This window comes from Mytilus trossulus, chromosome 14 (genome assembly GCF_036588685.1).
Source record: "Mytilus trossulus isolate FHL-02 chromosome 14, PNRI_Mtr1.1.1.hap1, whole genome shotgun sequence".
In the NCBI taxonomy this organism is placed as follows: Eukaryota; Metazoa; Mollusca; class Bivalvia; order Mytilida; family Mytilidae; genus Mytilus; species Mytilus trossulus.
The window spans coordinates 49,090,966-49,235,144 of NC_086386.1; the positions used below are offsets into that span (position 1 = coordinate 49,090,966).

Consider the following 144,179-nt stretch of genomic DNA (forward strand, 5'->3'; position numbering starts at 1 on the left):
CGTTTTGGTAAACATACGTCTAACGTAGCAATTTGAAATTTAAAATATTCGGATTGTTTTAATTTTAAAGAATATTCACTGGAATTGGCAAATGGACATTTATGGTATGGCACTACAAAATTATTCAGCGCTTTTACGTCACTTTTCTCCAGAAAAATAACGTTTCCAACTCGAGAGATTGGAATAATGACTAGGAATGGTTGTGATGGGAAATGGATATTCATTGGCGGACATAGTAAGTTCTTTTCTAACTATAATAAAAAGTAAAAGAACAAAACAGTCCGAAGAAAAATTCTAATCGAAAAGACCCGTCTTCAATGGTAAAATCAAATGCTCTTGATAAAGGCAAAAGTAGTATACCACTGTTCAAAAGTCTAAAACATCAAACGATTTTTTTTTTATAAAAAACAACTGTCATATAAATGCAAATGAAATGTACTCTCCCAGCATTCAATTAAGAGACAAAATGTCCTTCTCAAGGTAATTCTTCTGTGCATACAAGTAACTACTAAACATAGTTTAGTTGAAGCATTTAGAAAAAAACGTTAACGACTTAAACGTTATATGTATTAACTATTTGATTATATGTATAAATATATTTGTTGATCGTGATTGTAGATGGTCAGTCAAATTAGCATAAGCATAAAATTGAGAATGGAAATGGGGAAAAAAAGTGTTTTCATTTTACTTGCGCGCGAAAAAATGAATAAACAATAGTTTTTTTTAAATTTATGACATGTACATGTAATAAACAACTGTCTATGTAGTTAACTAAGGCGTTAGTTTACCAATGTTCAAATCTGGTAGATTAATTAGGAAGCTAGAGATAAATCAAGATAACAAACAACATTCATGGAGGTGTCTCATTTAACATATTAGAAATAGAAGAAAATTGTGATTTGTAATAGCGTAACTGTACTTACAGTACAAATTTTGTAGCATATCGTTAAGCTACCCTTTGTAAACTTATACGAATTGAGCCCGAATGTGATCCTCTATATTAAGTTATACGAAAATATTGGTTTCATTATTTACATCAGCTATTTTAATTCGTGTTGAAATTGATTTTATTTTTTCCACAGATACATCATCACAATGTGATAACCGTCGACAACATTTACCATCAAATTTAACAAATACTATTCAGCAATTGAAACAGGACATTCGTATTCAAGACAAGACAGTGCTTTCTGCATATAAAAGGAGAAAACATTGTGCTGATGATTCTAGGGTATCCTCCATTAGCTTGGGATGTATTGGTAGTGTTGTAATTATCCTTATTGTGTTGTTTATAGTCATTCTAGATGTGTTACCAAAACGTGTCAGGACGGAATAAATAAAACAAAAACAAAACAGAAAAAAGATAAAGATACTATGTTTTACAAAAGCTTAATTGAAGGAGGATTTATTTTTAGTAAAAAAAGTAAGAGTAAAACGAAAATAAGTATTAAAAACGCAAGTTTTACTTAGGCCATTATAAATAATAGGTTTGTTTGCCCAAACGCTTCCTACCCAGAAAAAAGCTGCCTACTCAAATTCTTTTATTGTCCAGATTTGAAGAAGGTTTTTTTAATCAAATAGACATGAAGACTAATGAACACCTGATACTTCAATTCCTCTCTTTGAAAAAAAATGCCTACCTACCTACCCACTGTCTCATTCTTGGGTAGGGTTTGGGCAAACCAAAATATTTTTAAGTGTGGCCTTATTTATATTCAATTTCTTTAAAATGATTGTTTCGCTAAAGCGTTTGTTTACAATTTCAAAACTATTCTTAAAAGACCCTATACAATAGTATTTGTCCAAATAACTCATGTACTGTTTAACATCATTGTAGAAGGAGTTTTACTTTTCAAGAGGCTATTAAACCAAGCGAAAAATTGTAATGGTAATCATATCTTCCAAAAAAGGAGGTGAAAATTATAAAGGAATATTCAAACTCATAAATCGAAGACAAACTGACAGCGTCATGGCGGAAAACAAAAGACAAGTACAATCTACAATCCACACCATAACAAACAAACAAAAGACTGAGCAGCACAAAACCCATCAAACCGTGGGATCTCAGGTGAATATAGAACCAAGAGACCCTTCTACGCATGTGGCACTATTAGTGTTGCCCATGTAAGTACACTTTCGGTGATAAAACTAATATGGTAGTGTTACTTTCAATGAACATGGAACAGGATTGGGTTTACAACTGTTTTAGAAAGTTTGATTACGACATAGATGTGTAAATATTAATACAGATATGAACCAATTTAAATCGTAATCAGATGGTCAAAATTGTCAAATTTCATTGAAGTAAAATTCCAATTAAGTAACTGTCAGGAAAAAAATGGAAATAATCCATTATCATTTTTAAAATTGTCTTTTTATAAAGAAACTAGGGTTTATATTTTTTATAAATATTATTTTTGGTCATATAGATCTTTAATTGTTTCGGTTCTTATAATAAATACTTGGCTTTCAATTCTTTGCCTTAAGCGTTTCTGAGTGAGATTAATCTAGAAAAGCGCTTCGGACGCATGATGATATGTATGCCATAAAATGAATGGCCAACTACATAGTATTTCAACTTAGCGAGAGGAATTTGGAACTCTAGTACTTTTTTTTATCTATAAACGGATAGATTATTGAAGTATGCGATACTGTCGATTTCACTTAATTTTTTATGTTATAATTCTAGTGTAAATATATGCATTTACGTCGAAAAAAAACAAAAAACAATTGCATTATCAAGTAAACATGAGTTCTTTTCGTATGAAAACTGTTCACTTTTGAAAATTAAACAGAAACTAAAAACTCAAGGCAACGAATCAGATGTAATGATAAAAGTAGCTGAGACGTTTGATAAATTGGCTTTCCGGTCTCGATATATGTGTTCACGTTACAAATTTCATAACAAGAACCTAGTCCAAGAAGTTTGAACGACATACTGCACTACATCAGATGAGATCTACTCATTATACTAATATAAACTGGGTTGTAAAAGATTGATTGATTTATTGATTGGTACTGACAAAACAACAAATGATGGTAAGAATATGAAATTACAAAGATATGGTATAATGTCCGATGATTGGACCAGAGACTAAAAGAGGGACGAAAGATACCAAAGGGACAGTCAAACTCGTAAATCTAAAACAAACTGACAACGCCAAGGCTAAAAATGAAAAAGACAAACAGAAAAAAAATACACATGACACAACATAGAAAACTAAAGAATAAACAACAAGACTTAGTGGCGTAGCAAAAGAATTATTCGTAGTTCATTCGATAATAAGCACAACCCATATCATTAAGTAATATAAAGAAGGTCTTGACATTACAAAATATAGAAACAATCCAAAACAGAAAATCAAGGTTTATTTACACAACAGCAACAAAGACAGAAAAATAAGTTTGATAGCCAGCAGATAACGACGACCCCTGAAATACAGAGTCATGACGTTAGACAGAAACATAAGTAATAAATGTTTTGGATTTAACCAGTCACTTCATCCTTCCCTATCCTGAGATAATTGTGAAGGAGCACAACATAAGAATAAAGCATTTATATGGTCTCCTTAGTTTCAGCTTTATCCTAAAGATGACATTGTTATGTATTAGGGTTGTGTATATAAATGTCTAAGTAAACATACTACTGTGTTAGTATTGAATCACCTGGTAAACGATGGTGTCTATCAAATAGCTTTAAAATACAATCTGTACAAACTATTTTCGCTAGAGTAGAAAATTATACCTTTTACACAACATATATAAATATAACGCAGCTGTAAAATAAAGAACTGGTACGTTTTGCTACATTTATTCTTCATACTGCATACATGTAAAAATCATTTCCCGGCAGGATATTCTTGGTCAACAATCGGTGGTTTACGTGGCAGTTCAATAATATACTCCTGATTGCGCTAGTTCTTGTAATTAAGTCGGTTGTGCTCCAAACCTGAAGACAGCTCTGTTCAGTTAATCTCTCTTTCTTGTACGAAACATCATTCAAATTCCATTTTATCCTGGTTGAAAATATACTGCAAAAAAATTATTTTGTGAGTTATTAATGAACTTTATAATGTAAATAGTTATCAAAGGTACCAGGCTTATAATTTAATACGCCATACGCGCGTTTCGTCTACATAAGATTGATCAGTGACGCTCAGATCAAAATATTTAGAGAGTCAAACAAGTACAAAGTTGTATAGCATTTAGGACCCAAAATTTCCAAAAAGTTGTTTCAAATACGTATTATTTTTAACCCGGAAAAATAAATCATGACAGTCATTAATTCTTAGCGAGCATTACAGCCAATGGTTTCAATCAAAATTTTATAGTTTTTCTTGGACGGCAGTTAAAAAAACTATGTTAAATCCAATAAATTAAAAGCCTTGCTATTTACATGAATTCTTACGCTAAAGAATTATTTTTTTTTATTTGAAATGATTTTGGATTTTTACTACAGGCACATAGCATGTACATACCTCTATCATTTCACCATATGATCACATCGCTGTCTGTCTTTTAAGTAAGCGTGCAACCAGTAAGGCATTGCTGTGAAAACATGTTCATTCATTTTTTCAAATATGTTATGTTTGTTTATGAATAAAAGGATATTCTAGATAAATGGGAATGAGACAGAATTCCAACAACATTTTTTTTTCTCATTTTAATAGAAATATCTATATTGAAAAGTAAAATGGAATATAATATGAAAGCTTCAATTATATGCTTTTCTTGCAATTCGTCTAATTTGTTTCATTCACTTTGGTTTGTTTGTCCCTTTTTTTCTAAAACTACTTATTTTGTATTTATCATTCAATCTATAATCTAACCGACAGTGCATGCTCCAAAATCTATAATTGTGTACTTCATTTTGGGATCCGATTGAAGTTCTCCATTTTGCTTGCTTCTGGATCTTATTTGTCCATTAAATATAATTTATATATATTTTTATAAATATTGTCTAAACCCCAAACAAATACTATTAGACATACAGACAACACTTGACAGGTACATATAACAATATGTTAAATTATAAATCAACCCAAATCCGTCTATAAAATCTGTGAATAAATTTAAAATAAAGATAGATTAAAACGATCATGTTATCAACTCTCCATCCTTCAAAAAATAAATAGTGAAGATTTGCCATTCTATAACAACTGGTGATATTCCAAACTTAGGGCCGGTTAAAAAAATTGGTTATGGGTTAAAAAAAAGTTTTTTGTAAATCTCACTATTTTCTTGTCTTAATTTTTTATCAATGAACTAAACAAATAGTACAGGAAAAGTTCTTACTTCTGGCAAACAGTATAATAAATAAAAACATGAAATACTCATAAAAAATACATAAATAATTGTTTGGTTTATAGTGGTTTTCTAGTAAATGTCTTTACAGTGATGGGTAAATTCTATGTGCCATTTGGTGCCATGAGTTTTGACAATACACTTTTATTATTTAAAGTAAACGAACATACCGTGTGTTCGGTATGCTTTTCCAGGAACCAATTTAAGTTGTTGTTTTTGAGTATTCTCCGAGATGTGTTCCAAAGTCGTTTGATTTTCTTCATCTTGAAATGGTGATTGCACGAACGGGTGTTCATACTTAGCAGTTTTCGTAAGAAGACTGAAATGTAATATACAAGACAATTGTAAAAACATATGTGTACAGTTAAAACATTTCCTTTTAAAACTAAGGTCCCTGCTTGGTGTGTCATAAGCAAAGACGAAACAGAACATAATGAATTTTGATTAACTGAGTCATATATAAAGGAAGTGGAAAACCAAAGGACCAACCAGAACCCACAAGGCAGACGAAACTGTGAATTAGATATGAAGATGGATAAATATTATATCGATTAAATATGGGTCGATGCAAGGCTCTTGTTAACGATTGTATATGACAGCTTCACATTTTTTAATCCGTTTACTGATAAATTGCCTGCCGTGGTCGACGATTCTAATTTTTTCAGACATGTTTAATTTTTAATATCATATCCAGTACTTGAAATTTCTATTACACATATTTAGGTTAAGCGTGACAAGTGTTTCACAGACAGCCAGTCTGTCTTTTATATACCATGGTTTTGTTTCTGTTTGTTTCGTTTTTTCAATTGCCCTTATTAAGTTTCTTTACAATTTCCTCTGAGCTTTTTTTCAGTTTTCAAACTACTAACGGAAAAGTGAGATTTTTTTTGTTATGCATTTATACATCTCAAGTGCGATATGTGCATTCAATTATATTTGCTGACAAATATTAATAAATTTCAGTGTTTTACACATGTACAATAATTATAAATTACTAACTTGACATAATAAACGCCATGTTTTAGGGACTCAATTCTATCCCAGTTAGTTGGCAGACTATCTTTTATAAGAGGATGACTCCAGTGTGTAGTTTTCTTAATGTGATCAATGTAGTATTTTCTACCACGAAATGTCCAATTATAACTCCAACCCATCGGTAAAGATATTTCTTTAGTTTCGTGTGTTAAGTCGTCGTCTCTGTTGAATGCTGTAAATAATACAACATATTAATACAAATAACTTCATTTAAATGATAAAAATTTGTCTACTTTACAAATTGAATCTATTTAAAGTTATCAAACATTCAGAAATAACAGTTGTTTTATACCCAAATAAAACAGTTTTCGCAATTTACTTAAATTAACAACTATAAGTCACCTGACGGCCTTCAACAGTGAGTAAAACCCTGGCCAAATAGAGTACGAAGTTGAAGAGCATTGAGGATCAAAATATTCTAAAAATTTTGCCAAATACATGTGGGGTAATCTGTTCCAGAGGTAGAAAAGCTTCAGTTATTCAAAAATTCAAACTTTGTTAACAGTTAATTTATAATTATGCACATAACAATGATAACTCAAGTCAACACAGAAGTGCTGACTACTGGCTGGTGATACCCTCGGGGAAATAAATCCACACCATTAGTTGCATCGGCCCAGTGGTTGAAAATATAACCTCATCATATATACCAGGATTACGTTTTATATTTGCGCTAGACGTGTGTTTCGTCAACAAAACAATTATCAGTGACGTTCGAATAAAAAAATATTAAAAAGGCCAAATATAGTACGATATTGAAGAGCATTGAGTATAAAAAAAAAAGTAAATTACCACTGTGTGACACACCCGTCGGTGGCTCATGACTTTTTTTAATTCTTGTATAGCCTAGTTGGGTACAAGGTTTTAACACAAGAGATAAATCTTTATATTAAATGGATAAGAGGGCAATCATTTAACTTCAAGGGGATGGGTTTTATTCTTTTGTAGAGTCAGAATTTTGTTCTTAATTTTTTCGATGCTATCAAACAATTTATTTCTCAATTAAACACTTTATATTCAGCTGCTCTACGATTGCTGGTATAGCCAGTTTGACAATAGATTACGTAAACAATTGAAACATTCATAAAAAGGATGCTCACCCAGAATCAATATAAGACTTGTAAACATTTTCAGACGTACATATGTCACGAAAAGTTAATGAAAAAATCAATGTATAAGCTGTATAATACTTAATGCGCCAGACGAGTAAAGTATGGGACAAAATATGTAATTAATTATTATTCATATGTTTAGTTTACCTGTGGGGTCTTGATTTCCACGACCAAGAATGTTCTCTTCATTTGTGAAAGACTGCATATCTCTACATTTTTCAGAATTTCGTTCCTGTTCTAATCGTTGATGGTTACATATTGTTTGAGCATTGATTTTGCCTGCATCACACACCTGTTGTATTGCTTCCCATTGGTTTTGAATTTTACATTTCTCTGCTAATGTTTGTTCATTTTCCTGTTGTTCAGACACGTTATCCATCTCTGACAAAGGACTAACTGTTTCACTTTTTACTGAACTTTGTTCTACATCTGGTGATTTACTGTGTCCAGGTGTAAATTGTTCTAACTCGGACAAAACCTTAATTGCTCTGCTTTGTTCTTGCATGGCTTCTCTCATCCGTTTAAGTCCATCCTGCAGAAGAAATGCCACTTTTTGCAATTCCGATTCTGACTTTTTGAGATTCGTTCTGTTTGTTGAATTTTCAGGATCTACGCCAGCCATTAAAATGTCAACTGGTTTCTGGATTAAATGGTCAATGGTCGCCATTACCATTTTGAAAGCATCCGTCAGAGCGTTGATTGCAGTCCTTAACTTCCCATTTCGTAGTTTTAAGTTGAATGTATCTCCTGAACTAGAACTTCCAAATGTACTCGAATTATACGGATATTTATTTCTTGTCTTAAAGAAAAATAAATCCTCTGAACTATTACATAAACTTTCACTATCCATATCGTTACTGGGGAGTTCAATGCAACGGTAGACAACTGTTTTAGTACAAAATGTATTATAAACCTACACTTAAATTAAGAAAACGACAAATTAGTAGTTTCGTTGTCACAAATTTCACCTTGATCCTATTTATAGCCACTGGTATTATGTAGTATCTATATTTAAACGAACAACAATACAATCCTTTAAATTCTTTACATTCCAAATCGTACATATGAGATGTATGAATAGAGAAAGTATTTTATAATAAATTATCATACATTCATACATGTACACAATTAATTTAAAAGAAATCAAAAGCTTTGCTGAATACAATTAACTTAGTTAAAGACGTTAACAACATATAAATATGTTTATAAATTAATAAAATGTATAATGAAACAAAAAGCAAACTGACAATTAATGACGTATGTACCATGTGTACGCGGACCGCGGATGACTCTCACAAGGGGAATAATTTTATAGTCTTTTAATCATAGTAAGTCGTTTTTTTTTCTATATATTATATGGATGGGGTTTATATAATAGAGAATAATGATCAAACAAATTAACAATGATTAATAAATAGAGAAAAAGATTTAAAAAAGTAAAGACTAGGAAATAGTGCGGTGCAACGTATTAAACAAATAACTGCGAAAAAAAATAATTAGATATTATAGTTCTAACTATAGAAATGATTTCAAATCAATTCAATTCAATAAAAAACAATCTCAATCATACAACATGAACGATGTTCAGAAAAAGAAACTCGTGTTAACACATATATATGAGTGGCCGTTTATGTCAAAATGGCGATGGTTCCATCTAGATGCATTTTCCATCTTGATACTTCTCATAACCATCTATAGATGCTTTGCATAAGAATCTAGATAGTTCGTTCGTTGAAGTATCTAGGTGGCCGAAAAGACATAAAATCTTTAGTATTCTGTCGTATTTTTAACTAATGGAATTTGTGTTTTCTTACGCTACTGTTTAACAAATTTCGCGGGACTTTATAGGGGGAAACACGCAGTTTCTCCCCCAGTTAGCTTGATTCTTAGCACAGCTGATATGTCCAATCTAGGAAGATACCATCAAAAATTATTGTTGAGGAAAAATTTGCAAAGAATAAGAGAAAGGACAGAGGAAGAAAATAGGGACGACTTTGTAATAGGGTTATAAATATTGAATTTTATCTCGAGTGTTTTAAGCAGACTATTTTCGTATCCCTGTGACTTTGTCAACTAATACTCTGCGAAGCAATTCGTACCAGATTATTAATACATTTACCTTGCACTTTTTCCAAACCATACTTCTACAAACTCAAACCTAAATTTATAGATACTAGTTTTTTACACATAGTAATGATTTCCGATCATATAAAATAAAAAATCTCTAATCTAAGACTAAAAACGACTGCCCTGGGAACAGTATGTCTATATATAGTAAATATATATGTTCCTGGACTGACTCAAGATTCAAGAAGATCTAGAAGCAATCTCCGGCGCAGAGTTCATATCCGTTCCATACATGCTTTGCAATACTGCACTTAATATAACCTCTGCCACACATTGTCCGACTCCATGAGGAAATTTCCTCATGGCCGACAAGCATTCGGTATTCTCTGCAAAGTCCTTGCGTGATACACAATTTAGCGAGGATTGTCGAAAAAAATATTTGCGGAAGGTTAGGGGAAATGAGGTAAAGTGGCGATGGCGGAAATTATGAGAATCATCTCATCGCTTCATCTCCTTCAACTAGGATTGTCGCCAAATTGAAGTGTAGTGTTACAAAGTATTGAACGGAACGGATATGTGAGCTCTGCGCCGGAGATTGATCTAGAAGACGCCATACAATGGGAGAAAGACTCAAAGATTCAAAAAGACGGACGATAGATCTCGAAAGATCGAAAAAGGCCAAACAGACAAACAATAGCACACATGTCACAGTGTACTAGGCTTATATACAAATAACGTCGAAGACATTATGTAGCAAAAATAGAGGTATAAAATAATACACATGTAATTCAAAAGGCTAACCAAATATGTGAAGAACACATCGCTTTATATAAAAAAAAACACACACATGTAGGTGTAATACCACCAAATCATGGTACGTCATATCTAGCTGTATACGAAAATAGTCCGAAAAAAATAACTCCTTGAATTTGACAGTTGTTGGTAATTAATCCTACATTTTATTGCAGTAAAACATTTCTTGGTCATAAACATATATCTTGGGTATTTCAAAGCAACAGTATGTTTTTATTTTGGAAAATTGAGGTTATATGGTTACTAAAGCTTGTACAAAGATCAAATAAGGGGGAATTTGATTAGTTAACTTCCAGTGATGGTTTTCTTATATGCAATGAAATTTGATGTTATTTTTTTTCTATAGTACCGAAATGGAAAAAAATTACTTTTGCCAAGTATTTGTTTAATGGAAACAAAGATGTTACATCTGTATACTGAATATATGTAGGTGTGTTTTAATAACACCTTGATTTGTGTTGTCTTCTTGTTGGTACACAGTCGAGTATGAGAATAAAGATAATAACAGATACAATTATAAGACACCCTGTTACACCAATACAAGCAGACGATAATCTTTCGTCACGCGCACTTGTGGTCTTTCTTTTTGCAGAGGAGGGCGTTTTCTTGTTAATGGATATTGCACTTTTGAGCTCATCAACTGACGTCATTTCTTTTTAAATGTTGTTTGTTGAAGGGCTTACTTCGGAGTTTTTACAACCACAATCGTGACTTGACACTTCTGAAAAGATATTCTGTTATTAAAGTTCATGTCTTAAAATATTCTCAATGCTTACCAAAAAAGTGCATTAATTGTAGCTTTTAGAGTAGATATATAAAAAAAAACCTTCTTAGATACCATCTCCTATAAAAGATTTGTTATATTCTACAGTTGAAAACACTACAGTTTATCAATAAACGGTCCATACCTTTGTGTTAATGGATAAACACTGGACACTTTCAATTTACAAAACACTCATTTGCAAATCCGCTGCCGCCTCTGCCTAGAACTACAGTGTCGTGTATATAATCAGCATTTGCGGAATTACATGGGATTCATAATTTCATTGCTTTTCTGCTTTTATTATTATATTTATTTTGTAATTTGATTTAGAAAAACATGGGCTTTTCAATATCCCATGGGACAGGGCAATATCCCATGGGATTGACCATTATCACATGGGATTTTTTTTAAATCCCATAGGATTTTTTAGGGTCCCATTGAATACTTGTAGGGGTTAGCAAGTGATGACACTGGACAACCATCAACAATCAGTAAAATCCATTCCGCATAGCTAATTTTATTGAAAATCATATGTTATTGCTTCCTGTATGCAAACATTTTTTTTTTATAATCCATAACGAATTGTAAAGGATATATTGAAATCTATCACTTAGAATAAAAGAGAAAACATAGAAACAAGACCAGTATAAATTGAAAGTCAAAAGTCATATCAGTTATAATTCTCATCAATAAAGATATTGAAACCACAATAACGACAATGTTCTGAGCTGAATGGCCAAAAAGTGAACTACAAATTACGATCAATCAATGCTAGATGATGAGAAACTATTTTGTTTTCGGGTGGAGGAATATTCTGAAAAAAATCAGATTTATGTAAAAAGCTGAAAGTATGTTAAGCCTAATAAAAGTTTTCATTGATTTCAAATGGGAATTAATTGTGTTTCAAAAAAGTATTCTAGAATTCATTAATAAACATATATTGATACTTACATTATCTGCTTTATTGTTGAAACGTTTAGTTTTGAGCCGTTATATAGAACAGTATATTGCCATGGAAAATAATATTCAATTAAACAGATTTATCTTATATAACAATTTACTACCACAAAGAATTCTTAGTAACACATCCATTTCTGTATATCTATAATTTGAATCCAATTAGATTTTATTTTGTCAAATGGGATATTAAAAAACCATGGGATAATAATAGTCCGATAGGGTTCGTTTTGTCCAAAGAGACAAAAAATATCCCATGGGACTACAATTATCCCATGGGACCCCAAAATATCCTCTGGGATTTAAACATAATCCCTTTGGATAATGATCAATCCCATGGGACTTCGCCCTTTCCCTTGGAATATTTAAAATCACATGTTTTCCAAAAATCATATTGCAAAATACATTTACTAATAACAGCAGAAAAGCAATGACATTATTTAATCACATGTTTTTCAACTATGCTTTCTTTTTCAATACTTGAACACGACTGTGGTCACATATTCTTAGCTATTGGTGCATTTGAGGTATCCATCGGTTTTGAGTGGTGTTTGCATCGTTCATTTTCGATTTCTGTTTAATATTTTGTATACTTGTGATTGTCAAATTTAAAAACTTTTACAATTTAACTTTATACATACTAGAATTTAAGATGCCCGCGAAATAAAAATGGCTGCGTGAAAGCGTTTAAGATACAGATCGATAACGGTCTCCGAATTTGGATATGTCCAAAAAAATGGTGTTTTCTGTAAAAAAACAAATGTTTTCAAAAAAGCATTTAGGGAGTACAAAACACTACATTTATACGTCATATCACAATATTTTCGACTAATGGTTTCATTGGAGTTGCGGCTCGATGAAGTGGGTCTCTTCCCTTAGTAGTATAGATATACAGCGATCAGATGTGTTATATGTATAGACAAATCTTACCAGTGTTATTTAAAACAAGCCATTCTCCTGTAGATCCATATCCTGTCATAATTCCTATAGACTTGATAGAGAACGAATTTGGGTCATGCCAGGATAAAACTTCGTTTTTACACCTATCTACTCCTTTCCCAATGCTAATCGATCCATTTATCCAAGACATCCAAAACGCTTTATATTCATTGCAGTCCAAAACTCCAGAATGCATTAATTTATACGATTCTGCTTGTTGGTGGAATCTATGGATACGAAGTTTGGAATTTTGAACGGATCCAAAAGCAATCTCGTAATAGTTTTCTTTTGCAGACATTAGTTTTGAGCGACATAATGAAACAAAAGCATTGTTGCATGCCTTTATCAGAAAAGTAACTGAGTTATCTATCTTGATTCCGTACCTTGACAACGATGTGTGGTAGTCCAATATAGCATCCGGGTAATTGTAGGCATCTTTGCGTCCTGTGTCATTGGTGTGAATACGAACAACAGACTTTCCTGTACAAAATGTTAGTTTATTTCACTTAAATATTGATGCAGTATATTATAGGGAAATATTTATCTACCTTAGAAATTAGTACATTGATTTTGTTATCTGAGAATTTTACCATGAAAATGTAGTTTTAACTGCGTATTATTTTTTTGGCAAATAGTCGTTCCAGATCAAACTAAAACTCTTGCAGTATAGTTATACCTCCACATGACTCTCTGGATTTTCTTCAAATGATATCAAATTTACATATTACATTAACCAGTAACATTTGTACATTTTTACAAGATGCAATATGGTTTCAATGATGTTCGAAGCTTTAAATCCTAAACATAATACACTGAAAAGCTGATAAAACCAAACATTACAAGTTGGAGAAAGAGCTGTCTCATTGGTAATAATGCAACATCTTTTTATTTTAAAAAGTCCAACGTTATAAACACTGGAACACACCCGAGAAATCGCGGGCATTTAGATCGAGGTTAAGTATGTTCACTGATGCAGGGTGGTTTTTGTAAACGATTTTGTAACTGGAAAATTTCAGGAAAGGTATCAAACATTCGTAAAAATTGTAAAATGATCGGCTGAACCCAGTGTCTCGCCTGCTTTTGCTGTTAATCGCAGGCTCAACAAAAATCAGGAAAAAGCTAATACAAATATTCCTCTCTATACTATCTTTTGTTTGTCAGAAGCTTCACTATAAGTTTGGTAAAAATCAAGGATAGTTCATGAATCAAATAAATGTTTTAAATCTTTACAGTACATTTCAGTCAGTATGTAGCTAATGGTAATATCTTTGGTTAGCTTGCTTGTTAGCTGAACAGAGAAGTCATTGTTAGGTCAGGTAAACTTACCTCCTTTTAAAGGGGCACTAGCTACGAGATGCATAAAAACTTGAAGTATGATTTGTTTTTGCTCAATCAATAATAAAAGTGAAATAATGAAATAATAAGGGAGCTACCATTTGATTTTTATGGGGGGGCTAGGATGAAAATTTTTGTCCTGCATTTTTTTTTAACCTGTAATCTCTGTCCTGCCTTTTTATTTTTCACTCTGTTCGGTTCTGTCTTTTTTTTTTAAGGTTATCCTGACTTTTTTTTTTACCTAAAATGTCGTCCTGACTTTTTTTTTTCAAGTGTCTCATCCTGCCTTTTTTTTTTACTCAAAACTCCTGTCCTGCCTATTTTTTTCAAATTTCATCCTAGCCCCCCATAAAAATTAAATGGTAGCTCCCTAATTCGCTTTAAGCAGCCAAAATGGTTCAATTTTGTCAAATTAAGCTTAACAATATGGATGATGACTGATTCACTTGCAAGTGAATTAGTCGACCTCATTAAATCCGTATTCAAGTGAACTTCAATTTAACCCCTTAACTAGAGATGGACAACGCATGCTTTGTACATGTACTGTTTATTTAAAGGAAAGGAATGTCAACATTGAAAGTGAAACAAAGGTAAATCATTTGATGACTGGTTCGATCCATTAAAAATATTTCTTCCACTTGTACAATGTTGTAAAAAAACAACGAGAAACATATATATTTTAATCTATAAGATAAAATTAAACAGACCTATAGAAATTCAAATGCACGTGTTGGCTTAATCTATTTATATCTAATCATTAATATATTTATGTTTACATCGCTTATATGGTCATCTGAGGTCAACTCGATTTTTGGAAAAAAAAGTTTGTTTCCATTTTTAGGTGAAAAAAATAATTTGTTTTGGACTCTTGAGAAAAAAAAAATGTTTGTTTCACCCTCAGCTGCCACTATATGTAATGATAAAAGTGAAAGAAAAAAATTGTTTTCGGTTTGTTGCTAAAAAAATAGATTGTACTTCGGCGAAGGCGAAAAAAAAAGTTTGCACAGAAAAAAAATTCATAGCCCCCCCCCAGAAAATCAAATGGTTGCTGCCTTACTGAATTATCTTTATCAATTGATTTTAAAGCAAAACTTTTTTGGACCAATTTGATAACAGATAAGATCTACAAATAAGTCAACTTGACCAAAATATTAAAAATCTAAATACATGGTTAGATTTAGCATATTAGAGAAACACCATATTTTCAATTTTTTTTTCAAATCAAACAAAGTTTAATTTTTGACCCTTTGGACCTTAATGTAGACCTATTTGAAAACAGGACAATACTGTGCAATTGAATATTTCTTGTTATTGCGCAAAAACCGTGCAACTGAAAAAAAATTGATATTGCGCAATATTATGCAATATGATATTTCTTGCTTTTGCGCAATACTGTGCAATTGAAGATTTCTTGCTATTGCACAATACTTTGCAATTGAAGATTTCTTGCTATTGCACAATACTTAATAAATAATTTTGGACCCCGATTTGGACCAATTTGAAAACTGGACCCATAATCAAAAATCTAAATACATGTTTAGATTCAGAATATAAAAAAAAACCAAGACTTCAATTTTTGTTAAAATCAAGCTAAGTTTAATTTTGGACCCTTTTGACCTTAATGTAGACCACTATTAAAACGGGACCAAAACTCCCAAAAGCAATCCAAACCTTCCTTTTGTAATCATAAACCTTGTTTTAAAATTTCATAGATTTCTATTTACTTATACTATAGTTATTGTGCAAAAAAGGAGAAAAATGCCTATATGGGACTTGTTTTTTTTTTTTTTTTTTTTTCCCCCCTAATTCATAACCTTGTGTTAAAATTTCATAGATTTGTATTTACTTTACTAAAATAAGAGTGTGAAAACCAAATGTCTTTCGGACTACAACGACGCCAACGTGATACCAATATAAAAAAAAGTTTTGGGGTGAATTTGTTTTTGTTTCTTTGTTGTTTCTTTATTTAAAATTTATTATTGAATCTACTGCTGTCTAACTTTAGTACTTTTGAAATAAGAACTTTTATGAGATAATGTTGCCTTCTAATATATTATATAATAAGTTATACTAAGTCCTCAAATTACATGTATCTTATGTGTATAACATACTTGTTTTAATTGAAGGCAAATCTTAGGTTGTACTTGAATTCATAAAGCTTTGTTCAAATAGTTAACATCAACACCAATGTATCTTCCTTCAGCAGCTGTCTGTGTGTCTTACATTCTTACCCAATACTTAAGGAGGTAGACCTAGGTTAAGGGAAATAACTCTTAAAATCATCAGTACGTTTGTGTCATCCATTTTCATAAATATATTCTAAGCTTCTATGTTACATAGATTATTTTCAATCTGTTTCAGGTAAATGCTTAAAATATGTTGATGAAACTTGACTTTTACAAACACATAACTGATTTTAAGAGTTATCTACCTGAACCAAGGTCTAACTCCTTAAGAAGATGCTTAAAGTTTGCAACACTCAATCAGTCAATGTTTACCACACAAAATAATAAAAGTTAAATATAACAAAGATATATTTAATCATTTATTTTTATAAGTTTTATTGCAAGACACTTTAAATTCAGCTTGATACATATTTGACCTTATCACAACTTGATCAAGCCAAGTGAGATCAATATATCAACCTAATATGGTGGTTATGTAAAAAAAAAAAGAACTACATTAATTATTTAATTAGTTTATTTCTCTTGATGATATAGAAATGATAACAGCACCTTAAATAAAACTTCAACATCTTAATAATATGTTAAAACATTTTGGTAATTTAACTGCATCTTTTTGTTTCTCTTGTTCATATCATAGGAAGAACTCGTTTCAATAACTTAATATAACATATAAATATTTGTACGAGCTTTCACTACCTTTAATAGTATTATCTGATATATAACTGATTTAAATACACATTCCATCTCAAAAACATAATAAATATAGAAGTTGTAAGAAAAGTATCAAATAAATTAGCTGTAATATCAAGTAATTACTGAAATTTGAATTTGACTTTAGGTTTATGGACAGTAAAATAATTTAAATGACTTTATATTGACATTAGGCCATTGAAAATTAAAATTTGTGTAGTCTTTAAATGAAAAATTAACGCTGAACAAATTCATGCCTCCTTATTTTCAATGAAATATATTTTTTAAATCAATGGTATCAACCAAATTTTAATTCAAATTTAAGTTTAATATTTGTAATTTTCAATCAAAGAAAATGTAGAACCAACTATTTGTTTATATTCTAAAATCAGAACTATTTAAATTCAAATAGCTTATGTGGTACAGAAAACATATTGTGATTTCAAAACTATATATTTTCAACTGTTGTCAGATCTTTAAAAAAAAAATTGAAATTGTAAAAAAAAAATTACACAGATACTGAATGAAGTTTTCTTTTCCCATAAATTATTAAAATATCTCAAGATGTAGTCTCATTTAATAATGACAGAAACCAATATTACTTCAATGGCAGTGACCTTCATTAAATTCTATACATTGATACACATTCATTATCATAACAAACCTGAATAAGCTATGTATGCAATACATTTATATTCAAATTCTTTCATGAAATATCTTTTCATCCATCTGTCATGAAACAATTTAAGATAGCCTAGCTATAAATTAATAAATCGTTCTCAATAACATCAAGTTCTTTGAAATTACATTAATCTAAGAATACATTCTGTGTAAGATCAACATGTCATTTTATAACTTAAGTTAGAAGTAAGTACACACCAATGTCCACTTTCATAAGCTTTTACTCCATTCTCTTTTGTAGAATACATAACAATTTTCATAAAAATCCACAAATGTCATATAAATAATCACGTGTATTAAAGACATACCGTAGCATAAACATGAGTTTCAACAAAGTCTGATTCTACAATAATGTTGAAGACAGCAAAAATTAAACAACCAAACTTTACTGAGTCTGATTATATTTCCCGGGAATGCATGAAGCATAAATTAAAAGTTAAAGAGAAATCTAACAATATCATATACATGTATTTTAAATTTTAAATTAATATGGACAGAAGACAATTTTAACAGTATATACACACATTTAGCACTGTTGATGTTTATTCATTTGTTCATTACAGGGCTTGGTTTTAAGTTATGTTTTGTCCTATACTTAAAGTGGTCTCAGAGAGAAAATAATGTTACATGATTATCAACACTTATATTTCTTCCCCTGACCTTTTACCTCCTAACCTTTTAGGTTGCAAGATATGAAAATCTGAAAACTGTTTTGAATATCAGTTACTACTGATATTTGATCAAGTTTACTTAAAATGAAATTGTCAATCTTGTTACAATGATGCTGTTAAAATATTCTACATGGTACACATAAAGATGGAGGATTCTGAATATGGGATATTTAGGCCAGTGCTTAAAACAGCAAATGGAAATCTAAATCAACCATGCAATCTATAAAATGTCTGGAGTGAGAAAAATATGTAACAAAGAAATAATGAACAAACATGTTAAACTTGTATGTACCCACTATATATATAGAATCATATGCAAAACAGTGTGGCTGTGGCCATTGATTGACGTCCTAAATTATCCCATTGACTGATACAGATTATGTGAACGTTTGTCTGTAACGACCACTGCTCACTATGTACTTGTTAAAGACACTTAAACTGTGGGGTTACCAAAGGTTCTCAATACCTAAATAAAGTAATTCGAAAAATTAATCATGAATAGCACGATATAATGATTTATATCAATAATATAAATCAAAACATAAAGGTTATTCCTGATTAATTTTTCTGATTATTTCATTATTAAAGGCGTTTAAGAACCTTTGGTGACCCTACAGTTTAAATTCTATAATAAGTAAGTAGTGAGCAGTGTCCTTACAGACAAATGTTCACATAATCTGTCCCAGTCATTGAATGAATTAAGGACGTCAATCAATGGCCACAGCCACACTGTTTTGAATATGATTCTATCATTTATTAAAATCATCACTGGACGAGGAACAGCACTAAAATGACATTCGAAAACACACACACCCGCACGCACATAAACACAGTGTTCATAACATATTCATACATATACTATGTATTCCAATAAAAACATTTACATTTTGTAATATTCATTTTTAAACACACTTCTCACCATAAGATATTTGTTAATAGTCACACATATAAACATTGAATCAATCATATTTACACAAATCTTGCTACTTCAAAGAGATAATTAACCTCTAATTAAATGGAATCAATCTTACAGCAGAATGCATTGAGTGTGTAGGTAAAGGTAATAATATCTTTGGTTAGCTTACTTACTAGCTGAACCTTTAAGTCATTATTATGATTATTAAGTTAGGTAAACTAACCTTCTTTAAGAGTTGACTAGTCAGACATATCTATCTTATCTGTCTGTAGGACTAGACTATTCCCAAAGGAGGGTAGTATACCCAATCTTATAATGACTTCACTGTTCAGCTAACAAGCAAGCTAACCAAAAAGTCTACCTTTACCTACACACTCAATGCAATTTCCAATACAAAATAGTTCGATAAACAGAATTAAACAACTGATATTTTTTCAAACATTTAAATTAAGTGTTTATATATCAAGTATGTTACCTCTAAATTATTATAAATAAGTAATTTGCTTATTGTTCAATTTTTATTTATGTAACAAGTTCACAATAAATACATTAAACATGATGATATAAATGAAGAAATGAACTGTTTTATCTACAAATGAGCCAGTTTTATAGTAAACTAGTATTTTGTTAAATCAAATGAGGGTAGAAAAAAAAGTATATGTACTGTGCAAATTGTGAATAATATAGGAATACTTAATAGTAGTTTATAAATAATACTTCCAGTGCTTTTTCTAACCAATATCATCTAAATACATATAACAATAACAATAATTTAAATATTTGAGGCCATGTGTCAATTATTAGTCACATAGATACTGATAATTCTGAAAAAAAATTCTTATTTAAAAAACTAAAATTAATTTTCAAAAATTGCTTCCATTTCACCAGTCTTCTTCATTATTTGTAATACCCCTCAATGAAGTTTTTGAAATTCTATGTTATAAATCTAGAAAGAGACATAGATGACATAATAAGTATGATGAAAGAGGGTCAGATGGAAGTCGTTCAATCCTGTATTCTTTAAACGCTTTAGGCCATTATTCTGTATTCATTAAAAACTTTGCCTATTTTTATTTATCGTTTCTAATATTTTAGCACCCTTATTATCATTATTCTCCATTTTTGATATACTTTTTTGGGCCCACTTTCTGCATTGTTTGCTATTTATTCTCTGTTTGTATACAAAATCATTGAAAAGCAATATCAAGTTGCATCTCTTCTCACAGTCACAATTTCTAAATGAACTAAGACTATGAAGAAACTTTAAACTAAACAAGATGAATTTCATATTTGTAGGAAAGAGATTTTTTAATAAGTATGCCAGAACAAATTCACTGATCATCTTAAGTGCAATAACTCTGGACAGAGTAACATCTAGGAAAACAAATAAATACATTTATCATTAACAAGTAGAAAAACCTCCCAAATAATACACAGATGCAAATATAAATAGGTAGCAGTTTTTTTTATACATGGCAGTTTAATATATAACACAGTAATTGCAAGATCTTTTCAAACATATCTTCCTAGGAAACCATTTGGATATCCTTTTTTTGGAAGGTAGATATAACACTTTACAAGAAAAATATTGAATTTGTTTCAATGAGTGAATAGTACATTTTTAAAGTGTCTCTCTTGTATATAACAGGGCCTGTATGCATAAAACTAATCAAAGTTAAGATTTGTTCGGAATGAACAGATTTTTATCATATATCTAATGATAAATTAGTATTAGGATTAGATTTCTTAACTTAAGTGTTTTTATGGATACAGGCCAATGTGTTTATGTGTCGAGTAAAATATTAGCACCTAACTACATACATATCTTAATCTAAGAAAAAGATTTTTAAAAGGCAGTTCTGTGTCTTAATACATAATGTATACATATATAATAGATCTGGTACTTGAAACGGACCATTATCAAGGAAGCTAAGAATTTCAAATAAATGCATATTTTGGCAAGAATAGAATTCATATTGAGAATGGACAAAAAATATGCATCTGAAAGAGAAAAGAATTATAATAATACATGAAAAACTACAAAAATTGTCTCGACATATCTTAGTATGTTTGTTAATTGCATCCAAGAACACATTAACTGCATGTTTATATACAATACTTTAGCAATGAGCTGTTGAGTAGCACTATATAAATAAGTTACTTTCTAATATGAATGTTTCACAACTATCTTTCATCAACATGTAAATCATAAGTCAATGTCTTTCTGGTATATACAAACTTTCATACTTAACAATTAATTCATGTTTTTAACACTTTTTAAAATACATCAATGCTCAATTAAACTGAAATATTAAACCCTGCTTTTATATGTAAGCAATACGACTACAAAATTACTTAGGTATGGTCTATCTTTATGTGTCATTTATTTACCCTTATGACTATCTAATTTTCCATTCATTGTTAAACAAGCCTAAAAAGTCACAATTTAAAAACAAGTATAATCATCTGAGGTCAGTGTTCACTGAAAATAAACTTTATTTACAATTTTGGGTGCATTTTACATAATGCATATTATAAACCAGGAAACATTTTTATACCAATTATGTGCAATATTTCGTAAGTTGTTCAATTGTTTTCAAAATGTAAACTTTCCATTTCTATCATTCATTATGGATATCACAACATAGCCCTTGCTTCTCAAAAAACCGGATAAAATCAATTTAACAATCATTACCAATATGTTCACTAAGGATATTTAAATACCAGTAAAATAATTGATCAGATTCTTTTTTTTGATTTGTAAGAAAGTTTGCATATGTTAGGAAGATCAATATAATATTATAATAACCCAATAAATATCTGTTGTTAAATATATTTTTCTACTCCTCTTTATGGCTAAGTTTTATATGACACAAATCTTCCATTTGTTATTGTAACATTCTGCCCAACCACATGGGGATCATGTGACTACCATGTGACCAAATAATGGAAGCTCCAGGATTTTACAGTTCAAAGTTTCAGCTACCCATTCTGTGTTCTTTCATCCATTCTACAAATTCATCTAATAAAACTGGCCCTAAAAGTAAATAATGATTTGATTATGGACCAATTCTAAATATCTAATAAAAGAAACATCAGTTTTAAAATTTTCTGCTAAATTATATATTTTATAAAAGACAATTGAAACACAGATAATGCCTCTGCTTGCATTTAAGTATGAAAGATCATAACTTGGAAAGTCATTCCGCCTAGATTTCAAAGGGTTCATAACTTCCTGATTAAGGTGGTACCTAACACTTTCACTAAAATTAATTTGGCTGGTTTAATTTTCACAAAATTTTGATAAAGTATTTACTTGGACCCTTAAACAAAAATATAAAAATTTCAAAAATTTTGAACCAACCGTTTTATCAGAAAAATTACAATGGTTATATAGCAGTTTGTCAAACACCAATTTTGATCATTGAGAAGCTTAATATTGCCTTAACACCATAACATAATTAAAACGTTTAGCTGATTTTACAGAGTTATCTCCCTATAGTGTGAGGTACCACCTTAAGTCCACAATAAATTAACCTGTTAGTATACTTGTACTACTTACATGCTCCATCTTCATCATAATTGGATAAGTCAACATTAACAAGTCGACTGAACTCTAGTATATTGCACCATTGGTCTTTATTTATTACTTTATATTTAGATTGCTGAAAATAGAAAAATCATTTCTTTTTAAGTCAAATTTGGAATTCAATTGTTAATTCTTTAAATAGAAAAACTTCCATTTTTTTCTCAAGAATATCTCATAATTTCAAACCTGCAATTCTAAGACTTTATCTTTACCTCTCTGTATAGTCTTTCAGGAACACTATTCCTAACATCTCTCTCTATAATAATGTAATTTTAACATATTTGAACATGGTGAAGACATCAGCATGAATGTCAAAGTGGCAGAAGGGTGGTTTTCTCAAGATAGGTTTAAAGTGCAATTTATATATGTGTATAATGTGAAGATGGCTACAGTACAGAAAAATAATTACCTCTAAAAATTGATGGAACGATCCAAACAATGGCCAATGTTTACCTAATACTAATGCTAACATAGCTTTGGCTGTATCTATATCCATACTTCGTTGGTCTTTATCCTGGAATATACAAATAAACATTTCATGAAATCTTCTCAATATTTGTCAATTAGATGTTATAATAAATGTTATGATTGTAATGAAATAAAACAGTCTACTGACAATCGGTCTACAAAATTTGTAATTTATAGAATATTTTTGATAAATATTGCTCCTGGTATTATTTTTTTCTTTACAACTGTATAGATTCAAGCACACCAATGAAGCTTGTGTATATGTTTTTATGATTCCAATATTTTTTTCCATTTCAAACATCCCAGGTTAACTTCACTAAAAGGCAAGTGTATTTGCATTTATCATATATTTAGTACAAAATACAGCTATTTTGTATATCTAATAAAGGTTCGTTTTTCCAGTCTGTATCACCTACCCTGTATCACATACCCCGTATCGCATGGCTAAACCCGTATCGCATACCCCGTATCGCATGGTAAAACCTGTATCGCATACCTTTTTTTTTTTTTTTTTTTTACTGTCAGTTTTTTTGCTCAAGAAAAAATATCCTCAAAATAGGTAAACTTTTTGAATGACGTCATTGTTTGGTATGTAACGTCACGAACGTCAAGTTTTCATATTGTATGTGACGTCACGAACATCAAGTTTTCACAACATATTTTTTGGCACAATAAATGCAACTATAAAAAATACAAAATACTCAAATAAATACAATAATAAACAAAATATTTTTAAAACAACAGATTGTAAGGTAACCCAGGTGCTTCGTATAAATAATTGAACAGTTATTTTAACCCTCTTGCTGCCAAAGGGACATTTATGGCTTCTACACACAAATCTTGTTGATTGTGTAGAACGTCAAAGGTCCATTGTAACATCACAATATTCAGGGGCACTGACACCGTCAAAAGACGGCGTCAAAAGGGCGATTTTTGGCGAGAATGAAGCAAACTGAATAAAATGCTTTAAAAGTATACCTAAAACGGAAGTCAAGAAATGATACAGGATCATAAGCTTGTTAGTACTATAAGACCAACTTATTTATGGCTTTGAAACAAGACAAAAGCAAAACTGAAGGTTAACCCAGTGCTATGGATTAGAAAACAGTTCATATAATATAAATAAATACTCTTCTGTTGAAATATATGATAAAGCGTATAATACATGGCAAAATCCGTATCACATGCCGTATCCCTCGGGCCTAAAGCCCTTGGGCTGATATTGATGTCTCGGGATGATACAATATATGATACGGATTTTGCCATGTATTATTCTCTATATATATGAGTTACAGTACACACAAAATGAATGAAAACAGTTCAATCTCTTTGAGGTATTTTTTTACTGAAAGCTGGTGATTTGCTGTGATATTCAATCTCTCTGAATATTCTATTGATAAAATTTGTAAGGGTTCCGCGGAACCCAGTGTCTCGCCTACTTTTGATGTAAATTGCAGGCTCAACAAAAATGAGGAAAAAACTCAATAGAAATATTCCTTTTGATACAATCTTCTGATTGTAAGAAGCTTCTGTAAAAGTTTGGTTAAAATCCAGGATAGTTTATGAATCTAATAAATGTTTAAAAACAACTGCAGACTGTGTATGTATGTATGGTTAACTGGAAGAAAATGTAAGTCCATTTAAAAGTAAAATACGGAAAACATGGATTTATTTTTTTACAAAATTTACTTCTGGATACTATTTTATGATCATTATTAAGCTTCTGTCCAAGTTTGGTACAAACCCAGGATAGTTTAAGAAAGTTATTAAAATTTTAAAAACTTTAACCACAGAGTGAATTAAATGTTTCCCAGTAGAAAAACTATGTCCATTTAAAAGTAAAATATGGAAAAAATGGAATTTTATTTTTACAAAATTTTCTTCTGGATACTATATTATGATCACGAACAAGCTTCTGTCCAAGTTTGGTAAAAAAAACCCAGGATAGTTTAAGAAAGTTATTAAAATTTTAAAAACTTTAACCACAGAGTGAATTAAATGTTTCCCAGTAGAAAAACTATGTCCATTTAAAAGTAAAATATGGAAAAAATGGAATTTTATTTTTACAAAATTTTCTTCTGGATACTATATTATGATCACGAACAAGCTTCTGTCCAAGTTTGGTAAAAAAAAACCAGGATAGTTTAAGAAAGTTATTAAAATTTTAAAAACTTTAACCACAGAGTGAATGTAATGTTTCCCCGCAGAAAAACTAAGTCCATTCAAAAGTAAAATATGGAAAAAATGGATTTATTTTTTTACAAAATTTACGTCTGGATACTATCTTATAATCATAAACAAGCTTCTGTCCAAGTTTGGTAGAAATCATGTATATAGTTTAAGAAAGTTTTAAAATTTTAAAAACTTTAACCACAGAGTGAATGTAATGTTTCCCCGCAGAAAAACTAAGTCCATTCAAAAGTAAAATATGGAAAAAATGGATTTATTTTTTTACAAAATTTACGTCTGGATACTATCTTATGATCATAAACAAGCTTCTGTCCAAGTTTAGTAGAAATCATGTATAGTTTAAGAAAGTTATTAAAATTTCAAAAACTTTAACCACAGAGTGAATATTTGTGGACGCCGCCGACGACGACGGAATGTAGGATCGCTTAGTCTCGCTTTTTCGACTAAAGTCGAAGGCTCGACAAAAACAGTTTATGGTTGTAAATCAGTGTGTCGTCACTTCAAAACACCAGTAATCAACCTGTTTTAAAAATTATTCACTAAATATAAGCAAGAGTAATTTTAACTGAGTCATTTTGTGTGCAGTGAATATTAAGGTAATAACTATTAAAGTGACATACTCTTGCAAAATCAAATGCAAATCTGTAAATATTTTTAAAAGTAGCTGGATCATCCAATAATGTTCTGAGGTAGTCTAATCTTGACTGTAGTTTTCTCACAGAATCACACCTACAATCAAATAAATAATTGTTAAACTTTCTTACACACATAATAATACAATAATCATCAATTCTAATGCTATAACAGCTGAATACATCGAGTATGTAGGTAAAGGTAATATCTTTGGTTAGTTTGCTTGTTAGCTGAACCTTGATGCCATTATTAGGTCAGGTTAAGTACCCTCCTTTAAGAGTAGACTAGACAAACAGATAACCAATCTATCTGTCAGTAGGACTAGACAACTTCAAAAGGAGGGTATCATTTCTAACCTAATAATGACTACACGTCTCAGCTAACAAGCAAGCTAACCAAATATTATACCTTTACATAAACACTCAATGCATTCTGCTGTAAGCATGTAACACACATTTTGATTGGATGACTAGTGCTAAAACTCTATGGTTGAAAGTTGAATTCATGATCATTGACAATAATGTTGTGCAATTTCATTAGATGTTTACACATCATTTGTAAAGTTGCCAACACCAGGGATTTGACGGGGCAAATATCTGCTCTGTTACTGTTATCCCACAATTCAACAGCATGCCTTCAAATATAACAATATTCTAGTAATCAAAGCACTTGTGAGCAATGAAGGGTAAAGTTTGCATCCATTTTGCAATTTTGTGAATCTAAAGTAAAACTAAATATTGAATTGTATATAGTAAGATAACTTAAATTACAGTTCATGAATAAGAGATTGTAGTGGAACCTATTTTTGTTACATATTAATATACCATGTATTTCTGATATAAATTTAAATGAATAAAATCTTCTTAATAAGTATGGTAATTCACAAATACATCATATTGTAAATTAAATATCTAAGTATAACATATCATTAACAAATTGCTTAACATTCGTGTTGCTTATTTTTTAGTTTTCTATGTTGTGTCGTGTGTATTATTGTTTGTCTTTTTCATTTTTAGCGTGGCATTGTCAGTTTATTTTTGATTTATGAGTTTGACTGTCCCTCTGGTATCTTTCGTCCCTCTTTTATTGGAACTATGAAAGATAGTGGCAAATCTTGAAAGATTTAGATATCAAATCAGTATCATAGGGTGTTGATTGTTTTTTATGAAATTTTACCCAAAAATATAAGCAAAAGTCATTATGTATTCAGAGGAAAACTAAAATTTCTTAATATATTAAGATTTGGTCAAAAGTAAGAAAAGTTACAGCAGAGTTCATTGACTGTGTAGTCAAAGGTAATATCTTTGGTTAGCTTGCTAGTTAGCTGAATTGTGAAGTCATTATTAGGTCAGGTAAAGTACCCTCCTTTCAAAGTAGCCAAGTCCAACAGACAGATATATGGTTTATCTGCTGGACTAGTCTACTCTTAAAGAAGGGTAGTTTACCTGACCTAATAATGACAGCATGATTCAGCTAACAAGCAAGCTAACCAAAGATATTACCTTTAGCTTCACACTCAATGAAATCGGCTGTTTATTCGGCTAGTTTTTTTTAAAATCTTACTGTAAGTCTGTCATGCCTTTTAACCATTCTGCTTTAGTGAAGAAACCCATTGATTTGGCTTCTAACTTCCAGGCTAGAACCAACATAACAATCTGAAGATATAAAGCACATATAAAACATTCTTTAAAATTGATTATCTATTTCTCTTAATTTGCATCCAATCAATTCAATATATAGTATTTTTAAAGTTGAACACAATATGAATATGACAAAACAACACATGTGTTGCTTTGCTAAAAATATCACATAAAAGTATGAAACAAGATGCCCCCTTCATTCACACTATCTTTGTCTTTGTTCAGTGGACTATGAAACTAGGACTTTAGTTGTATATACCATATTAGTATGTAAATTCTGAACATGAATGGAATTGACATAAGGTCCTTACTCATTCTTTTACTAAGCAAATTGAAATCCTTGTTTTGTGTCATTTCATCAGCAATCATATAACATCTCTATCATGATCATTGTGTCAATATCACATCTCTATCATGATCATTGTGTCAATATCACATCTCTATCATGATCATTGTGTCAATATCACATCTCTATCATGATCATTGTGTCAATATCACATCTCTATCATGATCAATGTGTCAATATCACATCTCTATCATGATCATTGTGTCAATATCACATCTCTATCATGATCATTGTGTCAATATCACATCTCTATCATGATCATTGTGTCAATATCACATCTCTATCATGATCATTGTGTCAATATCACATCTCTATCATGATCATTGTGTCAATATCACATCTCTATCATGATCATTGTGTTAATATCACATCTCTATCATGATCATTGTGTCAATATCTTTTATTTATTACTATATACTAACATTTTCTGGTTCTACACCAATGTCTTCACAAAACTTTTCCATTCCTTCTGGACCTAACATGTCTTCATCATCAGCTATAAATTAAGGAATGATTATACAAATTGTTCAATAGTCATTTGTAAACTAAAACATATATAAGCATTATGTGATTATTTCATGGCAATACATAGTCCCCAACCAGTTAAAAATTCATTGTAATGGAACAAAATTCTAATTTGATCTACTATACCTTGTCATGGTGAAAACTATAACAAAAATCAAGTCAATATCTTCAGACATGACAAAAAAACTGTAAATTATTGATTGAATTTCTAAGTCCAAGGACCATAACTCTGCACAGAATCATCAGACTAGAACAAAATTCAAACTCGATCTAACTTGTCATGATAAAACTATATACCAATTTTCAAATCAATATATATTTCAAGCAATGTCTGTGTCATGTGGTTCTTGTGAAGAGTTGTCTCATTGGTAATCATACCACATCTTGTTTTTCTATACTTACTTGTATATTCATGGAACCATGCTATACATCTTTTATTACTGAACATGTTATCTGTGTCCTGGACTCTTTGTTCACGTCTGCTCCTGTTTAATGAACGAAATATTCATTAACATCTATAGTGTTTACAGTAAAGAAAGTATATCATATTCTAATTATAAATTATTTTGGGAGCATTCACAAAACTGTTTTTTTTTATACAAACACCACTAAACATACATTGAACAATAATTGTCCATTATTTTTTTTAATGCATGGTGCTACCAATTTATTTTACTGATCATTCGACAATTTCAACTGTCACTTAAAACATGAACTAGTCCTTATTCTGGTACTGGACAATCTGAAATAATGACCACTGGCCTGTTCATACTGTAGTTTTGCCAATAATGAAATTTTTCCTTTGAAATCTAAAAAAAATATTTTCTTACCAAGAAGAGGAAACTTTTGCTTTCTTAGATCTGGGGTCATCAAAAGTAGGTGAGGATCTTTTTCTTCTTATAGGCATATTAAAATAATTTACATTTACGCAGTGTGTGTGGCAAGTTGATCCTTCTTGTATGTGCTAAAAGTAGAAATTATAAAGTTCCAAGAATAATATGTAATAAACCTATTTCCATAAGACAATATCTAATTGTTCTGAAAACAACTGGTCAAAGGTCCTGTAGAGACTTTCTCCCACAGAACTATGTGCATCTTTAACATTGACTACTCTCTAGACACGTGATGAAACAACAAATTCAACATTCCCCACTGTACATAACCAGGGTTTCCGCTGGCGGTCGCCATTTTCGCAATTTGCGAAAAAATAATAATTGTGGCGATTAAAATTCATCATTGGCGAAAGAATTTGGCGAAAGAAATATATATAACGATTTAATTCAGCCATCTTCTTTATTTACTTTTTTCAGGTTTCTCTGACTTTTCTGATCAGACAATACTCAGAATTCACCTTGAACTCGTTAAGATTTTGACAGAAAATCAATAATCAACTGATTGCATTCATAGCTATTGACATCAAAGGACGAATTAATAAAGGTGTTGATTGTATGATGTGACAAAATGATATGATTAAATGGCTTCTGTCACATGTCACAAAAGGGATTTATTGACAACTTTACGACGCACTTGTTTGAAGCAAAATTTTTACGCTTCCTCTCCTTCTTTTAATGATAGTGCAGAAAAGAAAATTGTTGTTATGACGAAAAATGTCCAAAAGCAAGAAAGGTCTCTGATTTATAACTTTATCATTTAACTTTCATGTAGATCATTGATTTGAGTGGGTACTTCAAAGTCGTTTCAGTTACACACTTGTTTAAAAGCATATAGTTTTACTTATGTACGATGGTCTAGAAAAGAAAACTGTTGTTATGAGAAAATCTATTCAAAAGGTTGGCATGAGAGTAACCCTTCAATGTAATGACTACACCTTACTCGAGGGATCAATTCCAAGTGAAAAGATACATCGTTTTGTTGTAAAAAACAGGGGGGGGGCTAGAAAAAAGGAAAATTTTAAATGAAAAATATATTTGTGTTACTTGGCGAAAAAAATAATAAAGTGGCGAAAAATATATTGTTTTGGCGAAAGAGGTGGCGAAAAAAATATTTGACCCAGGGGAAACCCTGCATAACCTTAATCATAACTTTTTTCAATCAAATTCTTGACTGATATATAGGTTTCTAGATTAATTTATTTAACTACATGTAGATAATTTGTGTTTGCAACACTAGCATCAAATTGAATGGTCTTTTTGGTTTATTGTATAATAATATTTACCAAAGTATTCAACTGACTGAAAAGATGACCTTCTGATTCTTCCTCTTCTTTCACGCTTAAATCATGCATACATACCTACAAAACAGTAAACAATACAATATACATCTGACAGACAGTATTTTTACTTCTAGATTTATTTTGCGGTGAAGTAGTCATGGTTGTAGACTTTACATAAAGCTAAGATCTAGAGTAACACATAAAACTAATCCTCGAAAATTAAGAATTCGAAAATTAAAATTCGAAAATTAAGAATTAAAATGGGGAATTTGTCAAAGAGAAAACAACCTTCCAAAAAGACAGAAAACAGCAAAAGGCTATGAAGATTGAAATCTGGTTTGAAAACAGAAGGATGATGACTTTTGGTTCCAACTATTCTTTGCCCTAGCTTACAATGTTCTATACAATTGATACATGTAAGCTAGTTTCAGATTGGACCAACCTGCCCAAAAATGATATTTGAATTCAAAACATGTAGTATGATGTACCAGCTGCATGTGTTTGCATCAGGGATCTCCATTGATGAAATTTAATTATGACAGAACTTTCACCAATACAAATTCATCATCAATGGTCTGGTGTAAATGAAAGTATTTCATTTCTTCATTCCCATCTGCTTGCTCACCCATTCAAGAATGACCACAATTAGGCAATATCAACCCCAGATGTTTTTACATCTTATATATGTTTCTTTCTTTGTATATGTGCTAGCTGTTGTTTTTTTTTATATTCACTGACCAGCAATTGTAGGTTTAATTTGTGTCCTGTTTCAAACGCCTGCCAGTTTTGGATTTTCTCACAGCTTATATGAACTGTAAAAAATACTGATATATGTATTCACATGCACTCGTCTCAGATTTTTCTCTTTCCTATATACCTTTATCATGTTTATATAAAAAATTCTAAGAGTGCCTCTGTGTGTATTCATGATCACACATTAACCGTAAAAATGAAGAAAAAAATTATGAAGTAAACTCTAAGTCTAATTATACTTATTTTTTGTTTTATTCAATTTACATTAATCTGGGTTAAGCTGTCCCTTATTGGAACTTTTGGTTTCTGATGCTTTCCAACTACAAATCATGTCATAATTTAATAGATTTGACCTTTCACTTTTCCAACTGGTTTAGTTTTTGACGACAAAACCAAGTGTTTCTTCACAATGTTCTCGATAAGGTACACAAACACCCCTGTGTGTTCAAAGGACGCTTCCTAAAAACACTGGCTGAGTCTTGTTATCATCATAACATTCCTTCAGCTATTCAAAAGAAGCTGAAAACATGCTGCTATTCAGTATTTTTACCAGACATTCACTTCATTTTAATTCAATGTATGTTATTATAAATCCCGAGCAATTCGAAAAACTATGACATCATCATGATCATGACATACCCTATTTGGATAAACCCAGAGAAAATCAAAATGTTTTTAAAAACATGTGTACCTTTTGAGCAACGAAAAATTCCAACAGGGACCCATTTCTGCTACTTGATACAGGGATCTATTTTTAGAACAAAAGGACATTTCCAATTATAAATATTATAAAAATAGATTTACGCGACGACTGTAAACAGATTAGCGTAAATAACGCAAATGGTAGCCAATAAAAGGATTGAAAACTCATGGTTTTGGCATATAATTTGATTTTCCTACGAATTAATTGGGTTATTGAACCCTGCAATGGGCAATTGCATTTGGTTTTTTATTATTTGTATTGCGTGATCACGCAAATACGCAGCTTATCTGGAGCTGTTGATATGAAAAAACGTTACTGAATGATAGCATTTCTTTGTTTACATTGCAAACGTTAAAACTTAAATAATGTCACAACTTAAATCCCTTACAACAGAATCAAATTCGGAAACGTTACCTTTTTCCGGTTTTGAAATTAAGATATGTTTGAATTATGAGGAGGCCACTGCATACACCAAAAGTAAACTCTGAAAGACCAAATTATACAGGTACTCTTTCTTCCCAAGATCCACCAGGGAATGGAACACTCTACCAGAAAAAGCCACAACAGCAGCTACACTACAAGAGTTCAAGGCATGCCTTACCATCCTGCCAGAGGCCTTTGACAGGAGCTTTGAATATCTGGAGCTTCACACACCTAGAACTCCTTAGACCCCAGATGCACATACATGTAGTTTTATTTGTAAATAACTTTCCTGTAAATAGTTTTTATCAAGTGAGGAGGGAAGGCCTCATGATTTCATGAGCAAGAGTCATTTATATACACTCAAGAAGAGTCTGAATCTGTACTGAAAGAAGAAGAAGAAGAATTTAAAAAAAATCATACAGACTTCGTCCCCTTTCACAGGTAATGTCTGCCTCATATTAGGGTACACTTGCCAGTTTGACCAAATCTGCAATTCCAATCATCAATAACAATGTTACTGCATGTATAGCAATATCATTAAATAGTCTTTCAAAAATAAATAGGAAACGTTATAAGTCACGAAATTTACTAATTTCTTTGCTAAATAAATCATCGATTTTCTTTGCCCTGACGACGAAATTGTGTAAGAGATAGGAAGCAAAAACGTTTATTTTCAATGTTTCCAGCGTTTTGAAATTTAGAAAAAAACGAGAGCATATTTCAATCGTATATTTCTTACCACATCTATAACTGGGATGCAAAAATGGTTGAAAATAACGATGTTCTGAAGTAATCCGATGAGTATTGAACTTTTTCAGAACCTTTAGAAAGCGGAAATGACCTCTCTGAGCAGGCGCACCAACTTTAACCGGATGCTGAATAGTTTTTGTTAGCCTCTTTTCGATTGGAGGAAACGTAAGAGCGTCCAGATCAACCAATCAAAACCAACGTTTCAATAAAACATTTCTGCATTCCTGGAGGAAAGAGACAGAAAATATGTGCATGCTGGTAAAGTCATAGTTTTATGATAGAATATTTGACATAAAACAAGTTAGGTGAACACATGCCTCTAACAAGATGTTCCAAGATAAATATTTTAATCAAATATTAGGTTGTCATGTTGATATATTGCAACTTATTGACTGTTTGTTACCATTTCCTTGGCAATGCTAATGTCAGGGCTAAATCATCACAGTAAATGCTGGCTCTTATTTCTTTAAATATTAATGTCGACTTATAATAAAAGAAGGTGTCTAATTATTGTTATGACCGGAATGTTCTTTTCTTGGTTTCGGAGAACTCCTTTGCTCTGATAGAATTTGTAACTGTTTGTCGTAGGTCATATGTTTTCATACATGTATCATCCAAATTTCATGTCTTTCATGGGTTTCTATTGCAAACACATACATTGTGGCAGGTTTTCCGGTATCTATATTTTGAACAACAACACTACAACCTGACAACTTTATTAAGATATTCAAAGTCGCTTTAAAAGAAGTTAGAACAAATTTAATAAAAATCAGAAAAAAAATATAGTCCATATAGTATTTTTGCCTGTCAGACAAGGGTCTTCAAGACATGTGACTATCGTGTTTTTATTTTGTCGTTTTGAATAGCCGTTTCATAAAAAAAACTTTATATAAAAACCCTTTATAACAAACATGAAAAACCAGTGAGTTGAAATTAACAGGGTTCTTATATAAAATGGCTGTTTATCCTTAATACATAAAGAGGAAAATAGACTCAGCTTTTTGCATTTAATCACAAATTTTGAAAACTGCATTTTCAATTAAAAAAAAGTAGTGTCTTCATGTCTTTTGTAAAAATTCTGTGCCAATCTGAAAAAAAATCACCATGTTAAAATTTCATCACATGAAACATCAACCAAAAACTATTTACAAGTTAGTTTTAGTACTGAAAAGAATTGAATAACTTTTTTTAGGGTTCAATCAATTACCAGATCGTTTCTGGCAGAACCATGACTTTAGAAAATACTCATTTCCAGATTTTATAGTCCTTTCCTGTCCATGTTCCGATCCAATTTTTACTTCATATGAAAATATATGACACCATTTTTTCACACACGAAAATTGCAAAATAATCTGAAACAGTAAAGAATCGTAGTGAGCCTTGATAAAAAAATCTAAAAATCTTAGTAAAACAGTGTAGCTTTATATTGTTATTTATGTTTTAGAAAATGAAGTAAATTCAGAATGCCTGGAGATTCACGTAAAGAGTATGTGTTGGCCACAACAGCCAATTATTTTGGTGTTGCTGTGTCCGATGGATCAATTTCTGCATTGGCTGATTCAAGAGCCCTAAATAATTTTTTAGATGATGGTAATGCCACAGTTCTAGCTGGGAAAAATGAAGGAAAAAGGATTAATTTTTATAACAAGGTAATTATTGGTTTGTGAGTCTGTTATTTTAAAACACAAAAACACATTTTGAATACCTTCATACTTTTAAAGGTCTTATTGTTTAAGGATGATCACAATTTTTATATGATTATCAGCTAAAAAAGATCATTGTTTTCAAATTGCATATACAAGATTTATTTATTTTGTAAACTAAATGTCCATTGGCAAATATTTCTTGAATATTCTTGTCAGATTTATTAAGATATGCTGGACTATAAAGCAGTTTGTTTCCTAGGATTTCAGGATTTTTCCTTTTTGAGAATATCAAAAAGCTAGCAATATAGTATATTTTTATTGTAACATTCAACAAATTATTACCAGGTTGAACCTAACGAAAATAAAGAGCAGGTGATAGTTTTCTTCAAGATTCGTCCTGATGTCATTACACCAGATAACCTTCATAACAATATTATTGTGTCGTCAATGGTAGACTCTCCATTGAACACATTGTACCATGCTGTCCAAAAGGTATATGCTCCACTCATGTTGGAAGACGGGAAGTGGAGCAGAAATCTGGATCCAAAACTTCAAAGTTTGATTAGTGAACTGGAAGCCGGTCTTGGAGCTGCCATGAGGAAACAAGATCCTTCATTTAGAGGTAGAGGGAAAGAAGACGATTCAGATAACCTTGGAAGTAAGTAGCACATCTGAAAAGTTCACAAATATTATCAAGAACTAGAGATGCGAAGACCTTCCATTGTACCAGGAAAATATTTAGAAGGAGAAAAAAACTAGGAGAAATGTGCAACAGAACAAAAAATAAATAAAATGACTTTAGCTGGAAGCACATGGAAAAAAATTCTACAACTACACGAATATGATTTATGAATGTAGAATTGATTTATTTTTATAAAATTAAATCTTATTCTATTAATATTTGTCCTTGTCAGAAGATGATCTGAACTTCTTGGAGTTAATTTGAACCATTCCAAACTAATATTTATGGACAATTCAAGCTTCTGACAGGTTGTTGTTTTAAAAATTCAGACAAGTCAGGTGAATTGCCAGTCTGAATAAATTGCTATTTGTTTAATGCACCTTTGACTGGTAAAGAGTCAAACTATGACAGGTAATTTTTTCTAATTATGTAAAATAATCATTTCAGGTATTTTGAGCCCAGTAGATGAGTTTCAGTACTGGGGAGATTTGGCGAAGAGAGACGAGAGAGCTGCCACCTATGTTGACCTATTTAAGCCTGTATCGAAGGACTTTGGTGGATTGGATGCCATGTCACTACAGGATGTTATGGAGCTGGTAGATATTACCCAAGATGCACTGGATGATGTCTGGAAATGTATAGAATATGACCTATATCCTGAACCAAGAATGAAACATTTCATGGATGTTATTGGTAAACAAATTATTTGTATTCCTCCATTAGAGGATTGAGAGAACCAAGAATTTGGTTCAGTCTTATACTATGTCAATTACACTGTCTGGTCAAAAGTAAAATTAAAAAAAACCTACCTGATTAATAGATTTTAGTAAATACTGCCTTGAAGCAAAAGTTTAAATTGCTCTTACCTTTCTAAAAATGAAATACCAATTAAAATAACCAGTTGTTTTTTAAAGTTTAATAAAAAAAAAATGAATGAAAGAATATTGGAAAGAGAAAGAAGCCCGATTTGGTTATTTAATAGTATTGATTGAGTGTAAGGAATACAAAAGAACCTGGCTAGTGATGTAAGCATAAAGCCGTAATAATGCTAATTTTGAGAAAAATGACATTATTTAAATAAAATATTTTAGTTACAGAATTTCCTTCAAGTTTTGTTACATGATCAGTTCACACTATAACCAATGTTTTAACTAGGTGGCTCTCTGGGCCGATATATACAGAGGAAGTTGTCTGAGGAAGATTTATGGATGGGAAAATTTGGTCCAGTAAAGGAGTCGTTGAGGTCTGCTGTATCTATATGTGACAGGTGGCAAGGAGTTTGTGAAACACTGACCGGACAGTTCTGGAAACATTTCAAGGCTCATCCATGGAAAGGGGAGAGATATACACCTGATAACTTGAAAAAATTATCTGAGAGATTAGATGAGGTACCTTTTAGGGACTTTGTTTTTATGTTGAAATACATTTGACATCATTATTGACCATCTGCTTTTAAAATATCTTCAAAAAATATTCTTAAAATGTATAAAATATTTTCAAGATTATTTGCAGTGTCCAATATTTTATTGAAGCTGTGAAACTCCTTGACAATACCAAACCATGACATAAAGTTTTACTATTCAAATGTTTGATCTGAGTGATTTGTTTGGTTTCCCATACAAAAATATTAAAATTTATAAATTTTGTCAAATTACATTATTTTTCATAAATGTGTATTTCCATTGTACTTGAACATATAAAAGTACGTGCACTGGGAGCAAAATTGAGCATTAATTCCCATTCTCTTTTAGAATTTTACTTTTACAATGTGAAATTTTTATGCTGTACTATTGATAGTGAGAACTTAAAAAAAATAATTATTGTATTATATTGTTTAAAGATGTAATTGAGATATTTACATGCAACAGAAGATATTTTATATGTTCCAGATTTTAACCCTGAGAATTGTTCATGAACAACAAATAAGATTACTAAGTTCCCAAGAACAAAAGGAACTAAGAACTAATGAGGCATTCAACTCATTTCTTGGATTAAATCCCCTCCAATACAATCCATATACACAACCATTGTGGAATGCTGCCGTAGCACAATATGATAGAGTTATGGCACCTGTTGAGCAGAAAATTGCTGTAAAGTTGAAGCAACAACTGAAAGGACTTGAAGGTTATCCTCAGCAAGTAAGTTTTATACCAAGTTTTCTCTAATTCTTACCTGAATTAATTTTCCTGATGGTTGATAATATTTCATAGTTTGTTTGTTACCAAAATTCAATTATGATTTTAAATTTTCTTTGCTTTCCTTAAAATTTCCTTTTGTCATGTCCTTAAATATAGACCATGTCTGATGACTACACATATAAAGAACATATTTTTTGGCAGATGATTAAAAATTTGGCTACATTTCGTATAAAAAAGTAGTAAAACAAATTTTGCCACTGAATCTTGTGCAATATGACTTATTCACACTCAACAGTAACATTTTTAATACCTGGTTTATCATGTTTATGCTCAAAAAGATTCATGTTATACATTTTAATATTTGTCCTGAGTGGAGAAATATTGTATCACACTTGATGTAGTGGTAAAAACCTATATAGATAAGTTTATTATTAATATAATTTAGTAATTTTATCAAAACATTATTGCTATTCTAAATTTTTTCTTGATAACTCAAACAAATGAGTTATTTAGAGCTAATAGTTATAAAAACATTGATAACAGATTTAGTATTGATGAAATATTCAGTATGTATGGTTTTTTTTGTAGTTGTTGAGAGAGTTCCAGAGATATAAAGAATTAATCAAAAGACAGAATATCAACAGAGACATGGTATCTGAAAGGTAAACTTTGAACTGGCCATTTGAAACTATTCAATATTTACTGTTTTATTCAGGCAAGATTCAAGTATGTCCTAATGTGACTTCATTTAGAAATTATTTAAATTGATTTAATGGTCACAAATTGATGCTACTGGCAACATGTCAGTGGAGTCAGTAAATAGGTATATACGAATGATGCTTGCAAAATATTTAGAAATACAATACTGTATCTCATTTCTAGTTCAACTTAAATTATACATTCTAAATCATTTTTACCTTACTTCTGTGCTTGTATGCTCAGTTTCAGACCATTATATAATTAGTCATGAAACTGATGCACTGAAATTTGTTGTTTTATGCATTTAAATTTAAGATAATGCATGCATAAATTGCCATTATTCCACAATTGATTTTACAATCACAAGGAGCTGGAGACTTGACATTGCAATATTTCTTGTATTCTGTAAGACCATAAAGATTGTGATTGCTGCATCCCTAAAGTACATGTCTTATATGTGAGGCTACTGATCAACTAGAAATCCTTTTCCTCTTTTTGCAGGGAAACTTTACTTGGTCAGTTGACTGTACAAATCAGAGAAGCTGAAGATGACTTTCAGAAGAGAACAGGACAGAGAGCCGGGGGAAAAGGAATACCTAAGGGAAAAAATTTACCTGAAATTGTCAATTCTATTGTATATGTTAGACAAACAGAAGCCAGGGTATGTTCAAATTTTTTTCAAATAATTATTTTGAAATGAAAAAGTGTGTCAAAATGGACACTCGATTCTGTTAGTTGGAAATATTTTTAGGGAACTCACAATTTGTAACATTTAAAAAATGTATATTCTGTAGACCATTTGTTGTTGTTTTTTTATTCTTTCACAATAAAAAAAGAAATCTAATTCAATAGCATTCAAATTAACAATGACATCTCTAATTTTTCTTTACAATGAAAGACACATTACAAAAAAAGGAAAAAGGTATTTGATAGATTGTATATTTTGAATCATAAATGCGGTCCGCATCAAGAATTAAAGTTTTACAAATTTTTATACAACAAATTGTAATTAATTGAAATTAAGGGAATTAGCAAAATACTAAGGTTATTTTCTTTGACCATTAAGTATGTACATTTTGTTACCATCACATTATATGGACACATTTCTGAATGAAAAAAATTACCTGTTAAATATAGTTTGACTTCAATGAGTTTTATCATTACTTTATAGCTTGAAGAAACCATGAAAACAGCTGAGACATTGCTTGGAGATTTGGCAGGATATAAAAAGTTCTACAAAGATGGACATGATTTATTGGAAGAACTTAGAACATGGAGGAATGAATCATTTGATGACTGGTCCAGGGACATTTTAGATCAAATAAATGATACAAGGAATCCACTTAGGTAATATTCAGACTAAGATTATGTATATATTCTTTTGACCTTAGCCTTAAGATGGTATTTTTTTTTGTCCAGATCAGTTCCAGTATTAACCTGCTTCAGACTTTCACATCAAATTATAACTTGCATATCTGTTTTAAGTTTAGAATGTACACGGAAATTGAACACAATTCAGACTATTTACCCTATTCTTGATTGCAGATACATCTAACACTGGGTTAAACATGCTTTGTGAGATCTCTTCCCTCCCCCTATATCTCTAGACAATGTTAAATAAGCAAACACACAGCAATAATACAGTAATATATATCAGACAAATAGTGAATGAATCCACAGTAATTGTAACATTATTATAGTCATATCAGAAATGTATTGAATTATTTAATAGTTTGGAAACCAGTGGAAGGCTGATGGAATTAAATCATAAAACAGGAAAGTTACATGTGAACTATGGTGACAGACTGGTAACCTTGATGAGAGAGGTCAGACAGCTTGGGTCAATGGGGTTTGCTGTACCAGCAAAAATACAACATGTTTCTAATACAGCTCAAAAGTTCTACAGACATGGAGTCGTTTTGAAACAGGTTATTACATGTTACAAAAATCATTAATATCATTCAATGACCAAAATTCTGATTGTAAATTATAGAAAAAATTAACCTGAAGCGGGACGAACAAACGGACGAACGAACGGACGAACGGAGGCACATACCAGAAAACATAATGCCCCTCTACTATCGTAGGTGGGGCATAAAAAACTGTATAAATCTGGATAATATAATGATGGTTTTAAATCATTATTTAGATAGTTTAGATTTTTAGATAATTCAAAAGACAGTTTTACAGTTTAGATAATAGTTGTTTCAATTTCTTAACATTTCTATATTTTATTCCTTTTCAATTTTTGGTTGGATAAGTAAGCCTTGTTAAGTTTGTGCTATTAAAAAAGATTTATTTTTGTGTTGGTTATAATTAAAGCTAATAATTTAAAAATATGCCGTGTGTAAAATGTAGCAAAATTTAACTCTCATCATCAAATGAAAGCGATGTTGACATCTGTATTTCTTTTTTTACTTTTTCAGGTTGCTCATTTCTACAACTCGATTGACCAACAGATGATACCCAGTCAACAAGCTATGATGTTAGATTCTGCTCTATCTTTTGAGAAACTTGTCAAGAATCCGAGATCTGGTAATGTATATTTTCCTTACTTTAGATTGTTTAAATTTTATATTTGTTAGAAATTTGTATTTCATTTAGTTAAACTTATATCATTTAAAGTCCTGCATATATGTTTAAAGCATTTTTGATTATATACTATCAATATTTCTCATTCAACATACACGATCAAAAGTATTCAAAAACTCTACATAAAATTCATAGGCACAAATAGCAGGAAATGATAAAAAAAAAACATACATCATAAACATGATTTGTTATGTATTTATTTTGTCCTGATAACGACTGTTAGGTGTGCTGCTCATCAAAATTTGGTAGCCTGAACAATTAACGCAATTAATCATTTAAAAAACTAAGAATAGTGGTGTTAAACAAAAAATGTCTTCTGACCTTCACATATTTTTATTTCTGGAACAATCCTGACTTTTACACACTTCGATACATTTTTACAATGAGTACATATATTTATAATTATAGGAAGTAAAACTAAGGGAGAGAATGTAGAGATTACCTGGGACAACCCAGAGGAATTAGATAACTATATCCACAAATTACAGAAAGCTGCCGAAAGACTTACAACAGAGAATAGAAGACTAAGAAAGTCTCATTTTACTATCACTGATAAGGTAAGTCTAATATAATGTCATAGCAGGGTGTATTTGTCTTTTTATGTGTCTAGTATTTTAATAGATGAATTTTAGATAATAAAATTTTTTGTAGACAACACTCTTTCTTCTGCAAGTTCTGAATGCCAAACTTGCTATGAACTTTTTATTTCACTATTATATACTAGGTTTTAGAAAATAGTGCTTTTCCAGAGAAAACTAATCACAACACAGAACTAACTTTACTTGTTACTTGATGAAACTCAATTAACTTAATGTTCTGAAAAATTTCTCACATACTAAATTTCCTCTTCTTATGTGTGGGAAAGAAAGAATAAGGATTAAGGATTGCATCATTATCATGCTCAATTTGATTAAAAGAATTGAAAATGTGAGCCTGTAATTTTAATTCTACATGATAAGCATGCAAAAAGATTGTGAAAGTTCTAAAAATCATCAAATTTAAGTACATTGTTTATATTGGTAAAGATAATGAAACCTCTTACAGCTAATTTCCTAAAGCTTGTAGAGTAAAACTTTGGTTAGCTTGCCTGCTTAGTTTGTATATTGTTTAATTGTAATTGGGATAATGTTCAATTAATTGTAATATGATATATACAGGTTAAACTATGCCTATATAAATTGTTTAAAGATGTCAATCTTATTAACAAAGCTCGTTTAAACAATTATACAAACAAAGCAAGCAAGCCAACCACAGTTTTGCTTTACATGCATTAGGAAATTAGCTGTAAAGAGTTAATAAAACCTGATTATATTATTTACTGCTTTATATAACAGGTGACACAGATGATGAACATTGACTTGTTACGACAACAACAGAAATGGAAGGATAGTTTAATGGATATCAGACACATGATGGCTGGATTGGTACAGCAAGTGAGTTAGATTTTAGAAATGAAAGTACTGAAATTTATGATTTGCCAGGTCAATCTGATATTTTGACAGTCATATATGCACTTTAACTGGTGAAGAAGAGTAGAGCAACGTTTACAGACAAATTCCCAAATTGATGGTTGAATTTCTTATACAGAAATGTTATTCCTATGTATTTGCATTGCAAAACAAATTTCTTTTGATAGAAAAAAAAGATATAAGGCTTTTAAGTCATTATCTCTTAAACAATAAACTTGATAAATATATATCTAATGATAAATAAATGAGTATTTCAAGTACTTGGCTTTGAACATTCCTGATGAGGGTATTTCCTGAAATAGTGCTTTGGACACATGAAATATATAAAGTATTGTTTTCATTTTTGATAATTTAGTCATTTTGAATCTCAGGGATTTTCTGCTGACATGATGAAACCATGGAAAGCCCACTGGGATAGACAGCTGTATAAGGCATTGGAACATCAATATCAGATGGGACTGGAAGCTCTTAATGAGAACTTACCAGAAATCAAAGTAGAGCTCACATACAGGTAGGTCACTTATCATTGGAACATCAGTATCAGATGGGATTAGAAGCTCTTAATGAGAACTTACCAGAAATCAAAGTAGAGCTCACGTACAGGTAGGTCACTAATCATTGGAACATCAATATCAGATGGGACTGGAAGCTCTTAATGAGACCTTACCAGAAATCAAAGTAGAGCTCACATACAGGTAGGTCACTTATCATTGGAACATCAATATCAGATGGGACTGGAAGCTCTTAATGAGAACTTACCAGAAATCAAAATAGAGCTCACATACAGGTATCTCATTCACAATAGTTGTATATTCGTAAGGTGCCAAAAAAAGTAAAATAAACAAAATACCAAACATTAGTGAAAATTTAAAAAGAAGTCACTTATCAAATGGCAAAATCAAAAGCTCAAACACATCAAATGAATGGAAAACTACTGACAATTTCCTAAATTGGTACAGGTATTTCCTTATGTAGAAAAATTTAAACCTTGTATTATAGCTAGCCAAAGCTCTCACTTTTATAACAGTCACATAAAATTCCATTATATTGACAAAAATATCATGTTAAAAGTTAAACTTAGAATTAATAAGTCCAACAATAAGTCAGTCAGCATTGTTCAATATGAATGAAGAATTTGTAACTCACCATCAGTGATGCATATATAAATATTGCTTTTCCTATTTTAATATCCCCATTATTTTTTTAACGGCTATAATTTCACACAGTATCTGATTACAAACTGTAACACTTCTTTTGGGAATAAAATGCATTTAAGTGAATTTGATTTTGTTTTATAAAAGTTTAATATCTTTATAGACAACAACAGTTACAGTTTAGACCTCCATTTGAAGAGATCAAGGCTAAATATTTCCGTGAGATGAAGAGATTTATCAGCATACCCAACCATTTCAAAGGCGTGAGTGAAGATGCTACCAATCTCATCTTCCCCGCCATTATAGACAGGAATGCTGAAGGATTTATCACTTGTTACAAGAAAGCTGATGTCTTATTTAAAAGGCTGGATGAGGCTCAGACTCAATTCAAGGTAAAATTGTACTTAATTAAATTCACATGTACAAGTGGGGGAGGGGTGGTCTAGTATGGGTATCAAATCCATGGCAGTATAATCAGTTTGTTGATTTATTGAGGGACTTTTTTTTCAAAAGTTCTCCTTAATTTGAAGTTTATATAGTCATCTTATATCTTATAATTATACATGCACAATTTAACACGTTTACTTTTTAATTTTTTTTCAGGAATGGGTGGTTTTAGGAGCTGTTGACTTGGACGACTTTGTAGAGAAACATCTGACCCAGTTGTCTGACTGGGAGAAAAACTTCAAAGGTCTGAAACTGAGAGGAAGAGATGCAGAGAAATTGCCAAAGTAAGAACAAGGGTCTGGAAAAGGGAGGGGGTCTTCATTTTGGTTTTCTTTTTTGTTTTAGGTAATTATTCTCTATTCTTTATAAGCTTTGTGGATTATTCTTTTTAGTATATATTCTAATACACCAATCATTTTCTTTTCTTTATATTTTTTACCCTTTTTTCTCTATTTATCTGTTTTCTTACCTCTTTAATGTACTCTGTTAACCCTATCCTGGCCTTCATTCATAAAAGAATTTGATGAATATTTTTAAATATCAGGGAAATGTATATTGTAATTTTCTGCTTTTTTTCCAGAGAAATACTTTTCCTTTTTTATTCAAACAACATTAATTGATAGGGTACATCCACATATATTTGAAGTAGTATTATACATTTATACATTTATGTATTAAATTGAACACTTTAACCTAAGAGTTTGGATAGTTTTTATTCAGTCAAGTCCATTTCATAACAATCTTTGATGATATATTGGTACTATTTTATGCAGAAGTTTAAGTAGACATCCATAGTGTAATGTCAGCTACAGTTTGTATCCATATTCAAATGATAATGTAAAAAACCACTCTTCAATGTTACATCATGATGGCACATTTTATGCTTTGCTTGCCAAAGTTGTATATAGAAGTCTTAAGGCCAAAAAAAATATATGTCTGTTTCCTGTTTCCCGACCGACCCTAACTCAAACCCCCGACCCTAGATCTTTTTATTCAATTCCGGAAAAAAGTCGTTTCCGTTCCGACTCAAACCCCCCAACCCTAGATCTTTTTTTCAATTCTGGAAAAAAAATCGTTTTCTGTCAGATCCATATCCGTATCTTACTATGCCCAAACAATCAAAATGGCTGCCCCCAGCACAAATGTGCTACAACTAAGGTTTAAAAAATGTCAGCACTGCGAGAATTGTTCAATTAAAGCTTCTTTAAAGAGATTAAATCATTTTGGGGCACAGGACTCTAACCAAACATGACATTTAGAAGAATGCAAATCTGACAGAGAGTTCAAAAAAAAAAAAAAAAAAAAAAAAAAAAAAATTCCCAACCTACCAACCCTGATTTATTTGCGTTGGAAGCAGGAAAAAACATGTATTTTTTTTCGCCCTAATGATAACATTGAGAATGGAAATGCAGAAATGTCAACACAGCAAAGTAATCCCTCACCCGAAGGTGGGCTTCAGCTGGCATTACATAAAAAAGTGTACAAGTTCAGTGCACGTGATAATCAACATTAGCTTCAAAACATATAAATGAAGTAGAATTTAAAAACTTACAAGACTAATAAAGGCCAGAGACTCCTGACTTGGGACAGGTGCAACAATGTGGTAGGGGTTAAGTTAAACATAGTTCTTTTGTATCTTCACAGCACATCATCTTGGTTTTTTTCTTCATTTCAGTCAAGTTAAGATAGATTGTATAACAGTGAACACCACACCAGTCAAAGGAGTGATTGATGATCATATACAGAGACTGTTTGATGCTCTTCTCAATTCCCTGAGAAAGTCTATAAGTACAGAGGTCAACACCATAGATAGCTTCCTGAAGGAGGCCATGGAAACACTGTCCAAAAGACCACAAAGTGTGGAGGAGATCGGGGAAGCCAATTCTAAACATGCTGAGTTTTTGAAAACCAAAAAAGATGTAAGATCAATTTTTCAAATTTTGTTACTGCTTGCAGGTTCCTAGTTTTTGCTACAGGGTTTGAGAAAAGTAATTTCAATCTAATACATGTAAATAATAGAACTGAAATTCTTATGCAATTTGGATGTATTATTATTTATCATTGGCTAAAAGTTGCCATTTATTCCACAGTTGACCAGGCGTAACTAAGGAGGGACCGCCATTTTGAATTGATGAATCAACAAATGTTCCATTACTACTATATAATCGAAAATAAAACAACACCAACCTTGAATTTGCCGTTTTAATGTAATTTTATCCGAATTTGAAGCGTACAAGTAACGTCATAACCTCCAGTTTGTAAGTTTTCATTTGTATGACGTCACGTTTAGCCATGATGTCTGTGCCAAAATCATCCATGAAGATTTTTTTTATTTGACAAATTTAGAATTTTTTTCAAGTTTTATCGTACTTTTTCTTTTTGTAATGCATTAGAATTGGAATAACAGTACTATAGTTGAAGAGTTGCCACTGTCAATTTTGATTTGACGGTCGCAAATCTCCGTTTTACTGTCTCCGCTACGCGTTGCCAGTAAAACTGCATTTGCGACCGTCAAATCTACAATTGCAACAGTGGCAACTCTTCAACTACAGTACTGTTATTCCTTAAATGCAAAACAGGTTAGTGTGAATTATTGAGGTGCTTTCTTTATGCTAATAATGTGAAAAGGTAGGTATTGCATTCTGTCTCTCAGATATCTTATGCATTCTGTATGCAGCTTTTCCTGACATTGAAAAATGATTGATCATGCTTCAATAATTGCATTAATAAATGCTTGCAATAAATTCTGAATCTACAGTAACTGAACAAATTATAAGTAGGTACCATTATCTTTTATCAAATTAGATATCAACTTTAAGATGTTTTTCAAGGTGGTACCTAACACTACAGGGAGATAACTCTGTAAAATCAGCTAAACGTTTTAATAACATTGTATTGTTAAGGGAATATTAAGCTTCTCAAGGATCAAAATTAGTGTTTGGCAAACTGCTATATAACCAGTGTAATTTTTCTGATAAAACAGTTGGTTCAAGTTTTTTATTTTTTTTATATTTTTGTCAATGGGTCAAAGTAAATACTTTGTAAAAAATTTAAGAAAATTAAAAGAGCCTAATTAATTTTAGTTAAAGTGTTGGGTACCACCATATAAATACATTTTTCCTGCTGTTGAAAAATATTGATGTGGAAAACTTTTTTTATGTATTTGTATATCTTGATAGGTTAGTCCCCTGTTTGAGAAGGCTGAAGCTAAGAACAAGTTGTTGAGGTCTGTAGCTGGTGGAGGAGTGGACTCATTGAGTCAATTACAAGCATTCTGGGACAAATTTGAATTGATGATGGAAAGTCACCAACTGATGGTCAAAGAACAGGTTAGTTAACTTATCTTTAACTCATGAACAAGATAAAATTTCAAAAACAGCCCCTTGCATAATTGAATTCAATAATTTAAGGACACAGAAATTCAAAGACAAGAAATATGCCAAATAAAACCCTGGACTTAAAATGATGCAATAGTTCCTTGTTTCCTATCTTCATTTATAATGTTTGAATTATGTTTTGACACTGTTCACAATTTAATTTTTCTATTTCTTTATGCATAAAGTATTCTATGAATTCTGTATAATTTGTAAATTTCTTTTTTTGATTATCTAGAAACAGTAATGTTTGTCTTACAACTGCTGCACAATGAATGCTCACATTTGCTGACACCTAAATATTCATGAATACTACCTTGACTGCAAGGGAAGGTTTTGTTGATCATAGTTTGTTTTTCTGTGCTATAGTTAGTCCTTTTTCTACACAGGTTGAAGTAATGAAAAGCAATGTTGACTCCAGGGTGAAGGTCTTTAAACAAGACATTGAGAAATTTGCTGCTAGATGGCATCAACTAAAACCTGGGGATGACGCCTTAGATGGAGACAGAAAGAAATGTGAAGCTGCTGTTAAAGTGATCAAAGAGAAGAAACAGGAGTGGGAGGAGCTAGAGAAAACCAAGGCTACACTATTGTAAGATTTCTGCATAAATGTAGTGAATTATTATATTGTTGGTCCAAAATGTAATTAAATATTTTTTTTGTTGGAGATTGTCATTACCTTCATTTTAGTTGTCTTTATAAAACAGGGCCTCAGTGTCTCAGTGGTCTAAGTACTGTAGTCAGACTTGTTAATCACGAGCCAGTCTACACCTATGTTGTCAGTTGGAATCCTGCACTGTGCAGGTGCACTGGACACAAATCTTATTTGACTAGGATTGTCAGTTTTCCTACAGAAAGTCAGTAGTTTTCTTGGGGCACTCCGGCTTCCTCCAAAGGACCGACATCAATAAAAACTCTGAAATAGCACAATAGTGAAAAACCCATCAATCTTTATTAACCTAACTGCATTTGCATCAATGTTTAACTCGGTGCAATTTAGTGTAAAAAAACTTTGTGAATTAAAATTTTATGATTAGATATTTGAACAATTATTCATAAATTTTGTGTTTGATTTAACTGGTCATGTGATGCACTTTGTCAAAATTTCCAAAGCGTGTTAAAACATAATAATTGTTGATTCGTTTTTATTCATGGGATATAATTTTTTCAAAATTTTATGGTAATAGATGCAACTTGAAAACAATGTTCATCAATTCTAGAGGCCTGCTTTCTGAATTTTGCAAAACATAAGGTTAATTATCCTGGAGTACGCAATTTTTATTTGAAAATAAATGAATCCACAGTAATATGGTAGAAATGTTTTTAAATTTTCAATTGAATTTACCAAGAAGATGTTTGATAATTTTACAGGACTGATTGTTCTCACTTTGGTATGGAGATACCAGACTTTGAGATTGCCAATGATTTGAAGCAGGATATGTCAGCATTTGAGTCCATGTGGGGTCTGTATGACGAATTCAACAATGGTCTGCAGGAGCTAGCAAAGGAGGATTGGATCTCATTCAGGTAAGCAATTTTCTCTGCCAAAAGGGATCAGTTAGGGTTCTGTTTTGCAATGAAAGACCAAATTGACATGTTAAAGAAAATAAAATCAGTCAGATTAATACATTATGCAGGTGTGGGGAAACTTAGTTATTCAAATGAACATCAAAGACATTTCTCAAAGGGTAATATTTGGTAAACTGATAGGGCACAAATAAAAAAAAATAATTGTAAATATAATCTTTGGAGTGTTTAAAAGTGCTTCTTGATATAATAGGCTATACAAATAAACATTAAACATTAAACTATGGAACAAACATTTTAAATTTCATGATTACAAATTTTTTTGAAAATTACATTGTTGAACTTGTTATACATATATGATTTCTGAACTAACTGGTATATTTGAGTAAATCCCAACTCCAAAATTTGTAAATTTAAACAAAAAGTATTTTAATATTTTCTTTTTAAAGAGCAAAGACATACATGTTTGAGGAGTTCTTGGGTGGATGGTATGAAAAACTGAAATCAGAGGAAACCACCACAATGACTGTCAAGATACAGAAAGATATTGATAAATACAAGAATGTTCTACCCGTCCTCAAGTGGGTCAGAGGTGAACCATTGTCACAGGACCATTGGTTAGAACTGTTTAGACTGCTACACATGCCAAGAGGGACAACCCTGGAGAAACTGACATTTGGACATGTTCTGAATTCCAGCGATGAAATCATTAAGAATGCTGATGTGCTAAAGGTATTTTAGAACATATTACTCACCATTTGTTTAAGTTAAGCCAGCCAAGATTCAGCTTATGTCTAATTTTACTTTTGGGCTCTAGGTTGCTGCGTCATATAATTAGTTTATCTACAATTATTTTAACTCTGATGTTGTGAGTTTGAGTCCTGCAAATAGCAGGTGCAATCCTCTCAGATCTCGATTGACCAGGATTGCCTTTGATCATGTCATATAAAAAAGATGTGGTATGATTGCCATTGAGACAACTATCCACAAAAGACCAAAATGACACAAACATTAACAACTATAGGTCACCATACGGCCTTCAACTATGAGAAAAGCCCATACCACATAGTCAGCTATAAAAGGCCCCGATATGACAATGTAAAACAATTCAAACAAGAAAACCAATGGCCTTATTTATGTAAAAAAATGAACGAAAAAAACAAATATGTAGCACATAAACAAACGACAACCACTGAATTACAGGCTCCTGACTTAGGACAGGCACATGTCAGTTGTTCTCTTTGTGTACTCTGGCTAACTCCACCAAAACAAAATGATCACCATAATATAGCCATGAGAGCTGAAGGTGATGTTAAACACCAACTATCAATCAATCATTCAATATCTTTAATATAAAAGGTATCAATTGATTTGATAAAGCATTTCTGAAGAATGAAATTTGGTCATGACCATTAAGACATTACAAACAAAACTGAATATCTGTTTACATTTTCAAATATAATATTTGACTGAGCTTAAAAGTCATGATGTCTGTTGAATCTGAACCAATGAATTTTCATCATTTCTTAATTTATTTAGGAATTGAACCAAAGAGCTCAAGGGGAGGTAACTATCAGAGAAGCCATTAGAGAGTTAGATCTGTGGGGAGCTGGAGCAGTATTCTCTATGACAGAGTATGAGGACAGCAACAAGAACCAAATAATGTTGATCAAAGATTGGAAAGATCTTGTCAGTCAGGTAAGACTTTTTGAAAGAATATTCATTGTTGAAATTTAGTATTGGAATCTAATGGAACAAGGAAATCATTTTATAAAATAATAGGAACACATAACTATTTCTTGCAGTCCAATATATTTTACTAAAATCTAGACAGTCTCATTTGGTTGTATATTTGGCAGCAATTGTCCTAATTCATTTTAATTTAAGCAGAAATAAAACTAAAAAATTACAAAAGTCAAAGTAGAAAAATCCCTATGAAAAATCAATATTCTCGTGAATCTAAAATCATTAAGTCTTTGTTTTATGTCTTGCTATTTTATATGGGGCAGCCGAATTGTAGCTTATAACATCAGAGCCCTGTTAACATCAAAATGAAGTTTTCCTAAAACATCACATAATTCACACTATTTTCTACAAATTGGCATGTAAGATATCCATGAACAAAAAATTGTAATAAGACAATGAAAATAGAATTTGTTTCATTTTATACACTTCAATCTCTTTCACACAGGTCTTATTCTACAAGGGAAAAAATACATTATGTGAAAGTTTTATGATCTACTGCACCAGATTTATTATCAAATCACCATTTGACAGCAATATTTTTGTATCATTGTCAAAACTTATTCAATACAACATAAATAAAAGACATCGTTTCATTTCAGGTTGGAGATAACCAAGCATTGCTACAATCTCTGAAGGATTCACCCTATTACAAGAGTTTTGAAGACAAAGCATCTGTGTGGGAACAGCGTTTGGCTGATTTGGATGAATACCTACACAACTTGAATCAGATCCAGAGAAAATGGGTCTATTTGGAACCCATCTTTGGTAGAGGTGCTCTTCCTAAAGAGCAAGGCAGATTCAAAAGAGTTGATGATGATTTCAGGTAATTTAAGAGGTCACCTTTTAGAATTTAATTTATCAAAATTTGAATACATTGTTCTCTAAATTGAAGAATGGAAATATAAGGAGATATGGTATGATTGCCAATGAAACAGTTATCAATCCGAATTCAAACAAAGAAGATAAAAACAAAATAACAGGCAAAAAAAAGTGTAACTATTAGATACACCACAAGCACTTTGGGCATTCTTCTGCATCCACACAACATGAGTATTTTTTCATAGAATAATGAATTTCAAAAGAAAAGCACAAATAGCATTAACATAATTATGAAAACTATTCAGATAACCGAATTATCTTTGATATGATTTATCCATAATCTCTTAGCTGCTGCAATTTACTTTACATGTCACAACACTAACTGGATTGAACACTTTACAAAATGTTGATGATTATTTTGTAGGAACATTATGATGGATGTGAGAAGAGATAACAGAGTGTTGTCCATTGTTAACAAAGCAGGACTGAGGAATTTACTGACAACAATGGTAGACCAGTTACAGAGATGTCAGAAATCTCTCAATGAGTTCTTAGAGGTACAAAGTTATAATTTTCTGTCAATGTAATTATAATATCACAATTCTTTCCCTTTTTTTAAATTTTGATAAATGAACAAAAATTAAAATCGCTAAATGAAGTGTAGCAATACATACACAAGTACAGACAGATTAAGGTTGGGCTATTATTGGGGGAAATGTATTTGGTTAGACAACATTACCCATACTTTTATATTTTTCTTTTGTAACAACAATGTATTACTTCCATCCCTATTACCCACAGAGAAAAACAAATCTTGTTTGGTGTCCAACTTTCCAACATATATATTTGACTGCTAAAGCCATGACCATTTTCTTTCTAAATGAACATAAGTGAATACAATTGATTAAAGATTGATACAGTTGTATGATAATGAATTTGTGCTATCAGAAATTATTGCATACTGAGTTTGAAACTTTGGTTTGGGTATATAAGCCAGACATTCTTTGAAATTTAAAATTTTGTATCTTATTATATGAATATCACATTAATTTATTTTCTATTATAGGAGAAGAGAAGTTTGTTCCCCCGATTTTACTTCATCGGAGATGATGATTTGTTGGAGATTCTGGGTCAGTCTACAAATCCAAATGTTATCCAGACACATCTGAAGAAACTGTTTGCTGGTATACATAGTGTACAGTTTGATGAGAATTGTCAACACATCATTGCCATGAAGTCACTAGATGGAGAAATAGTACCGCTACAGAGAAAGGTCAAGATATTACCAGAAGTAGAGGTATGTTGTTTATAGATAATCAATCATAGATTTTTGTAAAGTTTTATATGAATTTAGAAGGGGATTAAAACCATAAAAGTTTATGAGGCATTGGTTCAACAGTTTTTTATTCAGTTTTATGATAGTTCTCAACATGTCTGCAATCATATTTACAGAAGTGGTATTTACCAAGAAAGTTTGTCTATTTCAAAATTCATTTTAAACAAGCATCTATGAAAAATAGAAAATGGTTAAAGGACTTTAAAAATAGATAAGAGTATTAATATATATGTACTTTTTTCTCAATGAAATTGTTATATATCACACTCTATTTAAAGTAATAACAATTTCTTTAGACTATAATGAGATTGAATTTAATATGTTGATATTGCAAATTATAATTCTGTAAATTCTGTAATTATTGGGTTAATTTATTACTGATTTTGACGAGACAGACTCAATTGTGAAAAAAAATCATGTGATTACATGAAAATCTACGGACAAATATAAGTGTCAGAAAATAATGAGATTTCTGGATGCAATACATACCTGTAGCCAGGGGGGTTCCGGGGGTTCGGACGAACCCCCCCCCCTTTGAAATCAAATAAGCACTGTTAAAATCAACGTTTTGTTCAAATTGTGACTGTTAAAGTCGAGTTCATGAGTCCAACGAACCACCTCTTGGAAATTACTGGCTACGGGCCTGCAATACTAACCCAATATTAAATTAATAAAAACCTCACAATAACTACTAAATTTACACCAAATTTAAGTGTGCAACAGTATTCTATTCTTGAATTAATTTTCTTTACAGGTTTGGTTGAGCAAGCTGTCAGAGGAGATGGTTGACACACTACAAGAGTTACTGAGAACTTGTCTCAAAGATGCTCAGAGAGGTGACCTTGACCCTAACAAATATCCTTCACAGGTAAAAGAATAATGGTATTCTTGTGATAATAGATAATTGAGCAAACTTTTCACATACATTGCTCTTAGGAATTATATAACAGTTTAAGATATCTCCGAACTAAATGTTTTAAGAACTGGAATTAAGAAACCATTTTTATTTTAATGTGCAGTGTGTAAGATATATTTTTTTTGTTATAATGCTATACATGAAAAGAAATGTGTAGTTAGGTAAATGCATATGCAAAAAAAATAAGAAGTTTTTGTATCAGCCTGAATAAGAGAAAGATAAAAACAAGAGACAACACATTTAAACTGATGTCTTAGGATAGTTTAAATCAGATTCATGTTATTGATAATAGAAATGTTCAATGCTTTTAACGTGTATGTATGTAAGAGCTATTCTGATTCTTATATAAGTTCTGATATATTTCTTGTAGATTCTGTGTTTAGCAGAACAGATCAGGTTTACAGAGAGTTGTGAGAAAGCTGTAGCTAGTGGTGGCCTATCATCGTACAACAAAGAGCTAGACAGTCAGCTAGAATCATACACTAGTGTTGATATGTCAGAAAGTTCAGGAGAAACAGCTGGACATGTGCTAGAACTCAAACTGAAGGCCCTGATTCTGGATACAATTCATGCTATTGATGTGGTTCATCAACTACTGCAGGCAGGAACACGGTCTCCAGGAGACTGGATGTGGCAGAAACAACTAAGGTTAATACTTTTATATACAATTTAGTATTGTATTTGTGCACATCATCCAAATCTATGTATTGCATAGACATTCAATTTACATTTAAAAATTGAAGTGTATTGGTGTAGCTGGGTTGCTGGCTTATTTTTTTTAACCTTCTTCTATATATACTTGATAGTCTCATGCAACAGTAATAAATGAATTCTGTTGGCAGAAAACTGGATGAATTCCAACATAATTTGTCAACTTCAATATTTTATCTTTTTTTCAATTCTTGCTACAAGATTTATGATATGTTTTCTTAATTTTAACTTAAATGGTTGGAATATGTTTATTTTGGATTTTTTTTTTAACTTTTATTAAGAAAAGAAGCTATTAAAAATTCATGGTTTTCATTAATCAAATCTTTGATTTTAGGTACTGCATGAACAAGAAAGGCTTGTGTGTCATGAAAATGGTAGATTCAGAGTTTGATTACACTTATGAGTACCAAGGAAATGCCCAGAAACTTGTACACACTCCACTGACAGACAAGTGTTATCTTACTCTTACTCAAGGTGAGTAGACAGAAACTTGTACACTCTACTGACAGAAAAGTGTTATCTTACTCTTACTCAAGGTGAGTAGACAGAAACTTGTACACACTCCACTGACAGACAAGTGTTATCTTACTCTTACTCAAGGTGAGTAGACAGAAACTTGTACACACTCCACTGACAGACAAGTGTTATCTTACTCTTACTCAAGGTGAGTAGACAGAAACTTGTACACACTCCACTGACAGACAAGTGTTATCTTACTCTTTCACAAGGTGAGTAGACAGAAACTTGTACACTCCACTGACAGAAAAGTGTTATCTTACTCTTACTCAAGGTGAGTAGACAGAAACTTGTACACACTCCACTGACAGACAAGTGTTATCTTACTCTTACTCAAGGTGAGTACTCCACTGACAGACAAGTGTTATCTTACTCTTACTCAAGGTGAGTAGACAGAAACTTGTACACACTCCACTGACAGACAAGTGTTATCTTACTCTTACTCAAGGTGAGTACTCCACTGACAGACAAGTGTTATCTTACTCTTACTGAAGGTGAGTAGACAGAAACTTGTACACTCCACTGACAGAAAAGTGTTATCTTACTCTTACTCAAGGTGAGTAGTCAGAAACTTGTACACACTCCACTGACAGACAAGTGTTATCTTACTCTTACACAAGGTGAGTAGACAGAAACTTTTACACACTCCACTGACAGACAAGTGTTATCTTACTCTTACTCAAGGTGGGTAGACAGAAACTTGTACACACTCCACTGACAGACAAGTGTTATCTTACTCTTACTCAAGGTGGGTAGACAGAAACTTGTACACACTCCACTGACAGACAAGTGTTATCTTACTCTTACTCAAGGTGGGTAGACAGAAACTTGTATACACTCCACTGACAGACAAGTGTTATCTGACTCTTACACGAGGTGAGTAGACAGAAACTTGTACACACTCCACTGACATACAAGTGTTATCTTGCTCTTACACAAGGTGGGTAGACAGAAACTTGTCCACACTCCACTGAAAGACAAGTGTCATCTGACTCTTACTCAAGGTGAGTAGACAGAAACTTGTACACACTCCACTGACATACAAGTGTTATCTTGCTCTTACACAAGGTGGGTAGACAGAAACTTGTCCACACTCCACTGAAAGACAAGTGTCATCTGACTCTTACTCAAGACGAGTAGACAGAAACTTGTACACACTCCACTGACAGACAAGTGTTATCTTACTCTTACACAAGGTGAGTAGACTAAAAACTGGTACACACTCCACTGACAGACAAGTGTTATCTTACTCTTACACAAGGTGAGTAGACAGAAACTTGTACACACTCCACTGACATACAAGTGTTATCTTACTCTAACACAAGGTGAGTAGACATTTCTGGTACACACTCCACTGACAGACAAGTGTTATCTTACTCTTACTCAAGATGAGTAGATAGAAACTTGCACACACTCCATTGACAGACAAGTGTTATCTTACTCTTAATCAAGGTGGGTAGACAGAAACTTGTACACACTCCACTGACAGACAAGTGTTATCTTACTCTTACTCAAGGTGAGTAGGCAAAAACCTGTACACACTCCACTGACAGACAAGTGTTATCTTACTCTTACTCAAGGTGAGTAGACAAAAACTTGTACACACTCCACTGACAGACAAGTGTTATCTGACTCTTACTCAAGGTGGGTAGACAGAAACTTGTACACACTCCACTGACAGACAAGTGTTGTCTTAATCTTACACAAGGCGAGTAGACAGAAACATTTACACACTCCACTGACAGACAAGTGTTATCTGACTCTAACACAAGATGGGTAGACAGAAACTTGTACACACTCCACTGACAGACAAGTGTTATCTTGCTCTTAAACAATGTGAGTAGACAGAAACTTGTACACACTCCACTGACAGACAAGTGTCATCTGACTCTTACAGACGATGAGTAGACAGAAACTTGTACACACTCCACTGACAGACAAGTGTTATCTTGCTCTTACACAATGTGAGTAGACAGAAACTTGTACACACTCCACTGACAGACAAGTGTCATCTGACTCTTACAGACGATGAGTAGACAGAAACTTGTACACACTCCACTGACAGACAAGTGTTATCTTGCTTTTACACAATGTGAGTAGACAGAAACTTGTACACACTCCACTGACAGACAAGTGTCATCTCAAGATGAGTAGACAGAAACTTGTACACACTCCACTGACAGACAAGTGTCATCTCAAGATGAGTAGACAGAAACTTGTACACACTCCACTGACAGACAAGTGTTATCTTACTCTTACTCAAGGTGAGTAGACAAAAACTTGTACACACTCCACTGACAGACAAGTGTTATCTGACTCTTACTCAAGGTGGGTAGACAGAAACTTGTACACACTCCACTGACAGACAAGTGTTATCTTACTCTTACTCAAGGTGAGTAGACAAAAACTTGTACACACTCCACTGACAGACAAGTGTCATCTGACTCTTACAGACGATGAGTAGACAGAAACTTGTACACACTCCACTGACAGACAAGTGTTATCTTGCTCTTACACAATGTGAGTAGACAGAAACTTGTACACACTCCACTGACAGACAAGTGTCATCTCAAGATGAGTAGACAGAAACTTGTACACACTCCACTGACAGACAAGTGTCATCTGACTTTTACACAAGGTGGGTAGACAAAAACTTGTACACACTCCACTGACAGACAAGTGTTATCTTACTCTTACTCAAGGTGAGTAGACAAAAACTTGTACACACTCCACTGACAGACAAGTGTTATCTTACTCTTACACAAGGTGAGAAGACAAAAACTTGTACACACTCCACTGACAGACAAGTGTTATCTGACTCTTACTCAAGGTGGGTAGACAGAAACTTGCACACTCAACTGACAGACAAGTGTTATCTTACTCTTACTCGAGGTGAGTAGACAAAAACTTGTACACACTCCACTGACAGACAAGTGTTATCTGACTCTTACTCAAGGTGGGTAGACAGAAACTTGCACACTCCACTGACAGACAAGTGTTATCTTACTCTTTCTCAAGATGAGTAGATAGAAACTTGTACACACTCCACTGACAGACAAGTGTTATCTTACTCTTTCTCAACAAAAATGTGCATATTCCAGTAACAGGTAGGTTTTATCTGTTTATAATCCCTTAAGAGAAGACAGAAACTTCTAAATACTTTATTTATATAAGGTTGACAGAAACACTTCAGTACCAAAGTGAATTTTTAAGGGGTTCTTATTCTCATTGATAATCAGAAAGAACTAAGACGACGTGGAATTCAATCTATAATATTAGTTCATGGTGATAAGATTTGAAATGTTACTTGTATTGACTGATAAGTTTTAATGAAGCATGCATTATTATTTGTAGGTATGCATATGGGACTTGGAGGAAACCCTTATGGACCAGCTGGAACAGGGAAAACTGAGTCTGTCAAAGCAATTGGTGGTCTGTTTGGTAGACAGGTCCTTGTCTTCAATTGTGATGAGGTAAAATATTCTTTAAAAAAATCATTTGTACAGATTACCACATTGGGCTATGGATAATGCATTGTAAAGGATCTTTTCTGAATATTGTCAAAAAGGATTTTTGTAAATATAATATTTTTGAGGCAGTTGTTTGATGAATGATTACTTCACAAAATAACAGAAGTTTTAAACAAGCTTTCCTTTTTCTTCCATGGAAATTAGGTTTAAGGAATTCTGTAAATAAATCTGAATCTTTAGAACAGTCAGGTTTATAGTGATGACCAGGCATGCCTTTTATTAATGGTTATGTCACTTTTGACAACACATAAACACTAAACACATCAAGAAATTTTATTTTAACTGATAATTGTATGTCCTCTTGTTAAAGAAAGAAAGACATATTTCTATTTTATTTATATGATTTATGATTTAATTACAGGGTATTGATGTGAAATCTATGGGACGTATTTTCATCGGATTGGTCAAGTGTGGAGCTTGGGGATGTTTTGATGAGTTTAACAGATTAGAGGAGGCTGTATTGTCAGCTGTCTCTATGCAGATCCAAGTTATACAGGATGCCATCAAAAATAGAGCACCAACAGCTGAATTACTTGGCAGACATGTTAGTATTTTTGCGCCTGTCCCAAGTCAGGAGCCTCTGGCCTTTGTTAGTCTTGTATTATTTTAATTTTGGTTTCTTGTGTACAATTTGGAAATAAGTATGGCGTTCATTATCACTGAACTAGTATATATTTGTTTAGGGGCCAGCTGAAGGACGCCTCCGGGTGCGGGAATTTCTCGCTACATTGAAGACCTGTTGGTGACCTTCTGCTGTTGGTTTTTTTATTTGGTCGGGTTGTTGTCTCTTTGACACATTCCCCATTTCCATTCTCAATTTTATAACCATATGATGAATCATATATTAACCTTTAATGTGTGATAAGATTAAAATTTGCATAAGGGACCATGTATTATTGTTTTTATGGTTAACTCAGCAGTAACAATAGTTACATGGTTATAAAAACATAGGATACCTTTTGGAGCATGTTTCTATGCATTAGAATTCAATAAAGCTTTCATTATGTGATGTAGAATTTTTATTGATAAAAGATAATGAACATTGTTTGAATTAAATGACAGCTTTTTTGCCCGACCCGCTTCAGACTGAAATTGAATATGGCTTGGAAAGATGTTTCTTTGAATCTACATGATATTCTTGAAGTTATATTGTTGAAGATTTATTTTCCATTCTTTTTGGTTTTTGTATATAAAACTTTTAACTCTTTCTTTCTTATGATGACAGGTGAACATAGACCACAATTCAGGAATTTTCATCACCATGAACCCTGCAGGTAAAGGTTATGGAGGTCGACAGAAGTTACCTGATAACTTGAAACAATTGTTCAGACCTGTTGCCATGTCCAAACCAGACAATGAACAAATTGCTGAAGTCATCCTCTTCTCTGAAGGATTCAAACATGCAAAGGAGCTAGGAAGAAAATTGGTGGCCATCTTTAATCTGTCCAAGTAAGTGTAGACTGAAAATGTAGTATTTGATTTATGATAGAAGTAGAACTTCACACAAAAGAAAGGAATTTGAATTAGAATAAAAAAAAGCACCTGAAATAAAGTTGAGAACAGAAATGGGGAATGTGTCAAAGAGACAACAATCATCCAAGGAGCAGAAGACAGTCTATTAACTGAAATGGCACTTTTTATTTATCTCTTGCCATGCTTGAAATTTGAATTGGTTATGTCGAATAGTTGTTGGACTATTTGTCTTTAATCACCAATCAAATTATAACTAAAGTGCATTCAAGTCCATCCATTCAATTAGTTCTTGAATTTCCAATATGTAACATAAGGCGGAAAAAAAAGCTTTTCTTTGTTTATCTGTTGACCACAACACTGGAAGCTCACATAAGAAATTAAAAGTGTCTAAATTTTTCTGTAACAGATTATCTAATTCCAGCTTGGTTAAATGTAAATGTATCTTATGTTTACAGGGAGTTGCTGACACCACAACAACATTATGACTGGGGATTAAGAGCTTTGAAAACAGTTTTGAGAGGTTGTGGTAGCCTTTTACAGAAAAGCAAGCAAGGAAAAGGTATACAAAATTCACATGAAAAATGACACAAAAGTCATGTTATCAATATCAAATAGGCAACTTACAACGTTAGAGTTCACTATAAGAATCTGTAGTCAAGATGAAAAATGTGTCATAAGAGTAACTTGTAACAAATTTATAAGAGTAAAAGTCTTCCAAAACACATTTCTTCTCAATGTCATCACTGATTAAATTCGTACTTGCCAACTACTTAAAACCTCTGTGGTGAATTTTATCAATAGAAGACATACTGTCTGAATTTATTGCATGTTTAAGAGGGTACTGGTAGGTTCTACATTTGAAGTGATAGCTTCTGTTGTTGTAGGTTCTACAGTTGAAGTGATAGATTCTGTTGGTGTATGTTCTACAGTTGGAGTGATAGCTTCTGTTGTTGTAGGTTCTACAGTTGGAGTGATAGCTTCTGTTGTTGTAGGTTCTACAGTTGAAGTGATAGCTTCTGTTGTTGTAGGTTCTACAGTTGAAGTGATAGCTTCCGTTGTTGTAGGTTCTACAGTTGTAGTGATAGCTTCTGTTGTTGTAGGTTCTACAGTTGGAGTGATAGCTTCTGTTGTTGTAGGTTCTACAGTTGAAGTGATAGCTTCCGTTGTTGTAGGTTCTACAGTTGAAGTGATAGCTTCCGTTGTTGTAGGTTCTACAGTTGGAGTGATAGCTTCTGTTGTTGTAGGTTCTACAGTTGGAGTGATAGCTTCTGTTGTTGTAGGTTCTACAGTTGAAGTGATAGCTTCTGTTGTTGTAGGTTCTACAGTTGAAGTGATAGCTTCTGTTGTTGTAGGTTCTACAGTTGAAGTGATAGCTTCAGTTGTTGTAGGTTCTGCAGTGTGAATAAGGGATAAAAGACACAAATCCAACATATGTAAAGGAAAGGACACTTTGTTGCTGCTCTCCATCTTGAGAGTTGATGAAATTGTCATAAGAATGAAAATGAAGCTTGTGTCAGAATTTGTTGATTTTAGTTGTGATTCAGGAAGATATTGATATTCAACTTTAATAGTTAAAAGTAATCACTCCATACCTGTCAACCTCTGAAAATGAAAAGTCAGGTCATGACCTGCATTGAGAAAAAAAATCTCAGGTCATAACGCGTACGACATTTTGCGGGCTCAATTGAAGAACAAAAATATGTTTACATATAATTTATATAGTCAATATGTATATGAAACAGTTAGAACATGTATACAAGTTTATTTCAGACTATTGTTATATTCCATAGTAGCAGACTTGGCATTCTTTAAAAGAACTGCACTTGGTTTCAGTTCATAGCCAATGCAAATGTGTATTCATTTTACAAGAAATAAGAGCACACAGTGTATCCTTATTAAGATCAGCCCTAAACTCTGTAGCTATTTTCTTTACTAAAGAAAATGCACTCTCACTGTCTGCATTGCTGTTTGGCAAAACAAAAAATCTTGGCTTGTTAAGAAAAATGTAATGCAACTTGGACATTTCTCCCCAAAATGTACCAATGTCAGTTTCAGGGGAAGTGCAAAAAGGAAGTTCATCCAATGGGGTCAACTGATAGTCACTGAACTCATCTTGTAGCTTGTTGAAAATATCGTTACGTAGCTCAGGTAAACAGTCCTACATTTTGACTTTTGGTTACATTGAAAAAGACCGATAAAACCGAATGTCGTATTACTTCTAAATGCCGGAAACAATTCCGGTCAGAAATCCGGGTGAAACGGGTAATGTTAGAAATTCCCGGGACCCGCCGGGTAAAGAAAAACTCCCGGGTGAGAGGTGAAAATAACGGGTGTCACCCGCAAAAAACGGGTGAGTTGACAGGTATGTCACTCACAGAAATTGTAGAGTTATATATTTATATTTTAAGAAAAAATTGATGCAAAGCTGGAAGCCAAGTTAGTTGTACAAGCATTGAGAATCAACACTTTATCAAAACTGACATTCTCAGATTGTGCTAGATTTAATGCATTGGTCAAGGATGTCTTCCCTGGCATTGAATTTAAAGACATTGAATTTGACAAACTGGCAGAAGCCATCAGAGAAGTTTGCAAAGAACAGAATCTAAAAGCAAATGAAATACAGGTTTGTGAGATTTATTTTATTGAGTGTACTACTTAATGTGAACATATTTTCAGATACACTATCATGCTGTGTTATCAATCAAAAACCATTAGTGGATAAAAAAAAAACCCAGTAAACACTCTGGCCTATATATTTTAAAAAACAGACTCAAAGATGAAAACTCTATAAAAACAGACATAAAAATTGAGCAACGCAAACTCAACCAACAACATGGGATGAGCTTTGATCTGTGGAAGAGTTGCAACATTTCCTGCTACATACTACATTATTTAAAAAATATGTCGATGAAATATATTCTGTGATTGCACATCATAAAGTTGCAGATTGACGAATGATTCTTAATGTCTAATCATAAGACTTTACCAAATTCATAAACCATTTGCATGTGTATCCAATGTAATCCTAACAATATAGGCACACCTCTGTATATCATGGATTAAAAAATAATAAAGTAATTCCATCACCTCTATTGCCGATAAATTTCACCACCGTATATTTTACCCTTAATTAAGCACGAGGTATTGACCATGCTGACACAACCAGTCTTCCTCCTTTTATAGCAGTCCATTCAATTTTCAGCTTTGGTTTTTATTAACCTTCATTTGTATCTTCTTAATGGTTTTGTGTGATTTGAACAACGGTAAACTATTATTGCCTCTGATTTAAACTCTGAACTTCCTACCAAGTTTTCTAAACATGTTTAATTCTGCAGGTGAAGAAGGCATTGGAGCTTTATGAACAGTTGAGACAGAGAACTGGTGTGGTGGTAGTAGGACCAAGTGGTTCTGGGAAGTCTACATTATGGAGGATCTTACGTCAAGGATTACACAAGATTGGGAAGGAAGTTAAGAAGTACACAATGAATCCTAAAGCTATGCATAGGACACAGGTATGACTTAGACTACAAACAAGACATAACCAGAACTCAACTCTTCTAAATAAACAAAAATAAAGATGGAAACACTGGTATAAATCTTCAAATTTTGAAACAGGAACTCAAAAATATATACAATTTTAGAGTTAAAGCAAAAATAGTTACAGTTTTAGAGTTAAAGCAAAAATACTTACAATTTTAGAGTTACAGCAAAAATACTTACAATTTTAGAGTAACAGCAAAAAGGTATATAGAAGTGGAAATATGTGCATAATCAAATGTTAAATTTGTATATTTATTTCGTTTTAGTTGCTGGGTTCTATAGATATGGATACCAGAGAATGGACAGATGGAGTACTGACTTACAGTGCTAGACAAGTTGTCAAAGAACCTCAAGGTACAGGAATATAGTCTGGTTTATATGAATTTTGAACGTTGGTTGATAAATGTCTCATTGGCAATCATACCACATCTCCTTATTTTATATTTGGCTTTCTTGTAGGAGATTGAAAACATCTTTTTCACAGGATTTTAGTTTATTTATCATGTAAAAGGTTAATGTTTTCTTAATTTTTTATGAGATTGGACAACTTTATATACTTAACCTATGTAATTATTTCATGTTAAAGGAAATTTTAATGGTGTTTTTGCTCTAATTCCAATGAGATATTTGTTTAAGGGCATACGATACAGTTTTGATCCCGTACTTTAAATTTTCATAAAAAATTCCATATAGACTATTTTTTACCTGATTAAATCAAATATGTAATAAAAAGTATACCTTGATGTGCTTCTTTTTGGGTACAATGAGGTCGAAATCAGATTTGTGGCTGTATTTTCCCTTTTGAAAGGAAGACATAACTTTTTATGCCCCACCTACGATAGTAGAGGGGCATTATGTTTTCTGGTCTGAGCGCCTGTTTGTCCGTTCGTCTGTTCGTCCGTTCGTCAGTCTGTCCTGCTTCAGGTTAAAGATTTTGGTCAAGGTAGTTTTTGATGAAGTTGAAGTCCAATCGACTTCAAACTTAGTACACATGTTCCCTTTGATATGATCTTTCTTATTTTAATTCCAAATTAGAGTTTTTACCCCAATTTCACGGTCCACTGAACATGGAAAATGATAGTGCCAGTGGGGCATTCGTGTACTGAGGACACATTCTTGTTTGTTTTAAAAGATAAACACAAATTGTATACAAAAAATTTGTACATGTTTTATTCAGAAATAACTCACATATGTTCATGAATGTAGAAAAAAAACATCATTTTTTGCTTAAATTTATCAAATTAAAAAAAAATCAACTATTTACGTTTTCATGAAAATTGGCACACATAATCTTCTTGCGTAATCAAACCAAATGGCATTTTAAAAAAGAGGGGTCCATGAACTCATTTTCAAGTTAAATAAGTTTGAATGATAAAAATCAGTCGAAAACTGAATCTTTTTTACAGATAAGTCATAGTTTGACATCGCGAAAATAACAATTTAAGTTAGCAACGTCTTTACCTCCCCTGTAACTGTATCGTATGCCCTTAAAGGTTTATTGTCATTAAAGGTTTATTTTTGATATCAGATGGACATCAAAACTAACTTTTTTTTGTATAAATAGTCATTTAATTTCTTTGTTTCAGAAATCCAATCATGGATCATTTGTGATGGAGATATTGACCCAGAATGGATTGAATCTTTGAACTCTGTACTGGATGACAACAGACTGTTGACAATGCCATCTGGTGAAAGAATTCAGTTTGGACCCAATGTTAACTTCCTGTTTGAGACACATGACCTGAGCTGTGCTTCTCCTGCTACTATCTCTAGAATGGGAATGATCTTCCTCAGGTAAACATATCTAACATTTCGGGTATAAATAGTAATGGAGAATTTCATATTTTGAAGGATATGTTCATTTCTTATAATGTATTCTTGAAGGATTGAGTCAATGACTTACAAAAAATGGTATTTTTTTGATGATTTAGATCTCAAGTCCAAAACTCTTTAAGCCTAAAAGAAGAGGTTGAACATACATAAGACAGATTAAAAAAATCACACAAAAAGAAAAACAGCAGTCTGCATAACACTTTATGAAAAACCAAAGGCTGAGCAACATGAACCCCACCAAAAACCCTGTGGTGTTCTTAGGAGCTCAAGAAAGGTAGGTAGGTTCTACTGTACATATGACACTTATCTGGGGGTGGTTTTTTTTTTGAAACTCTACAATTGAAGATTAAGGTACAGATTATTTCAAGTTAATTTAAACACAATATAAAAGAAATTTGTATTTGTATTTATTTCAGTGATGAAGATACAGATGTGAAAGCTTTGGTCAGTTCTTGGTTAAGTTCTCAGCCAGACTCTGACCAACAGATTCTATCAGGATGGATAGAGGATTATTTCTACAAGGCTGTGGAATGGGTTCTGAAAAGGGTATTTTGTAGTTTATTATGCCATAATGGTGAAAGAAGAGATTTTTTTTCGTAATAAAGTTATGTTATCTGAGCAATGTTTATGTTGTTTATTTTTTAATAAAACAATTGAATAGCTTTATATATAAAATTAAATTAAAAGCATCATGAAAATAAGTTGGCATGTGTCAAGAAGTATGTTATAACATAAACGTTTATGGCTAAAGTAAACACCTAGGTGAGAGTGTTTTTGTTGAAAGTTTATCACTTGAGTGTAAAATGATGTTTTTCCTCATTTTCTTCATTATATTACAGAGTGACTTTGTAGTAGATACAAGTTTAGTTGGCTGTGTGTTAAATGGACTATCACATCTACACAATGTTAGAAATAAAGCTCACTTTGCTGTATGTCTGATACATGGATTGGGAGGAAACCTCAATGAAGGAAGTAGGGAGGAGTTTGCAAAAGAGGTAAGATACATTTTTCGCTTTTGTATTTGTAGTAAAAGGCTTATTTAAACACTGATGTTGTTTAAACATCCATTCTACATTCATATTACCATGAAAATTCACCATTTTATAATTAGAAGCTAATGACAGTAATCATGGTAATGCTCCATGACTAATACAACTGAACACCAAAACTAAAAACTATATTAATTCTTTGTTTAAAATAACATTGTTTAGAACTTTATTTTAAAGTTCCAATAATTTGAAAATATTTCCCAGAATGCTTAAAAGGATCTGAAAACAGAATAGTAAATATGATCAGACAATATTTGCAGTGACCATTTGTGATGAATGCATTTGCAAACAAGATAAAAATTTCTGAGCACTAATTGATACTTTAAAATGAAAATAAAAAAAATAAAAAAATGTCAATGGATTTTCAATGCTTGTTCCTGTGATATAGAATACAGTTGGCCAATATATTTGATCTAATAAGATATTTTTCTGTAGTATATTTATTTTGCACATTTTTAATGAATAACACAATATTTAGCTCAGACTGTGTTTGAATAACTAATATATTTTGTAGGTATTTTCTTTGACACAAGAACAACCACCAGAAAGCAGACGTCCACTGGACACTTACTATGATGAAAACATGGGACGTCTGATGACCTATGCTATGGAGGTAAAATGATGTAAACAATTAAGTACCTGCCTTTTCTTCTGTCAAGTAACAATCGTTTGACAACAAGCTATTGGAATTCTACTCTCATGATCAGATTCAATAAAACTGAATTTTTTGCTTTGATGTTTCTTCTTTTCATCATTTGTTTGATAATACTAACAGTTGGCGTTAAAGTAGAAAATATGTCCTTAAATTTTGATAGGGTGGTGGTTAGGTATGAACTTCTTTGATTAATTTCTGTGTTCCTTTATTATTTACTAAGATTTTTTGTTGTTGGTGAGAATAAAAAGATTTTAGTTTTTCAGTTCATACTTCTTCATTAATGCATCTAAGATCATAAAAGGGGATACTGTAAACCGACTTATTATTGTTGATACTTTGTTATGCTTTTTACTCCATGGTGGATATTTAATTTCACCATTGGCTTATTAACTTGATGTAGTTTAATACGGAAAGATCCAAGTTTGACATATTTTGGATGATTTATATTAGTGTTATTTTTCTTCTCATGAAAGTTTCAAAAATAAACTGCTAGGGAAAATAAGTTGGTTTACTGTAGAAGAAGTATTTACCTTATCTAACTAATCAATACTTATACCTTTTTAATTTTTATTAGTGTGTGTGCATTTCTTTTATTTATTGTGCATTAATTACAGGTACAAGTGTTCCAAAATGGGGTATGAAGCTGTACTACTTTGTATATAGTTATATTTACTGGCTTATTTAGCTTTGAAGTTACGCTTTGCAGTTACTTTGTATTCATAGATATTTAGTCATGGGATTATAGATTACAAATTTGACACCTGAAGTAATTTCCTATATGTTTTGTGTGCATCACACGCCCATTTGATTATATTTTTCTAGAAAGGAACTATTCTTGAAGTAATGTCATATAATTTTTGTGAACCTGTTTGATTAAATTTTTTTAGAAACGAAATAAGAAATGAAAATAAATTAAAGCAGATGTGGGGTATATCTCAATGAAACAGTTATCAAGCAACACTAAAAAATTACAAAAGACATCTAAAGCTGACATATGGTGTCTAACAATAGACAAGTATCCAAATAATATTTGACTTTTATTTGTTATGAATGAAGAAAAGTAGATATAAATAGAATGTATCAATTTTTTGCCATAAGTACAAAATTCTCAAATAGATCAAAAATATTGATATAAAACTACAGACACAGTGATGAGGACAAGGTTTTTGACTTTGGACAGCTACTATTTACAATAGCTAAAGAATACTTGTAGTCAGGTCATAGCTAGATGATAGTATGATACCATGTGTCAGTACATTGGCAAATATATCTTATAGTTATAGTCTGGGAGAAGGAAATAAAGCACAAAGTTTGGTCACAATATTGGGTTTTGTATAGTGTAATGATAATCTTACACTGGCAGATTGTAACTCAAATTATAGTATCCGAAAATCATATAATAACACACTTGCTAGTAGAAACTGAAAGGGTTTTAATTTGTAATTATGATATTTAAACATTTTGTAGACGGTGTGAAGTAAAACAGTATGAATAATTTCATATTGTATTTTGCAAAGTGCAATGACAAAAGCAGAAGATAGGTTGATCTTATTATATTGATAAGACATTATATACCTTTAATACCTACCCAGTTTAGGTTTATATAGTATATTTGTAATGCAACAAGGCTAGAATTAGATAGGTTATATATAAACTGCTATATGACTATTCATAATGCTAAAGTTAGTATTATAGTAATATCTATTTTTACTTATCTTCAGATCAGGGTAAGCTTAAAATAGATCTCTGCAACTCCATTGTAATTTCATCATTGCATGTTAATGGCTTTAGTAAAGAAGTACTTACAGAATGGGAATGTTTTCAGCAAATGACCCTTAACAATATTTATAATCACTTTAATTCATTCATGATTCATTTTTTAAAAGTCAATTTTAGAAAAGGTCATCATTTTACAAATTTGCAATTACGTTTGGAGTTTTCACAGAACATACTTACTGTAAATTCAGAAATTATTGCGTGTATTTATTATTGCGATTTTGTCATTTAAGACTTAAATGCGATTTAAAAATTTAAAGATTTTGAGAAAAAATTCTGTTAAATTCATATAAATTATTCCAAAAATGTGTTTAAATTATTGCGTTCACAACTCTGTCGCATTTTTTGCAATAATAAAAACCTCGCAATAATTTCTGAATTTACAGTATTCATCTGTACATTGATCGGCATGAACCAATAATGAATCAGTCATCTAAAATTTTTTAAAGCATCATTTTACAAATTGCCAATACATATTGAGTCTTTAAAAGACCAAACTTGATTTTCATTTCAAGTCATTTTTTAGTTGCATGTTTTTTACTTGTTCTTATATTAAGCATGATGAAAGAGAAATGCATGTATAGTTACATTTAACTAGAGAAGATAAACAACACAATAGCAATTAAGTTCAGGTTTTTACTGTAGTGTATTACAATTAATTAACTGGAAAATATTGCTGGTCATTTCTTTGGTATATATTCAAGCTATAATTTACCACAGGAAAAAAAAAAAAATTTCACAATTGTATTGTACCTGTTAATCTTAAACCAAGGATTTTGATCATAAAATTATCATCATAATAGCAATATTGAATTGAGAGTTTAGTTGAAATCAGGAGACATTGCAAGTTAACAATCATTGCATGAACATGAACTGTGTTACAGTAATGATAATTTTCTTAATGCATGGGAACAATTAAACATATTAATTTATAAAGGGTTATAAAATACTATTACCTTGATTTTCAAATTAAGAAAGGAATCCACCTTGATTGTCATACAGATAGTTTTATATTTTTATACAATACAATGTAAACTACTACAACAAAAAGATGAATAAAAGTTTTACTCTGGATAAAAAAGTTTAATTTACAGTGACTTGTCTGTTAGTGTTGCTGTCCGCCAATTGCAACTCATTCAAAATTTTGACCAAATTGCAATTTGTTTTATTAAACCAAATTGTTCAACTGGTCAGAAATTTGAACAAATTGTTCAGTCAAAACGTGAAAGTGCAAGGTGATAAAATAAAACATACTTACAATCCTATAAGACTTTAACTCCACTGTATTGATGTAGTTACTAAAGCTGTCTATCAATCTGTATAGTTATATTATAGCCATTACCATACTAAAGGTGAACTGTTTTATTTTGAATTGCTATAAAAATGTCCAAAGCATGCTTTTATATAGTTTTTCTTTCTAAAAGGATTTTATATTTATAAGAATCATATATCATTTAAAATAATACATTGTATATTCAGTAAATTATGTGTGAAATAACTATGCTATTGATAAGTTTCCTTGGGGAGATAACCTAAAATACTATTCTTTTGAATAAAGACTTTTTGAAACAAAAAAACAATTATCTCCCCCATGGAAACTTCCTACAAGCATATTGCAATTTCACACATATTTTACTGAATCTTAAATGTTTTTATTCACATAATGTGTGATTCTTATGAATATAGAATACTTTTCGAAAGAAAAACTTCATGATAGCTTAGTTTGGACATTTTTATAGCAATTAAAAAAAAAATGTTCACCTTTAGTATGGTAATGGCTATAGTATAACTATACAGATTGATAGACAGCTTTAGTAACTACATCAATACAGTGGAGTTAAAGTCTTATAGGATTGTAAGTATGTATTATTTTATCACCTTGCACTTTCACGTTATGACTAAACAATTTGTTCAAATTTCTGACCAGTTGAACAATTTGGTTTAAAAAAACAAATTGCAATTTGGTCAAAATTTTGAATGTGTTGCAATTGGTGGTGAACAACACTAACAGTCAAGTCACTGTAACAGGGAAACAGTTGTATAGGTTTGTCATTCTAAAAATGTTAGTCAGTTTATAAGTAATGGTACAGACTCGTCTTCATAGAACTTTATAGCTAATTTAAGATTTGGTTTTGTTTGTAGAGTGCCACTGATTTATCAGCAGACAATTTTACAGCTAGTTCTTCAGCCTCACTGCCTGTCATCAGAACAGCAGATGTACAAAAGAATCTGGACTATTTTGCACCATGGCTACAGGCAGACAACAAACAGCCATTTATACTGGTAGGACCAGAGGGATGTGGAAAGGAGTAAGTTACTACTAATGTTAATATATTGTAGGCATAGTCTTTAACACAAAATATTCTTATAGGTAATGAGAAATGACAAGAGTATTAGGCCTAGGAGTTTAACTTGCTCTAGAAAAAATTAAAATTATATGTACCATATTTGGTTCAATTATTCATTTGACCTTCTACACACAAACAAGTTGCTCTATTAATTTTTAGTGCTGAAAGTATATAATCTTTCAATACAGGACTTTGTATATAATGATTACAATATTGTAAAAATAACTACATATTTATACGTCCTGCCGAAATCTAGTATTAACGCAGCATTAGAAAATTGCATTGCCATTGTTCACATGACAACTAGAATTATTGTTCATTCCTGTCTCTTATTATCATTCTTTGTACTTAAATATCATTTCAGAATGTTGCTGAAGCATTGTTTTGAACAGCTAAGATCTACACAGATTGCAATAGTCCATTGTTCAGCTCAGACCAATCCTACCCATGTTCTGCAGAAGTTAGGCCAAACTTGTATGGTCCTAAACACTAACACTGGTAGGGTTTACAGACCAAAAGACTGTGAAAGACTAGTCCTTTACTTGAAAGATATCAACCTGCCCAAGCCAGACAAATGGGGCACTTGTCAGCTAATTGCTTTCTTACAACAGGTAATTGAACATTTCAGTTAAATATATGCAGACAATGTCTGCCAGACATGTACATGAGTATACTAGTAGAAAGAGAGAGAGAGAGAGAAATTATACTTTTGAAAGTAAAAGATGGTTTACTGCTAGGCTTCAAGAAACATGTGGTTTTATATATCACTTTTTATTATTAGACTGTTTTCACCCATGATTCAAGAGTCTTAGAAGAAAAATGGTGTTGGTTTCTAATTGCATATGATGATTAAGGAAAAAAAGCAGGTCAGAAAGAGTTCCACAAGCACTTTTCGTTTGGCATATGGTAATTTCCAAGTATATTGTAAAATTGTTATTCCATACAATTGAAGTCTGCTTACCAAAGATTATGCAACTTATATTATTTATGTTTATTTTAGGTTGTGACTTACAATGGCTTCTATGACTCTAACTTAGAATGGGTTGGTTTAGAAGGAGTACAGATTGTAGCCAGTATGAATGCTGGTACAGGATTAGGACGACATAAACTGACCTCACGTTTTACTTCTGTTGTCAGGATATGCTGTATTGGGTAATTTAATTATTAAACTCTTTTGCCTCTATATAGTTTTTTTGTGCTGATGCTGTGTAAAGCCATCACCAATCTATCAATCAATCAGTTATAAAACTTGATGAGGATGACACCAACTGACATCTTACTTCAATTTTGTATTAATGATTTGTTCAGTTGATTGAGAGAAAACAAGTTTTTGAAATATTTTAAATGGAAACTATTTTTTTTAAATTGAGGTATATGATTTCTTTCTTTATCAAATCAATGTATAGTAAAAAATGTTAGGTACTAAGCTGACATGATATATCTCTCTATTAGATATTGTTGTTAAAAAGCTGTTTAAAGCAAACTTGAAATTTTAAACTCATCAACTATTCAAGACTTGGAAATAAGACAATACTTTGTTTTTAATAGATATCCAAGTAAAGACCAGCTACAAACAATTTACACATCCTATTTGACACCAATATTACATAAACAGTTGAAAAAGCATCCTGTATGGGGGAGTGGATCTAAGATTCATGCATTAGCTGGTTCCATGGTGCAGTTGTATGATCAGGTAAGTATCCTGTTAAAATTGATAAAGATCCATATTTTAGAGAGTTCCATTGGTCCACTGTATGATCATATCAAAATTATGATTGGCAAAGTAGTTCAATCATTCCTGCTGAAGCCAACTCCACATTTCATATAACTATGTTTGCTGATGTGTTTATGAAAAAGAGGCAAGAAATACTTAGGATACATAAAAACTTATGATTCAAAGGAAAACTGACAACTTACTATTATTTTTGTTGTGACTGACACTGTGGTACATGTACTAACATGTTTTATATAAGCATGGGCATTTTTTTTATCAGGACTTTCTGTTAGAATTCACGTTCTAGTTTTTATTAGGCAAGTTATATTGCAGGGATTTTTTTTTATGAAAGTCCCATACAGTCTGGTCTTGTCCTACAATCTTTTTAAACATTCCTATTATTTGCTGTGTTTACAGTATATAATTAAAATGATCTATCTTACAGCTGAAGTCAAGGTTTACTGTGGATGACTACAGTCATTATCTATTCACACCTAGAGATCTGACAAACTGGTGTCTTAGTCTGCTGAGATATGATCTGAATGCAGGAGCAAAGGAGGGATCCAGTGACCACTTGCTAGAGATATGGGCCTATGAAGCTAGAAGACTGTTTAGAGATAAAATTGTAGGCAGTGATGGTCTGAATAAATTTGATAGTATACTGATGTCTGTAATCAGATCTGATTGGTCGACAAATATCTTTGATAATCTAGAAAGTAAGTGCTTTGAATAAATAGATACTGTAAACTTACTAACTTTCATAGGTAAAACAATGCTATAGAGAAAAAGTTAGATAAGTTAAGTTTCAGGTATTAAAAATTGTTTTCATGGAATCTTGTGTGCAGTTTAGAGGATTAATTATACATCAATCACACGTCTATCCGAGCGGAGGTCCATTTATTACACATTTTAAACATTTATAGTAATGTACCTCAGTATGATAAGCTACTTAAGGATGTCTGCTGGTCATGTTTTTGAATTCTTGTCATATTTCGATTTTCTCAGGTTTTATCCATCCAAATGTATTAAAAAAAAATTTACACGACACCCCACTCTTGTCTTCATAAATCTGTTCAATAGATCATTTCAGATTTAGTGATCCGGCGGCATGAAATCCTTGTTATTTTTTCTTGGTTTAAAGGGTAAAAAACAATTCCAATGTTAACAAAAAGTAAAGTCTGAAGAAAACCCTTTTCCCGCCATTTTCTAAATGTCTCGTATTTTGAAAACTAATGATTTTATTACTTTATTTTGTTTAAATATCAAAGTTGTTTTCATTTTAAGCAACCGCATGAAATCCTTGTTATTTTAAATTAGAGCAGCAGACATCCTTAAAGGTATTTTTATTTTAACAAGATTGAGATATTCTATAGCTGTCTATTCTTTGTAATTTTAGATGATTTCTTTGTAACATGGGGAGCTAGAACAGAATCAGGAGCACCATCAGTAGCAGCTGGAGCACCACTTCCACCCATGGGAAAGTCATTGGGAAAATTAACTGGAGATGATCTAGTTTCTGTTGTTGAAAGAGGACTCAAACTGTACAGTAAGTATGTTAATGGATTTATGGATATATTTATATATAATACTGGAACATACAAGATTTATTGACACAACCATACCCTTTGAAGTGCCTGCTGCTGGAAAGGTTTTTATGATGTTTTCGAAGTTTATTACAAAAAATGCATAAAAATTCAAAATTCAAATGGAAGATTAGTTATGATTGCCAATGAAATAACTCTCAACCAGAGACCAAATGCCATAGAAGATAAACAAATATAGTTTTATTGATTTTTATAAAAATATAATTCTTAAAATTTGTGATATTCAACAGGCAGAGAAAACAGAGATTTAGACATCTTAATCTTCAAAGAAGTACTGGATCATATGGCTCGTGTAGACAGGGTCTTGACAAAACCCGGAGGATCTCTCCTTATGGCAGGACAAAGTGGAGCAGGACGTAGAACTGCTGTTCTGTTGGTAGCCCACATGCACATGATGCAGTTGTACTCTCCTAAAGTATTTAGAGGGTATAGCATGAAACACTTCAAAAATGATCTGAAACATGTAAGTACATGTATATTTAATTTTCAAACATAGGAATTTAGCTGAATGATTCTGACCTAATACTGTAATATTTATCTATTTACAGTTTTATCTTTCTGACATTCTTTTTTTAAACGAGAAAAATATCACAAAATGCTCTGTTATTACTGTATATTCCATTTCAACCTAAAGTAATAAGCAGTGAGGTCTTGAACATAACACAATCCAAATTTAAATAAGTGTACATTTGATCAAAGCGTCTCTGTAAACGGTAATAGATTATTTGCCATGGGATAGAGTATCTCCCTCTTATTTACCAATCAAAATCTGGCATTTTAACAGTATAATAAAATGCAATGTTTATTTGTATTTATTTTAACAGGTGATGCAGCTAGCAGGAATTGAAGGAGAACAGGTAGTACTGTTACTAGAGGACCATCAGTTTATTGAACCTCAATTCTTAGAGATGATTAACAGTCTGTTGTCCAGTGGTGAGGTCCCCGGTCTATATACCCCAGAAGAACTGGACCCTATATTGGCCCCATTGAGAGATATGGCTTCAGAGGCTGGATTTAGGGGAACTATGATCAATTTCTTTGCTTCCAGTAAGTGATAAAGTTGATATATTCTTTACCTGAAGTTTTATGATCTCATTACTGTCTATTCATTACTTTTCTTGTGGTACCAATTTTAGTAGATTTTATAGGTATAGGTGAATCATAAACTTTATAAAAGAAACACAACATTTCTATAGGTCTGAATGCCGACTAATACAAAACCATGAAATAAAGTGATCTGGACAATACAATCTTTCTTCAATCTGTGAAAATAGTTGACCTCCCTGTTATTTCAACATTTTAAAATTTGAAATAATGAAAATTTACCTTTCCTGTTATGAACCATTTTTTTCCATAGTGAGTCTTGTGGTTGAAAAGACTTTGGGTAAAAAGAAGTTTAACTTGATTTGACAGAAGCTTAAGATTACTTTGATTTGTATATTGATATTCAGCAGAAATAAAATTAAATGATTTGAAAATAAGTGTTTTCTTTCATTCAGGAATAAAGTGTAATCTTCACATAGCTTTGATTATGGACTGTACCAATACTAAGTTTACAGTAAACTGTGAGAGTAACCCTGCTTTGTATAAGGAGTGTGCTGTACAGTGGATGGAGGGATGGAGCAGGGATAGTATGATTAAGGTACAAGTTTATTAATGATTTTTTTTGGGGTGGGGGGATCAAAGATGACAATGAATACTAGACATGAATGAAATGATATTTGGATTAATTACAATTGCAGGATGATGTAAAAACATATAGAGTAAATCCAAGCAGTATAGTAAGCTATATAAAGCCCCTAATAAAAGAATGTAAACCAATAAAAATACAAAACCAATGGCCATATAAATGATGATATAAACAAATGAAAAGCAAATAATTTAAATCTCTTATTAGAGGAACTACTGATTTACTGGCATATGACTTGGGACAGACACACAAACATTGATACAAAGTTGAATATTTGTTTGAACACTCAAAGCTGACCTAAACTAGGACAATGGTAATACAGAAAAAAACATAAGAACAAACTTTAAAAATACATACCAAAGACTATATTCATTACAATACAATTTGTCATGGCTGACTTGGTTATAGTTTTTCTTGTATAAAATATTCACATACATTTTAACAGGTACCTTACATGCTATTGACAAAGCCACCAAAGATAGAAGGAGCCTCCATTGGAGAAAAGAAGACACGACAAAGAAAGTTATCTGGAGGAGAGGAACTCCTCAAATGTTTCCTACATGTACATGAACATTGTGCACAGTTAGGTCTAGGTGCCACACCAAGGAGATATGTAGCTTTCCTCAATACATATCAACAGGTTTATAATAACAAGAAATCAGGAATTGAAAGAAGACAACATCATTTACAGGTATGAATCAGTTAAGTTAAGTCAGAAATTATTGTAAGGTTTTTAATAATGTGAATTTGTAAGTATCCCAACAAAAACAACTGAAAATTCTAATATCATAAACATGTACATGTCTGCTGATTTTCCAAAAATTGCAAATAAACAATCTCACTTTTTTGTACATTCTTCAAAAATTGAAATAATTTTAAGATTTACTGAACTATTTCTGAATGAACAGTAATGAAGGCTTTTAGGCTTAGTGATTTAAATAGAAAACATCAAAAAGCTCAAAACTTCCAATTTTATAGCTTTTTTTTCTTTCACAATCCTGAAACAGATCACAGTAGTTTTAATATATGAAAGACCAGATTGAAAGTAGTGTTAACTCAGTTTTCATGCTTTATGATAAGAGAATGTATTTAAAGTCACACATAGATGTCAACTTGGAATTCTTCTTCAGATAATAAAATTCTCCTGTGAAAATGTACATACAACTTCCTACCTCTATGCAAATCTCGTAATGGTTTACACCATTTATGTTAAAAAAAAAAACACCTTGACCTAAGCATTTCATTGATATCAATGAAATTCATAAAAAAAACTTGATTTAAAAGAAATATTCTAACAGAAGAGAAACAAAACAATTATAAAAAGAAATAGAATTGGTGTGTCACTAATTTTTGTACTAAAAAATTGGTGACCAAATCAGATTTTGAATTAAAGTTATTTATATGAATGGAACTACAGGGTATTTTTCACATTATTCACATTATGTAAATCAATCCTTTAGGCTGGTGTTAGTAAACTAAATGAAGCCAAACAACTTGTGGATGAACTGAAGAGAAAAGCAGCAGAACAGAGTCAACAACTGGCTGTCAAACAGTCAGAGGCTGATAATGCACTGAAGGAAATCACTGTCAGCATGCAGGTAGGATATTATATAGATAAAAAAGGAGGTGTGGTATGATTCTTCCAAAGAAAAACTATGTCACGAAAGACCAAATGATATAAGCAACTATTGGTCACCACATGGCATTCAACAATGAACAAAACCCATACTGAGTAGGCTTTAACAGTCTTTTTAAATGACAAAGTGTAAAACAATCCAAACAGGAAAAAGAATGACCTGACTTAGGACAAGCACAGACATAAAATAGCAGTATTGATAAGAATGAAAGTCAGGAAAGATGTGGAATGAGTGTCAATGAATCAACTCACCATCCAAGTCATAATTTGTAAAAGTAAACCATTATATGTCAAAGTACAGTCTTCAACGCAGAGCATTTGCTCACACCATACAGCAAGCTATAAAAGGCCCCATTAATGAATAGTGTAAAACCCTGGCATGGTCTTATATATGGATCAGTATCCTAGAACAGATTGACTGTCTAATTTCACCAAGACAATGTATGCTATTGTACAGAAAATAAATTACATATGAGCGAAAGCTATACATACCATTAGTGATGATCCTATATTTCATATTAAAAATGATTTTCTTAATTTTACATAAAAGAATGCTGGAGATCAAAAGAATGAAATGACAGTATTGAAACAACAAGCAGCAGAGGAAGACAAAGTTCTTCAGAAGAGGAAGAAAGTCATTGATGTTGAGTTAAAGGAGGTAGAACCTCTGGTCCAGGAGGCTAAAGCAGCTGTAGGCAACATCAGACCGGATGCTCTCACAGAAATTAGGTCCCTCAGAGCCCCACCAGATGTCATTAGAGACATATTGGAAGGTGTACTCAGATTGATGGGAATATTTGATACATCATGGGTCAGCATGAAAAGGTGGGTGTAAATTGGAATATTTGACACATCATGGGTCAGCATGAAAAGGTGGGTGTAAATTGGAATAGTTGACACATCATGGGTCAGCATGAAAAGGTGGGTGTAAATTGGAATATATTACCAGCCATCATATATATCATTTAAGTTTTGAATCAAGTGAGAAAAAAGACTTTACAGCTAATTTCCTAATGCTTGAGGGGTAAAACTTTGGAACGCTTGTTTGCTCTGTTTATATCATTAATTTGTTAATAACAATGATATCTTCAAACAATAGACCACTTTCGAGTTCATCCGTCACCGGAAAAAACTCGTCAATTATACGCGCCTTTATCATCGTCATTTGTGCGTTTAGGGGCGTCGTCACTTCCTTCCAATGTTGAGCGAGTGGTTGGAAAACTATAATTCTATATTGTACGAATTATTCGGCAAATTGAATTCTCAAAATTGACAATCAACACTGCTGTCATTAGGGAAATGTCAGTAAGTACCTACAGAGCAACCATTATTTCTAGTTTATCCTGCACAAAGACGATCACTAAGACGCTTGATGAACGTAAATAGTGCAGGGATACAGGCGAGCCCCTCTATCTGGTAAATGACGTCATAAAGGCGTGTATAATTGACGAGTTTTTGCTGGTGACGGATGAACTCGAAAGTGGTCTATTGATATATGACATTTTTCTGGTCCCCCAGTGTGTTGCATAACACATGTTTCACTGTATTATTTTAAACCAGCCTAATTTGGTTTACTTACCTGCTGCTGAAAATATTCTTGAGACCTACTCTCGACCCTGGTCTTAGTTGACTACGATTGAAAGTTTTCCTGATGAAGGTCCATGGGTATGTGTTCTCTCAGGGCACTCCAGCTTCCAACACCATTTGAAGGGAATGTTGCTGCAACGGATGTAATTACAAACTGTCAAACAATCTCAAAGCTTAATATTAATATTTGTTTCAAATTTGTAGTTTCTTAGGAAAGAGAGGAGTAAAGGATGAAATTCAGACATTTGATGCTAGAAACATTAGTCCAGAAACAAGAAAAAGTGTGGAAGAAGTTTTAAGAAAAAGTAGCGCCTCGTTTGAAGCAAAGGTGAGTAAATATGTAGAAGTTTCAACTGAATATTCTATCAGCAGAACCCAGGAATAAATTTATTACTGCTTATAGGGCCCAAATTTTTCTCTTTTTTGAACATCAATGACAAAAGAAAATCAATCTTATGTCTGACAATTAATGTTTATTTTTTCGTGATATTGTAGAATGCCAAGAGAGCATCAGTAGCAGCCGAGCCGTTAGCAATCTGGGTGAAGGCTAATGTCAAATTCTCCTATGTTCTTGAAAAGATTGGACCACTGGAAGCTGAACAAAATGAATTGAAAAGGTACGCTGAATAGGACTGCCATGATGTTTGTTATAAAATAACTCTTGAATAAACAAGAATATGATTTTGCTGAAAACTCAAATTTAATAATACTACCTAGTACTTAAGCTAACTAAACTAAAGATATTAATTGTTATTCAAACAACATATATTTACCCAGGAATTATTTTTTGAACTTATTAAATATGAAAATGTAATGTTACAATGAGCATAAAGCATGACACAACGAAATTATTTCTTAAACAGAAAACCATGAATAAGTGTAAAAAGGAGACAAAACAAACATTTCAAGTCATATTTTACAATCATTCTAATATTTATGAATTATTCAATATACATTTGCTTGTCATTGATGTCCATTATATATATATATAGCTCAGTACTCAATAAAAGAAAGGTATAATCAAATCACCTTCCTTGAAAATTGATATATCTATTAAAGGAATTTGGCAAAGGCACAGGGTAGAATGGACAAATTGAAGACAGCTTTAGATGAAGTAGATGCTAAAGTTGCCTCCCTTAGAAATAGATTTGAGACATTTACCAAAGAAGCTGCTGAGTTGAAAATAAAATTAGACAGAGAAAATGAAACCATCATTGCTGCTGAGACACTGGTGACCAAGTTAGACGGAGAATACCAGAGATGGAATCAGCAGGTATGTGGTCAAAGACTTTTTAAGAAAAGAATGAAAAGTAAAACAACAAAAATACCAAAATCTGAGGAAAATTCAAAACGGAAAGACTGCAATCAAATGGCAAAATCAAAAGATCAAACCCATCAAACAAATGAAGATCAACTGTCATATTCCTGTCTTGGAACAGGCATTTTCTTATGTAGAAAATGGTGGATTAAACCTGGTTTTATAGCAAGTACAAAAGTAACAAAACTTATGAACAGTACGAATATATTGTACATAGGGTTTTGTTCACAGGTTGGGACTTTTGAAAGAGCAGTTAAATTTTCGATGCATTTATTGTTTGTATTTTCACTGCCTTGTTCAATGCATTCAAATGGACTGTTAAATGTTTGCATACTGTGGATTCATTTATTTTTTGTTGGTACCAATTTTGATGGATTAAGCAAACTTTACATGTTTGTGGATATTTAATTTTGTTGTTTTGCCAAGTCTGTACACAAGACTAAAGAAAATTTGTTATTCATGAACGTTTCATTTTGTAGTTTACCTCAATCACCTGTACCCATGAAATTCACCAAATAACCAATAATGATAAATCCACATTAGTAAAATTATGGCACTAACGGAAATTTCCCAAACTACAGAATGTTTAGGCACAGCCTTTTATTAAACAAGCATCTATTGAACCATTCACTATTATTCTTCTGAATATTATAGTACTGTCAATATTATAGATTGACTTTGCATGTTTGAACAGAGTATTTTTTTTATCATAGGTTGGTGAGATGGCAGCAGAAATACAAGAACTTCCCAAGAAAGCTCTTCTAGGTGCTGGTTTCATCACGTACCTAGCTCAGGCTCCAGAGGATGTCAGGAGGAATTGTCTAAAGAGCTGGATGGAGGCTCTAACTGTAGAGGGCTTTGACATGAGGAGGTTCCTTAGTACAGAGAGTGAACAGCTGATTTGGAAGTCTGAGGGATTACCTTCAGATGACCTGTCCATGGAAAATGCTTTGGTCATACTTCAGGTATAGAATGGATTTGAAATTAACAAATATTTGTTAAAAGTTTCTTAAATTATACTTTTTTAATTTGATATTTGTTATTATTGTTGTTTGATGTTTAAATTTTGACAGATATAAAAATAATCTTGGTATGTCCAAAAGATGATACATTGAATATGCATGTTTAAAAATAGAATACTAAAAATGCATGAAATACATAAATTTGCATGCATGTTTGTCATATTGCTTAAAATAATACTTTAATTGAAAAGATTGAATACTAGAGATGCAAATATCACTTAGACATTGCAGTGTCTTTGAAACAAGAAATTTTATATATTTATAAAAAAAATGTAACATTTAAATTTTGTTCCTTAGTTACAGGTAAATATTGCATGTAGTTTCAAAGATGTTGACTATAACAATTATAGATATTTATAATGCTTTGTAACAACTTACTTATAAACGGAATTTAATGTTTATTTTATTTTTATTTTTTCCTATTTCATATCTGGTTGGAATGGAAATACTGTTAGTTCAAAGGCACCATGCAAATATTGTTTGATGCAATTGACCTTTATTGATTAAAACTGAAAACTTATCATTTTGCATGATGTATTTTGACTGACTATAATAGATATTATAATGCTTTGATGTATAATTGTAATCAATAATTTCTAGATCAACTCTATAGAAGCTGGGGTAAGAATCGGTTCAAAAAGATGAGATATTTTCCCTGACACAAAATGCACCCTATTTTGTTTATCCATTTTCAGCTCCTAACAATGATTTTGTGCACATCTTTGTTTGATTGGTCACATATTTGTTTTTCTTTTTATCAAATTTTTGTTTTATAGGTGCATTAGTTTTATTTTTCCTTACTTTTTTTGCCATCATGTTTTACCTTACCTGTCTGTATATAAGATAACATGACATTTGAGAAAGCGTCATTAGCTTGAATCTTACACCCGCACAATTTTGATTTATATAAGGATAATGTAGATCAAAGTTTAATGGGAGCATTAAACTTTTTTCAAAGAAATGAATAGTACCCACGTTTCAATCACATTGCTTGCTGCTTCAGCAATGATTTCACTGTTGAGAGTGTTCAGTTTTAGCTTTAATACAAGGTCAGCAGTTTAGCTTTTTGTCCAAAACTAGGAATGGCTGTGTTGCAAATTTGGCAAACAATTTACTTGTGAGACATGAGGGTTGCTTTATGCTTGAATCTAAATTTTGATAAATTTAATTTTAAAAGTTATTTTCTGGGGTTCATTGTGGTGTTTTGTGTTAACAGCGGATTCCATTGAGTGTGTAACCACAGGTAATATCTTTGGTTAGCTTGCTTGTTAGCTAAACGGTGAAGTCATTTATAGGTTAGGTAAACTACCCTACCTTTAAAATAGACTAGTCCAACAGAAAACCAATCGATCTGTCTGTTGGACTTTGCTACTTCGAAAGGAAGGTAGTATACCTGACCTAATAGTGACTTCATGGTTCAGCTAATAAGCAAGCAAACCAAAGATATTACCTTTCGCTTCACACTCAATGGAATCTGCTGTAACAATAAATTGAATCTGCTCATACTTATGTACATACTAAAAAAGTTCACCTATAAATTACAGATTTAAATATAACTTTGAAATTCAATACACATGCATTAATGCTTGATTTCACTTGCTGTAATTTTACAGGGAGGCATGGTAAGTTCACACAAATAGCATTTTCTGAATCTGATAGATCACATGACTCCAGATCAGCTTAATGATTGGTCTGTTTCAGTGATATATAAACCTCCCATTCAGCTTCTGTAATACAGTTGATAGATACTATTTCGCTAACATAATTATTAACTCTACTGTAAATATAGAAATTATTGCGAGGTTTTTATTATTGCGAATAATGGGACTGAGTTGTAAACGCAATAATTAAAACTTGCATTTTGTAATATTTTAACTGAATTAAGCATGACTTTTCTCAAAATTGTAAAAATTAAAATCGCATTCAAAAGTAAAATGACAAAATCGCAATAATAAGTGCACGCAATAAGTTCTGAATTTACAGTATCTATTATGCTAGTTATGTTTATACTCTGGCTGAAAGTATATTTTTATTTAATGTAAAGTAGCTAGAAGTTACTAAATTACTAGAAAAATAATTTTAATCCTTTCAATTGTACATGTATTATATAATTGTAACACGAATTAAATTAGTGCTTTGATAGTAGATTTCAACATATAGTTAGGTATTAATCAGCGTTTAGTATTTTGATTTAATGTAGCTAGGACAAGATGGGCAGGATAATATTATTATTTAGTATGTATCTTGTTGCTCCATAAATTATCCTACTGTTTCAATTTCTAACACAAATGTATATTATCAATACTTTCCAATTTTTAACCGACAGTAGATATATATTACTAGTATTCTGTAAAGTTATGCTAAACATATCATACAAATAAAGGAGTTATGATAAAAGGCATTATTTATCCCCTGAAATTATAGAAATAGTTCAAAATTGGAGTTTCAAAAGCATGAAAGTTAATGATTAGAGTAATCAGAGATAATCTGAAAACTGGAAGTTATGATATCAATATGACAAATTTTAATTAATTTACACACTTTTTTTGGCAAAATTAGAAATGAGCTATAGCCTTATCAAAAAGGTATTTTACCTTCAATAAGATCTTTGTATAGGACACCTTCTAATTCAAAGGCTAATAAAGTGTCTTAATCATAACTTTTTATTTGCTGTGTACTTTTTCAATTGCTCATGACTATGTGTGCAATTCTTTCCAATGGATTTAAAGCAATCAAGGAAAAAGTGAATTGGATACTTTTTGTGAGGAAAAAGGTGTTAAAAGGTATAACACAGAGACAATTTCAATCAAAATTTAAAATACACTTTAGCTGCTATTTAGGATTTTTGTATGAAGTTAGCATTAGTTTGCTACCAAAACCTTTTGTTTTGAATTTATGACAAGAAAAAGTAAAATGATAATGTTAGTTTTAATTTACTGATTTTTGACAAGTATTAAAGTTTCTAGAGTAAGAGGAGTGTTTCATTACAGTTTTTTCTTGGATTATTTTCTTTTGTATTAAAGATTTAGGAAAAAACATGAATGTTAAAATCGTAGAAACAACGATTATTTTTAAAGGTTTTATTGTGTTGTCCTATTCTTTCAGTATATTTTTATTTTATTTTAACAGAGTGCATTAAGACCATTCCTTATAGATCCATCTTCAAGAGCCACAGAATGGCTGAAAACTCATTTAAAAGAAAACAGACTAGAAGTTATTAATCAACAGGTAAATATTGAAGTTGAACATCCTACAAGTAAAATTCAAAACTAAAAACCTCAGTCTAAGTAGGACAGTGATCCCTATTGACGAACTACTTGGACCACTCCTATCATACGGACCCGAAAAAATATTCCCTGTTATATTTCAAGATATACAGAGCCTTTGATAGCCATTAATGACATTGACCATATTCACTCTTTGCTGCATAATTGGCAAAATCTGATTTAAGTATTTACAAGAATTTTTATTTAAAAACAACCTGTTTTGACTTAACTTACAACTTTGCTAGTTTATGATGGCAATAAAGTGTCAACATTAAGACACTGTTTATCAAATATAAAAAAAATATGATTCAACAGAAATATAAGCAATTTGTTCAAAAAGAGAAACTACAAGCTTGCTGTGTAAATATGGTGGATTTTGCATGCTTATCGGATGATATGTAAAAGAGATTATTTTATTGACTTGTATTATCTTGGAAAACTGCAAGGCATTGAAATTTTCTTTCAGGATGTATTTGTCTTGATTTAAATTATAGAGGTGTGTTTTATTTTACAGGATGCTAACTTTTCCACCTCATTAGAACTTGCCGTGAGGTTTGGTAAAACACTCATCATACAGGAAGTTGATGGAGTCGAGCCTGTGTTGTATCCTTTGTTGAGAGGAGACTTACATGCACAAGGTAAACAAAATATTCAAACATCAGATATTTCAACAGGCATATAATTTCACATGAAATCAGTTTTAATAAAGTAAATTATATCTTGCCATAAGATCCATTTGCACAAGCTGGTTGTCAATGAAATTAACAACGTTGTCATAGGGAAAATAGGGATGAACAGATTATCATTGGTCATCTCAATTTGATTGTTTTTCTCACTTTTGCTGTTCTGGATCAAGCAGGAAAATCAATCTCAAGTTGATATCAAGCTATATCCCATTCTCACTTGTTATGAAACCTATAAGTATTCATCTTACGTTAAAGCTGAATGGTATTGAAAAAAATATATTTTATAATTTGAAATTAATGTTATGGTAAATCTCTTTAATAAAGCAAAATAATAACATAGTTTGTTATATGTGATCATAATTTGCTGCTCTTGGTGCTTGATGATGACATCTTGATTTTTTTTTTTTATTTACTTTAGAATCTGACTTGTTTAGTTTTATTTTCAATTTTTTGTAAAGATTATGTATGAACTTCCTATGTTTCAGGTCCCAGGTTTGTTGTACAGATAGGAGAGAAGACCATAGATTACAATGAGGAGTTCAGACTGTTCCTAACCACCAGAAATCCTCAGCCTGAGATCCCTCCAGATGCTGCCTCAGTCATCACTGAGGTTAACTTTACAACAACCAGGGCTGGTCTTACTGGACAGGTATATAAATTGAAATATTATCACACAGAAAACCTTTTTAAACTAAACTCCTGCACCAACACATGTAATGACTATTTCACCTTTTATTTTGCCTAAATCAGCTGAAAAAAAAAATCCAACGAGTTGCCTACAAAATTGTCTACTTTAGACAGGTTTCACTGATAAATTGGTTTCTGCAATTTTTACATTCTATATTGTTCGTACAAAAGTAGGAATTGGAAATCTAGTCTCAGATATTTAATCTGAAATTAATACATAAATAATGTGTGCCAACAGATCTTTTTACATACAGTATGATAATAAACTTATAGATACATAAGCTTAAAAACACAGAATTTTCTCTCTTGTCATGTTTCACACTTAACTCATTGTAGCTATTGGCCAATACTATTCAGCATGAGAAGCCAGAGTTAGAAGTAAGGAAGACCGACCTACTTAGGACAGAGGAAGATCTCAAAATACAACTGGCCAAGATGGAGGAATCTTTATTAGAGGTTAGTGTTAAATGGAACTTATAAAGGAAAATCATAGCTAGAAAAAGTTAGTGGATAAGTAATGATCTTTTTTGTATGAGACTACCTATTGTTCATGCATAGCCAAAAGTAAAATAACAAAAGTACCAAACTCCAAGAGAAATACAAAACAGATAGTGCCTTACCAATAGACCACTTTCAAGTTCATCCGTCACCGGAAAAATTTGTCAATTATACGCGCCTTTATCACCGTCATTTGTGCGTTTAGGGGCGTCGTCACTTCCCTTCCAATGTTGAGCGAGTGGTTGGAAAACTATAATTCTATATTGTACGAATTATTCGGCAAATTGAATTCTCAAAATTGACAATCAACACTGCTGTCATTAGGGAATTGTCAGTAAGTACCTACAGAGCAACCATTATTTCTAGCTTATCCTGCACAAAGATGATCACTAAGACGCTTGATGAACGTAAATAGTGCAAGAAAACAGACAAGCCCTATATCTAGTAAATGACGTCATAAAGGCGTGCATAATTGACGAGTTTTTGCCGGTGACGGATGAACTCGAAAGTGGTCTATTGCCCAAATAAAAAGCTCAACACATCAAACAACTGTCATATTCTTGAATTGTCTTTAGAAATAATGGAAAATTTTAAATTACAGTTTTAAATGTCTATCCAATATTTTATTTTCACAAAAGAATGAAGTTTCACATGATTGAAAGAACTTTGAAGTAGAATATTTATGTATTGTTGGCATAGAATTTTTAATTAAAGTTTTAAAACTTTATTTTATTTCAGGAATTAGCAAGTGCAAAAGGAAACATTTTAGAAAATAAAGAACTATTGGATTCCTTGAATAAGACCAAAGCCAGTAGTATAACTATTGCTGAATCTCTATCTGAATCTGTCAGGCTGCAAGCATCTCTTGATCAGGTAATGCCAATTAAACTAATAAAACTAATAAAACCTTGGTTTATTAGAATTCTACAGCAACTGTTTTTTTTATACAATTTAGACCATAAGTATGTTCTTGCTTAAAGTAGAAAGAGTCAAAGGAAAAAAATTCTATACCACAAAACCAAATTTTCTTTGAAAATACTGAATAGAAATTTTATAGCCCATTTATGGGCATTATGTTTTCTGGTCTGTTTGTCCGTTCGTTGGTCTGTCTGTTAGTCCGTCCGTCTGTCCAACTTCAAGTTAAAGTTTTCGGTCGATGTAGTTTTTGATGAAGTTGAAGTCAAATCAACTTGAAACTTTGTACACATGTTCCCCATGATATGATCTTTCTAATTTTAATGCCAAATTAGAGTTTTTAACCCATTTTCACAGTCAACTGAGCATAGAAAATGATAGTGCGGATGGGGCATCCGTGCACTAGGGACACATTCTTGTTTAATAATAAAAATAAACAATTTCAATAATATTGTTAAATGGATGCTATGAATGCAATATTATAGTACTTAGTAATAATTGGAGCTTTCAAAAGAAAACAGGGAAAAAACATATTATTTATTAGAACTAGTTCAAGGACAAAGGTCATAGGAAAGCACAACAGCATTTGAATAAATGTCTTTCCTTATTTTCATTGTTCTGTTTAGCATTTGTATATAACTTGAAAAAAATATGTTAATATAAATAAAATTATTTCAGGAACGTAACACTTACCTTCCCTTGGCAGAGAGTGGAAGTAAACTATATTTTGTCATCAGTGATTTGGCTAAGATCAACAACATGTACAGATTTAGTCTTGCTGCATTCCTCAGACTTTTCAACAGAGCTCTTACAGCTAAACAGGTGAAGAAATAGTTTTGTCATTTTCAAAAAGAAGAAAATTTATGACATCTGCTTTAAAAAAAAAGATAAGGTTTAAAACAGTGTAAATATGAACTAAGATTTGATGAAGTTTAATTTATTGTCAAACTTGATAATTTGTTAGCAGTAGAAAACAATTAGTCAAAACTACTCCTTTTCAAAGATATAATTTAATTCTCAGATACTGTAGCAACAGAATGATTTCTAATTTAGAAGCTTGACATTATTAAGTTGTAACATGTGAGCCATATTTGTATCTGTTTGACACATACTTCATGTTTTTCTATACCCTGAATCTCAAAGGGGGATATGTGACATTACAACACTTCCCGCATTTTGTTGTTATTATCTTTTATAATATTTTTTTTTCTGTAGGACGGAGCTGGCACAGATCACAGGATTAAAGCCTTGTCACAGAGACTTAAGATGTTGGTGTATGAATATGTATGTAGATCATTGTTTAAAGCTGACAGACTTATGTTTGCCATGCACATGGTTCATGGAACAAGACCAGAGCTGTTTCAGGAAAATGTAAGCAAAAATAAATGTTAATACCAAATGTATGTTTTGTTGTAAGATTCATGACTAAGTGCTTAAGTTGACATGTATATGTTTAGATACTTATTAAGATCCATATAAATGTGGTTCTTTTTATGCCCACCTACGATAGTAGAGGAGCATTATGTTTTCTGGTCTGTGCCTCTGTTCGTCTGTCCGTGTGTCCGTTCGCTTCAGGTTAAAAGTTTTGGTCAAGGTAGTTATTAAAGAAGTTTAAGTACAATCAACTTGAAACTTAGTACACATGTTCCCCATAATATGATCTTTCTAATTTCAATGCCAAATTATAGTTTTGACCCCAATTTTATGGTCCACTGAACATAGAAAATGATAGTGTGAAGTTCAGGTTAAAGTTTTTGGTCAAGGTAGTTTTTGATGAAGTTAAAGTCCAATCAACTTGAAACTTAGTACACATGTTTCCTATGATATGATCTTTCTAATTTTAATTCAAAATTAAAGTTTTGACCCCAATTTCACGGTCTACGGAACATAGAAATTGATAGTGCGAGTGGGGCATCTGTGTACTATGGACACATTCTTGTTGGTTATTATTTAAACATTATAATTGATCAATTGTAAAGAAGCATAGTTGGCCTCTACTGTTGTTGTTTTTTAAATCTTCTACTTCAAAAGAAGTGATGTATTTTATATGAAGGCAGAAATTGTAATTAGGGTTTCTATTTGTTTATTTAGTAGATGAATATTAATTATATACTGAGTGCCAATGAAAACGCAACACCTTTGTTTTTCAAAAAAATCTTATAATTTTTATTTTATTCATATTAGAACTTTGTATAGTTGGTTTAAAATGACTTTTAATCTAATTGACGGCAACTTTACGGTTGAGTGATTTTCGGAACAAATGCAAAGTAAGGTTTATTTTGAACGGACATAAACCGAGTTCACCGCTTTTCAACCTACGCACGACTTTCACGATTTGTTCATTTAAAGCTTGGCTAATGTCATGAATTTTCCCGCCCTTATTGTAAGGAAACTGCAATAAACATGTGAGTAAATGCCAGGACTTTCTGACAACCAGCGACAAGCAGTTTTGGGCATGATCCAATGAAGCCTTTCACTGCATACAATTACAAGAAGACTGAAGTTGTAGCCTCTACAATAACCCAAAGCATCGATAAATTCAACCAAAATGGATCATTTATTGATAAGCGACATCCTGGGGGTACAAAAAGCAAGAATCGCTCAGCCAGACCGATACATTTGGTCTAAAACATATTCAATATTGACTGTGATGGGTGTACAAAGATCACGAGAGTTCAATGGTGGTCACCGTTCATCCTTTGGAGCAATTTCAGTAAAGCACCATTTGCGCAGAAATTGTTAAAGAGCACCAAAGTCTTTCCTAAGTGAGATCTAAACGGCCGTTAGGCGTAAATATCGAATTCTGTAGACCAAAAATCATTCATTGTGTACCAAAAAACGTCAGTGGTGGTTACATAGACATTTGGCACCCATCTTGGCCAAAAGTCATGTGTTTCGCCCGATTTTGGTCCAAACGTGAAAATTTTGCATCAGATTGAACATGGTTTAGACGATGAAAACAACCACCAATATCGTAAAGTCTTCTTGAGTTTGATATGCGGGACAAGTGGAACAACATTCCTCGAGATCACATTAAACGTCCAGGATGATTAGTTCCACGGCGCTGTCGAGATTGCGCTGCACAAAGGGGTTGTAACATGGTTGTTAGGACTGTGAGTTGATGATTCGACATTGGATGTTTCGTTTACCTATAGCGCCTTAAAGATGACAATGAGACATTTTTGTTAAATATCGATCTATTGTTAGAATTGTTAATTTTCAAGAACAATTTATTTAGAAAAATTATCATTTCTAATATAAATTTTATTTTTGAAAAACCAAGTGTTGCGTTTTCATTGGCACTCAGTATATATGAAAATATTGCTCTCACATATATAGCAGGGTAATGAAACGATAAGTGTATTCTTCATTTTAAGTTTTGGAAAAATTTTCCTCAGGTCAAATATTTTTTTGTTCACTATTTTCAAAAATTTTAAACTATTTCCTATGATAACCATGTCATTCTATTTCATCACAGGAGTGGGAACACTTTACTGGAATGTTAGTGGCTGATGTTAAGTCTGATGGACAGAAAGGTGCACCATCCTGGGTTGACCAGGAGAGAGGTCAAGCAGTGGCTAACTTCAGGGTAATTACCATAAAAACCAGATGATAGGACATCACTGTTTAAAGACTGCTTAATTTCATAACAGTGGTTATAGCGCTTCATTCATTAATGTTTTTAAATTTGTGGCAAAGACAGACTAGAGATGAAAAATTTATTTATCTGGTACTGACTGACAGTGGAAAAATAAAATGCATATGGCAATAAAAAACAAATCAGCATGTGGTGAAATACTGATACAAACCTACAAGTTTATATAAATGTATTGTAAATACTGTAAATTCAGAAATTATTGCATGCATTTATTATTGCGATTTTGTCATTTTAGACTTTACAGCAATTTTAATTTTTACGATTTTGAGAAAAATCCTTATTGATTCATATAAAATATTTCAAGATGCGAGTTTGCATTATTGCATTTACAACTCTATCACATTTTTTGCAATGATATTAACCTGGCAATAATTTCTGAATTTACAGTAATCAATATTTTAAATGATATTAAAAGATTATATTTAAATTCATAATTAAATATCCATATTTTACAATGAACACTATTTGTTGTCTTGCTAAGAAATATATTAATGATTTTTCTTTTCAGTCAAACTTCTCCCAGTTGTATTCCATATTCAATTTGGACGATTCCTCCATGTGGTCTAACTTCTCTCGCAGCAGTGAATGTGAAAATGAATTCCCATCGGCAATAGAAAAGAAGACATCTTTGTTCCAGCAATTACTGGTTGTTCAAGCCTTCAGACCAGACAGACTTCAAACAGCCATGGGTCACTTTGCCTGCAAGGCCTTAGGTAAAAGAAACTTTCTTTTGTATGAACTTTATTTAGACAATATTTCCTTTTTTATAGATATGAAATAAGACAAACAAAAAATCTTATAAAATATATAAATTTGTATTTTTGTCATGTAATTGTTTTAAAAAGCACTTTTGTGTGTATTAGATAAAAACCCTTTTTAGCTCACCTGGCCTAAAAGGCCATGTGAGCTTTTCTTATCACTTGGCGTCCGTCGTCGTCGTCGACGTCGTCTGTCGTCGTTAACAATTTTTCAAACATCTTCTCCTCTGAAACTACTGAATGGATTTGGATGAAACTTAATATGATTGTTCCTTAGAGTATCCTGCACAAAGTGTGTGCTTCGATTTTTGATCCGTCAAAAAACATGGCCGCCGTTACTTAAAATAGAACATAGGGGTCAAATGCAGTTTTTGGCTTATATCTCAAAAACCAAAGCATTTAGAGCAAATCTGACAAGGGGTAAAAATGTTCATTAGGTCAAGATCTATAAGCCCTGAAATTTTCAGATGAATCAAACAAACCATTGTTGGGTTGCTGCCACTTAATTGGTAATTTCAAGGAAATTTTGCAGTTTTTGGTCATTATCTTGAATATTATTATAGATAAAGATAAACTGTAAACAGCAAAATTGATCAGCAAAGTAAGATCTACAAATAAGTTAATATGACCAAAATTGTCAATTGACCTCTTAAGAAGTTATTGCCCTTCAAAGACTTTTTTCACAATTTGATCATCATGTTGACTTACTTTAAAAAATCTTCTCCTTTGAAACTGCTGTATCAATTTCAGCCAAACTTAGGCTAAATGAGTTTCAGAGTATCTAGTATAAATTTTATATTTCATTTCCTTGTATGTCAAGAAACATAGCTCCTATGGCTAAAATAGAACATAGGAGAAAATGATATTTTATTGCTTTTGAAGAAAATAGGACGATTCAAAGAACATTTGAATAAATTGAAAAGCCAAAATAATCATTGATGAGAGATTAAACCAAAAAAATTCAGGTGAGCGATTCAGGCTCTTGAGAGCCTCTTATTTCCTCTCTAGAATAAGTCTTTTTAATTAATTATAATCGTTATTATCTTAGGTATGCAGGAACTATCGCCACCATCTGTGAATCTTAAGAAGTTGTTTGAAAGTGAAACAATTCCGAGTGAGCCTATACTGATAGTGATCTCCCCTGGTGCTGATCCTTCACAAGAATTACAGGACTTAGCAACCTCGACCATAGGCAGTGATAAATACCATCAGGTAGGATGTTTATCCTGGTGCTGATTTCAGATTATTCTTAATATTAATAATTGTCACTCCAGACCATTAATATCTACTGTGGATTTATTATTTAAGGAATGAATGTATTATGTTTCCTCTCTATGAAGAAATAACGTAAAAAATTTGGTGCACACTGAATAACGCGCGTAGCAGGTTATTTAACAGTGTGCAACATATTTTTTATGTTATTTCGAATAGACAGAAAAAATATTACAGTCATTTCTTATAATTTAATTCTAAATTCCATTTTAAACCGTAGATAACCATGAAAAAACGTTGATGACGTCATGGTCACATGACTAAATTATTTCTATGGGCTCGTAACAAAATAACGTCAGCCCATCAGAAGACGTGTTACATCCAAAATTAAATTATTGTTTGTTGGATACCAATATTCATGGGTTTCATTAGTACAGGTGAACCAAGAATTCAAATGTTTGACAAATTACATATATATATATATGATCTAAAGCTATGCAGAGAAAGGCCAGATAAAACCACGAAATCCAATACTGTAAATTCTAAAATTATTGTGATTTTTGTCGAGCCTTCGACTTTAGTCGAAAAAGCGAGACTAAGCGATCCTACTTTCCGTCGTCGGCGGTGGCGGCGTCCACAAATATTCACTCTGTGGTTAAAGTTTTTGAAATTTTAATAACTTTCCTAAACTATACTGGATTTCTACCAAACTTGGACAGAAGCTTGTTTATGATCATAAGATAGTATCCAGAAGTAAATTTTGTAAAAATTAAAATCCATTTTTTCCGTATTTTACTTATAAATGGACTTAGTTTTTTCTGCTGGGAAACATTTCATTCACTCTGTGGTTAAAGTTTTTAGAATTTTTATAACTTTCTTAAACTATCCTTGGTTTGTACCAAACTTGGACAGAAGCTTGTTTATGATCATAAGATAGTATCCAAAGTAAATTTTGTAGAAATAAAATTCCATTTTTTCCGTATTTTACTTATAAATGGACTTAGTTTTTTTCTGCGGGGAAACATTACATTCACTCTGTGGTTAAAGTTTTTAGAATTTTAATAACTTTCTTAAACTATCCTTGGTTTGTACAAAACTTGGACAGAAGCTTGTTTATGATCATAAGATAGCATCCAGAAGTAAATTTTGTATAAAAAAAAATCCATTTTTTCTTTATTTACTTTTAAATGGACTTAGTTTTTCTGTGGGGAAACATTACATTCACTCTGTGGTTAAAGTTTTTAGAATTTTAATAACTTTCTTAAACTATCCTTGGTTTGTACCAAACTTGGACAGAAGCTTATTTATGATCATAAGATAGTATCCAGAAGTAAATTTTGTAAAAAGATAACTCCATTTTTTCTGTATTTTACTTTTAAAGGACTTAGATTTTCTTCCAGTTAATACTTCATACAGTCTGCAGTTAAAGATTTCAAAACATTTATTAGATTCATTAACTATCCTAGATTTTTACCAAACTTGGACAGAAGCTTCTTACAATCAAAAGATAGTATCAAGAGGAATATTTTTATTGATTTTTTTTCTAATTTTTGTTGAGCCTGTGATTTACAGCAAAAGTAGGCGAGACACTGGGTTCCGCGGAACCCTTACAATTTTTTTTTATAGTGGACAAAAATGCAGGATTAATTATTGCGATGTCAGAAAAATCTGCATACAGATACATGTATCAGACATAAGAATGCAAGTTCTTACTATTGCATTACTCACTCAGTCGTATAATTCACATAATAAAAACCTTGCATCAATTTCTGAATTTACTGTTTCCTAGAAAATTCTTGTTTTCCACGATCCACGAAAAAATTGATACCCACAAAAATAAATGAATTCACAGTATGCAGAACCCAACAAAAATCTTATTATTGTAATACCTATATTTATTGATTGTGAAATTAAAGCAGGATACAATGCATGTTTTGACTTATACATGGTCCTTCTTATCCTAGGTTAATTGACTAAGACATCAAGTTTTACTGGCGGGGTTTGTAGTTCTCTCCAACAATAATAAATAAGTACCATGATGTGGCTAAGTGGACTGAAAGTGGCATTAAACACCATTAATAAATGATTTTACAAAGAAATTATTTTAGGAAACACATGAAGTAAAGTGTCTTTATCATTGTAAATGTAATCCTGGTTGCCATATCTTAACTTTCATTACTTCTATTGAATGGATTTAGTAGAAAGACACTTAATAAATAAAATAATATAATTTCATTTCAGGTTGCTATGGGTCAAGGTCAAGCAGATATTGCTATGCAGTTATTAAGAGAATGTTCACAAAATGGAGAATGGCTTTGTTTGAAAAATCTCCATTTAGTTACAGCCTGGCTTCCACAACTAGAAAAGGTAAGATTTACTTTGAAGAAAAAAAAATAAACATCAATTTAGATTTGTTTCAAAGGAAATCTTTTTCACACATTTTTTTCTGTGTAAATATTAAAATGAGAAGACCAGATTATTTATTACATTTTCCTATTCTTGACTGTTTTTAACCGGATTTTTGTGACAAAAATGTCGGTTATTGATTTGGGGATGCTCGGCAGGCGGGCAGTCGGGCGGGTGGACGGGCAGCCAGCAATCAAATGTTGTCAGTGCATTAACTCATGAACCATTCAACCAAAGCTTTTAAAATTTTAATATGTTGTTGCTTACAACTAAATGAAGGTCAAGTTCAATAATGGCGATTTTGAAGTTTACCGTTCAGGAGTTATGGTTCTTGAAAGATTGAAAAATTGCGTTTCCAGCCGTGTCCGTGCTTTAACTCATGAACAGTTCTACCAAAGCTTCCTAAATTTTAAAATGTTGTTACTGGTGACAAAATGGAGGTCAAGTTCAATAATGACGATTTTGACTCTTACCGTTCAGGAGTTGTGGTTCTTGAAAGATTGAAAAATGGTGTTTCCAGTCGTGTCCGTGCATTTTCTCATGAACCATTCAACCAAAGCTTTTCAAATTCTAATATGTAGTTACTGATGACAAAATAGAGGTCAAGTTCAATAATGATGATTTTGACTTTTACTGTTCAATAGTTATGGTTCTTGAAAGATCGTAAAATGGTGTTTCCAGTCCTGTCCGTGCATTTACGCATGAACTGTTCTACCAAAGCTTCCCAAATTTTAATTTGTTGTTACTGATGACTAAATGGAGGTCAAGTTCAATAATGACGATTTTGACTTTTGCCGTTCAGGAGTTATGGTTCTTGAAAGATTGAAAAATGGTGTTTCCAGTCGTGTCCGTGCATTTTCTCATGAACCATTCAATCAAAGCTTTTCAAATTTTAATATGTTGTTACTGATGACAAAATAGAGGTCAAGTTCAATAATGACGATTTTGACTTTTACCGTTCAGGAGTTATGGTTCTTGAAAGATCATAAAATGGTGTTTCCATTCACGTTGTTGCATTTACTCACGAACCATTCAATCTAAGCTTTTCAAATTTTAATATGTTGATACTGATGACAAAATAGAGGTCTAATTTGATATTGACAATTTTCACTTTCACCGTTCATCAGTAATGGTTCTTGTGATATTGCCAGGACACAAATAAATGCTAATAAATCCGGTTTGCTGTCGTTGTGACAGCCTCTTCTTTGTTAATCAAACTAAATATGTATATACTTACTCAAACAAGATGAGATGGAAAGCCAACTTGATAAGCACGCACAAACAATATTTTAACAAATTTACAATTAGGTTAGTGCAGGGGAATCCCATATGTTAGTTGAAAAATATTTGGTATGCTGATTATTGGACTAACCCTTCAGAGATAATCTTTAGACTTTGTAAGATTGGCATCAGTTGATCAGGGCTTCCAAATAATATTTATGCCAGCCGGACATTTTATATCTGATCCCGATTTTAATCCCTAAGACTAAGTCCCAAAAGGCAATTTAAATGAATTATAGTAATCAGATGGCCATCCCAATGACTGACATTGAATTAAAAAAACGTTTATTAAACTTTACTTTGATATGAATTTGATGTTCTGACGTTAACTGTTAAATTGACAGTGCATAATTTAAAGTGTGCACATCAGCGTGCTCATATCTGCCTTAGTCTCTTTATTTGGGCAAAATGATGTTGTCAAAAACTTTACTTTCGTTTTTAAACCGGATGTTGACATGAAAATGGTAAAACATGGACCATATAAGGGTATGTAAAATCCGTGTACATTTACAAAGCACGACTGAGTGAAGAAGCTCTTTCCACATTTTTTCTTCAACAAAATACTTCAAATGAACTTTAGATACAGGTTTCAATGATAATTTTAGCATTTATGAAGAAATGTAGGATGCATAATTAAACTTCCCACCTGTGCACATGCGCACTTGTGTTCTAGTTCATACTACGTAGTTCTGACGATTTTTAATTTAAAACCTTTTTTAATTTTTCATCAAATCATGTTTATAAATGTATTTCTTATAATTTTAATCTTTTGGACTAAATCAATAAGATACAAACTGCTGAAATGTTAAAAAATAATTGTTAATAGACCGATCAATTTATACGATGTCCGGTACTGAAAATAGTTTACCTGTCACCTGAACAGGTAGATTTCAGGGTTCACTGATTTCAGCTGTCCAACAAACTAATTAGTCTTGATTAAAAGTAGAAAGTATTGAAGTAGGGGTTGTTTTGATAGTAATTAGTCATCATGTCACTTTTATGACCGGAAATGTGTGGCTGTGAAAGGCAAAATATTGGGTCAAAAAGATCGTGAATTATGTAAAAATGACCGAAAAAGCCTTGATATCTAAAAAGCAAAAGACCGTTTCATGCTTTTCCCAGCCGGACTTTTACCGGACATTATACAATTGTCCGGAATATATGACCGTTTTGGAAGCCTTGTAGTTGATATATAAAAGTTTTTCAATTTAGATTTCATAATTTGCGTTATAATATTATATTTACACAAGGCTAGAAATATCTTTGTGTTCATTATAAAATATTAAACATTTTTGTAGGAATATATATCATATGTTATATATCAAACTTATTTATTAAGGAAATTAACACATTGAAACAACATGAGGACTTTAGACTGTGGATGACAGCTGAAGTACACCCTAAGTTTCCTACTATTCTCCTACAGAGCAGCTTAAAAGTTACTTATGAGGTATGTATGTTAGAGATATTATTGATGTAATTAAAGGGTTTTACACATTTAATGAATGCATATTTGTCCATATTCTGATCTAAGAGGCTAATCTTTTCTTACCAAGATAAATGTTTATGAAAAAGAGGGAGCATGCTTAAAATGAAGAAAACACACTAGAAAACTCTTGAAATAAAATATTTGATCACTTCTTTTCATAATATATTTTAGCATACTACGGTATGAAGGCGGTACAGTGACCTATAGTTGTTAATGTCTGTGTCATTTTGGTCTCATGTGGACAGTTGTCTCATTGGCAATCATACCACATCTTCTTTATTATACACATGAATGAATTCCTGGGGTTCCAAGAAAGTAGAATTCTATGTGACTGTCATATAAGAGAGAGAGAATTGGATAGCTATAAAGCCATCTGACAATTTCTACAAAAGGAAGTACTAAGTCAGGAATATGACAGATGTTTTCAATTGGTTTGATGAGGTTGAGCTTTTGAATTTGCCATTTGATAAGAGACTTTCTGTTGTGAATTTTATTTGGAGTTGGAGTTAGTTATTTTTGTTTTATTTTGCTTTTTAGATAAAGGAAAACAGGGAAAACAGTTATTTTTGTTTTACTTTGCTTTTTAGATAAAGGAAAACAGTTATTTTTGTTTTACTTTGCCTTTTAGATAAAGGAAAACAGGGAAAACAGTTATTTTTGTTTTATTTTGCTTTTTAGATAAAGGAAAACAGGGAAAACAGTTATTTTTGTTTTACTTTGTTTTTTAGATATAGGAAAACACACATTGCAAAGCTTGAAAAAGTATTTCTTTTTTTACATGATTGATTATTAATTTAATTTCACAATTCTTTACATATATAGGCCCCACCAGGACTGAAGAGAAATCTGATGAGGACGTATGAATCGTGGAGTCCAGAGTATATCAGTAAGACAGGAAATGTTGTCAGATCTCAGGCATTGTTTGCATTAGCTTGGTTCCACGCTGTTGTACAAGAAAGAAGAATGTACATTCCACAGGTATAGTGTATAGTATAAATGGTGTATAGTTCAAAAGGGTTTAACATTAGGTTCAATCTTCATATCTTGATCTGTCTCTCATATTTTCAAAAAGGGTCCACTAAAACATGTTTATTAATATACCTGAATTCTAACATCATTTGAAAAAAAAACTTTGGTTTTTATTATTTTCAAGTAAACACTGAAAGAATAGAATTTTAATATGTTAAGATATAGATTTAGGATATTTTGGAGTTATGCAGCTCAAATATCTCTGTATCTATTTCAGGGCTGGACCAAGTTTTATGAGTTTTCATTATCTGATTTAAGAGCTGGTGCAGATATAATTGATAGACTATGTAAATCTGGTGAGTAATAATTGTTAACATATGTGCAGAGGGTATTTGGGAATTTTGAAGAAAGCTTTGAATTTATATAAGAATAAGAACAATTTAAATATGAGAAGTAAGATTTTTTTAAATCTTTGAACTGAAAAAGTCTCCCTTATAATATTTTGATGGTAAAAATTCATTTAGATGCTAATTGAAACTGGTTGGTTTCTGGTATAGATAGAATAGCAAAAACGAAATATAACTTAAACATTTTAGTGTACATTAGCTGTTTTGAAGCGGAAAATATAAAAAAAAATCCCTCTTGTGGACAGTTGTCTCATTGGCAATCATACCACATCTTTTTTAAAAAGACATGATTATACTCTTTCATTATATTTATTTTCCGCTGTTTTAGTTTTTACATGATTTCTAATGTATTGATTATTTTGATATTTCTAGGTTCTGAGGTACAATGGCAGTTTGTCCATGGTTTGTATGAGTTTGCCATCTATGGAGGAAGGGTAGATAATCCATTTGATTTACGAGTGATGGTGTCTTACCTTAAACAATTCTTTGATGGCAGTGTGTTATCCAGCCAATCCAGAAACAAACGTCTTGGAGCACTCAAACTTCCATCATCTACTAACTATAGGGTATGTTTTTATTTGCATAATATTTTAATTGTTAATGAAAATAAAAGCGTACCATGCAGGGGTATTTTCAACATGTTGACACACTTGCTAGCATGAATCTTATCCTGGCATATTATGATTTAAGAAGCAGTATGGCATATTAAAAATAAATAGTTTTTGATAAAAATCTTAGAACAATTTCATTGAAAGGAGGTAATAGTATTGTTAATGTAATGTTTTAATGACAGTTGCTCAAATTACCAGATAAGTTCACATTCTGTTGATGCTTTGACAATAAAAGAATAATATGTGTATTTTATTTTGTATATTTTCAGGATTATATTGATGCTATAGAAGAACTACCAGAGTTTGATAAGCCATCTTACTTTGGTTTACCAGAGAATATAGAAAGATCTGCCCAGCGTATTGTCAGTTCACAAGTTATATCACAACTGAAAGTTCTACAGAGAGCAGATGTTAAAGCCAGCAAGTTTGATAAGGAAGTCTGGGCTAATGAACTAGGACCTGTACTGAATCTGTGGAAGAAACTTAATTCTGTAAGAATATTACAACGGGTCATGATTTTAAACCTCCTAACTGGGAGACTTGTTGTAGAACCTATTTTGACCATTTTATCTTACTCTTTATATGAGTAATTCTTACAAGCCATATTCAAAGAATCTTATCATTAATGAAACAATCCCACAAAACTAAATGTCATAAAGCATGCTGCTCTTGAATATTTTTACAATTAATTGTCCAAAAAAAATAAGAAAGAGGTTTAAATGTAAGATTTTTTCCCCATAATGAAAGTTTCCACATTAGAATTGAAAATATACAAGTTCACACATGTGAAAAAAAACAACAATATTCACTGAACATGGAAATGTGAACGTAAAAAATGGACATGGTGTCCTATGTACAAAAATTCTTGTCTGTCAAAGAGTATTGTTATTGTTGATTTGTCTTATTTATTTTTAAAAGAGAATATATGATGCCAGAAAGTTTTACACTGCATTTTGATCTTTGCAAGAATTGATTAAATAAAATGAGAGATTTAGATGAAATTACACTACACATTATATTTCAAATTATATAAATTTTGTACTTTAAGGGAGCCAACATAATCCAAGCCAGAGTTTCGCCACCATCAGACAAGACAGGACAGGAACTGCCTGTTGTATCATTCATAAAATTAGAATATTATAATGCTATAAAACTGGTACAGAGTATTCACCAGTCCTTAGCATCACTCAGTAAGATCATCAGGGGAACCATGTTATTGACTTCAGAGGCACAGAAGCTAGCTGCTGCTCTACTTCATCAAGAGGTAGGTACTTTTAAATATGGATTACATCTATTATGATTATTCAGTTTTTCCACTTGCAGGCTGCTTTTTAAAAGCCCAGTCTTTTATCTTGATTATGCATTAGATTACTGTAGTTAGAATATTTTTTTTCAATAGTTAGATATAAAGCGAATACTTTCAATAGTAAGATATAAAGCGAATACTTTCAATAGTTAGATATAAACGAATACTTTCAATAGTTAGATATAAACGAATACTCTCATTATTGCATCTCTAATTTTGTTTTTTTATCTATACAGTATTTGATCCAAATCCTCTACCTACAAGCTCAACAGAAAGAAAAACAACAAACAAACAAACAAACAAACAAACAAACAAACAAACAAACAAAAAATAGAATACTATGCCATAATACAAGACATTGCTTATTAATAAATTTAAAGTATATTTGAACCATATTGAGGAAGAACATTTGGGATATCTTTCTTGCTCATGTCTTTGATACTGAGTTCTTTTATTTCAGACTCCTCTAGCATGGTTGAGTAATTGGGATGGACCAGAAGACCCTATACAGTACCTACGTGGACTAGTATCCAGGGCTATAGCCATACAGACCTGGGTAGACAAGGCTACACATAATACCATACTAAGAGATACCTTGGATCTATCAGAATTGTTCCATCCTGATACATTTATAAATGCACTGAGACAACAAACTGCAAGGTAGGTCCAATCTCATTCAGAGATAGTTTATGTACAGTCAGTAATATCTTAGATGCATTTATGTTCCAGTCAAAAAAGTTAAATATACTTCAATCAGCATTATAAAAAAAAAAAAGTGTTGTTTTCTTGAATGAACAGGTGCCTTAGTTAGCAAACAGATGTCCAGAATTAGTCATGCTTGTTCTTGTGTTAGTAATGTTTTCTTTTAAGTATTCAAACTTTGTTTCTTTCTTATATACCATTGTTGATGGCTAATATCTTTATGACGTTCATTGAATTTAAGGATACTTGCTGTTGAGTAATTTGTTCTATTTGTTTTCATAGAGAGTTAGGTGTATCTATGGACAGCCTGAAGTTTGGTGCCAGCTGGAAGGGGTCTATTCAGGGAGCTAAAATCCAGGTTAGAATTGGAGGACTTCTGATGGAAGGCTGTAGCTTTGATGGTTCCAGACTGTCAGAGAATCAGAGAGATTCCCCCAGTGTATCAGGAATACCACCTTGTGTTATTGGGTGGATACCTAAGGTAATTATCACTCTTCCTGATAATTTGAACTATTCTTGATTAAAATGACTTGAAATCTAATCTTTGCTTAAAGAAGTCAAAATGATCACTGATTACAGTATAAACTTTGAAATTTTGAAAGAAAAAAATTGGTAAAATGATTAAATAAAGCACCACCATAGCAATAAATGGAAATAATTCTTTAAATATAGCAAAAGTGAAGTAGGACTACAAATAGATCAAAGAGCTGGATGAACCAAAATCTAATTCTATTATTGAAACTAGAAAAATTAAAATATCCCTCTGTAAATTTTGTGGGTCAGGGCTTGTATGTATAATGCTACTTAAGTTAGGATTTGTTCTGAACGGACAAATTTTTCTACATATCCAACAATAAATTAGTACTACAATTGGATTTCTTAACTTAAATAGTTTTATGCATACTGGCCCTGAAGCTTGCTTTTCTTGATTTGCTTTTGTAGGTATAATTAATCACAAACAATTAATAGCCAAGAAAGCATATGAAAATATAAAGAAGTATGGATGTTTTTATAGATCTTTCTTAATTTTGAGGTGGTTTTTTTTCAGGATTCCCCAGATGCATACAGTTTGGATGACACCATCTCTATACCTATCTACACCAGTAACGAGCGTGATCGTATCGTGGCGAAAATGGAAGTACCATGTGGTGGAAATAAAAATGTCTGGCTGCAGTGTGGTGCTGCTCTCTTCCTTAAAACTCAGTAACTCAACTGTTTTTATTTTGAGACATACAATATACAATTATGTTGCATATCCTGTTTAGTTAGAGTGATATTGTGCTGTTATGTATTCATTTATTTATTATTTGTTTGCTGTTAGAATTGTAATTCACCAATCACTTTTACTTTTATTTTTCCTAGATTGCTTAATTTAAAAAATGAGTCAAAAATATATTAAATTGGTTTATATCAACTATGGAAATCATTTCAATAACGAAAGATAAGATTTTGTATGTTGTAATGTTATTAAATATATATAAAATAAAACGAAATTGGACTAAGGTATTTATAAAATAAGTAAAAATTTATTTATGAATTGTTGTTGCGATATGTACTAAAATAACTAATATAAAGATTTTTTAAGAATGTTAATACATCTTGGCAATTATAAAATAGTATATATAAAATGATATATGAATAAGATGAAACTATATTTTATGATAATTTATGAAGATCATTGTTATATGACAAAACTCCGTCCATTGAATAGTCTGTGATTTAATGTTATGAAATGTATTAATTATTTATTTATTTTATTAAAGTTAATAAGTATTGTTAGATCTGATAGATTAAATTCTGCACTTAATTGCTTTTGTTTTTTGTTATTCTCCAAAAACCTGGACCCTATAGCAAAGATAATATCCTAAAGTAATTCACAGATGTATCATGATACAACAATCCCCTTATTTTAAATTATTGCACAAGAAGGAGACTTAATCAGTTCTACCTACAGGACATAGCCTTTCTTTCTTCCTTTAAGTCTTGGCTTTAAGCAATTATTTATCAATATATCTTATTGTAAAATGCACAAAGGGGTGTTTCAAGTGGTCATGGTGCAGCTGATTATTGATAATGATGAAATCTTTCAAAAATGGCCAAACTTCTGACCAAGTAAAATGCACATTCAAGGAAAACGTTTAAATCTTTGCTGGCACAGAGTACACATGCTGGTTAAAATTGACTTAGAACACTATATGCATGTGAAAATTATGCTTGTTGTAAATAATAGTTGAAAAAAGAGTTAATTAAAAATATAGAATGATTTGCATCTAAGTAATACAGACAAGCACCAGAAAATATTCAGAAAAAGTTGAAGGAATTGTGTACCCAGAGAGAGAAGAGTACAAAGGTAGTATGAAAGTGTTATTCAATAATAACCACAAGGTTCTGTTATAACATGAGCAACATCATATGTGGAGCAGGATATGTTTACCCTTCTGAAGCACCTGAAATGACCGAGTTTTTGGTTGGGTTCGTGTTGTTGTTGTACCCCTATTTTTGACATTTTGTTCATGCATCAATGTCAATATAATGGAATTTGATGAGACTGTCATATAAGTCAGAGGTTTAGTGCTATAAAACCATTTTCAATCCACCTTTTTCTACATTTGAAAATGTCTGTACCAAGTCAGGAATATCACAGTTGTTGTCCATTCGTTTGATTTGGGTTTTTTTCATTTGATTTGCCTATTTAATTAGGGACTTTCTGTTTTGAATTTTCCTTCAGAGTTCAGTATTTTTGTAATTTTACTTTTTACAAGGGTATATAATTTGGTATCTTTGGCTTCTTATCTGGGATTGAAACCAATGCAGAGGGTGGGGAATTAATATCTCGTTTGCTATGATATATGCAGAAATTCACAGTCATTATCCTGTAAGATTGCAGACCCTGCTATCCTGGTATCTATGATGAGTTCAAGACACATATGTTGTCTTATATTCTGCATCTGCCTAGTAGCTGTAACATTTTCCTGCTTTTCATTCTTGAAGACTTAAATTGCAAAAATACACACACACAAAAATAATAATGGACAAATCATTATTGTTGTATCACCAGCTGACAGTGTAGCTGTACCAATATATATAATAACAGTTCTGTCATCAAAAATTTTGAATGGGAATGGTGTATGTGTCATGGAGACAACAACACGACCAAAAAGCAAAAAACATCAAAAGACCATCACTGGGTCTATACGTATGTGCATTATGCCATAATTACACTTTTTATGGTCCTTGGAAAAAAACGTGGAACCTAGAGTCATTCTTTTGTTTGTCAATCTGTCTAGTTCCGCTGTGTATCCACGGCTTTTTGTTTTCGGATGATATCTTGAGTATTCCTTGCATGATAGTAATGAAATTAACACAGATGATAAAGAAGAAGAAGATGTTTATTTCCTTTAAATGGGCATACAGGGACCATAATACAATACACAGCTATTTTTGCATAGGTACTATTTCTGTAGTAAAAATTTGTAGTACTGCAAATCTACTTTTAAAATTCAGTACTATTTTGTTACTCTAAAATTATTGTAATATTTAGGTACCTGTATTTTACAGTACTTTATTTGTACTTGAAATTTGGGTACTACCGTTACATTTTCAGCATTTTGAAAGTTTTTCTATTTCAAATCTCTTAAAGTTATGATTTTCAAACATGGAATATTGTATTATTTCTGTACCAAAATATTTAGTACAAATCAAATACTGTAAATAACAAGTACCTAAATATTACAATAGTTTTAAAGTAAAGAAATAGTACTAAATATTAAAAGCAAATTTCCAGTACTGCATAAATAAGTCAATAACAAGAGGCCAATTTTGGGTCAAAAGTTTAAAGCTCATTGTTATAACCACTGAAATCAAACCCATTATTTTTTAACATTTTCCTCACCTTTCCTTCTAAAAATTCTATGTTTATTCCAATGAAATCCATTTATTGAAACAGTTGAAATATGGGTCAAGCATATTTAGTGTAGCAATCACGCTATTTTGGTTTAGAATAAATTTTAAAATCTTCTGTACCCATGAAATAACCTTCGGTTTTTATTGAAAAAAATATCATTGTTCTCTGAAGATATGTTCAAAAAAAAAGTAAAATCACAAAAGTACTGATTTCATAGAACAAGCCAATCGGAAAGTTCATAATCACATGGCAAAATCAAATGAAATTTACGGTATAAAAAGCAATTTACCATTAGAACTATACCTGTAGTTGATATTATAGATTAACGATGAAAGTCATTGATGCAACATTTAAAAGTGCGAATAACATTCCTTCTTTCCTAGCGGATACATTTGATATGACAGAATTTCTTTTCTCCGAGTGAGTTATTTTCATCATTCCATTATCGATATCAGTATTGGGAAACTGAATATACCATCAATTCACATCGCTTACACCCTTTTTGAATGTGTGCACAACCCATTTCTATTTAATATCAATAAAATTCACATGCTTTTCTTTTTCTTTCTATCCGATAGTTGTAATGACTGATAAGTTCATTGTGAATTATTTTTTATAACATTTTTCTGTTTTTGAAATTTCAAATGTGATATCACAGCTCTGGTTATGTAACATCTTTTTTTTAACTCGTGAAATATCTTTGCCATATTACATTCACAAACATGCGAAGACAATGAACATTTGCATGTTCCTACTCAGTGCTGGATAAACCCCGTCAATTTAGAACGTGTAAAAGCATTGAAAATGAAAGAAGAACAAAGTTATTTTAAAGATAACCATTAAAGTCTCTGTTATAATATCAAGTATCTACCACCAACTTAAAATCAGAAGTTTACAGACTTCTTTAAGCATATATATGTATCAGAAGTCCCTGGGTTTTGAAATGAACCAACCCCCTTCCCTCCACTTGAAATACCACACCACTGCTACATGTAAATGAAACACTGGTATAAGGCGATTACATTTAATTTTTAAGTTCGAATGTCCATTTGATATCTTCTACTTCTCTCTTATAGCTAATTATAAGCGGCATGTCAAAGACGAAATTTTACAAATGAATTATCAATTAATACCTCCTTAAACTTGATTTCCTTTCAAGACTTCAGAATAGATTTATTCCAAATTCCTGTTCAAATGAAAAGAGCACAAGAAACATAGTGACGCAAAACGAAAGAACACTTATGAAAGAAAGAAACCATTTATGGAGACACAAATAAGTAAGCTGTATTAGAAATTTCTTTGTTTGTTCATGTAAGTTTTTTATCATGACTATATTCAATTTGACACTCGAAAGCAACTGAAGTACTGGACGCTATGCACATTCACTTTTTGCCACATTCTATTATATTAAATTTTCATTTACGTCAATTATTTTAAATTGCATTCAAACGATTTAGTCCCAACTCAAACAATGAGATATAAAAAAATATAAATGATTTGATTATGCGGAATTAAAATGGATTTGGTATCTGTATTTTATTCTTAGAATATATATAGTTTCAGTAATTCTTAAACATATGTTCATGACATATAATTGATGACGATTTAATATTTTTTTATTAGTTTATGTCTTTACAATCTTTATTAGATCATCATCAGTATTTATATACACAATTTATTTGAAATTACAGGTGTCAACCGCAAATGAACCCTGGCGAACACGAAAAGAAGGAACAATCACTACTGTATCTAAGATTGGCTATGGTTGTACAGAAACAGATAGCATAGACATAGTTTGTAAAAATACATTTTAAAAGTCGGACACAAAGTTTGAAAATATTTAAACAAAGGAATTGCCATTTGTCCATTCTTAAAATAAAAATCATTGTTGTGCTGATACGATTTGAAAATATCAGTCTTTTTAAATAAACTATATACTCTAAGAGTACTATGTGAAGATGACGCTATATCAATTTTATAACACGAATGCATGGATGTTTACATTCAGCTGCAATTATTATATGTATAATCAGCTGCAATTATTATATGTATAATCAGCTGCAATTATTATATGTATAATCAGCTGCAATTATTATATGTATAATCAGCTGCAATTGTTATATGTATAATAGGGTCTTCGGACCAAGACCATACGAACTTATATATGCATATGATTCTTTCCATTTGTCAAGATTATGAACTAACTTAAAGTCGGATTTTAAACTAGATATATCACAAGGTTGCATTTTACAGGTAATACCAAATCGTTTATTTTGACAAGCATCTTTTAAAAAAAAAGCAACAGACACTTATTTTAAAATCTAATTTTTAAAAGCTTGATCCTGTAGTAACCAAATCAAAAACGCTCTACACAATCATATTGTTGTTTGTGAAAATCATATTGTTGATGAAAATCATATTGTTGTTTGTGAAAATCATATTGTTGTTTGTGAAAATCATATTGTTGATGAAAATCATATTGTTGTTTGTGAAAATCATATTGTTGTTTGTGAAAATCATATTGTTGATGAAAATCATATTGTTGTTTGTGAAAATCATATTGTTGTTTGTGAACATCATATTGTTGATGAAAATCATATTGTTGTTTGTGAAAATCATATTGTTGTTTGTGAAAATCATATTGTTGATGAAAATCATATTGTTGATGAAAATCATATTGTTGTTTGTGAAAATCAAATTGTTGTTTGTGAAAATCATATTGTTGATGAAAATCATATTGTTGTTTGTGAAAATCATATTGTTGTTTGTGAAAATCATATTGTTGTTTGTGAAAATCATATTGTTGTTGTTGTTTGTGAAAATCATATTGTTGATGAAAATCATATTGTTGTTTGTGAAAATCATATTGTTGTTTGTGAAAATCATATTGTTGTTTGTGAAAATCATATTGTTGGTGAAAATCATATTGTTGATGAAAATCATATTGTTGTTTGTGAAAATCATATTGTTGTTTGTGAAAATCATATTGTTGTTTGTGAAAATCATATTGTTGTTTGTGAAAATCATATTGATGTTTGTGAAAATCATATTGATGTTCGTGAAAATGAAAATCATATTGATGTTCGTGAAAATGAAAATCATATTGATGTTTGTGAAAATCATATTGATGTTTGTGGCGAAGTAAACATGGTAAACGGACGCTGCTATAAATACTACTTTTGTCGCGTATGAATCACACGACCAAATCACAAAGTCGTTTTCTGTGTGTTCTAATGCTGGATTCATGAACTTGCAAGGTTCATGTTCTACTTTACAAAAAAAAGAATATAATTGCTATCAAAGAAAGACAATAGCCAGTAATACCTGTCCCTGAAAAAAATAACCCACATCAGTGATTGTGTGCTATTTGTTTTAACTCAATACTATATTGAATTTTGTCAATGTAATAGATTGCGCTGTTTAGTATGATGAAGTTCGGGGATTTGATCTTAGCCTATTTTATTTTTACAACCCAATAACCATGTCACTACAATAGTTATCAAAGGTACCAGGATTATATAATTTTGTACGCCAGACGCGTGTTTCTTCTACATAAGACTCATCAGTGACGCTCATATCAAAATATTTATAAAGCCTAACAAGTACAAAGTTAAAGAGCATTGAGGATCCAAAATTCCAAAAAGTTGTGCCAAATACGGCTAACGTAATCTATGCCTGGGATAAGAAAATCCTTAGTTTTTCGAAAATTCAAAGTTTTGTAAACAGGAAATTTATAAAAAATAGCGACATTATTGATATTCATGTCAACACCGAAGTGTTGACTACTGGGCTGGTGATACCCTCGGGGACGAAACGTCCACCAGCAGTGGCATCGACCCAGTGGTGTAAATAGTTATCAAAGGTACCAGGATTATATAATTTTGTACGCCAGACGCGTGTTTCGATGCCACTGCTGGTGGACGTTTCGTCCCCGAGGGTATCACCAGCCCAGTAGTCAGCACTTCGGTGTTGACATGAATATCAATTATATGGTCATTTTATAAATTTTCTGTTTACAAAACTTTGAATTTTTCGAAAAACTAAGGATTTTCTTACCCCAGGAGTAGATTACCTTAGCCGTATTTGGCACAACTTTTTGGAATTTTGGGTCCTCAATGCTCTTCAACTTTGTATTTGTTTGGCTTTTTAACTATTTTGATTTGAGCGTCACTGATGAGTCTTATGTAGACGAAACGCGCGTCTGGCGTATAAAATTATAATCCTGGTACTTTTGATAACTATCGTCTACATAAGACTCATCAGTGACGCTCATATCAAAATATTCATAAAGCCAAACAAGTACAAAGTTGAAGAGCATTGAGGATCCAAAATTCCAAAATGTTGTGCCAAATACGGCTTAGGTAATCTATGCCTGGGATAAGAAAATCCTTAGTTTTGCTAACAGGACAACTAGTAAACGTCTGAAATGGTCTATATCTGTACTCGACTATACTGATTTTTCCTCGACCAGTCTGACTTTTTATTGATATTACTCGACTCTAATCTTAACCATTCACGACTGTACTGATCAGTAATTCGTTGACCTAGATTTTGCCGTTGAAAATAGTATGAACTACTACTCGACCATTCTGAAACAGCCTTAACCCGTCCTGTACCTGTTCTCGGCCAATACTTGACCAAATCTCGACGTATGTTTTCAGTCTGAACCATACTCGACCAAAGGTCTGAATAACTTAAATCACAAGTCTATCTGAATTCACTAGATAAGTAATACATTTTGAGAAAAATAGGGTTTTAATCTTACATATAAATCATACCAGTATTGTTATATTAAGTTGGATCTTATTGCCATGTCTTTAATTTTGACAAAACTTAATAAATCAACCTAAATTTTTTGCAACTTTTGAAATACAATTCCTTTTTTTTAAAAGGAAAACATTAGTACTAATAGAAAATCTATTATCTAAAATTCTGATTGTAAAAATAACAACAACGTCATAGTTAATTACAATAATAAAAATGTTCACTGCATTAACTTAAGTCGACCGACACCATAATTCTATACCAGACTTATTGTCCAGTAACCATAACATATATCTGATACATGTAAATAAAGACTGAATACCATTTGAGTTTTTTGAATAATGGTGAAAATGTGATATTTCTGATGTGCATATAGTAGTTAAAACAGTTTTAAAAAATTGATGAAATACAACAGATAGATACAGAAATAGATTTAAAATGGCTAAGACGTGGTCAAGTATGGTTTGGCTGGGTCGACAATGATTCAGACACATAAAAAATTGTTATTTTTCGGCCGGTTAAATTTAGGTGTTAGACCACCAATTACTCCCTCCAATTTAGAACGTATGTAAAAATAGCCCTACTCTGACACAAAATAGTGCTTTTGATGTCCTTGTTTACTTAAACTAACCAACACATTTGCAGCAAGGAAACTTTTGGTGAAAGAGCAATATATCTTAACCATTTTGAGTTAAAATTTACTTGTCTATGAGTTTGCATTAAAAATGAGAATCAATGCGCTCCATAGTATACTAATTTAAGATTTCCAGAAAACCAGGGGTTATTTTTGGAGTACCTCTGTTCGAATGTCAGTTATTTTGTTAGAAGGCTTTAAAGGTATGGTGAAAATTGGCATTTAGAAAGCTGATACATGGTACAATTCAGGAAATACCTGGTTTCTATGAAGTTAAACTTAAGATACCATATTTAGAAAGCTGTGGAAATTGAAAAATTTGGTTGAACAGATAGGGATTTTTAATTTGTGGTCTGACACCTAAAGGTCAAGTACAAGTTCAGACGGTTAAGTCTTTTATTTTATAAAATTATGATGAGAATTGAATTCATTGTTATCGATCGTTGGATGTTGTCTGTAATATTTGAGTCGTTTTTTTTTTTATAAATCAGAAATTAATTCGTTTGCCTAGCCTCATTATTGTTTTTATATATTGTCATGTCGGGACGTTTATAGCTGACTTTCATTATGGGTTTTATGTATAAGCGAATGCAGTACGGTGTCCGATATTTAATCACATTCACACTATTATAACAGGGGTTTTCGTCGTTCCTGTTATTTTAAGAATTCGGGGGAAAAGTCAATGGCTAAAGTCAACGAAACTAAATAAAGCTTTACGATGGTTTATATACAACTTCTTCAATAGTGCAAAGTATACAATATGAGTTCAACGGTTAATATTCCGAAAAGAAACAACAAATGGTAATTCCAATAAATGTTTTAAACTAATTCTAATGAATATCACTGTAAATGCACGACCAAATGTTTAATTTTTAAACACGTGTTTTGAATAAAGTACAGTACTCCTTGTTCAGAAAAATAAGGATCTGTTTCACCTTATGTATATATAATTATGTTTTAACAAAATTGTTATCTTGAAACAAGTGTGATAGGTAAATTTAGAACACAATATTTCTGCATTAAACAAAAAATAGTATAACAAATATTTCCATCATTGTAAAATATATTTGGAACTTGATTGCACCTTCGAAGTACAAACAAATTGTCCAGTTTTGAAATTAAAAGATAAATAGTTTGATGAATCACCATATTTCGTTGGAACTTGCTTCATAAACATCCAATTTTCTTTAAACGGAATCCTTGCCTGTCGTATCTACGTTCGTTGGAACTGTATCTGATGATATACCAGTGACTAATTTGTATTCAGGTGGTTTCGTTTCTGATGTGACATCTATATAAGGATATTGACACTTAACTCCTATTTCCTTAGTGCGTGTATCTGTCAATGAGGAAACTGATTCATCTGAACAACCTATAACATATGGATTGTCAAGTAAATTACTGACTTGAATCATAGGATAACTTGGATTCATACTACCAGACTCTCTCGTTAGTTCGATTGACCCCGATGAAACAGAATCATCAATGTTATCAATAGATAAATATTCGTGAATATCTACCGAATGAACAATTGGTTGATATGGATTAAGATAGCTAGATCTTCTTCCTTGCATCTCTGAACTTGATGAAGTTGATGCGGGATTACTTGTTTGTCGATTATTTGAGTCTAAGGACTCTGTAGATTCTGATTCATTGTCTTTTGAGTTATTTGTTTTTGCATCATCATCCGCATTATGATAAGGCGTGAGATAATCGTTACTATCAGGCTGAACATAACTTCCGTTAGTGTCTGGAACTGACATATTGTCATTTCTCAGGGCACCAAGGTTATATACCATATTTGATTCATCAATCACTTCATATATTCCCTCAATTTCTTCAGGGGGTATTCCCTGTTGTGGGTTCTCTGTTCTTCGTCTATTGCTAGTCCGATACCTCTTGAAATTCCAGTAAATCTGTTTATACCGATGCTGGGACAAACTGCACATTAATACAAAGAATACCAATGTACCGGCACAAATAGAATAAACAATAATTTCTCTTTTATTCAAATCTGTAAATTCAATAACAAACAACAGTTACCGACAACAGGAGAAAAATTCAACTTATATGCTTAAAACACACACGATAACACTAAGTAAGCATCAAAATCAGGAATGCATAAACTAATCACAAATAAAACATGTATGGGATTAAACACGAATAAAATTATAATGTCTGCTCTGACCAGAATAAGACTTGCCAAATATACTAACATTTTTTTTTATTTAATATTTTACCACGCATATACGCTTTTTATGCTTATCCCCTTACACCGCGTATACGCTTTTTATGCGTATCCCCTTCCCCCGCAACTACGCTTTCCTACGCTTTTCATGTATCTTGTCTTCAAAACGTTAATGTAAAAATTTAACGTACAAATAAATGTTGTGACATTTAAAAATCAATAAATGAGACAAGTGCCAGTGCTTATCGTAGGAAATGGGCTGTAATAATACACTTAATCGATGAATATTCATGAGATTCTCACATGTACATAAATGTAATAACAGACGCATTATAAACAAATATGGCGGCCTCCGGCAGGCCGAGTGTATGGGATGTTTAGGGAAAAATGTGTCTGGACCAGCCCTTCAAAATATACCAGACGACGAAAGTATTGAAGGTGAGGATAACGGGAATGTATCTGGTATAGATGAACCGTTAATTGGCTAGCGAGGAGCAAGAGGATATTGATGATGATATCGTGCAGGATCAGAAGGATGGTACTGACATTAATGAGATAATATGGAGTGAGGCCAATCAAGATATTAATGTTCAACAGTTTAACGAACGTACCGGACCTCAAGTATTATTGAATGCTGATGTTAGTGAACAGGCACAGACATGATTAGTAAACATGCCCAAGAGACCAACATAAATGCAACACGGAAACAGCAGCTAGCCCGACGAAATGACACAAACTGGACATTAATGTAATTTGTTGCCATATTGTGAGGTCCATACTTGAATACATTTTTGTTATTCATAGCCTCCAAATTTTTTTTTATAGATTCTTGCACAACACAGTTTGACCCCCAAAACTGTGTCTCAGATTTTTCCTATTGTATTTCATTCTCTCATAAATCTTCAATGAAGTTTGCATCATCAATTCATAAGAGAACAGTTAATTCAATTGGGTATAAAATTTGTTCTATTGATGTTTTTGGAAATCTGAAACACGGTTTTGGAGGTCAAGTTGTGTTGTACAAGAATCTTTAAAATACTCAAGATAATCAAGTAACGATTTTATAAAACAATCGGACGCTTTAAACAATACTGTGAAATACAGAAATTGAAAGTTAATTTACAAAACAAGCAAATGTTATTTTTATTTACCTTTAGAAAAGGATCGTAAGATGCAGTCATATATATAGTTACAAACTTAGTACAGTTAAACAAGTGACAACTCTACGATATGTAAACAGTGCTTAATCTTTCATTGATTAACCGATGATGATACCCTCAAGGACTACAGTTGTATCAGTGGATCAACAAAATTTTATATTCGTGGTATTTCAATTTCAATTTATTAGGGACGAATCTTGTTCAAGGGAAATGGTTCAAGCAAATGTATTGTACGCTTGATAACAATGTTTACTTTACTCATTTGGTTAATGTCATAATTGTTAGCATATCATCCACGCCAGCGAGCGTCGCTAGCGTACTTAACAGACCATCATTTCTGACTTGGTATACCATAGAACTGATTATTTGTGAGCATAATTATGATTCTATTTTTTTGCACGTAAAAAAACCAATATGTGGCAGAAAGTTTTTCTTTTGATTGTTTGAATTTTAATGCCTGAATCGTTTTGTAAAAGTGTTTTGGATTCAATCTCTCTTGGAAGAGGAGGCACTGATGAGGAATATTATACATGACGAAGGATCAATGCTAAGCTAAGTTAGCTTTCCTTTGGTAAAGATTACCTGTATGAATCTGTCTATTTGCTTTAATTCACATAACTCCTAAAGTATATAATTGAGAGTTATCAGTATAAGCTTTTATATTTTGGGTTTTGACATAGCTGATAGAGATCAATCCAGAAAAGTGATTCGGACAAGTACACGTTTCAAGTATTAAATTTATTTTGTATCTCTAAAGACTATTCCTACCACATATCAGTAAATCAAATTAATCACGGATTAAGTTAGTGTTTTGTGCCATTTTTCAAATGGAAAAAACTTAATGCTATGTAAGGGTTAATGTTGACAAGTTACCTATACTTCGGTATTAAAGGCCTGTTTGCTAATTTAGAGCACCCAAATATTTGTTTAAATTTTCGTTTACCCAGATCATTCAATTTAGGCTCTATAGTAGCACTTGTTAATATTCTCGAACTAATCATAGCAGTTGTTGGATATCCCCTGAAGGTATTAATTTCTATGGTAGGAGACCAGCTCACATTGTTTTCTCTCGTAGTTGTAAGTGGTATTGTAGATTCTGTAATGACATCATTTTTTTGTGAAAACAAACAACAAAAACAATAATCATATAAACCTTTGATTACAATTGTATCCATGCAAATACATAATACTAAACAACAGCTACTAAATTTGCATGTTTATGTCTAAACAATTATTTCAAACTTATAAGAAATTATCTGACTGTATTCAATGCAAGTTCTGTTTACGCTTTCCCATTTTCAGCTACCCATTCATCGTTCTGCCTTTGTACATCTCAATCGAAAACTTGAGCATGTGAACAATTTATCATTAGTGTTATATTTTATAAAGGTGTTTATTTATTGCAGACTTATCACGTAATGCATCATGAAATTGCAAGAGTGCAACAGTACATATACAAAAATACAAAATTGAACCATAAATGAAAAGAAAGGAAACAACAAAGTGTTTGCAAATTGTACATCCAACAACAGTTACATGATCAAGTCAACAGCAGTTTACTGATATTCAAATCTCTTATATATATATATATTGTGGCACAACATCCTGTCCACAAGTTAACAATTTTTTTTCTGTGACGTATTAAATTTATATTAGGATCCATTTTGTTACATCTTGTGATCAATTTTATTTGGCAATCGTCAATGGCAGTCAGCAGGGTTAAAGAACATCAGTTGTTCGACCTGTTAGTCAAATGCGTTTTGTTTAAATATACTTTTTCACTCTTTTGGTCTTTTGGAAAATGTTGTTTGTGCTGTTTTTAGACCCTTCTACAACGAAATTTGTTTGACATGCACACGTATAAAAACTGCGGTTTTTATCCAACGCAGTCATAGGTTTGAACGTAGTTTTCAATTTAGACTCGAATATATATATATAGGTTGTAGGGTTGTCACTGACTCAGACGTACTTATGAATATAATTATTTTCTGTGACTGTATCTTACATTAATTTGTAGGATCCTTTACTATAGATAATTTAGCTGATCTGTAACAATAACATCTTCATGCCTTATATATCATGTACTGTAGTACGCCGCTAGATTAAAACTGACGTGGAAAGGTAACATATGGCCACCGAGAGCTCTTTTTTCGAGAGCCCAGGTGGTCGTGTGGTCTAGCGGGACGGCTGCAGTGCAGGCGATTTGGTGTCACGATATTACAGTAGCATGGGTTCGAATCCCGGCGAGGGAAGAACCAAAAATTTGCGAAAGCAAATTTACAGATCTAACATTGTTGGGTTGATGTTTAGACGAGTTATATATAATATATATAATAAATAAATGTTTGTCGAAATGCCAACCTACTTAAACATTTTAAAACCCTTTAAATACTTAGCGAACAATTAAAACCTAACAAAAAAATGCGGCTAAACGTTATAATGTTAATTCTTTGAGAAATTGATTTTCATAATGGTATAACAAAGAATTTTATATTCGTGTCAGAAGAACAGTGTTTGCGACTCAGCTTATGATTGAGAACGTTGGTGGTCAGTGAACTAACGGATGTCTTCTTAATCGAATTTACCAAGACTTCCTATTAAAGTGCTCTGTCGCTTAAATTCCATATTTAATAATAAATAAATACGACATTCAGGAATATTTCGTATCAGAACACATATCCGATATTATCCAGATCTGAACAGTGAACGATACGCGTGAGTATTTGGCTGTACACTCTCCAATCTTGTTCTATACTATATAAAAAGTACCATCTGGACAGAACCTACCTTCAATGTTATCAACAGCAGACGCAATAATAATGATTATAAGAAATAATTTCAAATGACCATGACAACTAAACAAATTCGGATACATCTTTGAAAATATTTTTGTTTTAATTCTAGCAAATGCGATGCTATTTTCATCACTAACAATTGTGCCAATCCAATAAAGCTTTACATGACATTGTCATGCATAAAGTTGAAGTCGACTGAACAGCAGGCATTTAAATCATTTGCATTGATCCAGTTGTTTGTGCGACCCTTACTTACAACAGGACACAATTGAATGGACCAACACAAAGACTGCTTGATATGTCACATGTAAAGAAGAAGAATACGTCAAGTGTTAGTGACAAGATTCCTCTTCTTACCAAAGAACATCTACCGGGTTAAAAATTTGCACAAAACAGTTAACAGATATATATAGATTAACATTTGTATCCAAATAACACAGTTATAATATAAAAAATGTTATAGTCTGTGCTTCAAAAATAAAATCTTATTTAAAATTGTCTTTATGGTCAGTTGAGCTTACATTTAATATGCAATGCATATAGTACTGTGTGATTAGAAGTTGCTAAGGTAGGAGATAGAACAAAATATCATCACCTTTTTTCTGGACTGTCGTATTGATACATCCTTTTATGTGATTACATCTACAAATATAAAAATGTATTTAATAAAATAAATATAAACGAGTTTACAAAAGATGTCAGATTCGAGGTAAAACATGTAAAAGTATAAAAACGAGGCGGAGAAAACCGTGTCTGCTGTTTCTTTTATTTCCAGTTCTACAAGATATATGGAAAAACATCTTCAATATATCTTAATGTATAGTTAAATGACCTGGCTTATTTGATCTTGTTGTTTTCGACAAGTTTCTAAGGAAACTCCGAGTCATATGAAAATAAGAAGAGGTCGGCAAGGAAGGGCGCACTGTTCTTTCCCATAGGAATTTCGACAATTTGTTGAAAAAAATATTCAAGAAATATGTTGTCATTAGAAACTCCGGCATACTGCTCACTTGTTCCTCTGTGTAGCAGTATTTACCTGTTGTTCATTTTTTTAAAAGTACTAAATATATCATATGCTACTATTTTAATGTTGCAAAACATTGTGGATAATTTCTATTATCATTAGAAGATTTTTCAATTTTTACATATTGATATACATGGTTGAAAATCAAAACTTTTGAAAGAAATAATTTTAGAAAAAGATCGTGATTTGAAATCGGCGATGTACGGTTGTTTGTACAGAATTTTGTGATGCTTAGGTATCAATTACAAACAAGGTAAGTCCTCTGATTTGTTGGTCAATGCTATGTTCATTGAGGTCACGAAGGACTTGAGATTTGCGAAAATCTCATCCTTGTCTAATGATATGTTTTTGTATGTGGGTTTACCTGAGTGCTCATTTATTTCTATTCCTTTATCAAGACACTCGTAGTAGTACGATTTACATACAAAGACAATATTTTTGAAGCTTTGTCTGTATGATGACAAATGAAATTAAACGCATTAATTACAAAATTAGACAAAAACTAAAAAACAAATGGTTTTGAGCACTTATACAAGTAGAATATTGAATTAATGTTTCTGTATTATCAGGCAGTTTCATGAAAATTTTCCGTCTAACAAAAATCATCATGGATGAAATTGGTGTTTACCAAACTCATATTCAGCTTCATTTTTATCCGTTTCATGCTACCTGTTTTTTAAAATAAGAATTGGTGCATATATTAACACCATGTAATGTCAAATTGTGCATATACCCTAAAGACACTTACCAAAGAGAAAATCCTGGATTATCGAAGGTCTGTTCTATATTCCTTTGGAATTTCAACCAAAGATGAAGAACTGGATCTTCCATCACTATATTGGATACCTAAACTTTATAAGTGTCCTTACAAACAACGATTTATTGCTGAGCCTACCAAGTTCTCAACGAAACCGCTTTCTAAATTATTAACATCTATTTTATGAGCAATCAAAGCTGGGTTTCAAAGTTTGTGAAGCTGCATTTTCTTGAGGTGGCGCGAATCAGATATGGATTCTACAAAAATTCCCCAGATCTTTTAGAGTACATAAATTCTAAGAGTCTTTCATCTTGCAATAGTATTAAAACATTTGACTTTTCTTCATATTACACAAGTTTTCCCCAGTCCAAAATATATGACAAATTGAAAGACTTGGTATTGCTTGGTTTCATAAAAAACGGAATGGCCAACGTAAATACAAGTATCTTGTCTTAGCGAGGGATAAATCCTACCTTGTAAAGAATCCCTCTAATTCAAACATAAAATTCTCTAAAACTGACATGATCAAGATTCTTGACTTCTTGATTGACAACATAGTTATTACGTTAAAAGGACGATTTTTTCAACATTCCAATGAGAACCAATTGTGCCCTTTTTCTTGTCGACTTATTATTATGAGGCTGACTTCATACAGGAAAGTTATTAATATCCTTTAACTTTACTGTCCGCTATATAGGTGATGTTTTCTTTCATATATCCGCTAGAACTAGAGATGAAGGATACAACAGATACAGAAAATCTACCTCATATCTTGACTAACGTCTAGTAATTGACAATGAGGGTCAGTTGATTACAAAACTTTACGACAAAATAGTTGATTTCAGTTTCCCAATTGTGAACTTTTCATTTCTATGTAATAACATTCCAGCATCGCCTAAACACTGAGTATATATCTCCCAATTGATACGATATTCCCGGGCTTGTACTTCCTATCATGATTTCATTGATAGAGGGCTCACAAGGAAGCTATTAAACCAACAGTTCCATATGGTGAAGTTGAAATCATACCTTCATACATTTTAAGGACGCCATCACGAGATGGTTGACCGTTATGGAATTACCGTTTCACAGATGATATCGGGTATGTTACATATATCGTAAGTAAATCCCCGTCCCTTTGCAGGAGTATGACCTACCGAATTAGACTATTTACCGTGTTTGTAATAACCTGACCAACAGAACGCATGCAACATGTGGAGCAGGATCTGCTGAACCTGCGGAGCACCGGAGATCACCCCCATTTTTTTTGCTAGAGTTCGTGTTGCTTAGTCCTTGGTTTTCTATGTTGTGTGTTGTGTACTATTATTTGTATATTTTTCTGGTTTTTTTTTTGCTCTAGCGTAATCAGTTTATTTTTTATCTACGAAATAGACTGTATCTTTGATATCGTTCGCCCTCTTGTGTACTGTTTGAAAGAAATACATGTGGCGTTACATATATTAAACAGACATACGACTAATTTTCTTCGAACACAGACACACAGATATTTAAATATGTCGATCTTACACTCGTTTCAATTATACCTCACCACGAATAACGCAATCAGAAGATTCAACATTATGAACAAAACATGGGTCTTCTTCGTTAATTCTATCATACATCCGTTCTGTCAAAAGTAATATAACAAATTATCGAATTCAGAGGAAAATTCAAAATTGAAAGTCCGTAAACAAAAGGAAAAATCAAACGCTCAAACACATCAAACAAATGGATGACAACTGTCATAATATTGACCTGGTAAAGGCATTTTCTTATGTCGAAAATGGTGGGTTAAACCTGGTTTTATGGCAAGCTGTACTGTAAGTGATAACATTTATTTCGTCTCTCTTCATTAACCAATTCAACCGGAAATGTACAATTGTATTTTTAATAGATGGCACAGAAGCACATCTTAGCCAGATAAATAAATACATGTCTTAAAAAATGTGTTTGGGCAATATACTCAGTTCTTTTGCAGTAACATGTCTGCACACATTCTTTTCCAAATAATCCTTCAGGACAAGGTCTGCAAGGACTGCCATCAAACGATTCAAATCCATTGACACATTCTATTGAAAACCAAGAGGATAACGTATATAATTAATGTCATTGATAGGGTTTTGATATTCGTACGACATTAAGATAAAGCAAAGTAAAACAAAAAGATGTAACTAACAATACAAATCTTCAATATGTATTGTAAAAGTAAACTTTAAGTCTTTCTAAGTTTTAACTGCAGCCATGCATCACCATTACTGCTGGTGAGCTGATGGATAAATCAGTTGTAGAGTTGTCACTGGTTCAGACGTACTTATAAATATAATTATTTTTGTGACTGTGTCTTTCATTAATTTGTAGGATCCTTTACAATAGACAATTTAGCTGATCTGTTACTATACAATCTTCATGCCTTATATATCATATGCTGTATTACTGTATGTATCATTGTAAGTATAAGAATATGTGTAGACGACTTACCGAAAATATTTAGTGGTAACAATACCTATTATATTCTATATTTTATATCATTGAAGCTCCATGCCTCCCTTCCAGTAAATGAAAACAAAACGTTGTGAATTTAATGCTTCCGAGCAGCTTTCAGGGTTTTTACTTCAACAGGAACATTCAAAGCCAAGTAATTTAAAAACAAAATGATGTACAAGAAACGAAACAATTAAGGAGCGCAAAGACTAAAAGGGACAAAAAATAATAGCTAAATATATATATGGTCATCTTTTTTTGAGAGAGTATTTTTTTTAGTAATGACTACTGAGCGGATGATGTGCTCTTGGACTGATAAAACCTTTACACGCCTTATGTTAGTCCTGTCTTTTGATGATTGCTGTCGATTTCTTGTATAATATTTCAACCTAAATACAAAAAAGTATAGTCTGGCTAGTTGATTTGTCGGAGAACAAACAGTGCTCTTTTCTTATATTCTTAGATGAATTTGAATAAAAACATAACTTCTAAAATAAAATTATGTTTAAAAAATTCCGATAGAGCTTCAACAAAATTTTAATGTTTAACTAGAATTCAACTTATTGCAGTCAAAGAATCTTTTATAAAATACTTTAATATACTTACCAATACAGTTTCCATTAACCTCCTCGTGATTTTTGCAACAAAACCATCTACTTTTTCCTGAACTAAAATGTACCAATGTATATATATATATATATACAACTCGTCTAAACATCAACCCAACAATGTTAGATCTGTAAATTTGCTTTCGCAAATTTTTGGTTCTTCCCTCGCCGGGATTCGAACCCATGCTACTGTGATATCGTGACACCAAATCGCCTGCACTGCAGCCGTCCCGCTAGACCACACGACCACCGGAAAGGTGTTGACCGTAAATATTTAGTTATGACAACAACGAGGTTCACAATGCCAAAATAATACAGTGTATTGTTAGTACACTAATTACTTCAAAACATAACTAGGGGAGATATTGATATCGTTGTCAAAGCTAAATATGGGCCGCGGTATGATAAATACAGTAGCTGAAAACATCTCTCCTAGTTATGTTTTGAAGTAATTATTGTACTTTTGTACAATTGAACATGTTTCCCTATTGTGGAACTATAATTTGGCAATCAAAAGGTATAAAGTACCAAATACATATAATAGTGTAAAATTCAAATTTCAGGGTGGTTATCAGGTTAACATATCTAGTCATAAAATTCTCATATCATCTATGGACTTTATGTTGTTTACAACTCTTAGTATGCAGTTTAAACAGGAACTATCGTTAAAAAAGATATCCGACGTATTTAAATTTGAGTATACACATGTATGTTTAAAACTATCATTTCGATTTACCATAAATAACGTTTTCTCTGTTTGTGTTCAGTATTCTCGGTCCTCGTATCTTTTAGCCGTCGGACGTCAGAGTTATCTCGGACTACGTATCTTTCTGTTTACATTCACCAAAACCCCCCAGAAATCTCACATGCGTAGGTACGTTCTAAAAGTCATGTACGTTCGTACAACAAAGTTTACATTGAGAATTTTATAACTGTCCCGAATAAACAGCTGTCATGGATGCAAAGAGCTATTGGAGAAACAATTATTTTAATAAAAATATAAATCTTTGTAAGATCTAGTTTAAATATTTATAGTTTTTCACTTGCTTTCCATCACGATATAATTACCGAGACGTTTTTTCAAACACAACAAAATCACCCACCATGACAGCATTTTGTCCAATCACAGAAAGGATTTTCGAGCATGCGTATTCTGTTGCCATAGTTAAGCGTCCTTAAGTTCAAAGGGCACAAACCGAAACTATATCGACTACGTCGGAAAAAAAACCCCAAAAACTTTACTGTTCGGTATGAGTCCGTCCCGTACATTATTCTTCAAAATACAATAATACATCAGTCAAACATACTTGATATCATATATAAAACACACCTATGTCATTATTGTATCATATTAAGGTCAATAATCGGGTCATTGAAGATATCAAGAAAGGTCACTTGTTATTTTTTATATATTTATATTACCGGTATCCCGATATGTTCTAATAGATCTCAGTATCCATGGTAACAACGGCCATTCTATTGTTTTATCTGAAAGTCCAAATGGTGAACTATTGTTACTAAATTCTGATTCGAATGACTTAATTGGATAGTTTTCTCATTTGCAATAACACCATACTCGGTAGTATACTGTCACATATTCCCTATTTATAAATCAAAATAGATTGGATCTGGAACATGAGTGCAATAGTTTCGCACTGAACACAAATATGCAATACCATATTCGTCAATCTTATAATTAATAAAAGGGTAACTTGTTCTTATTTCTTATGAAGCATAGTCTACGTTATTAACAAAAGACCATATCGCTGCGATATTATGGTCTGCGCAAATCATTTCTTATGATATCAGTGACAGCCATGCTAACGTATCGCAAACAAAATGTAATAATCAAAATCGATCGTTAGTCCTAAAAAAATATGTTTCCTCACTTCTTAGTTAGATATCGAACTGGTGTCAAGAATGAAAACACACACACATATCTTGAAATTGTCATTTTAATTAACAAAAAAAAACTCATCATAGATACCAGAATTGAAATTCTATATTTGCGCCAGGCGCGCGTTTCGTCTACAAAAGACTCATCAGTGACGCTAGAATCAGAATAATTAAAAAAGACCAAATAAGGTACGAAGATGAAGATCATTGAAGACCACAAAAATCCTAAACATTCTGCTAAATACAGCTAATGTACTTCATAATTGCTAATACCATATACCAATTATATATTCCATCTCACCACTTAGTGAAACATAAACCATAATGGTTAATGTTGTCCTAAATAGTTTTTGAAAATTGCGTTGAATAAACAAGTTAATAAATAAGGCAGGGATAGTCATGTAGTAAATAAATGAGTCATGGATAAATAAGTTAACAAAAAAGTTAGACGATTATTAACGAATTTATGTTTCTTGTCATAGTTTACCTGTCAAACTCGGAACAGTGTCCTTTACCATGTACACGAAAAGATTCCACTACATCTAATATCAACAATAAATTCATGAATACAACCATAATTGTGAATTTATGAATACACATTTTGTAAGTATAATAATAGTTAAGTATTTATATTGGTTAAATCAGGAAATATACAATATACAATATGCTTTATTTCAAAAACACTCAAAGTAGTGAAGTGTTTTAGGAAGTTCATGCCTTTGAAAACAATTTTGACGTTCTTTCCTTTTGTACATATAAAAATTGTGTATAAAAAACCAATTTAGAACCGGTATTTCCAACTTTCCAATGTAGTTCAAGAGGTTCATGTGGATTGAGAAATTATTGCTCAACTTGTGAATCCCGTCGTACTAGTGATGACCAGGATATTGACGAACGAACCGAACTCGATGAACGGTCGGCGTTATTCCGCTTCCAAACGCAGCCTTCCAAACGATTGTAATGTAACAAACGAACGTAATAGGAGCAATAATTGTATGTTGACAAAACGAACTTTAAACTTAACAATGTTATTATTTGGATGGCATGCAATCATGATAAAAGATAAAAACGCATGAAATAAACCGATATAATTACATTAGATGTATGTTTCATTATAATACGTTATTCTGATTGGCTAACAGCACATCACATGTTATTCCGTTAACAATTGCATGAGACAATAACATTTCTCATGCATGATGACACGAGGTCCCACAATAAAGTTCACAGGTGAATTAAATAAAACTGGATAAAAATCGTGTTTTCATGATCCTAGCTAAAAAAAATGTAATTATAAGTATTGAATGCTTCTTTTTGTAACTTTATATGGTTGTAAAAGCGTTGACCGTACGTACATTTTTAGAATGAAGCGCTTCAGCGCTTCATACAAAATGAACTTCGGTCAACACTTTTACACCCTAATAAATTTACAAAAAGAAGCATTCAATTCTTAAGTATAAACAGATTTTCATTAAAGTTACCGCAACTGTTTATAATAAACGATACAATATAAGTAGTATAGTTGAAATAATGATGAAATGATCATTGCACATAAGATTCGTCGTGTGCACTAAAGACTTTCTCAATTTTTGCAGGATGTTGAAGATTTGAAACATTACTAAAATCATAAAACTAGTAAATTATTGTTGCTTCAAAGTTTTTAATTGGGAAGAAAAATTTCAACCCCACCCCTCCCCCGCCGTCTTATGATCCGCAGTAAAACTTTTCACAAAGAGGGCGTCTGTTTGGCAATGCAGCATGTACAAGTACGTAGCTACGTCTGGACAGAATAGGGACGTTGAATTCGATGTCTCATGCTGAGAGATCGTCAAACCATTGCAACCATTATGTGAAAGATCCGTATACTAAAGAGACCTTTTGCAAAGATACATTTCTGTCCATACACTATATATCTCGTTCTGCAATAAAAATCTCACTTCACCCGACCTACGGGATCTATAACTTTGTATTTACTGTAAATTTGTTCATCCTAAACATGCATGAGTTATTTGTCATTGGACGTTCGGAGAGCAACAAAAGATCAATTAATATTTTTTTTCAAAGAAACAAATATATTAGTAGAAAAAAGCATAGTATTTTGAACCAGTTAAAAAAGATTGTTTCGTGTTTTTTTTATGTTCATCATATTAGTCAACCTCTTCCGACATGTCCGTAGGCAAAACTTATTATGTTTAAAAAAAACACTGGTCAAAATAGTAAACAAACGTTCTCTTAAAAACGATTTCAATTGACACATACGAAGACAACTTTAAGGCCTTGCTACTATAAAAATTGTAATCATGGCATCCTCTGACATGTTTTTATTTGTTTTGTTTTTTTGTGATTGTTTCTATATGTTTCAATATTTTTAATATTTCAAGTTTCATTGATTTTTCCTAAAATATCCAGAAGGCTAATGATACTATCGATAATGAATATAGTTAAGATGATCGAACACCAACCTTTTTGTTCTCTCGGAATGTTGATATATATATATATCGCCTTTCTGTTTTGCTAAGCTCACTAGAGAAAATAGAGTATTTCTGTCCTCCCAATAATAAACCTATATAATTTTTTGATTAACCTGTAGAAGATGGACACGATTTCGGCTAGTTAATTACTTATTGATATTCAAGTAGTGTAGAAAATATTTGACAAAAAAGCAGTGGCAAATAAGTTATTTTGTACAAAAATTTAAGCTTCATCCAAATTATCCGCATGAGAAGGAGAACAAGCCATAGCAGTTGGAAACATGTCACAAAAATTAGTTGCTATAAGTATGTTTCATTAAAAATTTCAAATGGTATTCTCCTTCTATTATCAGGTTTTACCACAATGTGATACACAGGAAGGTGAAATGTACTCTAGATCGATCTGTACGCGTGAGTAGGATGGTCTGGTCCAACTTTCCTAGAGGTATCTCCTTTTTACTCAGAAAGTTAGACCCTAACCAGAAAGCCGAGTTGCTACTCCAAAAATTCAGGTTATAAATACTAGTATATCAATATACTTAACTTCAATGTTTTGAAAAGTATCAACTTTTTATAACAAAAGATTCGTAAAACCCCTCTTTTTACGCTATAAGTAAAAAAAAAGTAAAACTACACAGAGGAAAAAGTGATCAGTATGCTGGAGTTACTTCATCATATTTCTTAAATTTGGAGGTAGACTTTTTTTAACAAATTATAGCCATTTCTATTTGAACGACCTATAGTCCAGTCGAAATGTGAAACAATTGCTCAGAAGGTGGTAAAAGCATCAAACTTTGCAGAGTGTTAGTTGGGGTCATAACTAACATTTATAGCTATGAACCCAATTCAGAAAATCAAAATGGCGGCTCTGGGCGGCCATTTTGAAATCATGTCCAAAAAGTCAATAAAAATTATTTAAAAAATATGAAAAATCTGTTACTTAACTAATTTTGATAAACTTTCGTGTTTCTTATGACAAAGAATATAAACTGAGGACTATTGAAGTATTTAGTGGCCATCTTGAATGGTGGCCATTTTGGAAACGTAAAGTTGCAATATATTATTTTTCGCTGTCCTAAATTGTTTTTTGAATTTAATTTAATACTAAGTTTTATATGCATTTACAACTAGTTTTGTTAATCATTTATTAATGACTGTTGCTTTTCATATAAGATATATTCACCAAGTGCTCAAATAAGGTATGCTTATGTTAACAAATAACTGTATTTAAAGAAATACGTAAATTCTTTTAAATTGCAGTTTAGTATGTAGGGCTTAGGTAATTTTTTACCATTAAAAAAAATCCGTATATAAAATATGAGCACTGTATGTTGAACAGGAAAAATACGTAGGTATCAAAATCACTAGAATTGAACAAATCTAATAAATGAATAAAGAATTCCGCATCGGGAAGAGAGGACACGTGATGATTTACAATGCCAATCAAAAACAAAAAGAGCAGACATAGACATTTGAGCTTGTAATCAGTCATTTTTTGTAAGCATACAACTGTTCAACGATGATGAAGGCCATACAATGGGAGAATCACAAGGCAAAAGGTACTAATCTTGTCAAAGCAAATCTTAATATATATAGTCAGAAAAAACAATATGAGTCAAGGATTAAAAAAACCCAGTAGAATAACCAGCCACAGTTGTGATGAATCAACAAGAACAATGATTGCAGATATTTCTTTATTTCTTTGTGATGAGGTATCTGACTATCATCATGAAGCATCAACAATTGTGATTGACAATAGAGTATGTGACTGTCACTTGAACTACTACCATTGTTCTTTGAGCCAGATTCAGTGCTGAAGATTAATATTTCAGGAGCCGATCTCATGCTATATGTGTGTTAAAACTGCACAACAAGTCAATAAGACAGAAATCGAGACACAGAAAGAAAGACAAAAATCTGTTATCCATTGCAATAGGGGTTGCCAAAATAATAGAAAACAGTGATGGCTCACAGTCTGGAACAGATGTTGTTTTAATATTTGAAATTGCTGATATGGAAAAATGGTACAGTAAACGTCCTTAGTAAATACTAGTTGTCATGGATGGAAAGATTAATACAACATTTATGAAAAATTGAATACTAGCTACCATAGATGATATGCAAGCACACATGAAAGGTTGCGTCTTTCTCTGGATTCTCAATGAATATGTCGGGGAAAATCTGAAACAGGCCATGTCTTTTACAAAATGTTTAAGTCGTGATGGGGAATGCCTCTTCATAGTCAAAGTAACTAGAATAGTTTGTAGTGTAAGGCTTGCTACTATAGAAAGGTTTACAGGGACATTCATTGTAGGCTTTCAAAATGATTCCGTTCCTCAATCTTTGAGACATCTTACTCTCTATCGGAGGACTTGTCAGTTGCAGTTGCATCCCTTCGATGACGAGTTTCACAATTGAACTATTATAGCTGAGAATTGGTGAGTGTTGCCTTCCACTCATCGATATTACTGGATTGTGTCTCGATGGTTGGCCATCCTTTGTTAGTTACATTCCTATTTTGTTAGATGCGTTGCATCAGTCCTTCCTTCCATGATAACTACAAGTTGTTCCAGGCGTTTATTGTACAATTAAGCATGATCTGCAAGCTTGGAGATTGGTACAATACCTCTGCCAGACCGTGTGTCGTCAATCTATTTTATTATTTTGAAAAGCACAACTCCAAGGATAAAAGATTCTTGGCTTTCTTTCTATGTCTTTTATTCTGCCTATTTGCTATGTCAAGTTTTATCAATCATTAAGCAGGATACTGGTGATTTGAAATCTCCAGCTCTTACTTTGGCTAAGGAAATATGTCTTGTAGTACAGTTGCACAGTCATGTCCCATTTTTGTCGATTTTTAAATTTCGAAGTATCATGGAAATCTTCAGATACATCACCACAGAAAAAATACATTGCAGTCATTGTTTGTGTTTATTCAGTATCAATTAACAGTGTCTAGTTACTTCTTGTTTTCTTTCAACTGGCAATTTATCTCCAACATCAGAAGTATGTTTTCCCTTTTACTGATGAAATATTTTGAGGTCTGAAAATTTGTTTGACAGGATTTGTGCCGTCTTGAGTGCTTCTGCAGTTCCATAACCCTCATTCAACTGTTTCAAATTGAGTGGAAGAAAAACAAATTCAAGACCCAACATTGTTGTATGCCTGCATCAAAAAGAGTGATTGCCAGCTCAAATGTCTATGTCTGTTCTGTTTGGATCTGCTTGCCATTGCATGCAAACCCTCACATGTCCTCTCTTGCCGTTTCACACATTCCTTCTACTCTAAACGCTCATTATTTTCTTCTGATATCTAGCTCCAGTGTTTTGGAAATCTATAATTTTGATATTTTCCAACAACAACGTTCAGTCATAAATAATATTATATTCGTAATTTCTGTTTTACAAAGTTACTTAGGCAAACGTGTAGGTAACAGTTAGAAATTCTTATACTGATATCTTTATTGTGTAAGTATGTGCATGCCTTATCTGACCATTTTATAAATATCTAATGCATATTAGTAGAAAAAAGTGTGAATGCAATCAGTGAATAAATAAGATTAGCGAATAATGTTATATTGGAAATTCATGTTTTCAAAATGGCCATCATTCAAAATGGCTACCAAAATATCAACACATATGAAGTCCTCAGATGACAGTCCTTGTCATCTGGGATGAATATACCATATGACTTTATAATAACTTCTTGCAGCAAGCGCGTAACTGATAAGTCAAAGTGAACACGGTTACTAAGGAAATGCAAATGTGTAAAGGCAGTATTACGTATGTAAATGTGGAGGACAATGTGAAAGAACATGATAGACAGAGTGATGAGGTTTGACAAATCATGTACATTTCATTTTTTGTTAAATATAATTGAGAACATTTGAGCAGTTGGTCTTCCTATAACATTAATTACTTGTATGATATGAAATTCATTATGTCTGCAATCAAGGTTTTTGAAAGTTGTTTCAAATGAACAATATCAACAAAACGAATTTTCCTGTAATCAGCCAACTATTATAAATGACAGGTATACAAATAATTTTTTTGCTTTATTTATACTTGTAAAATAAAATTCTCCTGTTATTCTATGTTGAACAAGCGGTGGCAGGAATATTGCTTTTAGAGGTATACATGTTATAGTTCATTTTATGATCTTCTTTGTGGTCGCGTTTTAACTATGTCGATTACTTTTGAACATTAGAGACATGTACCTTGTCGGAAAATATAAAGTAATTTGTACCCTCTACGAAACAAAAGAAAAACTCGGGGAGGGGGTTTATAGGCTCGCTTTTCGTCCTGTTTATATAGCTCAAACAAATACATTTGTATATCTTCGACATTGTTTTTTTTTTAAATTTTCATCGAATAATGACTACTTTTTTTGGCTTAAAAAACAAAGATTTTTCAAGATGGCCGCCATTCAATATGGGTAATATTTTCAAAAACTTTGTTCAACAAGACAATTGGAATCAGCACTGTTATTATATTACCCAGGTTTCATGTCAATATCTTCTCTAATATTTTTTTTTGGAATTTTGTTTATTGATCTATAGAGATCAAACGGCCGCCATTTTAAAATGGCCGCATCTTCCGCAAATTTTGACTTTCAGAGTGGGTCCATATCCTAAAATGTTGTCCATGACATATACTTCCTCTATTCCAAATTTCATGCTTTTACCACAATCTGAGCAATTTTGTCAAAAATCTGCACAAATCGACTGGACTACTATGCGCCACACCTTGACGAACTCCTCTAATTTTCCAATCAGTTGGAGTTTCTTCAGTAAATTGTCAAAAAGAAGAAGGTTAAACAAGTCAAATTATCAAAATACACGTTCAGATATATTGATAATATTCTTTCCATTAAATAATAATCAGACTTTTAAAAACTTTTTTTAGGAAAAGGACAAGACGTTCTTTCACAATTTCTTTGAAATAATACTGGTCCGTCATCTTTCTGCTCAGATACTAGTGTCCTTTTCTAAAGTTAATGTAGTAGCTATAAGCTAAATAAATATCCTATTTGCAGGTGAAGTTATTATATTGCTCATAAGCAATTTGTAATTTTTAATTCGCAATTTATAATTTCAAAACTATAATAGTCTCGTTTGTCATAGATTCTGGTACTGGAAGACGCGTATGTCAAATTCGATGTATAAGTATTAAAATGATGAGGATGAAACTGCTGTTTCTTTAACTTCTATCTGAAGGAAAATTATATTATTGAAACCAAATTAGAAAAAGTTAAATTGTTAACAAAAAAACCCATCATCATTATACTTGTATCTGAATCTGAAATACAATAATCAGATTTCTTTGATCTTTTTTTGTATCTACAGTAACTCAAACTGATATATATTAGAAAAGGAAGATAGCAGCAAGGAGAGGCGCACAGTTCGGTCCGATAGGAATGCAGACAATAAATATGTTGTCAAAAAGAAACTCCAGTATACTTATCAATAGTTGTTCTGTGTAGCATCTTTTACCTTTTTGTTCACCAAAGACAAAATATGACGGATGGTATCGAAATGCAATGAATTCATAGCGTATGCTCAGATTTTTTTTTTACCTGAGTGCTTATTTATTCCGTAATAAATAAATTTGGTGTATTTACTGTCTTCTGATTGGTTAAAATTATTAGTTTTATTTTCAATATGTTGTCAATTTTGATGGCGACACGCCCGTTCTGACGTTGTGTATTCATACGCCAACATGTGTGTACGTTGTTATTGTTAATAAATGATATAAAATTTTCTTTGAACCTTATTTTTGATAGAAATTTATTTATAATGAATGGCAACAATTTATTTTGATTTTATTGAACCATAAAACTAATTTTTGACTCTTCACATTTTACATAATCCGCTTCGTGGATTATTCAATGTGAAGAGTCAAAAATTAGTTTAATGGTTCAGTATATTCAAAATAGGTAATAGCCATTCATTAATTATTTTACAAGACACTCGTAGTAGTACGATGTTCATATAAAAACAATGATGTTCGAATCTTTGTCCGTAGGAATAACACCATACTCATCGTAAACAGATGATAGACATTTCACAGACTCTTTGTCTCTCTGAAAACGGACTTTGTTAATAAATATTCCGTATCGACTTCACAAATATTACACGATGGTCCTGAAGTATAGATTCTGGGTACTGACGTTGTTTATCATCTTAATAACGTGTTATAGTTTCTTTTTTGTGTCTTTGTGATTATTATTTTTACTGTTAAGTCTTTTTGTGGTTATATCCATTTGACGTGGATCTTTACTTATGCATCCTGTCAACGTGTTAATATTGTGCTTTGTTATATAAAAAAAATATATTCATGTCTTTCATTTTTGCCTATGTTCGTTGTCTGTATGCCTTTTGATGTTTCGTTATTGTGCCACGGTAAATTTTTGTATCCTTGTCTTTCATTTTGCTAATGTGCTTTGTCTATATACATGTTTGTGTTTCTTTGTTTTATTTGTTTTATAGTTACATTTGTATTAAGATTATTACAAAATGTTGATTTCTAAGCCTCACATTTTTTACATTTTTTTCTATAATGTTCGTTTTTTTTGTGTTCACACATCGCTGTCAACATAGTGTAATTAAATACGACTGTCATACAAGTGAAAGGTTTTGTTGCCTAGAAAATCAGGTTTATTTCACCATTTTTACATAAGAAAATGTCTGTACCAAGCCAAGAATATGACAGTTGCTATACATTATATTGATTTGTTTGAGCTTTTGATTTTGCCATTTGATAACGGACTTCACTTTTTGAATTTTCCTTGGAGTTCGGTATTTCTGTTATTCTACTTTTTGGTCGACATGCCACAGTTTTCAAATTAGGAACTCATCGTTTTAATCAGAGACCTGATTGCTCTAACCTATTCTGACTAATTGATCAGTTCAACATCTTCACGTTTAGTCAATGCTCTGGTGTAGTCCTCAATGCATTAGATCAGATTTCACGGTTTACCTTTTGGGTTGTATTTGTATAAAAAAAAAATCGGCATAAATTTTTCAATTTCAGATATTTCTTATCTTTTGAAGATTTATTTCAGTTTTATTTCCGAAAATTGTTAATCTAAAATATTAAAATGCAAGTAAAATGAATGACCTAAAAGCAACAAATCTCAAACAGTTACAGATATCCTTTTCTAAACTTTTTTTAAAATTACAAATATCATTCTTCCAGATAGACATATCATTGAGATTTTTTGGGAAGCTGCTTTTTTTTTTATTAGTGGTTGAATTTGAAAAACAACTCTAGTATTTTAGTTTGAAATTAAGAAATACTTTACGGAAAACACGAATTGCCGAAAAATAATGCATGACTATTTCAAAATCGACAACAGAAATATTGACCAGAAACATCGTCTGCCAACTTCGAGTATACGTAACTGCAGTTAATGATATCACATGCATGTACCGTACTACTGATGACGTTTAATTTAAGAAAGTATTATTTTATGCTAGCTCTATTCTGATTTACGCAGGGAGGCATTGTATATATCAAGATCTTTAAAATGAGCATAAACGATTCTTATAATACAATTTATAACTTTTTACTCCGAAGAGGTCCTATAAGAAAATTTCGAAAGGCTTTAATTTGAATAGGCTAAATAATTATAAAAACACTAATTCACGGTTGTAAAGTGAATAGAAACACATTCTAATGTAAAATTGCTTTTAAAATAATTTTATTAAGTTTCCCTAAGAAAAATATAACTTGTTTCTCAGAAAATTACAGTGAGGTCTAATTCTTACAAGTGAGTTATTGCTATAAGACGTGTTACGGTACTTTTCTATCCCAAATTCATGTAATACAGGGGGTTTGTTACCAACCTGTTTAAGTAAACCATTCATACTGTAAACTGTGAACTTATGCTGAGTCATCATAGTTAAGGCCCAGCCAGGATTTTTTTAGAATCATCAAGAAAATGTTTTAAAACTTTATACTTGAGTTAATTGCATTAAAATCTCTAAGATAAACCAGACTTGGTGAAATTATATGTGTTCTCTTTTTTGACCTTATATATATACGATTCTATTTTTAACAGTCAGTTTTAATCATCAGCCAAGGAAATCATTTTTAACAAAACGAACGATGGTTACAAGATAATTTCCATATTGAGAAAGAACACATAGAATGTGTGTAGCAATATAAATACTTCAACCTTATGATAATGAATACTGGGAAATAAATCAGGCTTAACTCAGGTGTTATATCAGTCTTTCAAATCTAATCTTGAATTCTATCCTAATTCTATCTTAATTTTAGGAAATCATTTTCGAAATTCAAATGTGACGTCACTTTGTGCGTTGAACTGGCTTTGGCTAACTCGGATGTGTATGTCCTGGTATTTAGGTTGTTGTATGTAATGTATCCGTTTTTTATTCTGTAGTTAGTCACCACTTCGTTTTTATCATGTACATGTATATCTATTATATAGTCATTTTATATAATTTACTGTTTGCAAAGGTATGAACTATTCTAAATAATAAGGATGTTCTTATCCCAGGCAAAAAACCTAAGCCGTATTGTTCACAAATTTTTGGAACCTACGTGATCTTTAACTTTGTACTTGTTTTGGCTTTCAAACTTTTTTTCATCTGGGCGTCAATTGTAAGTCTTGTGTGGACGAAACGAACGTCTGGCGTATTATATTTTTACACTGGTACCTTTTTTTAGCTATTATTCGTGTGTTTCTCTGTTCTATATTTTCTCCCATTTATTTTTATATTGTAGTCCTGTCATGTTATATTGTCATTTTAATGTTGTATTCAACATGGCCATTAAAGCGGGAAGTTTGGATGCAACAAAACCAGGTTCAATCCACCATTTTTTTCTTAAAATGTCCTGTACCTAGTCAACAAATGGTCATTGATATATTATAGTTCGTTTGTGTGTGTGTTACATTTATTGTTGTATTTTTGTAGTGTCGTAGTTCTCTAATATTTGATGCGTTTCCCTCAGTTTTAGTTTGTAACGGGATTTGTTTTTTCTCAATCGATTTATTAATTTCATACAGCGGTATAGGGAAAACGGTTTTATTACATATTCCCTGCATTATGTTGGCCTTTTGTGTACCCAAGGTAGGTGAAGGAAGTCAAATTATGAGCGCTGTACACTATACTTTTTTTTATTTATCTATGAATAACTGCAGTGTGTGTATTTACAATATAAATTTTGAAACCTATTGAAATATTTTCTAGAGAATTATTCGAAAAGACTTTCAAAATTTCATAAATTTGGTGCAAAATGACGGTTGGCATAACTAACATAAACAAGCTTCGTTGATAGTTGGTCATGATACATTTACTATTTGGCTTTAATTTTTAAAACAGAATAATAAAGTACTAACACAACATATAACTGTTTTATCCAGGTTTTTATCTTGAAAAATGGTAAATTTAGAAAATGTTATTTTTGTCGCCTATGGTAGAATACATAGTTCCGTTTTCCCTATACTATTGTTGCCTTTACGTTAACAACAATGTCACAAAAAACTTGAAAACGTGTTTTAAGATGTGTAGAAACATGAAATCCGCAGGCCCAAGCAAAGCATATTCTTACATTTAGTTGATCATTGTATAAACCCTATAAACCTATGCGGTTGTGAGAATTGATGTATTATAAGAAAACCTGAGGAACTCTTTAAGTTTTTGATGTATTCAAGAAATTTGAGATTGCAAAACTCCACTTCTTTGTAAATATATGCTTGGAGTCTCTAAACTGTGTACTAACGTAGGATGGTAGCATAACTGGGAAAACATCCTCTTCACATAAAAATGTTGAAAAAAACTCAACATTAATTGGCAAAACTATAAAGTTCACAATCAAACTTGGTCAACAATGCATAAAAGGGATATTTTCATTAGAAATTCGAAGCACCTGAGACCCCCCCCCCCTCCCCAGTTTTGGTGGGATTCGTGTTGCTAAATCTTTAGTTTTCATGTTGTGTCTTGTGTACTATCATTTGTTTGTTTGTCTTTTTCTTTTTTAGCCCTGGCATTGTCCTTTTTTTATCTATGAGTTTGACTGTCCCTTTGATATCTTTCGCCCTTCTTTTTAGTTTATAATATAGACAATTTATTCTTATTTTATTATGCCAAATTATTACAAATGCTTTATAACAACTGTATGCAAATCATGAACATAAGTTGTCAAAGTATAGAAAGCTAAAAATTGGAAAATAATTTACCAAAACTGATACACCTTAACTGCAGATTTATTAAAGGTTACAAGAGCGCAGTAATTTGTTTACATTTTACCGGAAATTTGTTTTACCTCCACCCCAAAATGGTATTCAGAATAGAATCATATACGGCTTCTGATTGGTTGATACAGGATTGGAAGTAACATTTATTCGAAAGCTAATCCAATAAGGATTAAAAATTGCCGAAAATCATATTCAAATTTTACGAAGTATAGAAAATATCTTCCATTTCTGTACGTCGGACCCATTAAAAATATGCCCTTTTCATTAAGCGAAAAAAATGCTTTTTAAGATTTAAGGCAATTTGAACCGCATGACCCTATCTATTTTTTTAGTTGTAATTCAACACTGGCATTTCTAGTAACAGGAACTGCTACCCGTTTTTCCCTAGTTGGTGTTGTCTTCTTCGAGAGAGAAAAAAAGACGGAACACTAGTGGTACCCTATGGAAAATGCATTACGAATAATTGCGCTCTTGTAACCTATATATAGATTGGAGTTATCTACCTTTCACACAGCTGTCTCAAATAGTTGAAATGGTTTATCGATGTAGATGTTGTATAAATCATAATAATACTTTATGTTTGTTAAATGATTTGTTGAAAATGAATTGGTATATTGTTTGACTTTTTATTATTATCTTGTTTATTTCATTTATATGCTCTTTAACCTAGGAAATACACTGATTTAATAGTATTTCTACATTATGTTTGTAAACACGCACGTAGTACGTCATGATTGGTTTAAACCCATTCTATTTATGGTAAGTCAATCAACGAAGTTCACCTATATATTTAATGGATACTACTTACGATCAACAACATTTTTGTCGGTAAGAAAGAAGGTTTTATTTATAACGGTATTCTTCTGTGTAAAATAATTAAACAGTATATTCACCTTTTGTGTATTATATCTGCATAAGTGGTTTCAATATGGAAGTAATGGCTCCGGTTTTAACAATTTCCGTCATATTTTCATATTTTGTTGACTTTCGAATTGTGGACAATTTACTTTCGTTAAGTAGGATTTAAAAATACTACACATCTAATAAATTTAAATTGAAAACAAAAATGTCTGTAATTGCAATAATGTCTTGAGTAGCTTCAAAGAACAACAGGAAGGCAAAACACAATCAAACAGAAAATTAAACCAACAAACAAAGAAACAAACCAAAACACATTACGAGGAAACAAAATACCTAAATACGGTTTTAAGCGCTAGCGCAGCTGGGTTTCTGTCTAATTAACGTACATAAACGCCCTCCTAATTATATTTATATCCCCTCACAATAATTAAGTAACAGAATAACACCCAACACATTAAAAGACCAACAAAATTACTTACCTGATTACTTTCTGCTTTACCCTTGCAAAAACTACGGACCTCTCATAGAACATGTAGAATGAAGGTTCTGCAACTTGCAGAAAGAGTATGACTCTCTCTATAGAAGAATTGTATTTAACTTCCTCCTTGCAAAACAACAACACCATTCACAGATAAGAGGTCGTCCCACAGTGCCAATGACTATATATATAAAGATGGTCGGAAAAAGTATAAGTTAACGTAATTTTGTTTAAGTCACTCTTTAGGTCGTTAATTTTATTTATTTTCGAATTAATGTTTGCATGTTCGGTTATTTAGAGGGTAAAATGTCAAGTATTGAACAACAATAAAAAATGGTGCGAAGGTCACTTTAATATATATACTTCTTTATGTTTTTTTTGTTTGTTTGTTTTAGATATGACGTTGCAACTATTGATCTTAAAAATTGTAATGGTAAGCAAATATTTATATTAAATTAAGAAAAACTTATTGAAAAGCCATAGTTTCTTTGAAATGATTTCCTCTATGTATAATATTTTAAATTTAAATTATATCCTTCTAAAAAGCAGTATCATCTGGAAACGAATGAAACTAATATATCCCAGTTATTTTTTTTTTTTTACACAGTTACATTTGTAATGTCTAAACCATGAAAATTCTTCTTTCGAAAAAAAAACGCTTTTGAATATGTTAGTTATAGTTTATAACTTATTTGCCAAAGGGTTATTTGTAGTTGAACCAATTGTCGCACCTTACCCACGACAGGATGATAAGCGAGCATGTTACAAGTAGAGATGCACCCATTAGTCCGTTATTATACATTGTAGTTATCTTTAATCTGAATTATCATGCAACTTGTCAGATAAGAAACTCACATACCTTCCTAACTTCAAGATATTGTAGTAACTAACGTTTGCAACACCATCTCCACTACAAATCAGTAGTGAACTTAGGGTCACCGGAGGGCAAGATGACCGCTCTAGTTTTGGACCAGCTATGAATATGCATTTTTAAAATCATTTCACAAAAATATCAAATACTATTTAACATAATAAATAAAAGCAGAATCACATGCATTATTTATATATATAAATTTCGGACTTATTTAATATGTTGTCAGATAAACAATGAATCCATATACATACTAAGATAGTAACTATAATCAAAGGTCAAAAACTTCCCTTCATAGATCATTGGAAGGCTTTGTACTGCAAGAATCGCTATATGGAAAATCAGAAGTGTAAGCAAGCTTGTGTTATAGGGATGATAATTGCCTAATGTGACTTTTAATGGTTATCCACTAACTTTTTCAAAGATTTCATAATACTGTTTCTTACAATTTCATGGCGTATGATTATTTAAGGAAGACAATCTTTGACAATATTTTAATGCAAATATTGTCATGGACAGAACCATTCACCGTAAAATATTATTAGGATTGTAATTAAACATAAAAAATTTGTCCAAAAAAAACTGTTAAAATTTCATGGAAACGAAATTTATTTCAGAATGAAAATGTGTCAGCCGGAAATATTTAAAGGAGGACATTATTTCATGTTACATTTGCACTACTGTAAGATTGGGTGGGTCAAACCAATAATAAATCTAGTATAACAGCACGATATTTCAATGCCGACAAGGTTTCTGTTAAAGAGATGGTGAAACAGAAATTAATCCCGATTCAAACAATTACCTTAATTTTTACAAAAATTATAGAGATCAGATTAAAAAGGGCACTAGCCATGAGATATAGAAAACATAAAAAATAACATTTGTTTTTGTTCAATCATTAATGAAAACGAAATAGTAAAATAATAACTCGCGTTTGGAAGCCTGTTTGATCTTTGTTTAAATAAGCTAAGACACATCGCTGATGAATTATTCACTTGCTTGTGAATAGTTCGACCTCATTGAATCCCTTTTATATTATGTGAGCTACCATTTAAACCCTAGAAATGGATAACGCATGACTTAGGCGTGTACAGTAATTAAATGGAAAAATATCATCATTAAAAGTGAAACTAGGGTAAACCATTTGATTGACACAGATTCGATTCACACAAACTTATTCTTATACAGGAAGAAATGATGACTAAGATATACAATATATATATTGTAAACGGGTGCATTTTTAAAAACAAACAATCTTGCATTCGAGCCACAAGGGAATATTTCATTTGCGCCACAATATAAAAAAGTAGATGTGGTATGATTGCCAATGATACAACTTTCCACAAGAGACGAAAATGACACAGAAATTAACAACTATAGGTCACCGTAAGGCCTTCAACAATGAGCAAAGCCCATACCGCATAGTCAGAGCTATAAAAGGCCCCGATAAGACAATGTAAAACAATTCAAACAAGAAAACTAACGGCCTTATTTATATAAAATTTAACGAAAAACAAATATTTAACACATAAACAAATGACAACTAGTGAATTACAGGCTCCTGACTTGGAACAGGCACCAAGATTAAAATTTGTTCTTTTTTTGTGGTAAGAATCATTGTATAGAAGTTTTCGGAAACGAAAAATTTATGAATTTGAAACAGGCAAACATTTGGAACGGTAAAAAAGATGCCACCAAAATTCATGTTGGATCTGTATTTTGTTGTAAAAATCATTGTGTATAAGATTCAAAACATAGGTTGAAGTAAACTCGTGAAAGAGAACAGAAATAAGAAAATAAGTATTTTTTTCTATTTGTAAAGGGCATATGTTTAGAACATTCAAATTTCAGAATTCAAAATTCAAAATTGATCGGTATTTTGCGGTAAAAAGCATTATGTATAAGTTTCATAACAACATGTTTCAAAGTTAAAAGTTAAAAGTCTCTTTTATACTATCAACATGTATGTACCTGTATCATAAGGGCAAATGAAATTTTTTATCATTGGAAATGAAATTTTGTTTGTGACGCAAATGAAATGATTATTGGCGCAAAAACAAATCAAGTATTTTCAACCTATAGCATAAAATCAAACAGAACTAACAAACAAAAAATAAAATTGCACGAGTTCGCTATCTATTTTACATATGTTTATGTTTCTATCTAGTTATATGACCGTTTGTAGTCTTCGGAGGACACTACGAATATTCATTAGATAACTATTGATACATTTATTAAGTCTATAGATATAGGAAGATGTGGTGTGAGTGCCAATGAGACAACCCTCCATCCAAGTAACAATTTAAAAAGTAAACCATTATAGGTTAAAGTACGGCCTTCAACACGGAGCCTTGGCTCACACCTAACAACAAGCTTTAAAGGGCCCCAAAATTACTAGTGTAAAACCATTCAAACGGGAAAACCAACGGTCTATGTGCATTGTAAATGTACAAAACTTTAATCCTGACATCTATGATGAACTTTTTTTGTTAACACTTTCTATAAATCAATTATAAGTTTAATATGTTATAAATCAAATCTGAGAATCAAAATCAAATCAGTTACATTAATTTGACAGCAAATGAAGTACAGTATTGCTATAATCAATTCATACTATTTTTAATTTCAAATTTAGTTTCTGAAAGTAAAAGTATGTCATTTGCAAAAAAGACTATTTATATTTATTGACACAAGAAATCAATGTTCCCTCAGATATTACATGTAAAAAGAGATAGTTGAAGGCAATTTCCGAAAGATATTTTAGTAACAATGGGTCGGTTTTTTAATTAACAAAACACTTGATTTAATACTATGCATATATAATGAAAATAGTTTGATCCATATCATTTCAAGTAGCAGAAATGCAATTCTTCGAACTTGGTACAAGATTAAAAATAAAATTAAAAAAAATTATTTGTTTGGATTATAAATTTAAGTAAAAAAGTGCAATAATCAATCGAATTTAGCAGCAATTATAGTTTTATTTTATCAAATTAAGCTAAGAAACATCGATTATGTTTTATTCACATGCAAGTAAATAATTCGGCCTCGTTGAACCCGTCATGGAATCTTCAATCTTACTCCTTAGTTAACGATGGGTAATACACGAATTGTGTGTGTTTAATCCTTAAAAGGAAAGTGAAAAAATATTTCATTAGATTGACTGACTCGATCCCCAAAAACTCATTGTTATACAGGTAAAACGACGATTGGAATATATTTTAACCTATGAAATTTTATCGCCAATTTGTACATTTTCCCTTTGATATTACTGCCTAATATTTTCAAGATCATAGAAATGACTTGATACTCGAAAATGTAAGGCAATCACGTCATGTATCAGTGCAACAACGTCACCTGATCAAATCCATCCGTGTCAATTTAATGAAATGCATTGGACTTCAATCATACAACTAATCAAATATTCCTACGTTTTGTAAGCGTAAAAGTTGTTTTACTTACTATTTAATTTAATTTCATACTCTCAGCCCAAAACATAACAGTTAAGAAAACTTGCAGGTAAAAGCATAAATGGCATTTTGATTTATGTATACTGACTTTATCAGCACGCCATAGCGGGCTCGCTTGATCTTCTTGACGATAAAGACAGGATCATAAACAAAAATGCCATTATTCTATATAAACAAATCTAGAAAAATCCAATTGCACAAGTTCGCTATCTTCTTATATCTATATTTATGTTCATATTGCGTATATAACTATCGGCAGTATTCGGAGGTCGAATCGATAGTTAATTAGGTGGCGTATAGTCCAAAATACACACGAAACTATGACACATTATCGAGCTCTAGGTTTGTAAATTATTTATTTTAGACTTATAATAATAACAAATGTTATAATATATATGTTATAAAAAGTAAAATCACAAAAATACTGAACTCAGAGGAAAATCAATTTGGAAAGTCTATAATCACATGGCAAAATCAAAAACAAAACGCGTCAAAAACGAATGGACAAGAACTGTCATATTCCTGACTTGGTA

The 144,179-nt window shown here is 31.7% G+C and overlaps 3 protein-coding genes across 7 annotated transcripts; 1 reads left to right on the forward strand and 2 right to left on the reverse strand.

The window, feature by feature from the left end:
* Positions 1 to 4,003: 4,003 nt before the first annotated feature.
* On the reverse strand, positions 4,004 to 8,645 carry LOC134696491 (membrane-associated guanylate kinase, WW and PDZ domain-containing protein 2-like). The gene is made up of 5 exons (XM_063558324.1): positions 7,599 to 8,645; positions 6,304 to 6,511; positions 5,475 to 5,623; positions 4,479 to 4,548; positions 4,004 to 4,031 (listed from the first exon to the last, which is right to left on the reverse strand). Exons 1-4 carry the CDS (start codon positions 8,299 to 8,301, stop codon positions 4,484 to 4,486), a joined length of 1,125 nt encoding a protein of 374 aa, XP_063414394.1. The 5' UTR covers positions 8,302 to 8,645; the 3' UTR covers positions 4,004 to 4,031; positions 4,479 to 4,483.
* Positions 8,646 to 21,033: 12,388 nt separating this feature from the next.
* Positions 21,034 to 33,785, reverse strand: LOC134697362 (DCN1-like protein 5). The gene is made up of 10 exons (XM_063559595.1): positions 33,652 to 33,785; positions 31,037 to 31,111; positions 29,691 to 29,824; positions 29,263 to 29,345; positions 28,758 to 28,831; positions 27,913 to 28,004; positions 26,337 to 26,445; positions 23,468 to 23,572; positions 23,032 to 23,134; positions 21,034 to 22,506 (listed from the first exon to the last, which is right to left on the reverse strand). Exons 2-10 carry the CDS (start codon positions 31,103 to 31,105, stop codon positions 22,448 to 22,450), a joined length of 828 nt encoding a protein of 275 aa, XP_063415665.1. The 5' UTR covers positions 31,106 to 31,111; positions 33,652 to 33,785; the 3' UTR covers positions 21,034 to 22,447.
* A 34-nt stretch (positions 33,786 to 33,819) lies between these two features.
* On the forward strand, positions 33,820 to 104,502 carry LOC134697361 (cytoplasmic dynein 2 heavy chain 1-like). Of its 5 annotated transcripts, XM_063559589.1 has the most exons (77): positions 33,820 to 33,920; positions 35,107 to 35,311; positions 35,654 to 35,966; positions 36,438 to 36,683; positions 37,146 to 37,378; positions 37,880 to 38,128; positions 38,717 to 38,790; positions 39,329 to 39,488; positions 39,999 to 40,174; positions 40,560 to 40,755; positions 41,254 to 41,362; positions 41,828 to 41,976; positions 42,754 to 42,852; positions 43,260 to 43,399; positions 44,206 to 44,434; positions 44,646 to 44,773; positions 46,165 to 46,408; positions 47,669 to 47,818; positions 48,253 to 48,455; positions 49,235 to 49,390; positions 49,840 to 50,122; positions 50,930 to 51,088; positions 51,736 to 51,959; positions 52,380 to 52,512; positions 53,022 to 53,252; positions 54,046 to 54,159; positions 54,578 to 54,855; positions 55,253 to 55,392; positions 58,789 to 58,907; positions 59,326 to 59,508; positions 60,190 to 60,413; positions 60,893 to 60,996; positions 62,846 to 63,060; positions 63,773 to 63,949; positions 64,244 to 64,331; positions 65,564 to 65,771; positions 66,227 to 66,356; positions 66,650 to 66,805; positions 67,374 to 67,472; positions 68,129 to 68,149; positions 71,433 to 71,599; positions 72,003 to 72,249; positions 72,639 to 72,790; positions 73,187 to 73,331; positions 73,798 to 74,068; positions 74,749 to 74,898; positions 75,187 to 75,419; positions 75,781 to 76,003; positions 76,456 to 76,598; positions 77,092 to 77,337; positions 78,107 to 78,244; positions 78,833 to 79,107; positions 80,074 to 80,197; positions 80,365 to 80,486; positions 80,929 to 81,142; positions 81,901 to 82,152; positions 82,810 to 82,830; positions 85,339 to 85,437; positions 85,990 to 86,113; positions 86,647 to 86,810; positions 87,185 to 87,304; positions 88,085 to 88,219; positions 88,940 to 89,083; positions 89,477 to 89,632; positions 91,740 to 91,850; positions 92,428 to 92,632; positions 93,726 to 93,889; positions 96,131 to 96,256; positions 98,916 to 99,026; positions 99,888 to 100,043; positions 100,312 to 100,390; positions 100,814 to 101,007; positions 101,322 to 101,543; positions 102,101 to 102,316; positions 102,819 to 103,018; positions 103,343 to 103,541; positions 104,109 to 104,502. In XM_063559589.1, exons 2-77 carry the CDS (start codon positions 35,126 to 35,128, stop codon positions 104,265 to 104,267), a joined length of 12,933 nt encoding a protein of 4,310 aa, XP_063415659.1. In that variant the 5' UTR covers positions 33,820 to 33,920; positions 35,107 to 35,125; the 3' UTR covers positions 104,268 to 104,502. The 5 variants fall into 5 exon arrangements, with proteins under 5 accessions (XP_063415659.1, XP_063415660.1, XP_063415661.1 ...); XM_063559590.1 differs by lacking the exon at positions 68,129 to 68,149; XM_063559591.1 differs by lacking the exons at positions 68,129 to 68,149; positions 82,810 to 82,830.
* Positions 104,503 to 144,179: the final 39,677 nt, after the last annotated feature.

What these genes read in the sequence shown, in the direction of transcription:
- LOC134696491 (XM_063558324.1), bottom strand. Translation starts at nt 8,301, where the DNA reads ATGGATAGTGAAAGTTTATGTAATAGTTCAGAGGATTTATTTTTCTTT. An exon ending in TGGAAATCAAGACCCCACAG is followed by an intron (nt 6,512 to 7,598) that starts GTAAACTAAACA and finishes TATTATTTACAG; the next exon opens with CATTCAACAGAGACGACGAC. An exon ending in AAAAGCATACCGAACACACG is followed by an intron (nt 4,549 to 5,474) that starts GTATGTTCGTTT and finishes ATGTTTTCACAG; the next exon opens with CAATGCCTTACTGGTTGCAC.
- LOC134697362 (XM_063559595.1), bottom strand. Translation starts at nt 31,105, where the DNA reads ATGCATGATTTAAGCGTGAAAGAAGAGGAAGAATCAGAAGGTCATCTT. An exon ending in AAAGGCATGACAGACTTACA is followed by an intron (nt 26,446 to 27,912) that starts GTAAGATTTTAA and finishes ATTTGATTGTAG; the next exon opens with GTGTGATTCTGTGAGAAAAC. An exon ending in TTGCATTTGATTTTGCAAGA is followed by an intron (nt 23,573 to 26,336) that starts GTATGTCACTTT and finishes TGTATATTCCAG; the next exon opens with GATAAAGACCAACGAAGTAT.
- LOC134697361 (XM_063559589.1), top strand. Translation starts at nt 35,126, where the DNA reads ATGCCTGGAGATTCACGTAAAGAGTATGTGTTGGCCACAACAGCCAAT. An exon ending in TGGTGCAGTTGTATGATCAG is followed by an intron (nt 73,332 to 73,797) that starts GTAAGTATCCTG and finishes TCTATCTTACAG; the next exon opens with CTGAAGTCAAGGTTTACTGT. An exon ending in TCAAAAATGATCTGAAACAT is followed by an intron (nt 75,420 to 75,780) that starts GTAAGTACATGT and finishes TTATTTTAACAG; the next exon opens with GTGATGCAGCTAGCAGGAAT.